The sequence below is a fragment of the Sylvia atricapilla genome, chromosome 9, assembly GCF_009819655.1.
Source record: "Sylvia atricapilla isolate bSylAtr1 chromosome 9, bSylAtr1.pri, whole genome shotgun sequence".
Taxonomy (NCBI): domain Eukaryota; kingdom Metazoa; phylum Chordata; class Aves; order Passeriformes; family Sylviidae; genus Sylvia; species Sylvia atricapilla.
This window is the reverse complement of record NC_089148.1, coordinates 5,749,970-5,891,967: the sequence shown is the minus strand read 5'-3', so window position 1 is coordinate 5,891,967 and position 141,998 is coordinate 5,749,970. Positions and strand designations below refer to the sequence as shown.

The window sequence follows — 141,998 nt, the reverse complement described above, 5'->3', positions numbered from 1 at the left end:
ATTGATTAGTAACAATAAATAAATGTAAGTCAGTATGGTCACCCTTACGCTACAGGCCTGGGCTAGGGGCACAAGCAAAATCCTGCAAATAAGAATTGCTGCCATAAGTAGAGGACCAACAAATTTGTCTGCAGCCTCAGCTACTCTGGTCTCCTAAAAGTTTTTTTCAAGGCAGGGACGTGAGCACTGACACTGTCACCACACCAGCACCGTGCAGGGCTTTACTTCTGCTGGACATTTGTCTGCTTCTGTCCAAACAGCCCCTCCTTGGATGAGAGCAGCCCCAAGACTATATTCGAAGGAAATTCCATTTATGGCACCACGTTATTAGGGAACCCGCATTAGCTCACACAAAACTTTCACAAATCCATATTTTTAAGGGCTTAACGTGTTCACAAAAGTATTGTTCATGCTGGCAGGCTATAAAATCGTGCAATAACCTGCCAAGGGAAATTTCAGAAAATTTCTCATCTGAATCATCTTCATCATGGCATGAATTAGAGAAAACCTTTGAAACAAATTACTGGTTTCTGAGTTGGAAAAATGACCAACACCCCACCACACACACACACACCAGTGAAGTAAGGTCTTTCACATCACTTGCTTTTGTTTCTCTGTTGCTGTCCACATTACTGACTCATTCCTGTTGCATGGCCGAGAAAAAACCCTGTCACACATGGCACGTCAACAACAGCTTTTCCAATTTGCAGGGAATTCCAACATTTTCAGCTTGGGTTTGTTGCAATTCAAAGAAAAATGGGCTTTTAAGAGTTGTCACAGAGTAGAAATTCTCTGAAAAGAGCTTTCATAAATGCCAACATCAGGAATAATGAAATAAGGTGGCTGGGATGGATTTCAGCAGCTGTTGATGGATTTCACCATCCTCTTGCTTTGATCATGTACCAGTGATGCAGCTCTATGCTCTCTCATAACACAACTTGTTACAAATAAAGGACTTAATTTAAATTCCTATTCGCACTCATGTGCTCACTCACAAATCACAGAATCCCAGACTGGTTTGAGTTGGAATTGCCTTAAAGCTCTTCTAGTTCCACCCTCTGCTGTGGGCAGAGATACCAGGTTGCTCCAAGCCTTGTTCAACATGGCCTTGAACACTTCCAGGGATGGAGCAGCCAGAGCTTCTTAATTAATTAACTAATTCAATTCTCTATATCTGAAGAGCTAATAAATATGTGCCTAGAAGTATATAAAAACATATGAATCATCTTTCCAAGTGCCACATACTCAAAAACTGTAGGAACTAGAACCAAATATTTATAGGAAGTGCCTCCCTTTAGAGAGGGAAGGCAATAAAGCACCAAAATATCCTTAATCCTTTAATCTGCTCGGTGCTTGAGCATCTCCTTCTTAGCCAGGTTGCATTTCCATACAATGAAAAATCAAACTGTTGGGCACCAAGCAGCAACACAGGCCTGTTTACTTTGAGAAGGAACTCTGCAAAGCCATGGGCCAATGTCTTGTGCTCTCCTCAGGTTTCGTTGTTTACCGGGTGGCTCACACAGTAGATATGTAAACACGGATTAATCCATTAGATGAGAATGTATACAAATAAATGAGTCTACATTACTAATTTCCCCTTAAATCTGGCATGTAAATGTCACCATGGTCTCAGCAAAAATGTCCAGGGATTTGCCTAGGCCTGCAGAATATCAACAGCTCGTATAATCAGATCAGAGTTAAACTCTGCCTTCTAGAATAAACACTTTTAAATTTTTTTTCGTGTGTAAGCAAAGTTTCTTAGGCTTCTTCACATCTATAAACATTCATGGCAGCTTTAAATACTCTCACCTGGCAATTTCTGATTTAGTAGCATCACTTTTAAGAGAACATTCATTCAAATACCATCTGAATTATTTGACAGGGTTAACAGCCGGGTGAGAAGCTGAAGATATGGTGCTCCCCAAGTACAATGAGAAAGCAGAAATTCAAGTGTCACATTGTGCTTTTATGTCTAAACAAAGAAGGAAATCTCTGCCTTGAGACATTTTCTCTGTTCAAAACTGAAAGAAAGTTCTCACAAAAATAGGAAGTCTGGTCTGGGGATGTGGAAGTTCATGGCAGCCTGGTCCACACTGAGGTCCACACTGAGGAAGGAGCACACAGAGCTGGGAGCAGGGACAGTCTGCAGAGGAAGGGACTGGGATACATGGCCCAGGCATGCAGGGGTGCCATCAGGAAGGCCACAGCTTCAGGGGACTGGGTCAAGGACAGCAAGAAGAGTTTCTAAAGCTACATGGGCAATACAGCTGGACAATTGTGTGAGTGTGGCAGAGGATTTAGTGACTGTTGATGCAGGTGGGAATGAGGGACTCTGTCTACTGTGCATCACTGTTCACCAGCAAGGCCTCCAGGCTTCAGAGCTTAGAGATGAGGCTCAAGGAGGAGAGGATCCACCAGTGCTGGAAGGGAATTGACTCAGGGTCTCACAAGACACCTTCTCCCTTAAAGTCCATGGGATCGGATGGGTGGGTGGCATCCAGCCCAGAGTGCTGGCTGGTGTCCTTGCAAGACCTGTCCATCATCTCTGAAAGGTCATGGAGATCAGGGGAGGGCCCAGGGGATGGACAAGGCACATGTCCTTCCCGGGGTCTGTTCCCTGCAAAAAGATAAAGGAGCATAGGGAAAGTAAATCTTATTATCATGGAGTCCCAGAATGGGTTGGGCTGGGAGAGACCTTAAAAAACTCATGAAGTTCCACCCCTGTCATTGCCAGGGACACCTTCCACTAGCCCAGGTTGCTCCAAGCCCCATCCAACCTGGCCTTGGGCACTTCCAGGGATCCAGGGGCAGCCACAGCTTCTCTGGGCACCCTGTGCCAGGGCCTCATCACCCTCACATGGAACAATTCCTTCCAGGTATTGAACCTAAATTTCTCCTCAGTCACTTTGAACACATTTGAAGGATTCAAACAGACCTGAAACTTCTCCCACTATTTCACAATTTCTTAAGCAATGATAGCACTATAAAAAGTTGCAATGAGAAGAATGAATTTTACTTTAATTTTGTTGCCTTCAGCTATTACGTGTTATGTTGCAATTCATTTCACTCTGTAATGCTTCCTGTTACAGTAGCTGGTGTAAATCCCCCCGTTTTGTTTATAATGTGCATAAAAACATTCTTCATACATAACAATTCCACAAACAGTATTGAAAACAGGTGGATTTCATTTAATCCCTTGACCAGTCATTGACGACAATTAAACAAGCCATAAAAAAAGTAAATAAAAATACTTTGGCCATCCATGGTTTAAGGAATCTGTTTTCTTTTACATCCTGCCTAGGGCAAGGGGAAAAATATTTAATTCAAGTGATTTTTTTTTGAAGGCTTTAGCAATAAAGGAGAATAGGAATTACGCAATGCAGCCTCTGAATGTGCAGCCTCCTTAAAACAAACTGAGCAGAGTCTTAAAAAGAAATGCAGGCAGAAAAAGGAGTGCTGTCTCAAGAAGGAAAAGTTCCTATTGTCTGGCACAGAGAGGGAAGCCACATCCAAAAAGCAGATCCTGGCAGTCCTCTCACCTCAACTCCAAGAGATCTGGGAGCTCACCAGGGCCTGGCTGGAATTATCTTGGGGATGTTTCTTGCTATTGCTGTTCAAAGGCAGAACATTTTAGTGTAGTTTTAGTTTTGTAGGAGTCTATTCACCTGAGACAAGCAGAGTACCAACAGTGCATTTGAGGCCCAGACCTCAAGGTGCCCCAGGCTGAGCAGGATTATCAGCTCAGGAATTGATTAGGTTCAGGCATTACAGTGGCCATGTGGACATGAGAGCTGACCCTCGCTGCTCATTCCAAGGCAGGAGGAAGGTACAATGCTCTCCCAAGGCCAGCTCCATCCATGGAAGCTCTCAAGACCCAGCTGCTGCCAGCCCTGAGCGACCGGGTCTGACCCAGAGCTGACCTGCTTTGGGGGAGGTTGGACAGGGACCTCCTGAGGTCACCTCCAGGCTGAGTGATCCTGTGACCCCATGGCATGGACAGGGTGCCCCATGCATCCATCACGCAGCCCTCTCAGTGTGTCACCAATCTTTGACACAACTGACTTCCTGCACTTGTGCAAAGCCATTTCCCTGCAGGATATATGATCCAGGAGCAGGATCCTCGGGCTGACCACGCCAGCAGCTTCCTCACACTTACACAACCGGTGACTTACGTGGAGTTACGCACTGTCCATCCTTTCAGGTTCCATGAATGAAACCAGGTTTCATGGATTTACAGCCCTTTCCCGTGACCAAACGTAGTCACTGGTTGGATGTGTTAACCTGTGCTGCAATACCCACTGCTGGTCACACAGTTATTAGTGGTCTGTTAATTGTGCATCCATTTTCTGTGTAATTGAGAGAAAAAATAGCTGTATAAAGGTCAGATCCTGCTTTTCAGCTCTGATCCAAATAGCGACCCACATTTCCATTGCTATAACTAGCTTTGTACGTGAACAGGATCTGGGAAACCCTTAAAGCTGATGGAGAGAGAGAAATGCTGAAATTACAATACAAAAAATTCCTCCAGTCTCTAAGAGCAGAAGGAGCAGCCCCATGTTGACCCTTTATTTCTAAAGGTCCCTTGGCAGGGACATTACCTGGTCTCACCATGTGCAGTGATAATTTCCAGGGTGCTCTGCTCCTTTAGCCCTTCTCATTTTCTGATAGACATTGGTTTTGCAATAGCTAAATCCATGGAGAGAAACACAAATATGTAAATATTTATTTAAAAAAAGTAAATCCAAATATTTTGGTTATGCTTGAGGAATCTGGATTTTCTGCACACCATGCTAAACTCTGGCACCTGTATGTAAACCACTGACAGCAGCATGAGAGGGAAAAGGAATTGCTGCCACTGGATTCTTGCAGCAATACCTGTGTGGAAAGTTCATGTGATCCACCTCAGCAGCCAACAGCAGAGGCATTTTTGACCAACAGAAGCAAAAGCCTGGAGAAATCTGTCCCAAAGAGTGAGGTAGGTGTCTGAGACATCAGGTTAGCTCCAGCAAATGTTGGAAAAGTGTTTGTGCTCACTGAACTCCGTCACTCGCTGCAGGCACATTCTGTGAGGAGCTGCCCACACGACACCCACAAGTATCATGGGGGCCCAGAAACTCTTGCATCCTTTTCCTTTGCCTGGAAAAGCTCCCTTGACTGAGGTTGTAGGCACAGAGCAGACAGACCAGAAGAACTTGATGAAACTTGATTCCAGCCCCACCATGGCTCACAAGCCCTCATATCAAGCCCACATGGGGTTTTTATCAAGCTCAAGTTACTCAGGAGAACAAGTTATTCACTGACCTGGTTTGTATCACACCCCTCACTCTGCCTTTCCTCTCAGAGTGCTGGAAGTGTTTCCTTGTTGATGAACTCGTTGTTCTGAACTGGGTGATTGCACTTATGTGGCTTTTCTGAGACTTTGATAAGATACGTGCAAGGGTTTCATAAACCCCAAATCTCTCCCTTCATATGACTCAGTAAGGTCAGTGGATAAGGTTGTTCCTAGAGGCATTAAAGGTTCTCCTTCCCTAATATCTACATTTCAATCAAGTTATTCATATCATCAAGTGTTGAACTTGCACAGCGAGTTCTGCATCAGTAAAAGTGCAGGAAAACCATGTCCTTAACCAGAGCAGTGTAGGGAAATGCAAGTGATTTGGAACTTCTGAGCAGGTTTTGTACTGTTCACTGGTGTGTGACAAATATATTAATGTTTGACCGAGGCTGTGTCACTTTAATTTTTCTAATGCTTTATATAGAAAGAATCAGAGTAGGCTGGTTCTGTTATGAAAATCTTCCCTGTTTCTTAATGCAAGTTAGGACCAGTTTTTAAATATCTCCCACTGCGAATCTGGATATAAAGGAGCCAACCAACCCTCTGAAAGGAAATTGTTGGATGACCAACAGGGTTTAAACTCCCCCCAGCCCTCCCAGTGTGTTATATATCATGGTTTGCCATTGCACAGAGTTAACATATTCTCTTCATCCAGCAGGTTATGGGAAGCAACAGCAAATACCTGCCCATTTCCTGTGTCTGGGACCGTGGGAAAGGCAAGGGAAAGCTTCCCAAAATCACCCAGGATGCAGATTTTAGTGGGATTTTAGAAGAAGAGCGGAAGCTCCATTCATCATCCTTGCTCTCTTCCAAAGGGAGTTAAAGGTGGTGTTTTTATTCTTCGGGGAAATCTACAGAGTTCCTGAACAGACTGGCTGCATGACAGCAGTGACTAGGAAAAGGGGAACCCCTGAATTTCCTGGAGAGGTTTTTTTTAACCAGCCAAGGGGCTGACGCAAGATGCCTGAACCTTGCGCACACTGCCAGTGCATGATCACTGCTATGCCAAGCACTGCTCTGTGTCTGCACACCCACGGGGGCACTTCCCAGGCTGCTTGGGTATTCCAAGCCTTCCTGACTCCCAGTGAGGAGAGAAAACAGCTGTTTTCATTCACCCTTTAATCTGCTGTATGGAGAGAGGGGTCAGGAGTGTGGGGGCTGTCAGGCTTAGCTGGGCAGGGAGCACCATGGTGAAACAGAGGGAACAGCACTGGCACCAACACTAACCAGCCTGGAGAGAGGAGACAGGGCTGAGCTCAGGAGCTGCAGCTCCTCCCAAAGGACAGCCTCAGTCTGCCTGTGACAGGGACAGCACCCAGGGAATGGCTGGAGCTGTGCCAGGGAAGGTTTAAGCTGGATCTCAGGGAAAGGTTCCTCCCCAGAGGGTGCTGGCACTGCCCAGGCTCCCCAGGGAATGGGCACAGCCCCAAGGCTGCCAGAGCTCCAGGAGCGTTTGGACAATGCTTCCAGGGATGCACAGCGTGGGATTGCTGGGGTGTTGGAGCAGGGCCAGGAGCTGGATCCACAATCCTGGTGGGTCCCTTCCCACTCAGGATAGTCTGTTATTCCATGACTCTGTGAACCAGGCTTACATACCGTCCATGTCACAGCATCCTTCTTTAACAAACAGAGGCCTCCAGGAGGGCATCCTAGATGGATCCTAGCAGAAAAAGCCACAGACTAACAAGAGGCACTGGGAGATCACCCAGAGAAGCTGTTTTTGACAGAAATCTTCAGATCAACCTCCTACAGGACGCCTAAAGTTGAAATGATCACGTATTTCCCAGAAAAGTGAACACCAAGACATGTTACAAAGGTTGTTTGGTGGGTGAGGCTCTCTAGAAAAATCTCCTTTACCTTGTGTTTGGGAGATCACCAAGGTAAAGCATATCCCAAGGATAAGCCTCTGGCATGGCTAAGCTTGTCCCCCAGGCAGTCATTCTATGGCCCAGCTGGCTACAGCAGGACCTGCTGTGCTGAGACCCTGGATGCATCCTGGAAATTTTCCATGCTTCAGAGAATTATCCCCCAAAGGCTGATGCAGCTGAAGTGGTGTTTTTTGTGCATCAATCAACATGAAGCCTTTGGCACTGGCTCTGTGGAAGTTACCAAGAGGAGATGTGCTGATACCCTTCCTCTCCCACTGGGAACAGGAACCTCCAAACTGCTAATCCCCTTATACAGGCAGTACAAGAACAGTTCTTGCTGGGAACATGACGTTCCACCCCTTTCTCCCTAACTGGTAAACACCTTTCACAGGAAAAAAAAATTTGTGCATGACTGTCACCACAAAACCTCATGTAAGATATTGGTGTCACAATCCTCAAGTTTAATCCCAAACTCCTGGAAGTTTGCTGTAAATACCATGGTGGGGACTTGGCATACACCTTGGCTCACATGTTGCCAAGGAGAAGGGGAAAACCACTGTCTGCAAGTGAAGGATAGTTGTTGGGAACTGCTGCAGTTCATGCAAATCTTTTCCAATAAGAAGGTCCCTTTATAAGAAAGGCCTTCAGAAACCTTCACTGAGGCTGAGCTCTGAAACAGAAGTTATGCTGTGGTGTGGTGTTTGGGTTGCTTCCCTCCTGGTAACATTCAGATTAAAAAGAAGATTGAGAACTTTTCCAAATCAAGATACAATCTGAGGGCTGGAGCTCCTCTGCTCTGGAGCTAGGCTTGAGAACTTGGGGTGTCCAGTCTGGAGAAGACTCCAAGGAGACCTCAGTGACAGGAGAAGGGGAATGGCTTCCCAGTGCCAGAGGGCAGGGATAGATGGGATATTGGAAAGGAATTGTTCCCTGTGAGGGTGGGGAGGCCCTGGCACAGGGTGCCCAGGGAAGCTGTCACTGTTCCATCCCTGGAAGTGTCCAAGGCCAGGCTGGACAGGGCTTGGAGCACCCTGGGACAGTGGAAGGTGTCCCTGACCATGGCAGGGGGTGGCACTGTATGAATTTTTAGATCCTTTCCAACTCAAACTAGTCTGGACATGTTGAATCATTGTGAGGTTTTACAGGTTTTTTCACTATGGTCTCTGACAAGCAGGATTTTAACCTCCAATCTGAGCACGAAGTGCACTCAAATACACACACACATCAATAAGTGACCACTTGTTAAACACATTAATGAAGAGTTTAGCTCAAAAATTAACACCTGAATATGGATTTCAACCATCAACAGCTCCCTGTTTCTGACATTCCAGTGGCTGGGGAAGGAAGTTATTACACAAATGATCTTTGGGTTCCCTCTTTAGTTTGAAACAGGGAGCTTGAAGGTAAAGTTAGAGAGTATGAACCAACCAAAGTAAACGAGCATTTACATATTTATGAAGCGCAATATGGAAAGAAATTTGTACTTCCAGCTCTGGAATAGGATCATTCCACTGCCAGTCCCTCAGGACAAGTGCAGCACAGGTTTTCACACCTTTTGGACCAAACGTTCACCTTCTTTTCAGGACTGGAAGCATGGGAGGAGGAAAGTCACCTTTTCATTACTTTTACTTTTTAAACCCACCAGCAATCTGGGTTGTCTGCTTCTATCACTGTACATGTGAAACAACCTCAGCTCCTCAGGCAGGTGCTCTTACAGGTCAAACCTATTTCTACTCATTTTTACCCTCTTATAGAAGAGAAAAACCTTTTTTTGGTGCTTCTACAACCAGAAGCTACCAATTAATTTATCTTTCATTGCAATTACTTGTAGAGCTAAGATAAGGTCTAGTTGACTGTTAGTAATTATTTAAAAATAATCTTTTCAATTCAGTCTTTCATGGTAAATGTCAAACATGAAAGCATGGAGACACATGGAAAAAAACAGTATAGTAAAAGTATTTGCAGACCCAGACTGCTCTGAGTGGAATTAATGGTTAATAATTTTTCTCAATGAGACTGAGCACCTAAGTCCTAAACTCCCTTCCAGTGTTGGTTTGGGGGTAGAATGATCAGGAGGAGGGACCACACTCACCCTTGAGATTCACCCTGCAACTCCCATCCTCCAGCTGCAGATACCAACATCCCCCATTGCACTGGAAGAGATACTGTAAATATCAGAATGACCAAATTTCTCAGTAGCCAGAGCAACAGAACCCTGCAGACCCATTTAATTATTTGATTCATGTACTCCATGAGCTGTGTGTGCTGAGGGAACAACTCCGGTGCTTCTGAGACATCCAGCTGTTAATCCAGATAAGACCTCCAGCTGTCCCAACGGCACCTTCTCAAACTCTGCATTGTTCAACCTGTCCTGGATTTATGCAGTGACTCAAAGTGTAGCCAGTGGCTTCTGGGACGCTGAAAATGCAAATGGAGATAGATCAAAAGATCCCACACCTGAGTGGTCTTTCCTGGCTCAGCCTGAAAAAGCCTCAAACCTGCAAGATCGTTTGGGTGGGGAAAGCCTGGAAAAGGCTTGTGGGACATAAAACACCTGTCACACCTACATGGACACTGACTGGCCACACACCTTCCACATCCATACAAAGCTCCCTGCACCAAAATTCCAGGGGCTCCCTCATCCCTGGCCTTGGAAATCTATAAATGGGAACAAGACCACACAATTATTTTCAGGCATCACCACAAGCTCTCATCTGGCAGCTGCACACCCTGACTGGCACAGTTCTGGCTCTCGTCCAAGAACTGGGCACTCTGACTTGTCCAGTCCTGGCTCTGAGTATTGCGCGCTCTAACCTGTCCAGTTCTGACTCTCTTCTGAGAACTGGACACCCAGCTGGTCAGACTGGAAAGCAGGATGGTTCCCAGCCTCCCAGTCATCACCAAGACAGTTTTCCCAAAACCTGCTGTGGTCACTGGGATTCCCAGTGGCTCCCTCTCCCAAGGGCAGGTAACCAGGCGGGTCTATGCCAAAACCCTGGCTGCTTTAGCCATGAGTCCCTCAGAAATGACACATTTTCCTGAATTCTTTTGGGTGTGGGGAGCTTAGCATCATGTCACCCTTCTCCATTATGGATTTCTTTGGTTGAGATCATCCTTGATGCATCCCTTCTTTCTTCAGCTGCAGTTTTCAAAGTTTTTCTAGCTTTTCTTCAAATTTTAAAGTGACCACGCTACTTCTGAAGATCCAGATAAAAGGGTGTGTTTCCAAAGTTGCCTTGTGTTGAATGAAGACCAAAATCAGAAAGGAGAGAGATACATGCTCTGCCATAGGAAACGTGTGTTGAACAGCTCTGTAGAACCCAGAAAAGCAGCTAGGAACAGCCCAACTTGTATTTCTGATGGTTAAGAAAGAAGAGAAACCATGTATGTGGTTTCTTTTCAAATACTCTCAGAAGATACAGATTTTTAAAACACAGCCCAGAACTCTGACACTAAGGAAAACATGCAAAAGCCCCAGGAAATCTAAAGAAAACTCCAAGGAAACAAACAGACAAAAGATTAAGTTTTTCTTAATGAAACAATTGATTAGCAAGTTGCGTGTAACATTCCTGCTGTATCTGACTGTGCCTGACTCACAGGCACTGAAATTTATGGAGCATTAAGATCTGCCTGCCCTCAGAAAAATGAAACAAAGATGTTTGCTTCACTGTTCATCATGTATTAGAATAAAAACCACAGTGGAATAACCCCAGGTGCCAGCAGTTGCTAAAATGCTTTTTAATATTATCTCAAATCTGTCACGGGAAAGCACCAAACCAGTGTGAACTGTAACCTCCCTTATTTACCTGTCTCCTTCCCTTCTGTAACTCAGGGCAGGGTTAAGTTTCTCACCTGTATTTATTTAACAAGCTGGATGGATGCAAATCTGACCAAGAATTGATGTAACCCAGGTTAAAAAATATTTGTACTGATTGGTGATTTTACATTTTACACGCACAAGCATAACTTCAATCCAGTACAGCTAAACCATGCCAAAAGTCAACATCAAACCCCAATTTTGCAGCCTAGTCAGTGCTGTATCTCTACTTTTCTCTTCCTGGGATTTTAGAGAGCTCTGGGAACAAGTAATTATAAAATTACATACAAATTATTGAAGGTCTCGTTAAACTTCAAAGTGATAATAAAAATACAGCGAGGAGGAGAATTACAGGTCAACTCTTGCTAGAAATTTTTTTTTAGGATTGTCCTGTTGCAAAATAGAAGTTTGGGTTTTTTCTCAATGAAACCACCTTTTTCTACCATTGTGCTGATCTATTCTGTTTCTTGAGAGTGATTTTGCCAATTAAACCAAGGAGTAAATTGATGGGGGATAGAGGAGCAAGACAGATGCTGAAACAGGCACAAGGAACATAAGAAATTTCTAATCATTTCATATAATTGGAAGAGGATTTTTTTTTTTAATCTACAGTTTCTCCTTAAATATTTCCAACTAGCCTAATAACAAATTCAGACAAACAAATCAACTTCCTCTCTGAGAAAAATCTAAGGTCAAGCACCATTTGCCATTTTGTATTTCCCTGACATCCCTAACTTTACACAGAAGAGTTCAGAGAGTAGAAACACAAAAGTTCATAAAATATGCAGCATACACAGAAGGAAGAAACTATTTTTCAATGCCCATCAAATTAAGTACCTTAATAACATACAGAGAAGAGGAAATTTGGGAGCTGGAAATGCACTTTAGTTTCAAACTGTTTTACTTTCTGTTTTACTTGGGGGATTCTACACTCCTCCCCCCACCTTCCCAGCTGAAGGTAGAAGTTATGGAGTCTGCTTTATTTGTGGGTTTGGGTTAATTTTAAAGCAAGTACTTAAATATAATTATGGACCAAAACAAGCTGGTACAAGAGAGGCGGATTTGGGTAGATCCAGAAATAGATTTTACTTTTATTTTCTGTAGCTACCAGGACAGAGGATTCCAACCCACTCAACCTGACTTTAAAAGGCACACAAAGGAAAAGAAAAAACCCGAGAAGCTTCAAACTGTTGAGGCTGCCTCAATGTGATGTAGAGCAGGGCTATAGAAACAAGCTGTTTTCCTTGTATGGCTGCAGAAGCTTTGGGGTCTGAGAACACAGGAAAACTTGTCCAAATCCTATAAAAATACAATCACTATAGAAACCCAAGCCGTACCAACCTTACAAAGGTCAGATTTACTGACTTGATGGTAAATCAATGGCTTTGCCTCCCAGCTACCAGGGGAACACATGGTTTGCAGAGTCACATGAGACAGGCTCTGCATCTCTGTCAGATTGCAAAAGGACCTTCTCTCATTCCCACAACCCCACCAAAAGTACTTGAAATTTGGTGTTTTTCCTCATAAACACTCATTCCATCTTTATTTCTAGCCTATGATTGCAGCCACCACCTACAACACACATCCAGGGAGCTACCAGAGTTGTGATCCACGTGCTGGGAATGCAGAGGCATAGCACAGGACCAAGCTGGCGGCATGAGCTGCATGTGGGGTTTCCCTACAGCATCCCACAGTAGCATCGTCCCAGAGTGGTGGAGGGACACTCTCCACTGGTCACAGCTGGCATGAGGAGGGGTCAGAGCAGCAGGAAATCATTAATTAGCTATTAATTCATTATTAATAATTAATAATGAATTTATGTGTCTGCACTAGAAATCATTAAACACAAAGCACCCTGGGCTAGCTGTGAGCCTCGAGCAGTGTTTCCTGCTGAGAAGGTTAATTAAAAAGCAACTTAAGTGGTAGGGAGAAGAGAGAGTTCATTTAACCCACCACAGAGTCACTCTGAGCCCACAGAAGAGGAAAGGCTCAAGAGCTGGATGTTGAGCCTGACTCGAATTCCAGTCCACATGTGAAATGAGAAAACTCCGTGTCCCTGTTTCCCAGACACATGACAATGCATTCCCAGCATCTCCCTGGATCTTCAACATGTACTTTTCCTACTGTCCCTTTCTCCTTTTTTCCCACAGTTTCAAACAGAACCATCCCAAGCCAGCTGCTTCCCTGCATATCCCCTGGCCAGAGAAGCAAAAATCACAGGGTTTCCATGAGTCTGGAATTAAAAGCACTGAGCTCCTCACCTGGAGGAGCACCACAGGCAGGGAAAGGGATTTCTGCAGGGAGAAAGAGGAGAAGCTCAAGCCCTGGTCAAAAGGGATGTTTTTATTCCAGTGAGCCAAGTTTAGTTATTCCAGACTACCTTAAATCAATGAAAGTGCAGCTCTGTAACTACTGGCTGAGAGAGGCTTTGCAGAGACCTCAGATCAACTCCCTGGCAGTAGAAGTGGCACCTGGAGGTACCAAACACGTGGAAGAAATGTACCCAGCAAACGCTGTGGGTGTGAGCCAGCTCCTCAAACCTTATCAGTGCCAAAGTTCAGCAGTTTGGTCAGCCAGGCTCCATCCCTGGGCTCTAGGTAAGGGATGGGATGTGCTCCCAGGTGAGTCACCCCGCACACTGACAGATGTTCGTGATGTGTGGTACCAGCCCCGTTTAGACAAGACTTTCAGATGGCTAAATTTAGACTAAATTCATTCTCTCCAACCGTGATCTCACCTTAAACCTGTGAAGTCTTGCCCCTCTTACAGCCACAGTCGATGTGCCAATGTGCAGATGTTGCCATTCCAGCCTCACTGAATAGCCTGTTCAAAATCCAGGGTTAATTCCATTTGTGCCACGTGCTGATTACCAGTGGTGGATTAATCATCCTCAAGATTTCTGAGGCAAATACCAAATTCCCCTTTTCTACACCAGCATGCACAAGCTGTGGTTGGTTTCCAGCAATATTGACCATCTTAATGACTCCAGATTGAGATCTCTAAGCAGCATAAAATTTACTCAGTTCCACAGTTATTACAGCTGTTAAAATCACCTAAACATAGAAGCTGGGCTACACAGGACCCATCATTGCATTCCTCTGATCAAAAAACTGCTGGAGGAGCAGATCCTTTCCAAGACCAAGGCTGGCTGAATAATTTCCTCTAAATTCCTGGTCCAGTCAACAGTGATAAGGGTCCAGCATTCTCCTCCTTATCTCAGTAATCAAAGTATCCTATTTTGAATCCAACTGTAAATGGTTAATTTCAGTGAACTGCTCTAAAGCCTAGCATGGGATTCTGAGGCCCCACAACTGAGCATCCCCTTCAAAATGAAAAAAAAAGAGGAGCAACTTGGGGTGGGAAGAAGTTTTATTATTTCCTAGTCTGTATTTGAAAATAATGTATTTTCCAAAGGGCTCAAGGTTTGCATGGGAGGGAAAGGCTGAGTTTCTAATCTTATGGACACTTAGGTGTAGATGAGGAGCTCCAGCTCAGCCAGGGACTCCTCCTGCAGCCACTGCTTGAGGGGACATGAGGGATCACTTCATTATAAAATTGAGTTTCTTCAGTGCAATGGATTTAACAGAGCACCAAAAAGACACCAGAGCTTGTTTTTTGTTTTAGCCACTGCTTGCTTTAGAGGAGGCCTCCCAGGAGATGAAAGCAAGTCTCCAGTGAGAAGTGACAAAGTTCTTTCTTTCAGTTCCTTTGGGACCCACTGCCAAGTTTCATGATTGTGGTAGGAAATGCTGCTGAGGAGAGAGCTCAGTGCTGTTGAGCAGAGGCTCCTGCACACTGACACAAAAGGAGGGTGTTTTTCCCGTTAAAGGCTGATTCCCAGCAGTGAGGGGATGAACTGCAGTGCCACACACAGAAAACCAGAGTTAAAGCTCTTCTTGCATGGCCTGCTGCTATCCCTCCCCTCCTGAGTATCCAGCAGGATCTGGATGTGAGGACACCTGTGTCACTGGGAAGCACCAGCTGAGAGTCCAGGCCATGACAGCAAGAAGCAGAGCCGCGTATGGGATCCAGGATAGATCCCGCGGGGCATCTCAGAGAGCAGCTCCCACCCTCGCTGGGCTGGGGCACACACACAGCTCCACATGCAGATCAAACCCAGCACAGTCAATTTTGTCTGTGTTTAGCACATCAGCCCCCAAAGGGCTGCTGACTCAGGCGCTCAGCCCGTGCCAGCTCCAATCTGCCCAGTGGCCAAGGCTGAGATTTCACATCTGAGCACGTACAAAGCTCTGGCTGGTAACTGGGAAATTGTGTCAGCGAACAGACAGCAAAGTCATGTTCTAATTTTGCTCTGAATAATTACCTAAATGGGTTAATTGTATACAATTAATTGTCGGTGCTTGAATCATTACAATCCATGTTGGGATCATCAGTTCAGCTAAGAGCTGTATTGTATTTCACAGCCTTTCACTGCTTCACTCTCCAGGGGAAGAAAGGAAATTCAAGTATGATACAAATAGCCAAAAAGGAGAAATTATCCATGGCCAGAAAAACTCAGTTCCAGCACTGTTTGGGAGGGAAGTCGGCTGAGGAAAGTCAGCTTGTGTCCACTATGACAATAAGAATAAGCAGTCACAGGAAGATGCTGCTCTTCCAAACTTCAGGGGTAGTCCAACTTTCTCAGCTCTGTTCTTTGCTCAAATTACAGACCTGCTGAAACCAAAGCACACTCGTGTCAATGCTTCCATCTGTACCTCTTCAGAGTAATTTATTTCCTTCTCCCTTTGCCTTTATTTTTCCACAGACTCAAGCTCCAAGACATACACTTCTGTTTCTGGCTTTCCCCCACTCCCTTTCCTTTTTAGTTTTTTCCCCCCTTAAAAGAATACATGCAGGCTTAAAAATGGGTTTTCAAGGATGAGTTTTAGACAGCCCAACCTCTCTGCTTGAGGGCTGGATGCTGGCCAGCTTTAGAGGAAGCTTCTCCTACTCATTTTGCCCACAGATGCTCAGATGTGACTCCATGACCGAAGTGCCCTCAGCCAAAGGAATCCAGGGGAGAACCCCTATTTTATCACCTCCCTCGGCAACACAACCAACGCAACACATCATGAGTGAGATGTAGGGTGGAACTGGCCAGCCCCAGATGCTTCCCCCATCAGCCCAGAGCTGCTGTGGTCACAGGGTTCCTGCACAGGCAGCAGTGCACGTACAGCATTCCTGCTCTGCCTTCCCCAAACGGTTCCTGTTCTGCCCTGCCCAAACCATCCCCTCTCTGCCTTCCCCAAACCACTCCTGCTCTGCCTTCTCCAAACCAAAGGGACGACAACTTTCTCCTAGGTACATTTCCCCTTGAGTACAGTTTTATGCTAAGCTGAGGGTGCTCAGATCTATAAAGCTCACCTGAGCATCCAGGTATTTGCTAATTCAGTCAGCCTAGACTTGCCTAGGGTGAGGGAGTCACAGAACCATAAAATCATTAAGGTTGGAAAAGTCCTCCAGGTCACCCAAACTGTGGCTGATCCCCACACTGTCCCCAGCCCAGAGCCCTGCCACATCCAGGCCTTCCTTGGACACCTCCAGGGACGGGGACTCCAACATCTCCCTGGACACCCTCTTCCAAGGCCTGACTACCCTTTCCATGAAGAATTTCCTCCTGATATCCAACCTGACTATCACCTGGCACAGTTCGAAGCCCTTTCCTCTCATCCTGTCCCTTGTTCCCTGGGAGCAGATCCTGACCCCCATTTGGCTGCACCCTCCTGTCAGGGAGTTGTGGAGTGTGAGTTCTTTGTGAACTCCATACCCATAATTCCCATGTTCTGGTTCAAGTGTTTAAAAAAACTCACTGTGCACTTTAAAATAAATAAATTGCATTTAGAAGCCAGGGGGTTTATGCTATTGCAGCCATAATCATAGGGAAACGTCCTATCGTAGGGCCTGTGGTTGCTAATAAAAGGGTTTCTGGTGAGAGGCAAGAACAAATGAAATAAAATACCCAAAATGGGTGGAATCTGTCAAATTTTTATGCATGGAGGAAAGCAAGGAGCTGGCAAGAGCTGCCCTGGTTGAGAGTGAGGAAAGGACACCCAAGGATATGGAATGGTGCATATTCCCTCAGTGACACTCAGCTCCAAGGAGTCTCGACGTGCTCCCTCACACGACCCCAAGCCATGATCAATTTGACCCAAATAATTTGACAGATGCTGGTCCAACCTATTCATAAAAACCTCAGAGATACCACACCCTCAGACCCATGCTTTGCTTCCATCAGAGACAGGCGCTGGAGTTTCCTATTGGAAATTAAACCCACGGCTTCTCGCTCTGTTGCCTGTGGCCAGGAAGGAACAGCTCACTCCCTTAATCCCCCCTAGAGACCCTTTCCAGCTAGAGGATGGCCTTCTTTCCTCCAGGATCCAGAAACCTGTCCCCCATAAAACACAACTTAAAACTAAGGCTACAGAACAAAGTCTATAAAATACAGTGTAGAGAAACAGGACTGTAGTTGCAGGACTCAGGATCCCTCATATCCATTGAAAACATTCTTGGTTCAAAAAAGCTTTAAAAACTGTATATAAACTGTAAAATCTGGTTTTCCATTTTTCTTTGGTGATCAAAGTTCTCCAGACATTGCTCATTCTTGCCAACTTCCTCTCCACTCCAACCGAGCCAGAGCTCATTCGGATCGCTCAGCCACCGCATCCTGAGCACCCAAACACAAAGGGCCTTATCCAGCAGCCAACCCCCAGCCCAGCACCAGGAATCTGCGCAGGAGCCACTTTGGGAGCAATGTGGGAAATCAGCCAGCAGTGCCAGGGAAGGAGTTTGACAGTGCCACAACTAGGCTTCTCTCTCTCCAGCCATTTCTCAGAATCCCATGAACCTCTGGGTCTCAATCAATTTGCAGCCCTGGGATCAAACTCAAACTGGGCCTGGAGCTTCATGGCTGAGCCTAAATGGCAGCCTGGGGCCATGGGCAAGGGTGAGGAAGCCCCAGCTGAGGCCACTCCATGTTCCCTGTGAACACATTTATTAGTTCTTAAATTCATCCTTTAAAGGTATTTCCATCCCTTTCAGTATGTGGGGTTTATTAACTTAAATATCCCTTGGCATTATTTATCACAGCACCCCATAAAATCTTTCTTTTCCTGAAAGTGTTAGCTGTACCCACAGACATACTTCTAATTTTATTTGGTCTATTAAAATTCATGACTGTTGATATGCCTAGGTCATAAAATAGCAAAGAACTGCACTTCAGCTGAGACAAAACTCCCAGGACACAAAATGTTTCAATTTAAGAAATGTTTAAAAAGAGAGCACCAGGAACAACAAAGTTAATAATATGCTTTGCTGCAGGATTATTGACTGTGCCTAAGTCTCATGGGCAGTTTTACCAGATGACTTGCTTTCAAAGCCTGAACTCACCCTGCACTTCTAATGGGCTCATAAAAGTTCAAGGCAGCAGGTTCATAATGAATAAAAATCAAACTGCCTTTGAAGCACTGCAGGAGTGTGTCTTCCTTATCCCTCACTTGCTCACGTCCCAGGCTGGCAGCTGCCATACTGCTGGGACAGGTACTCCAAGAACTCCTCTTCATAAATGGGATAAATGGAGGGCTGTAGCTCTTGCAGGAACCTCAATAAATCCCATGTGTGCAGAAGCTTTTCCTGGAGGAAACATCCAAAGCCGTGATCAGGGTCGTTCTCCACAACTGCAGAAGCACAAAGTGACATCCATGGAAACATCAAGGCTGGTGGGACCTCCTGAATGAGAAGGAGGCCTTGGTGAGATGTTTCTGAACATCCCACAGCTGGGTCAGGCTGCTGAGAGCCTTTCCAGGGAAGCTTTGACACATCCATGGGAGGAGAGCACACAGTCACCAGTGCCAAACCGCTTTCCCTATAAATTCCTATTCACCTGTTACGCTGGGTGCCCACTGACTTTTCCTGAGGAGCTCATCCAAACACCCTATTTGCCATGGCCCTCTGCACCCCTGAGACTCCTCCTGCTCCCAGACAGATGAGGCCACAGCAAAGGTCCAGGAGCAAAGTGACCGAGACAAGAGGAATGTGCTGAGCTGCACTGGAACAGACACTGGCAGCTCTTACCATGCCCAGACAAAGGAGGAATATTTTCCAGATTTTTCCTCTGTGTGTCATCTTCCTCCTCTGGTCAACCAAAGCATTTTCCTGCTCTCCTGCACCATCAGAATAATCTATGGTCTGATGTGATCCATGGAGTTGGTGCCTCCGGGCACATGCCTGACTCTGGCCACATCTTCCCCTGCCCTTAACTTTTTTTTTTTTTTTTTTTCCTTTCTTGGTCTATTCCACTCTTCACCCAAGAAATCCCTTCAAAGTATCCAGAAGATTGCTAAGAATGGCAGGTCCAAAGCTGTGGCTTCGCCATAAGGCACAACCACACAAGGAAGGCTCCACAGTCTGTCTCCCATCTAAATTGAGATTTTTGGCTTGTACAGCTGGCAACAAGTTTTTAGCATCTCTTATTTTCTGCATTCTGCAGAGAGAACAGGAAAATAAATTCTCTTCTGAACAAGAAAGAAAAAAAACCAAAAAACATAGTCTTTCACTTATTTTTTCACTATTTCAGCAGCTATTTTTTAAAAATCAAATGTAAAATCCACTTTGAAGCACAAGCGTTGTTTAGCTTCATGAAACAGTTAAGGGAACAACTCCATCTTTAAACCTGCAATGCATCAATGGGCAGAACACTAATCTTTTAATATTTGCAGTTTTACTTAGCTAAATACTTGAATTGCTTAGAAAATGGATTCAAACTGTGCTTCATAAGGAGAGCCAGACTTCCTCAAAGCTCCAAAAGCCAGGATTGCTTTCCTGGCTTTACAACTGCTCTGCAAACTCCCAAAATCACTTCCTCTCCATTCCTCAATCCCCAGATTGTAGCATGAAATGACACCAGACCCACGCGTCACACCAGTTCTATCCCAGGAACACCACACAAAGATGGGTGGATGGATGGATGGATGGATGGATGGATGGATGGATGGATGGATGGATGGAGAGATGGGAATAACTCCTGCATTTTCTCTGGACCATGACAATATTAGACCACTTAGAAAGTCTTAGGCAGGGAGATAAAACTCAAAAAAATCTGTTTTCCACACAAAACTCCTTTGGAGTTTCCTATTGTGAAAATACTAGGATCAAATAAAGGTGCAACAAAGAGAAGCTCAACATACCTTCCACAGCCAGAGCTGTCTCAGAAAAGCTTAATTCAGGAGTTTTTTTCCCACAAAATTCCATCTGAAGCACAGCTGATCTGCCGCAGCTTTATTCTGCTTTGTCAGCCCCTTCTCCTGGAGGGAACAGCACAGGATATTGCTCTGATTAAACCAATTCCACTTGGTATGACTCCGGAGGTTACAGCTGAAGGGGTAAACTTCAACTGTACTTTCAGCCAGAAGGCTGAAAGTTATTCCACAGATGGGTGGAATATAACAGACTTAAGTCTGTTCCACAGATTTACTTAATGTAAGTCTGGTTTTAACCAGAGCTTTAGTGGTTTTCTCTGTGTTCTCCATCAGCACTTCAATTGTGACGCTGCTCAATCACTTACACCAGTCATGCTGATCAGCCGAACACACATTATATAAAAGGGGCTTTTAATTAGCAGAATTAAAAATCTGAAAGTCGTAGTGCAGAGTTACTCTTCATCCTGTTGGAATTATGGCACCTTTCATCCCATGCTGGCTCTCCTCTGCTGGAATCACTGGATAATCACTCATTTCTTCCAGAAAAAAACCACATTGTTTTGCTCTCACCAATTCAGAATAACAAAGGGACCCAATAAATACTGTCATTATGTGGTTTGATGTGCTCTGTGTTTCCGTATCTTATTATTTTTACCTCAGTGATGCATCCTGAGCATTGTGTGATGGACCAGACCAGCCAAAGAGACAAAGCTCTTCAGGCAGCAAAGATGCTCAGTCTGTGAAATCAGCTGCCTTTCTTTGTAAAACCTACCTCAGTGAGAAAGAGGACTATAAAAATACATGGTCATGATGAGAAAAATTAGAAATTGTTGTTACCCACTTATCATACAGAAAATAAAACATATGAATGTGGAGAATGAAGAAACTGAAGTTGACCTTTTCAGTCAAGGGGCAGCCCTTTGGATGTGCAGCACAAGGACAATGCCAGACTTTGGAGGATATAAATAGATGTCTGAGCTGGGTTTTGGTGTTTCTGAAGCTCGTCTGATACAGTAGGAGGGGGGAAAAGGCGTCTGTCACCACATTTTGGTCATAAATGGCTCTTTTCTGGAGAGGGATGGCTAAGGAGTGGAACAGGTTTGTGGAAACAAGTACAGCATCAGTTTCTTCACTTCCACGTATCAAAGATGCTTTCTTTATGCATTGCCCTATTTTGGCCCATTTCTAAGTGCTTCTCTGAGCCTACAGAGTTCATCCTGGTCAACCTGAACCAACCAGGAAGTCCTGTTCAGAAATACCCATCCTCTGCCAGGGCTCAGCATTTCCCATGTTCGGTGGACAAACATCAACCCACCCAGGTGCTCCAGCAACAACAGACCTGGGAAAATGCAAATAAGGCCATCAGGAAAGATACTCTGGTTTCAAATCATGTTCTGGGTGAAGTTTGCCATTTAAATCTACCCCATTTCTTCCTCTTTTGTGTGCAGAAATTTGGCAATGAATAATGTGCAATCATTTGCACAGCAGATGGAGGATCACACACAGAATCACACGTAGAGGAGATGCTTTTAGCAATGTAAAGGAGACAGAGGCAGAAGAGAAGGTATCCATAAGGAAAAAAAGAAACATCTCAGTGGTTATTTTGAGGGTTGAGACGGTTTAATGTCCCCCCACACAGGGTGTGGGCAATTAACCGAGGGAAATAAAGACTCCACTGTGACTGCTGTGCCCTGCTGACACCACTGGTACCCTCCCTGTGCCCAGCACACCATCACCCCCAGGAAGGCACCTTCCCTGGGATCCCTGTGGCCACACCTCACTTTGGGAAGGTAAGACAGACGGACGTGCCGTGGTGCCCTGGGCTGGGTGCCCGTGGGTTTCTCCACGTGGGGCAGTGGCTGTTCCCTCAAACCACCGGCTGGACTCTGAGGGGACAGCTGGGAAAACGTTCTGTCATCTGCAGCTCTGCCCCAGGCATGAATAGCCCACATTACAGAATACCAAGCGGCTAAGGAAAAACCACATTTTCTCATTCTTACAGGGAAAATGTATTTTTCAAACAGCCCGTTCCCCCTGGCACTTGAGGCTCAGACTGAATAATTCCTGGGATGGTTTACCTCATCCCACCCAGGTTTTGACCTCAGGTTCCCTGCAGGACACAGAAGGACCGAGGCAAGCAGACAAATCAGCAGCTGCCATCCATTGACCAGTGTAGAAACCTGGAGAGGCTGGCAATGGAATAAGAAGTTTTCTACTTCACTTTTTGTTAACTTCTCTGTAGGGCCATTCACACTCTGCCAAGTAGCACAAACTGAAAAGAGCAGACAGAAACTTCAAGCCAAGTTTCCTAGAAATCGGGTGAAAGTGGATCCTTTTTATATCGTGGATACAGAAGAGAAGCTGTGCAGACAACTTTTTAAGGAAAAATGCCTCAGACTGCTCCAGCCCCATAAGGCTTTGGAGATAAACTGGAAAGGTGCATCTTCCCACAAACACTACCCAAATCTGGCTGTCATGTTCCACCTGCCCCCTCTTCTTCCTTCTTGTCCATTCTTTAGAAACCATCATTTCCACCTCATTTACCTTTCTCTCACTGGGGACACACCAGCTCTTGAACTGTCTCCTGTCTTCCACCTGTGCAGCCTGAACACACATCCATGAAACCAAGAAAACCACCCTGGAACAGACCAGGAAGCCTCAGAAATCCCAGTTTCTAGATGATTCTAGAATCTGGAGCAAAAGAGGGGCCTTGCTGCTACGGTGACCTAATCTTCTATTTGCTCCTGCTTGTGCCTATGGAACAGATTTCCAGGATCAGCTCCAGGTAGGTGCTGGAAGTCCACCTGGGCAGCAAATGTGGATGAAAGAAGATCCACGTGCCTCACAGGCCTGTGTAGAAAGTAACTGTGCCTCAGACTCCAGCTGACTCCTCCCTGCAGCACATTTCATGTTACCAAATAAACAGGAAAACATACACAAATACTTTCTGTTTGGAGCTTTCTCTGCTTTCCCTCTTTGCTCAAAATTGTCTCTGCAGAATCTGGGATTCATCTCCTTGGAAGGCAGGGAGCCTTTCACTTAGAGCCTCCCAACACTCTGTCAAACACCCAGAATGCCAATCATGAATCACTCTAGATGAGGCAAAGCAATCTCTTACATAAATTAAGAAATTCCAGAACAAGAGTTAGCGTGAGTAGAAAGTAAACTTCCTTGCTGTGCAGCTTGCCAAACTCTAGAAAGAAAACCTTTGAAAAAAGCAGAATGATCCTATTTCCTGTTGATTTACTCTCCCCATCCACAGAAGGGATGATGGTGACACAGACCACTCTGGCTTGCAAAGCAGCTCTAAGGAATGGCCGTGGCTGGATCATGTCACCAACAGAGGCATTTCATACATGCACTCAGTCACATACAGCCATGGCAACACCAATTTATTGTGTCACTTTCACACCCTTCCCTTTCCTCCTCACAGACAATTGAGTAACCACACTACTTTTTAACCCCAAGCAGGGTGCATTGCTTGCGCATCTCTCAGCAAGCCCTGCAGAGGATCCCCTCTCCAGGGCAGCATCACTGCAGGGAGTGTGTGTGAGAAGAGAAGATCCCTTTCCAAAGGTCACTGACTGCCAGGACAGAGCCAGCAACCCCACACAAAGCGCCAAAACCGGACCACGAGCACAGGGTGAGGGGTTTTCCTCCCAGTGCAGGACGTGTGAGGAGCAGGGCTGGGGAGAGCCTGTCCCAGGTGCTGCCTGTGCAGCCTCTCCCTGCCTCTGCTGAGTTCCCAGCCACGTGTTCAGCCTCTAATTTGGGAAAAGAAAACCCAGTCAGGCCCAGCACCACCCTGGAAATCCAGCCCACCTATCTCCTACACCAAAGCTGGTGTTTACAGCTTCCCTCAGACCAGGTCAGCGGGTTCTCCCCAGCCGGGCACAGTGTCAGATGTGCATCCATTCACTGAGCTCTGTGCACAGGAATTGCATTTCTGCACCTCACAAAGCTGTGGATTTCCTCCCTCTCCCATCAGACAACCACAGGAGAAGCCATCCAAATCTTCTGGGATGTCCTCTACAACCCAGCCACCCTACTGAGCCCCTCACAGCAAAGCCAAATGAAGCCCTGGTGATGGAGTGACTGAAAAAAGCTATGCAGAGAGGGAATTTTCTAGCACCACTTCAACAGGAAAACACCTTCCCTTGGTATTTCAGCACTGCACAACCACAGCTGGAAACACACGGATTGCAGGCTACAGGCGTGGCCTCACCAGCTAGCTGAAAAAAAAAAAAAAAAAAAAAAAAAAAAAAGTTTCGTATGAAAAACTCAAAATTTAAAATTGAAAAATTAATTAAAAATTAACTTTAAGGGGTGAATATGGCACTAGGATTTTGCTAAAACCATCCAAAATTTCAATTTGGAAAATGCAACTTGCCCTTTGGAGATCCTTCGCCTTAAAGCTTTAATCACTGTGCAAAATATTCATCCTTGTCATCTTCACTTTTCTTCTGCAGCAAGTTAAGGCATGAAGTTAACATATAGTGTTCCCTTCCAGCTAGACAGCCCAGAAATGGCCTCTCTCTTCAAATCTTTGGTCTAATCCATTGAAGTTCTGCCTTAGAGGAGGTAGAAGTGAAGGTTTACCTCAGACCGTTTTTTACTGTCCATACAATAAAGGAGAACTGGCCTTGGACCAGAGAACAGGAATGGGGATAGGACCCCACCTCACTTCCTGCAACATCTGAGCTTTGTTGGGATCATGATGGAGCTCAGCCTCACATTCCTGAGCTCATATGGGGACAGAAAGTCTGTCTGTGCTGAAGTTTTCCAGATGTTCCCCAACCCCTGCAGAGCTTTTCCTGCTCCATCCCCACACTGGGCCTTGTGGCCAGCCCTACAAGGGTAATTTCCCGTTTCACCTGGCCCAGAGTCCCTTTTCACTGAATGTTGGGAGGCTTTTTCCAGTCCTAGGCATCAGTCAGACCCTTTTACTTTGACAGAGGAGGCCCAGGGAGGAGAAGGGCTCCCAGGCACAGCTCACCATGGTTCACTGTTTTCTGGGCTCCTCAGTGCCTCTGGCAGAAAATTACTGTAATTAAGTGTTAACAGTTTGATGTGAAAACCTTTCCTCACACCGGAGGCTTCACCAGCCTCTTTTTGACAATGCACAAAAGTCACAAAATAAAACACTTTGGAATTTTCCAACATTTCTTTTTCCTTTAAAGCTTAAAAAAGAAAAGCCACCACCAGTCCCCAGACATGGAAAACGCAGCTAAAGGAAAAATTTTTACAACTTTCCCCTCCCATGAGCAGCTGGTGGCAACAGGATTTTTGAAGCAGCACAGAAGATGGAAGAGATATTGTGATTAAATAAATATGGGGTGCTGGAACACAGGAAGCCCAGCCTTATGTTGCTGCTGTGTATCACACTTATTTAGGTCACTGAAGAGAACACCTCCTACAGCATCTGACACCTCTGTGATCCTTCAGCCCAAATCTTCCTACGAATTTGAAGACTCAACAAAATTTCATAAATCTCTACATGTAAGTAACTGGGACGTATTTTAAATTTCCCTAGAAGAAAAGCAACTTATCAAATGCAGTCTTTTCACCCAAATGTGTGAATCTTGGACACAAAGAAACCCCCAAACAGCTCAAAGTTAGTATTTACAGTCAAAATAGTTTCCCCACAGGGTTATTGCTCCTAGCACCAGCTGGCTTCCAGGTATTCTCCTGGCAGACTATTCCAAACTTGCTCCAGGAGCTGCTCCAAAATATTTCAATAATCAAGTATTCTGTGAAGAAAGAATTTTATTTTCTGTGCAAATTATAAATGTAAGGACATGAATTGTCCATGCAAGGACTGTAACCAAAGAACCACTCACTCAGCTTTTCTTTAATCCTTCTCCCATAGCACAGGCAGAGCCACATAAAAAGCAGGAATGGCTCGAAATCTAAAGCACATGCTGAGGACACAAATTTGACATTCAAACCTACAGAACACAGGAAAACTCCGAAAATGTTTGGTGTATCCTTAGATGGAAGATGAAATTTTTCACATGCAAAAAATTTGCAAAGAAGCCTCCCTGCTGTATTTTTATGACCTTTTATTTATAAAGGCTCTGTGACATCCTGCATCTGAAATACAACAGACACAAATGACAAACCTGAGAAAACAAAACTTGAGCATTCCCACCCTCAGGTCAGAGCTCAAATTGCTGATTAGCACCATGGCTGTGCCCAGGGATTCTCCTCACAGTGCAGCCTTTCCAGAGGGACAAATGATCCCATAGGAGTGGCATTTCTTTAAGGTCCTTATTTTACTGTGAAATACCTTGTGCCTTTATTTGTGTACTGATTGCAAATTGGTAACTCATAGCCAGGCAAATATTTGGGGTTGGTGAGATGCAATGAGCTCCCAGCCCTTTGGTTGGTGTGGGAGAGGTGACTTAGAGTGACCTGTAAGAACTGGCATAAAAGACTGAAAATATGAATGAATATGAGAAATTAATTCTGAGACTGAACTAACTCATTCAAAAATAACATACATGATCAGCTCTGCAAAGGTCTCCACAATTCCCCAAACTGAGCAAAATGTTGCCACCAAATAAAATTATGAGCATTGTGGTGTGGGTTGGGGAAGAACAGAGAGGAAAGGAGGCCTTTTGGTTGGGTGTTTATGGCCAAAGGTGCTCCCAAGCCAGTATCTGCCCCAAATTATAATCTCCAGGTTTTAGATGTGAAGGGAACACAGATGAGGGGCAGTGGACCCAGAGGCATTCAGAGGAAGGAGAAAGGCACCAGGCTGAGCAGAAGTGCCTCCCGCAGGAAATTAGGGGAAAATACACAGAAAAATTCAATCTGGCTCTTCAGCTGATGAAATCAGGAAGCAGCTTCAGTGGAGGTTCTTACAAGAAGCCAAACATAACACTTAGTTACCTTCAAGAGTTGTTTGCTTGTTTGGGGGGTTTTAGGGGGCTGGATTTTTTTGTGGTTTTGGTTTTGGGTGGCTTTTTTGTTTTGTTTGGGGTTTTTTGTTTTGTTGTGGGTGGGTTTTTTTTTGGTTTGGGTTTTTTTGAGGCGAAACAGAAACTTTAATGAGTGGGAAAGAAAACTTTAATTTATGGAAAAGAAACCTTTGAAAAAGGTGCACCCCAACTGAAAAAAAAAAAGCCCTTCCAACTGAAAATTCAAAGTTTCCCATGAGCAAATATTTTAATCCTGTTTAATAAAGGCAAAGAACAGGGAACAGAAGCACAAGAGGCATTTTAAGATTTTCAGAAATCCAAAGGTGACAAAACAGAGGAATTAAGACAACGAAGCAGAAACTGTAAAAGTCTATGGAAATAAATTTATCCTGTGGAAGGTCTTACATTGTATTTATTCTCTCAACATCCACCTGAAAGCAGCAATTCTGCCCTCGACTTACTGACTTAATTCCATCCACTTCAGTGTTGCATTTTCAAAGCAGCATTTCATCCCAATGGAACTTAAAAAGTTCTTCAGGGGAAAGTCCTGAAAGCAACTTCTCCTTTGCAAAAAAGCCTGCCCAAGATTTAATCTTCCCCTGAACAATTACTTCTGTTTGATGAGGGAAAAAAAACCCTCATAAAATTGTTATAATTGGTGTCAGCTTAAACCACACACAAACTAAGAAATGAAGGAATATCTCTATTAATACGTCTTTTGTAATGCAGTGTCTGTCTCCCAAAATGAACTACAGGCACCTAAAAATAGCCACAAAAAACCTTTGGGGCAATATTACGTCGGGAGGAGAAACAGCTCCAGATTTTTATTCAACACACAAAAATCCTGTGCTTCACCCCCCTCCTGTTCACAGGCAAGGAGCCAATAAAAAATAGATTTGTAATTAAAATCCCTGGCATTTGTGCAGGGATTGAACATTATAATTTTTAGACGTTGAGTTAGCACACAAACACTACTGCTCAAAATTTATCACTGCAAGCTTTTCATTCTTTTGTCTACATTTAGGTCTTCCAACAATCTCCAAATTTCTAAGCTAACCAGAGTTGCTTTATTAGTGGAGAATTAGGGTTCCCATACAAATACTTTTTCTTAGAGTCTAAACCTTTTCCTGCTCCTGAAGAGTTTATATTTTTCCTTTTCCATTTCTTTTCTGTGTGGCAATTACACAACTGCATGTTCAGTTTATTGTTTTAGTTCTACTGGAATTCTTCTAAAAACTACAGCCTTTCTCCGTAATGGCTTTAGTTTACTTTTCCTTTTCAAGATATTTCCAGCCAATTTGGATTTAATATAGCAATATAGTGTTTAAAAAAAAAAAAAAAAAAAAAAAAAAAAAAAAAAAAAAAAAAAAAAAAAAGAACCTGTTTCCAGCTGCCAACAGTAGCTGGGAATGCACACCAGGAATGTAACTCTGCATAAATGAAAAGAGAAAGTCACCAAATATAGAACTTCTCACATCAGGTAAAAATTACTTTGAAGAGGAGTTAAACCTGATATTCCAAAACCATTTGCATGAGAGATCCTGCCCCAAAAGTAAGCTACAGAAAATAAATATTAACTAAATAAACTAAGTAAATAACATAATTTTCTTCATTAAAAAAAAATAAGGAAATTTAAAGTTCATTTTAACACAAAATGAGCATCCAATAAGGTATTAAAAGAAGAATGTACGTAGTCAGCAATTATACTAGTGTCTGTGTTTGAGGCACAAAAGCTTAGTGTCAAATCTCACAGACACGGACAAGGGTTTTTTCCATGTTTTCTGCTTTTACAGCATCCTTCCAAGGCAGCTTTGGATTGTTTTGGTGTTCTGACTTTCTTTCCTGGGAACAAGACATGAAGAAGTCTTCTGAGAGTTTCACAGAGCACAGGGAACAGCTGTTGGTTTATGAAGAATCATAGCTAGAAAAGCATCGTGTTAAATCCGTTTTTAAAGCTGAAGGTAGGGAAAGGATTGCCATTAATTGAACAGGCAATTTGTATCTTCATTACTCCACAAAAAAACTTGGCCTGAGATCAGGAACTGAATTACATAATGAACCTTCTTTTTAGTAAGTTGAAGAGAGAAAAATGGGCTTTGCTCTGAACATGCGGCAAACTGAATAAACTGTGAAAGAAGAAATCTGTAATTTTGATCACAATAGTCCCTCTCCCTTTGTGAAAAATGAGTTTTTCTCATCCCTGAGCAGAACCAGCACGACCCCAGCACTTGGTCAGGATTAACCTTCTCTGATGAGTAAGGTCAGTGTGAGTCCATCCAAAATACTTAAGCAATCAAATGCAGAACACAACATGAAAATGAAGGGCTAATATCAGTTTCTGCTGAGTGATGAGCACAGTCCAGCCCGAGTGCGTGGATGCATTCTCAAAATGTGAATTCACATGTACACAGCCCAGTGGGATCCCGCCAGGGAAAACTTGCCAGATGCTTGATTCAAGAGGAAAGATTTTTCAATTAGCACAGTTAAATACCATTCTCTTCCCTTTCTGGGTAAAATGACGAAATTAATCTCCAGATTGTGCTAAGAAACGTCATAATGAATCATGTCAAGAGTCCTTCAGACAATTTTAGAACAATTATTGCTAAAGGAAGCTGATTCTTAATTTCCTCCATTGAAACCTTCCAGCCTCAGTCTAATAGTGAAGAACTAATAACCACCCAGCCTTCAAGTGTGTATTTCCAACAAAATTCCATCTGTCTCAATGAAGAAGACAAAACTGTGCTACCAAAGAAGAAAATGTTAAAGTTTCACGGAGTAAATGCTCAAGATGTTATTGATACCCTACACAGACACCCTACAAAGATGGAGGAAGCTCATTAAAAAAAAGACAAAAATCTAACATTAAAAACATTCCACAATTTAAGACAGCCACAAGTGGATCAGCAGCAGGTAAATCAAAATTGGATCCAAATTCTCTCTGCTTTCCAAAGGAAGGACATGTTGCATGAGACAGGTTCACACTGAACCCAAGCAGCTGCAGTGGAACTGCTGCTGTCTGCACCCAGGGACAGCCCCGGGGCAGAGGCTTGAGAAGAAAATCATCTCATTGCTCACCAGACTTCCTTCAAAACCAATTTCCGTATGTCCTAGGGAGCACATGAATAATCTTCCTCTGGAATTTTATCAGGAGATTATCCAAACAAATGGGAAATTATCAAAACAAGTGGGATGTTGTTGTCTCCGTGGAGTCTCCAGGCAAAGTAAAGATGCTCAAGGTGGCCTTGGCAGCAGTTGCTTCGGGGCTGGGAGGTCTTTAGAGGGGCTGTAATGATGGAAAAAAGTCCTGGAAGCAAGGACTGGTGGAATACAGAGCAGCCAAGTTCATTTTAAGTTACACTGCCAGGAAACTGAGACAGGATTAATTGTATGTGGATTATGATGGAAGGAGGTCATTGCTCAGGAGAATTGGTATCTACATCTCATCAGACCTTTAGGACATGGCAGATTTGCTGCTTTCCAAGAGGGATCTGCCATGTACAGGTGTCTCAAATACCTAGAAAATAAATAAATACCCACTCCAAGGAGCAGAAAACACAGGAAGGGACTCTCTTCTCTTAACATCTGAAAAAAACATGTGACTGCAACATTAAATATCTATAGTAAGATAGACATTCAAATATTTGGGGAAGCAAGTCTGTAGCCAGAGCAGAATAAATGCACTTTGCAACTTTTCCTTATGACAGGAAAAAAGAAAACGAGTTATTGAGTCTGATACTAAAATGGGATTTGCTACATTTCAGAGAAGAGATTAGAGTATAAATCCTTTTAACTCACAGAGAGGAACACTGAATTCCTCACATGCTGTATTCGTGTTTTCTCCTGCATTCCCTCTTTCAAGTCCTTCTAATTTAAGTTTCAGATTCAAATAACTGCAATTATGGAACAATTAAATCACAGGGTTAGGGAAAGGAAAAATAAAACCCTCACCAGAGCACACACAGCAGGGTGTCTTCTGCTTTACACAAGGATTAAAACTAGGATTGTTCAAAATCAAGTAAATTCATGCAAATTCCTAGAATACTGGATTATTTCCCTTTATTACTCCTCAGCTGCAATAGGTTAGTCAGACCACAAATTCTCCTTTCTGTGGGTGTTATTCAAAGTTTCTGTGCAGACACCTAGAAAATTCACCAGTTACCACGGCTGTGATGGGATTCAAAGAATAATTAAAGCCAAATTTGTTATACTGGCTGAAGAGCTGAGAACAAATCTGACAACCACCAAGAAGCCTCTTTTATAAGTTTCCTTCTGCAAAGTTGAACAGAGATCAGAAGGACCCCAACACACGAAATCTGATTCAGACTGAAATTTCTGGGAGAAGCAAATTCATCTTCACCTTATTGTCATAATAGCAACCAGCCCTTTGGCTGGCGTTCCAGACTGTTCAAGCTCTATTCTGTTGTAAGGAATTTGAGACACATTGTGGAAAATTGTGATTAAATCCGGGTTTCTCATGCAAGTAGGATCTACTCCATCAGCACAGGAATTTCCAGACATGGCCCACTCAGTGCAGAAATCCTTCCCACTGGACCATGCACCTTGGGCAAAATGTCATGGGGACAATTCGATCTGGAGAGTCCATGCAGAGCTTGCTACCTGCAGCAGATCCCTGGAGATGACTCCAGCAGGTTCCCTGCAGGCAGGAACGAGCAGCAGGACATTTACACATCACCCACATACCAACACCAAGGCAGAGTGACAGGTCATGTAATTTGGGGATTTTCCAGCCTCGGAACAGAAAATGGGAAACTGAAAGAGGGTATTGCTATACCTGTGTCATGTTTTCTGAGTCAGACACAGATGGTCCAGCAGCAACAAAGAATTACCATTTTGTTTGGTTTCAGACGCATTACCTTTGATGAAGGGTAGTCAAAGGTTATTTTGGGCAGTTCATTATTTGTTTGGAAGCAGTCTGTCAAATTAGTGTCAATTTTTTCGAACAGGTTACTCTCAAAATTCCTAAAATGCACCAATACAGAACAGGCACTGGGTGACAAAAGGGAATCCAGAACCCCAAGTTTCTCTTTTCCTCTACGTTGTTCCCAAAAGAGTGACTGAGGTCAGGTTTCGGGTAAGGAATATGGTGCTGCAAAAGAACCTGCATTATGTCTGTGACTCTCCTGGTCACAGCTGTGCTGTCTAAAATCAAAAGAAATAAATAACCTAAGTTTTATGGATAAATTCAGTTTTATTAAGGTGTAGCTCACTGAGCTGTGCTTAAAGCCGAGACAAAAGTCGGATATGAAAGTCCTAAGGGACTATCACTGAGCTTCACACTGAAAAGCCAGAAAGGGATTGGGCCTCAAGAGACAACCAGAAAGCAGACATCCCTGTGCAATTAAGATGAAGTGTGAAATACCTCTTGAGGCAGTTAGCTGACCATGGAAGTATTAAAAGTAGTTGCATTACCATTTCATGAGAGATTTCCCCCTGCCTCTCCCTCAGTTACCCTTCTGCTACCACATATTTAGAAATGTGTTTTTCAAGCACATCACTTGCCAGGTGATTTATAAAGCAGAATGAGCAACAGCCAAACATTTACTAGAACTGTTGCTGAGCAGTGAACAAATTACCTGCTGTGCCACAGTAGGACAAACAAACCGGGCTGAGCAGTCCATACATAAACACTAACGATCTCATTAACTCACTAAGTTTAATTAATCACTACCAAAGTAAAGAACACTTCTATCCACTTCTGTCCCTGGATACACTTCTCCTCTCAAATGAATGAGTCCAAAGTCATCCTCTTGAAACCTATCTGTGGTCACCACCTGGCTCGCTCACACTGAACCCTTGTGAAAATGTGGAGAGGTACTTTGCATATTCCCCTAATTCCAAGAATTCAAGTAAGTCCCCATTCTCTGAAAGTGAGTCATTAGTCTTGAGTCCACCATCATCGTTGTTTCCAGTCAAAACATCTCAAAAAGGAAATTACAGCAGCCAAGATAATCAAGCATTGGGGGAAGATATTTTGACACCTTAGATCTTATGATGGAAATTTATTGAAACTTGAATGAATCAGTAACCTGGAAAAATAACAAAATGAGTAAAATAAAAACTACAATAGGTCGTGATTCATTTTTTTTTTTTTTTCACTGTTAAGGGCTACGTGCACTCACCCCAGGCTGAAGGACACGGTGAAGGAGGAGCAGGGCAGTGAAGGAGGAGGAGAAACCCAAGGCACCAGCAAACCTCTGTGACACATCCCAGGTTCCAGGGCTCCACGACTGAAGGGGTGCTTTGACACCGGAATGATGAATCTGGTCGGAAAACAAGCGGACAAAGGAAGGGAGCTCAGCTGATGGAGTCATCTCTTCACTGCAGGGATCTCTTCCGAGGCATTGGGCAACGTGTTTTACTCTTCGGGGTGATGTTGAATGTTAAACCCAGTGAATAACAGGCTCTGTAGTCATTACCAGCCCCAGCTAGCACTGAAAATAGAAAATCCTTTCCTTCCAAACCTGGAACACAGGTCAGGTGGCCACTGATTTATCACTGAGGGGAAACCTTTTGGTTTTATTTGGTGATTATTTCTGCTTGGTGTGGGAAAGGAGTTAGAAGCCATCTGGACATTTTTAACTGAAAACGTTCCATTTAAACACTGCAAAATCTTTATAAATTGGTTAAAGTTAAAAGGTTAACCAAAGGCATCGGTGATTTCAAGATTCAATAATACATTTTCATGTAGTAAAAAACTAAGTCAAAATCACTCTTTAATGTTCTCATTTCACCAAAAAAGCATTGAAGATGTTGTTTTGACTCGAAAAAAGCTCTTTTTTCAAGTTTCAGTTACCTTGCTGAGCCACATCTCTCTTCTGCCCATCTCTAATCTGTAAAGTTTATTCAACACATAAACTGGACAAATAACAGCAAGCATGGATGTGCCATGGTTTGATGACCAAACACCAGGTATCCATGAAAGTCATTCGTTTACCCTCCTACTCTACAGCTGGGCAGAGGAGAGGGAACAAAATTAACAAAGGGGTCATGAGTTAAGGATTGGGACAAAAAATCTTCAAGGGCAAAACAGGCTCAAATCTAAAGGTATAAAGTAAATTTATTATTAACAGATTCTGAGGAAGGTAACGAGATGTAAAATAAGCCTTTAAAGCACATTTTCCCCCACTTCCATCCTCTTCCTTTTTTCCCACCGACAGTGCAGGAAGACAGGGCACGGGGGCTTTGGTCAGTTTGTCATTGGAGATCTTTTTCTGCTCACCCAGGGAGAGGAGTCTTTCTTCTGTCATGCCGTGGAGTCCCTCCCATGGGGAGACAGTCATCCCAAAACTGTTGTGGCGTGGGCAGTTTGTCCACAGGGTGCAGTCTTTTAATGACAGACTGCTCCAGTTGGGGAGCGAGGGCTTTTTCTCTCTGTCTCTGGAGGCAGGGGCCCTCTCTTTCTCTGCTCGGGTCTCCCATTAGATCACAGCTTTCCCTGCCATCCACCCGCTCCACTTCTCCCACAGCTGCGAGCGGATCTCTGCATCCCCCGTGGACTTGATGTGTGACAGGACAAGAGTTGGTTTCACCACAGTCCTCCCCAGGGCCTGCAGAGGAATCTCTGCTCCGACACCTGGAGCGCCTCCTCCCTCTCTTTCTTTTCCACTGACCTTGGTGCTGCCGTGTGGTTTTCCCTCCCGTGTCCTCACCTCCTCCTCTTCTCTGAGTGGAAATAAAACTGCTCCTTGTAGGTACCATTGGCAACAAGTTCCACTAATTCAAAGGTCCTGCAGTGCAGAGAAATTGATCTAGTCCAGGTTCACTCATCCTGCTCCTGCTGCTGGCCAAGCAGCCCCGCTGTGCTGTGCGGGCAGTGGCGGCTCCGGGCAGCAGTGGTGCTGTTTGATCCCTCTCTCCATGCAGCAGGGGCACTGTGTGACCCCTCTCTCCATCCAGCACTCCCTGACCCCTGTCTCCATGCAGCACTCCCTGACCCCTGTCTCCAGTCTCCATGCAGCACTCTGACCCCTGTCTCCAGTCTCCTTCCAGCACTCTGACCCCTGTCTCCAGTCTCCATCCAGCACTCTGCCCCCTGTCTCCATCCAGCTCTCCCTGACCCCTGTCTCCAGTCTCCATCCAGCACTCCCTGACCCCTGTCTCCATCCAGCACTCCCTGCCCCCTGTCTCCGTGCGGCCCGGGAAGGAGAAGCCTGTTTCCCTGCCCCAGTGCCCCATGGCAGGCCGGGGCAGGCCGCGCTCGCTCTGGGGCTGCACCGGGGACGGCCCCAGCGGCGGCGCTTCGCCAGGCCTGGAAAAACACACCGTGTATGTTCTGTTCTGATTTTCTTCTTAAATATCTCATCACAGAGCCGTTACCAGGCTCTCCATCGGGCCAGCAGCGTGTCCAGAGCCATCAGAGACTGGCTCTGTTGGACACGGTGGAAGCTTCCAGGAGCTTCCCACAGAAACATGACCCCTGTGGGCCCCCTGCTACCAAAAACCAGGCTGTGCTAAATCAACACAATGGATCAGATCAGGGGCTTCCAGCAGGGGAAAAATAATTAAAAAAAAAGGTGTTCTTTTCTAGTTCAGAAGTTCACAATTGGCTGAATAGAAGGTGAAGAGAAAAGAGAATTAAATCTGCTTATTTGCAAATAACATGTCTTCAAGAATCCATCTAGCATGTCAAACAGATCCATAGCTGACACAGCTGCGGTGTATTTTCTGAAGTTAATTTTATCATCTGCACTCAGGTAACCTCGGAGAATAAAGTACTTTTTCTTCAAAAAGAAAACAAAAACAAAAGATGTTTTCAGAGCACAAGCGTTTCTTTTATTTCAGAGACTGAAGTCACAGGAGGTCAATGAGAAGAAAAACAAAACCAGAAATATCCATTTTTTCCTTGCACTGGATCCCTAAATCTCTGTGGGGAGGCCTCTTGAGCTAGGAAAGCAGAAGCCTTCTTTGGCTGTAAGTATTAAATTATAGAATCCTTATGGTTAGAAAAGACCTCCCAGACCATTTAAAATAAATAAAGTTACGTGACAGTCCTTGATTGATCATTGGAAATATCTGCTCCAGTGTTTGTGCACAGGGATCACAGGACTGCTTCTAATTTTTTCTCTGTGAGGAAGCTTGGGTGAGCAGCTCTTCTCCACAGGGTTTGCAATAGTTCAGACACTTTTAATCCTGGGGAGATGCTGCTGCTGAGTCTGTGATGCTCCTGCCATGTACAGGCTCCATTCCTACCCCATGCTCCAAGGGACTCCCCAACATGTGCGTATTTGCAGGGGCTCAGGACAGTGGGAAAAGCACTCTGGCATTTTGAGGGGCGGGGAGGAAGGAGAGAGGTTTGGTGGCTTTTCTCCTAGCCCCCTGCAGTCTGACATCAAGCCTGTTTTCCTGCTGCCTGCAGACCAGGGTGGGAGTGCCAGACTGGGTTGTGATTTTGCCTAGCAATTATCTCCCATCTTTCAGTAACATCCTCTGCTACCCTCCTCCTTCGCAGTCAAGAGTGTCCTGACACACATGTTCTCTGAAGCAGCTCTGGAGCTGCTCTCCACTTCAGTTGGGGCTTTTTGTTGTTTTTCTTTAAATATTTATATTGGAGCAACCCACTGAAATATCCAAATGTATACACAAAGAACCCCGAAGCAGGAGGAGACAGCAAGTCCTACCTTCTTCATCTCCTTGTTTTCTTGCTGCAGCAGAGAGAAGCCAAAATACGTGTCTGGAAGGAGTCAACAATTAAACCACTGGAACATGGGAATGAGGCTTTTCCATTACTAGATAGAGCCTTATCTACCACTTTGGATAAGATTCTCAAATCTTACCAGTGAGAAATTAGGGGAAAGTCAGCAAAAATGAGAAAATGTCTCCTTCCAGCATTTCCTGCTTCACCTATTTCAGTTTATGAAACTACACAACAAGCCCTAAAGGCAGAAAAAATATAGGAGAAGATAACAACCACAACCTTCGGTAACAGCTGTGGGATGTATTTAACTTGGAGAGGGGTTACGATGTTCGGGAAGCTTTAAGCCATCTTCGTGGTCCCCTAAGCCCAGGCCAGATGTGTCTGCTCAGCCACGTAACATAAATTACAGCATTCTGCTGGAATTTAATCCAGTTATCCATGATCCCAGGGGCTGCTGAAAGCGTGTGAGCAGCAAGTGCTTCTTGCAGGATCACTCTCCACCTGTTGCCAAGGAGGGAAAGGGGGAAGAAGATGATGTCTTTTTATAGTGTTTAGTCTATTTTCGGTTGCTTGTAAAACTGCGATTCTTTATTATACCTGGAAAGAGCAAGGTACATTCATTTCACCTTTAGCCTTCACTTCCCTCATCCTCCTTTCAGATACTTGCATCATCCATGAGTGTTTCCTCATCACCTGCCTTTCACTGCTACTTACAGGTCCCATTACTTGTAAAGGGCTACATCTCTGCAGAACAATTCAGTGGTATTTGTCTCGAGATAAAAATGAACTCTCTACTATAAAAACCAAATGTTTACACAGAGTTTTCTGTCTCTCTGCAGTTCCTCCAGTAAATCATTTGCTGGCCCAGCACACCCAGTCTGAGGTGGTGCTAATGCTGCTGTGCAGGCTCTTCAGAAGTCTTTTGATTGTAACTATGAAAACAGCTGAAATCTCACTTGTCTCTTTTCCTCTTGCTGCTGTTACGAGGGCAATAGAGGAAAGGTGTGACATTAACTCCACACACATCTCCATGGATTTCTTCACTGGGAACGCCCTGGTACAGCTTTACAATGTTTCACATGGGATTTCCAGAGTGGTTTGGGTTGGAAGGCACCACAGAGCTGATATTGTTTCATCCCTTTCCATGGGCAGGGACACCTTCCACTGTCCCAGGTTGCTCCAAGCCCTGTCCAGCCTGTCCTTGGACACTTCCAGGGATCCAGGGGCAGCCACAGCTTCTTTGGGCACCCTGTGCGAGGGCCTCCCCACCCTCATATTCAGCTTCTTCTTCATGCACAAAGATTCACATGTGTGTCCTGGTGAGACTTCCCTGGATGGACTCATTTCATTCAGGACACCCTGGGGTTCAGCTGCACTTCATGAATCACTGCTGACAATGAGAGATGGTGACGTGACGCATCGAGCACGTTCCTCTCTTGACCGACAGCTAATGATGGTGAACTTTTAATTCCCCCCCTGGATTACATGGCCTGGGATTTCTCAGAGGGGGTTAGGTGGTGAGACCAGGGGTTTCAGTGGGCACTCAGCCTCAATATTACACACACATCCTATATCCTCTGGTATGTCCTGACCAGATGCTGGTTTACAAGCAAATTCCTATTGCTCATGTCATAGGCTTCGGGCTCCTGACTTATAAACAACATGGGACAGCTGCAGGGATCACACACAGCACAGGAGTTTCAAAAGGCCACTCCTGTTAATATCTAAATCTCAAGGTGGGCAAGGCTCCAAGTTTTCCTGAACGAGTTGATGTCAGATGAGGGATTGCCAGAAGAGACACTGCCATCGCACTGGAGGGTCCTACTCCAAGCTAAATTATAGTCTTGACCGTGTATGTCCTTCTGCCTTTCTGTTTTTATATTAAACTCTTTGGGCAAAAGATCTGGTGAGCTCACCCAACCTGGCAGTATCAGATCCACAGAAAGATAAGAAAAAAATACATAAGTATGTATGAAAACTAAAGCCCTGCAGACCTTTTCCTTCTGCTGGATAGTGATCATCTTCTTATGTGGAAAAAACCCTGAGGTTTAAATACTCACAGTGATTAGCCAGGCAGTCATTACTAATAAAATGATAAGGACCAAGCAATAATTGTCAGCATTTCCCTGGATGCTTTATGATGCAGTTGGTAAAGGAAGAAATAGTGCCAAGACTGATTCCTATGTGCATTTCTACAGCCTCTTCAGGCACTGAGTTAGAAGGGCCTCTGTTAGATATTGACAGGTCTATTTATATGAATCTGTAAAAGATTTTTTGTTCAGAAATTACCTTCAAATCACCCTCTTTCCTCAAAGCTGGCCTTGAAACCTTCATCTAAATACCTAATTTGATACATTCTGCAGCTGCACATTTCTGACGAGGAACATGCCACTCCCAGCATTCGCACTGCCCAGGAAATTAAACTCGTGAAAGATGTTCACAAACATTAATTCTCACATCTAAAATCCAACTGCCACAGATTTCCAGAGCCAGTGAAAATAAAGTAGCTGCTTATGAGTTATTTTACGGAAGTTTTTAGAACTGCAAGATTTTTAAGGCATGATTTTGATTGGGCTGCAATGCTAGTAAAGAAAAGATCCAAACCCTTGGAGGCTTATGGAAAAAGCAAAGAGCCTTCAGCACAGACATGTTAACACATAAATCAGGCAAGAATGGGAGCCAACACAAGTGTGATTTAAGAAATGCATTCATTTAAATAACAAAGTAAAAGCCCCAGGAAACAGAGAAAACAATCTCTTTCCCTTAAAATGAGGGATCTGCCAGATTATAGAGCTGTTGTGCACAGTGCCAGACAAGGCAGGAATCCTTCTCCTCAGGTAGTGACTGGCAGGTTCCACAAAGCAACTCTTTGAAAAGTCAGATGAGGCACCAGAAATGCCCAAGGAAAGCAGAAAAAGTTGAGGGCCTATTTATAGTCCATTCCTATCTTTTTGAGTTTGGCAATCTGACATGCCAGGGAGCCAAAAGAAGCAGTTAGGCCATTATTGTAGTGGTACCTGAGGAAAGGCAAAGACTTGAAAGAGAGCTAAAGACTATGAAAATAAAAAATATCCATGAAAAGGACTGGTAAAGGAAGATTCAAGAGCTTTGTGAAGGGTAATAACTACCCAGAACACAGTCACTCTGTGAGAAACAGCTCACCTCAAGGAAGTAGTTTTCAGTCAGAAAAGAGCAGAGTCACAATGCAACAGCCAGAACAAAAAAATCATTTTATGTCCTGCAACAAAGAGAGCATGAAGTGGCTGGAGATGTGAATGGGTGATGGGGTACCAAACCCAGGCAGAGAGTGAGACCACACCAAGAATTTCAGAGCTGCATCATGGTAACACCAATCTGGGTCCTCAAAACAGGCTCCAGGCCCATGGTGCTCAGGCAAGGGATGTCAGCCCAGTCCTTCCTCCATCTCTGGCTCTGTCCTCACACCAAAACTTCATAGAGAGCTCCCTTGGGTAGGATAAGAAAGGGAATTTGGACATCAACGTGCTACAAGAAGGGACAAGAGAACATAATGAAGGAAACGTTTCAAGCTGAAGCTTATAACTTGGAACCTCAAGACTTTTCCCTTAAAAAGCATCATCCCACTCCAGATTTTTACTAAATCATACACATGAAAAAGAAATTTGAATCTCAAATGCCCAAGGCAAAGAGTTCAAAGGACCTAAAATCTCAAAAATTCTTTACAAACTTTATCTAGGATCACACATGGATAAGACACAATCTGTTTGGGTAACTCGATGCACTAAGAGGGCAGTTCTTGATTATAAAAGTAATTTTCAATTAATTAAACTTATGTAGTTTTTCAGTTCCTCCAAAGAAGCAGAAGAAACTCAAGAAGTCACACTCTGCCTGGTCTAAATGTGTGCGGTACACAAACATATACAAGTGACACATATATATATAAATATATAAGTATACATATAAAAATATGTATATGGTTTATGTTGTTCTATGTATAGGACAACATAAACTAGCACATGTATCTGAGCCCTAGATTTTTTAGCAAAACCTCAGACAGAAAAAGCCCCAAATTTCAGTTCCCAGGGAACACATTCCATGCCTCCTGCTCAGAAGACAAAATTACAAGTTTACTTCTCCACTGAAAACACTGGGTTGGAAGTTCCTGGGAGGCAGTAACCATGGAGCCCAAGCTATCCCATTTTTTACTGTCACTTCCCAGAGTTCAACAATGCTACGCCACATTTTATGTTTGTAAGAGCTGGACAGTGCAGGAGCTGCCAAGAAACCTCTTTGCTGGCCGTAATGACCCCGGGGCCTCCCTTGCTGAGGGGCGGCTCGGCACAGTTAAACTCTTCCATGACGCAAGGGACTGGGCCCCATGACCAACAGAGCGCTCCTTCCAAAGACCTCTCTGTGACTGTGTGCTGATTAAATACCTGCGTGTACTGATGCCTTATTTCCTTCCCCATGTTGCTCCAAATTCATCAGGCTTGGCCCTGCATCACTTGATGACGTGCAGCGTTATATCAGGACTTATGAAAATCTGTCCCTCTCCCCTGTGTGTCTGTCCTGGGAAGTTCTGCCCTTTTTTTGTTGTTCATTTCCTAGTTTTATAATAATTTTCTCTCTGTGTTGTAACCACAGCCCTCATACAGACCTCCCACCAGACCCTGCATGCAGACAACCAGCACAAGCAGCCTGACATTCCCATGGTGGATTCTCTGAAGAGCTGCCGAAAAGATGCCCTTGATAAACTGCACAAACCCCACAACGTTAACACAGGCAGTTAGAGTTTCACTGCTGCCCATGGCTTTCAACTTCAGATAAACTTTGGAAAAGGAGCTGGACTTTGGAGAGAAATCTGAGAAGGGTCTTAAGGAGATCAGCAAGGCCTGCACTTCTCTGCTGTCAGAAATGGTTTGTTTGGGTTTGCTTCAAAACTGGCAAATAGGAGAGAGATCCGGAAAGGATCCCTGCTGGGCTCTCAGTGACAGAGCTTGCCAGAGCTCCAGGAGCATTTGGACAATGCTCTCGGGGATGCACAGGCTGAGGCTTGTCAGTGTGTCTGTACAAGGCCAGGGGTTGAACTCCATGATCCCTGTGTGCTCCTTCCCACTCAGGATATTCTGTGATTCCACGATTGCACAGAGGTGACACAGAGCCACTCACACAGAGTGGCTCTCCACCACATTACCCATGTGTACTCTGATCCTTGGAATCATCATCCAAAGCAGGGGGAGCTGGGCTGCCTGGCTCTAGGAAACAGCAGGTTCAGCTGCAAACTCTGTACCAGGAGCAGTGACATCCACCTACTGCAGGGTGCAGCTACCTGTTGTCCTGCCAGAGGTCTACGTGACAAATTACTAGCTACAGGAGATTACCTGGATCCTGTTAGGGGAAAACTTCCAATTTGCTTTTAAAACCTTCTCTGAATAATGTGTGGAGCTCTGGTTAATCCTGGGAAGGAAAACAAACACATGAAAGCTGTCCCCACTTGACTATGAAAGCTTTTGAATAATGGGATGACTGATAGGTCAGTTTACTCTGTTCAGTTTCAAACCTGATGGTTTCTTCTGTGAAAATATTTTCATTTTGTTACACATGTTCCAAACAGATTACTGCAATGCATCCTTTACACCTCGCCCATGGCAGTGAGGCGCCACGTTGTTGACATCCCAGGTGCCACTGTCTGCATGATACCAAACTGAGAGTGTGTGAAGTTCAGCAATGCCAAGGGCAGGGTGCTGCACCTGGGTCAGGGCAGCTGGTACCAGCACAGACTGCTGGCTTGGAGAGCAGCCCTGTGCAGAAAGGATTTGGGAATACAGGTGGGGTGGCAAATGGGACATCCCTGGCCATGAGTGCTGGCACGTGGAAAGACAGTGGTATCCCAGACTGCATTCCCAGAGTGCGGGCAGCAGGAAAGGAGGGATTCTACCCCTCTGCCCCACTCAGGTGAGACCCCACCTGCAGAGCTGCCCCCAGCCCTGGGGCCCAGCACAGGAGGACATGGACCTGTTTCAGCTGATTGAGAGAGAGCACAAGAATTGTCAGAGGGCTAAAGCACCTCCCTAATAAAGAAAAGTTGAGAGAGTTGGACTTGTTCAACCGGGAGAAGAAAGTGTCTAGGGAGACCTTACTACAGCCTTTGAGTGCCAAAAGGGGGTTTAGAAGAAAGGTGGAGAGAGGTTTTCACTGTGGTGTGTGGTGACAGGACAAAGAATAATGGATTTAGGATGAAAGGAGAAATTTAGATTAGATTTTAGGAGGAAATTCTTCAAAAAGAAGGTGGGGAGGCCCTGGGACAGAGACACTGTGGCTGTCCCTGGATCCCTGGAAGTGTCCAAGGCCAAGTTGGACAGGACTTGGAGCAACCTGGACTAGTGGAAGGTGTCCCTGCCTACGGCAGGGGTGGGACTGGATGAGTTTTAAGATCTCTTCCAACATGAAGAACTCTGTGATCATATTGGGGAGTGGCAAAATGAAGGTCATACATTACTGTTGTGGAAACACATACATGGCAAATATCTACGAAGACAAAAGGAGAATTGCTTCATCTCACTCCAAGCTGCCATTCAATATTAGCAAGCAGAGGCTATCAGCAGTAGTGAAAGAGGCACAAAAGTCTCATTATGTGGCAATAAATCAGTATAGAAACTGCATCATCTAACAGGTCCCAGCCTCACCCTTTACCCATTGTTCTGGCAAAAGAATTTGCTGCCTAAACACACCAAGCCAGCAGAAACTGAGGTGTAAGGGGAATATTTCAGTGCCTTAGGTAACAGTGCTCCCTTCCATCTTCAGAATTTGAAGAAAATCTGAAAGAGAGCGATTGTCATTTGCCTAGATGTAAACTGAGAAAGCCATACCTCACGGTGTCCTATGCACTTATTTAAGTTTTTTTTTTTTTTTTAATTTGAAAAAAGTAGGATTGGGAAGTTAATTTAATAAAAAGTTAGGGGGAGCACACCTGAGTGCAAACAGGATTTCAACACTCAGAATCCCTCAGCCACTGCTAAGATGCTTTAGGAGGAGACAACACCTTTAAGGAGGGAAAATGAATATTACAAATTATGTATAAGCACTTTTAGCTGAAGATTTCCACAAACATATTTCCAAAAGCACTGCATGCACAACACTTTCCACAATCATTTCATTGATAACCTATCCTCCATAGAAACTTCCCAATGAATGGAGTCCCAGGAACTATCCAATTGAATCAATTGGTTTGATTTTTATAGAGTAATGGTCATTCTTCAAAGAGGGATTAGGGAATTTAATTACAGGAACACACAGAACTATTAATTAAAATACCGTTAATTCTCACCTCACTATTCACATGAAAGCACAAAGAAACTAATTTAAAATAGCATATTTAAATGTGTTTAGGAACACTACCTATGGTTTATGTAAAAAACATTTGAGGAGACAGTCCTTAAAAAACACAACCCGATTGTTGAGTGATGGCTTTTATACTTTCCTCACTCAAAACCACTCCACAGACTTTATTTCTAAATATCTTCCATAATCTCTGGCAGACAGGGTAATTGCTCTCATGCTGTTACTGCCCCTGACAAATCATAGGGGCTGGGTGTCAGGATAAAGAGGGAGCACTTCTTTCCACAAACACATCACTGAAAACGCTTCTGTGCTCAGGCAGCAAATGACTGCACAAAATATATGTAAAATGATAACTGCAGACACAGTTATCACTCTGAATTATCCTCTACTCCTCTTTAAGATATGCAAATATTTTATGAAACGTCAAGTTCTTGGTGGATTTTTTTTTTTTAATACCGTGTTTGATCTTCAAAAACCTGTTAAAGGTAGCAAAGCCCAATGATGTACCAATATACACACCAGCACCTTCCTTCTCAGGTACATCTGTAGAAGCTCAGAATGAGGTGAATATAACGTTTTTATCACAGGGAAGGGGGGGAAGCACCTCTGAAGCAAAGAGGACGTTAGGACAGGGACTGCGGTGCTCCAGGCACTCGGCTCTGCTTTCCCAGGCAAACACCGACCTCTATGGGCAACACGGAATGGTGCAAAATAAAATACTGAAGAAAGGCCAAATGTTCGAGAAATAAAGGAAAATCAAAAAGCTTGGTGAACCTGTTTGGAAGACAAAGTCATTATACTGAAGTAGGATATGGATAAGGATTGTCACTCTGGATGCAGCAATGGGCTCCAGCAGCAGTTACACCTCTCACCAAACACTTCCAGCAGTTTTGCGTTGACCCTTGATGGAAGAGATTTTGGTTGCAAACAGACTCAACTCAATGTACAAAGCACTTCTAAAACCAAGGGTGTGACTCCCTAAAAGAACCTTCCAGTGCCTGAGCCCATCTGGTTCACCTCAGGTGTTCCTGAGCCCACGAGAAAACGCAGACATCTCTGCTGCACACCAACATTTGTGGTTGGTGTCCAAGCCTGGCAAGGCTGGGGCACACAGGATGGACAGGCAGGAAGAAGGAGCAGAAGTCCCATGCCAGAGGATGGCCAGTTGGAAATATGGCTTCTCCTCATCCCTGTTCAAAGGCAGGGAAGTCACTGCCAGCAGGAACGGAGCCATCAGCCTGAGCGATGGAGACTGGGCCACAGCGGTAAGAAAACCAACACACCAATTATGACACAAACTACAGAAGGGCGGTGAATGGCTGGGCAGTGGGAAGGTGGCATCAGTCTCTCCCTGACAGCAGGAGGCTGTTGTGACCTCTTCAGTGAAAAAGCAACTAAATGGGCAACAACTTTAAGCCTTGTTTTGCCTCAGACCTGCAACAGGGCAGGACACTCCGGCTCTGCGACAAATCGGGCATGGGAAACACATTACCCCTCTTCCTGCTCTGCATCTTAATCTTCCTTAACTTAATGACAAGGATGCAAACAAATGGAGTTTTCCTAATTGGTTTAGGATCAGTTTCAACGTCAAGATTTAATCCATCATTTTGCAACAAGGGGCCTTTTTGAGCCAGTGATGAACAACTGTAATTTTGGAGATATTCTTGCAAGTGCAAATTCTTCATCATTAGATATAAAACTATCACAAAATAACACCAGTAATCAATTTTTTAGACAGATATTTTGTCTGAAATTGTGGTATGTACAGTGCAATTGCTAGCAGCAAAAACGTAATCTAAATTAAAAACATTAAGGGTATGGTTTAACCTGAAGTTGTAGAAGTGATATCTCACCAGAAGCAAGGAGGAAAGAAAAATATATTAGAGTAATAATAATTTTTTTAAAAGAGAGAGAAAGACAGGAAAACCTTAAAAATTTAATAACGCTTACCAGTTGGAGAAGATGAAATTGTTTCAAAATGTCATTTTTAGGCCTGACAAAGCTTTTTTGGACATGCTAATTTAAAAGGTTTCCTCCACAGGCACACTGGAAATTTTTAATGCTTTTTTATGTTCCTGTAACTTGCAGCAAGGAGAACCTAGAGGGTGGTGCAGTTAAATCATATCCAGGCCTTGCATCAAAATAAGACAACATCTCACAGTCTGAAATTGCAAAAATGGACCAAACAGAAAAAAGTAGAAGGTTCAACATTTAGAAACAATTATATTCAATATCCTGCTCAAATACAAAGCAGTCTCCAATGGAATGCCAGCTTAAGTCTTCCAAGAACTGGAAGTTGACAAGTTTATATTTAGGAATTTCCTGCCTGGCCCCTTTTCCCTGTCTGTGTCCTCCTGTGGGGCCCTGTAAAAGCTCCATCAGCTACTTCACTGCTGAATGAATTCTGCCTACACAATGCTATGATTTTATATGTTTTCACAGGGAATGAAATGTCTTGGCTTGCCCTTTGGAAGCGAGCTAAGTGAGCTTCTCAATTTAATGGGAGCATCCATTAAATATTAACAACTATCTCATAAAAGACATTTAGATAGTCCATGAGGAAGTGAAAGGAATGAAGAACCTGGAATCTCTGGCAGCTCATGCACGTCAGGTAGGAAATAACTCAGGTTAGGTTTAGCAAAGAGAGACACAGAGTCCTGGAATCCCAGAGGGGACTGGGTTGAAAGGGACCTTAAAGCTCATCTCATTCCAACTCCCTGCCTTGGACAGGGACACCTTCCAGTAGGCCAAACAGGGAACAAAACCAGGCAAACAAGCAAATAACGACTGTATATACAATTCTACATAAATGCTGGAAGTTGGGGATAAAATGTTACTGAACTGAAATGTCTCATTTAAAAAGAAACTGTTGCTATTTTAGCTTTCTCAGAATTACGGGCTTTTTTAAAACTGGGGGCCCAGTCCAAGCCCCTGCTCAAGCAGGACAAGCTAGACCAGGCTGCTCAGGACTCACCAGTTGTATTTGAGAAACTCCAAGGACAGAGGCTCCCTAACTCCTTCTTTGCCACCTTCATGGTAAAAAAAAGTGTTTTCTTCAGTTTACAGGCATTTTGTGTGTTTCAGTCTGTGCCCACTCTCTCTTGTCCTGTCCCTGGGCACCTTTGCCCAGAGCCTCTCTCTTTTCCTCATACCCACCCACTGGATATGCACAGACATGGATGAGCTCCCCTTGAGCCCTCTGCTCTCCAAGCTGAGCACACTCAGCTCTTTCAGTCTCTCCTCATACAACAGATGCTTCAATCCCTCCATCATCCCTGCGGCCCTTCCTTGGACCTGCTCCAGTGAGTCCAGCCGACACCAGTCCTGTACTGGGGACCCCCTGACTGGACACGGCTGTGCCTCTCCAGGGCCCTGACAAGGACAGTGGCCCTGGCTGACATTGGCCAGCCCTTTCAGCCCTCCTGGGCACACCATCTCCTGTGGACCTGATAACATCCGATTGTGAAAATGTCCCCTAACCTGATCCTCTCCCACTGGGAGGAGGAGGGGCTTTCCTTGTGCCAGCCTTTCTGACATCAGGAAGATTAGGCTTAATGAAGGCTGGTCTTACCAAGTACTCAGACCTCTGGAGAGCTTTCATTGTTACCAGGAACAAAAGCTTGGACAACCTAAGCCACCAGCCAGTCACTCCAGCGACCCCTCCAGAGACTCAATTCCAAAAGCTCTGGGTACCCTGCAACTCTTGCTCAATATTCACATGGGGCAATAACCCTGAAGGTTGCACCTGTGAAGGATATTCTCTATATAAGTTCTTTTTGAACTGGTTCAAGTTTGCTGGTTTGGGTTACAGAGGGAGTGGTAGGACATGGGGAATGTCTTAAAACTAAATAGGAAGAAATTGTTCCCTGTGAGGGTGGGCAGGCCCTGGCACAGGGTGCCCAGAGAAGTTGCAGCAGCCCCTGGATCCCTGGAAGTGTCCAAGGCCAGGCTGGATGAGGCTTGGAGCAACCTGAGATAGTGGAAGGTGCCCCTGCCCATGGCAGGGGGTGGCACTGGATGGGCTGTAAGATCCCTTCCAACCCAAACCATGCTGGGATTCTGTGATATTCTTGACTGCAGAGCATCCAACTCCATGTCACAGCCACAGACGCAGGTATTGAAATGCAAGCATTCCATTTAAAACTGCCTAGAATTTAATGTTCTTTAATGTCCCATAAGACACGTATCGTCTTCCATAGAACAAAATTCTCCTTCACCCTTTTTTCGTTTGTGCTCTGTCCGTGCTTAATGAGTAACTGGGTATGACTGGGTGATTTATTTATATATTCTGTAAATACTTGTATCCTTTTTATAAACCGGAGTCCCATCACAGCTCAGAAATACTGAAAAGGCCATTAGGGCTGTAAGGGCAGCTTTCCTGCACCCAGATATGGGGTTCTTACACCTTTCCTATAATCCATCAGTACATCTCCAGCATTTTTAATACACCTGGCTCTGCAATAGCAAGGTGCCATCTGTGATGGCTCTTGGGGCAGAGTTGTTTTTCTCCCTGCCCAATTATATTTATGCACCAAATCCTTTAAACCTCTCTCCAGTCTGCAGCTTCATTGGCTCAAACTAATGAACAGAGTTTTCTAATTCCCTCCTGATAATCCTATTACCTGTCCAAAGCTATTTCTGCAAGGGTCATCATTCCAGAGGGATGTAAATCTGGGGCCAGGTCTCACTGTGGTCAGTTGTAATCCAGCTCCTCTCCTGGGAACTCCAAGGACACTGGTCAGCACCTGGGAACAGCAGAGCTGAGGGACTGAGCCTCTCAGGTACCGTGATTTGTATGTCCAAACTTTGCCTTTCAAGTTTGATTTCAGTAGGGAAAAAATATAGTGTTTTGAAAATGTATTAGTGGTGTATGAAAAGTTCTAATAAAGAAATATAAGTGACGGGGTCTCTCAGAAGAGCCTCACATTTGGCAGCGTGGGTGAAATGGGGCTGGTGACATAACAACTATTGCCAGGTTCCCAGCTGTAAATTTGGCAGGCTGCTTTCATTAAGCTGAGAACATCAAGCTGCCAGACCTGTCATTATTTGTGCTTTAAATGAATGCATGGGCAGTGAGTGGTGCTTCACTCCAGCTGGGGTCATCTGGGGGAAATGGAAATATATTAGAAATCAGATCCTGGATCCGCTGACAGTATGTGCCCAGACTATTGGAAGTGACACTTGTCTCTAATTTAACAAGGCTTTTATATTCCTTGTGTGGAATCCTGTCTCTCTTTATTTGATTTTGGCATTGATTTGATTAAAAAATGAGATTTCTACTCTTTTGTAACCTACCTTTAAATACTTACCTGTATATAAGGATCTGCAAGAGAATATAAAGACACCATTCCTTCTGCCTCTGCAGGGATGGAGTTGTGTGCTCTGGGGAAGGGTGGGTGAAGGAATCAAATCACTGGGAAAACTTCCAGAAAATGTGCATGTCTGGGCCCATTTTGGAGCTTCCAAGGAACTCTAAAGGCTAACTTTAGAATGAATCCTTCTTATCCAAGTATCTAATATAAGCTTGGTTTTGAAAGAACTGTTTTCTTGTAAAGCAATGTTTTGGTGAGCACAAATATTGGTGTGAAAGAATAATAACCCAACTGTATCACAGACAAGACAATTCCCTCTGTAGCTCCTGTGACAGCATTAGTTTTAGGCAAGTGACAGGTATGCAACTAAAGGTATAAATGATGTGTTACATAAGAAGATGGAGAAAAAAAACCCTTTTTTTGGCCCTGAGAGATTGCTCTGGACAGCTGAGATCCCCAGAAGATGAGCATGTTTTTAATAGGACAGGTCTGAGTGGTCAAGAAACCTTGGGGCAAAATTACACCTTGGATTCTTGCTCCCACCCCCTTACACAAACAGCATCATCTGCACAATCAATGGCTTTACAGGTTTCCTGCAAGTATGTGACATCTTTTTGTCAGGAGGGAATAATTTCAACCTAACCCATTCTTCTGCAGCTGATCTGTACCAGATTGCTAGAATTATATGGAAGTGCTTCATTCTGTTTCAGAATGGGATTTTAAACTGATCTTTGTTACAAATACTGAAGTCTAATCCTAGCAATTATAATTACAACACAGCTAAAAGATGGAGAAATGCAGTAGGGCATGATAGATAATCAACAAAATAATACAGCATGAGAGCAGGTAACATAGTTAAAGACAATTACTGTACACCAGGAGGTTCAGGTGCTGGTTTCCAGTGATGAGGAGAATTCCTCTCTTGCAGCAATGGGTCTCAAAGCCATCCCATATTCCTCATTTACAAAGTTCAAAAACCCTACAAGTATTTCACACCTTCAAAATACTCATGGTGTCATCTGGCCGTATCCTCAGCTCAGCTGCAGAGGTTTTTCCTTGGTGGATCACAGCACCAAAGGGCATTTCCTGCCCCCTTCCAGCCCTCCAAAGCAAAACCCCGAGCCTGAACAATGCAATCACAGGAGAAATAATTCTCCAGAACTGTTGCTCTGGATTCCAGGATTAGGCAGCTCATTGGGGTTACTACCTGCAGCTCTGGGAGTTGTGACTCTCACTCTGCACCAGCTCTGCAACTCCAGAAGAATCTTAAATATAGAACTGCAAGAACTTAGGAAAAATCCACTTCATCCTTAGCTTCCCACCCCATCTTTCAGACCTATTGTGTTCTTTCACACAGCCAGTGATATGACACCAGATTAACAGCCCCACAAGGCATCTGTGGACAGAAAACCCTCCAGAGACTGTACTGCCCACTTAGTCAGGCACTGGTGGGCAAGGAGACGAAAGAAAATCAGCTTGCCTCTGAGATTTGGTGTGTGTGAGGTGGCCAAAGGACATGGGGAACTCAGCTGGAGACTCTGTTAACCAGCTTTCAGCACTATCCCATCTTAAACCCGTAAGAGGCTCATCTAGGGCACATGGCCAACCACAGTGAGACTGAATTACACCTTTAATTCTGAACTGCTTGAATGAGCAGTCTTCAGCCTCAGTCCAAACATGGAGAAACCTCTCATGGATTTAAATGTAAGCTGGAACATGCTGTAAATCAACATATTATTGTATGGAGCAGAATCCATCCCACAGCTCCTTCCTTTAATGCTCAGTGCCTACAGAATTCTAGGCAAAGCTGTAGAGCATCTCCACAGTCAGCATCTCAGTCCAGAGAAATTCCTGCTTTGCTGTTTACTGGAATGAGGACATCAAAGGGCTATAAGCAGAAGAAAAAGTGGAAGTGAGAAATGGGGTCTACCCCAACACCAGGTGTAAGCAGTTAGCCAAAATTATGGGATTTGCACTTTCTGAGTGAAAGAACAAAATCCAAACCAAAACAAAAAAACCCACCCCTTCCAACTTCAAGTGAAAGGCTTGGTGAATCCATGTCACTTCATGTAATAATTCTTTTTTTAAGTTAGAGTGAAACATTTCAATTTTTCTTTGGCATTTTTGTTATGGACAGACATGGAAAATGAAGGCAACAACATGCAGAGAAATAATGATGAGCCTGAAAAGTAGCCCCATATATTTGCCTGCCAAAACAAGGAACTCTTTTTTGACAACCCAGAACCCTTTCCAATCCATCAGTCAGAGATGAGACTAAAAAGAAAAATGCAGGAAATTGCAGTGAGCAAATACCATATAGTTTTTCTCACTGCATTCGGTCCGGGGAAGGGATGGCAGGAGCAGTGATTCCTGCAGACAGAACTGATCTTCCACACAAGCAATTTCTTTGTTTTGAAAACATTAAAGGAATGCATTCAAATGGCATCTGGAAATGACATTTGTTTCTATTTGCATATCCTAGTCATTTTAGTGGTGTAAATCATTCATAATGTGACATTATTAAAATATTCTTGAATTATTCCATTTGTGCAATACTTTACAGAGTTGCTTTGCATGGAATTAAAGACTGTAATTTGAAATGAAAACATTATAATAAAGGCTTGGCATTCTGGCACAAAGTACCAAATCAAACAACTGGGGTGCTGATTCCTGTCCTTCTGAATTGCTGGAATCCCATGAAGATAGCTATCTCCAGCAGAGCCCGAGGATAACCATTCCTTGGTTAACCATTCATTCCTGTTCCTCCTGGGAGCAGGGACATTGTCCAGGCTTAAAGCAGTAACAGCACAGCAATAAGGAAGGCCTTAAAGCAAATGGAGAGTGTTTTAAAGGAAGTTATGAGATAAATCCTTGGACCTCACCTCTGTGAAAGCACACAGTGATGAACCACCTCCCCTGCCAACTCTTAAGTTAAATCCAGGTCCATGGTCACTGTTGGCCACCGTTCAGTGGAGGGTCCTGTGAACACTCAATGTCATGCACAACCAGTCATGGGGAGGCCTCAATTCTGTCCTGAGATCCCAGGCAGCAGCACCTGCCAACTGCTCTCCTTTGCCCCCTTCCACGCTGGATGTGCCCAGGTTTATTTTGTGAGTCTCCACATTTGGTCAGAGGCAGGAGGCACATTTGGAAATACGGCCTAGATAAAAATAGCTAGGCTAAGCCTTAAGCCAAACAGGATGAAGTAAGTGCTCAGAAAGAGTTAGGACAAGTCAGGGTCTGCCAGAGGAGGAAACAAGCCAGACATGGATGGTCTGAGATCTAAACATGGTGCCTTCAGACCCTTGGGGCTTCCTGAGCACCCACACCACAGCCACCTCCAGCCCTTCACTTCCAGGGACCACCTCTGCCAAGGAAAGTGAATTTCGGTCCCCATTATCCATGCCTGTATCCTCTCAAGATGAGTCAAGTTCTGTAGCTCATCAAAAAGGGTTTCAGGCCACTGAACCAAGTTGTGTCACAGTGTCAGTAACCCACAGCCCGTGGCAAACCTCACACCAGAATGTGTTTATCCACATCTGCCTTAGGGGACCGGTGGAAGGTGTCCTTGCCCAAGCCAGGGGGCCAGAACAAGATGACCTTCAAGATCTCTTCCAGCCTAAGCCATTCTATGATTCCATGACTTAATTAATTTTAGAAAGTGGCTATTTATTTAAAACGGAATAATTTTAGGATGTTAAAATTTGATTATGCCCTTCTGTTCAGTATGAATACTGATGCATCACCCAAGACTCTCCTACAATATTTAAAGTAAAGGGATTAATATAGATTTGCTGCCATCTGGTGCTGTTAAATAGTTAAATGAATTGTGATTTGCCTTTTTTTTTTTAAGAGACCTTGTTGGAACACATCAATAAATGAGGCTCTGGCAAACTGATTCATATTTGAGCTGTTCCATTGGGACAGCTAGTGCTGTAACAGTCATTTAAGCAAGTAAATCCAAATCTCTGACATTACGGCCATCTGAAATGGCATGGTTTTTCTCTGATGTATGATACTTTCTGGGTTTGTATCGGAGTCTGATTCTCCAAAAGGGAGAGGGAATGCTCTCACTTGCATTCACTTCTTTTTCTTTAGCACTGGAGAATCTACAAATAGATTCATTTAGTGCTGAAGCCACAGCAAAAGGGTTTTACGGTGCCAAAATCATTAGAAAACAAATCCTAGGGAAAAAAGCAGATTTCATTGCTCCTAATGCTCATGGAATTCCTCTCCTTTCCCAAGCACACTGCTAGGGCTGCACCTCTGTCCACTTCCCACATCTGCCACAGCCTTCACAGTTGGAATCAGGCTTCAGCTTAACCAAACATCACAACCCTGCTGCACTAACAAATGTGTAGAGAGGAGAAAACCCACCACCAGAACATCTCCAGTGTCTCTTGTCCTGACTCCTGCTGAGCCCATGGCCACGTGCTGCAAACAGAAGGGGTCAGGACCTGGCTTATCTTATCACATCAGCCCCAGGGCAGCAGAGCCAGGGCTGCTCTGGGCCGCTGCAGAAGGTAACTAAATCCAGGAGCAGTGTGTTCAGGCACCTGAAATATGTTGAGCATATTTTCCATTCACCTTCAAGGTTGTCACGGGAACCCACAGAACTGGGGCACTTTGCCCTCACCTAGAGCTGCAGTGTCAGTGATACTGTCATTCCTCAGGTTGGCAGGAGCATGTTCCCAGCATGTGAGCAATTGGAATGCTGCCCCTGGGCTCAGCTCCTAATCCCATCCCTAACGAGGGGCAAACTGGCATTGGGGTGCTGCTGTGCACACATGAAGTGGGTGCAATGAATCAGAAGGGTTTACTGCAAGGTCTTTTCCAACCAGATCATTTTGTTTCCTTTATTTTCCCTTTTCCTCTGCAACAAGCTCCTAGTCTCTCCTCCTGCTTTTTACAAGATGCTTTGCTACTGATGCTCTTGCACTCAGTGAATGTCAGAAGCTTCTAAGAACACTGTCAGATGGCTTCTCAGGAGGTGATACACCTATAGCTTGAGCATGGGGAAGGCTAAAATATTTGGAATTAATTTTTGGATAGAGCCATGGCAGTCCCCGTTTCTAAGAAGAAATCTTAGAAACAACTAAGTGTGCAGAGAGAAACTGGCTCAGCATTTGTGCTCCAGTTTCTACATAGACAAAAGCAAGTCTCTGGGAGAGGATTTGCTCTGCTGTTTATCTGAGCTGTGTTTTGGAGCAGGAGAGGGAACACGTGTGTTTTAAGCCATCAGCCTGTGCTTCAAATCATGACATTTATTTACATGCTCAGACAATCTCATGTACATGCCTCAGCTGCTGCATAACTGCAACCCCAGTTTGCCTCACGTGGGTCTGAAAAGGAAGCACAGTATTTCTAATTTTGTGCAGTTTTACAAGACACATGTAAAGATACTTACAAATTAGCTGAGGAAAACTCACCATTTATAATCTCAAGTCAATTACAGTCCAAAGGAAAATGTGAAACCTCTTGAATGGCATGAATTGGTATGAAAGCTCTCTGCAGGAAAGGGGTAAACTTCTCTGAGGGGGTGACTGAGCACTGAAACAGGCTGCCCAGAGAGGCTGTGCAGTCTCCTCCTCTGGAGATATTCGAACCCACCTGGATAAGATCCATCTGCTCTAGTGGGGGGCTGGACTGGGTGACCTCCAGGTCTCTTCTAACCCCAACCAGGATATGATTCTGGGATGTAGGGAAGTTACAGACCTGATATAAACACTCCAGGGCTTTCAGTGGCCACAAATCCTGTCTGCTTTGGTTTTCATCTTCTGATTAATAAAGATAATAAGAGGAATACATTCCTATTATCACTGACTTCATGCAATCATAGCTGACACAGGGATGTCAGGATCATTCAGTGGAGACAATGTTATTTCTAGTATTGCAAGCAAATGAGTAGCTGGTTGGAGCAGGATCTGGGCATCCATCATTTAATCAATTACATGGTAATTCCATTTTTTGGTAAATAAATAAATAAATAAATAACGCCAAACCAAAACCACATCCAGATGACCACAGCTTTACAGATCAACAGAGGAAATATTTTCTTCTCTTTTGGATATACTGAACCCAACTCCAAACTGGCAGCATCCTCCTGACAGCATCTCCACTGCATTTCACAAATATAAATAAACCACTTTTACCTCTGGATCTTCCTAATTAATAGAAATGAGGAAATTAATCTGTTAAATCTTTTAAGGTGCAGTGATGCACTCAGGACACTTTAGCAGAAGAATACAAAAGGGAATGGAGGAAGAGGTAGTACCTGGCAGTCACAAGCAAGCACTACTGCTTGACTCTCCCAGTCCTACAAGAAGAGTTCCAAGGCAGCAGACTGGAAAACACAAGAAATTCTTGAGAGTACAAGCTGAATCACAGAGTTTAGATTGGGAAAGATCTCCAGGATCATTTAATCCAACCATTTACCCAGCATTGCCAAGGCCAAAACACATCCCCAAGTGCCATCTCCAGGGGCAGCCACTGTTGAATCTCTGCAGGGATGGGGGATTCCACCAATGCCTGACCACCCAAGGTCACCTGTCCCTTTCCCTACCATAGCAAGGTCTTGCTCTTCTGTGACTTACTTTACACCCAAATCAGCACCACAAGATGTGTAAATCTTATTCAACTGCCACAAAGTCGATAAATATCCCCGGTCAGGGGTATTTGCCCAGTGCCCAAAGCAGTAGATGGTTCACTCTCCTCCCTTCACACAGGGACTTTCTCTGGAGAAAGGAGGCCCAGCTGCAGAGAAAAGCACTAATCCAGTGAGAGAGGGTCAGAATTGCAAGATAATTTAAATTTTTAATGATGGGAAAGCAGCAAACCAGATCCTCACACATCTCAGAGGATGGATGTTAATGCTCAGAGAAAGCCAAGAATAAAAAATACATCAATATGAAAGCTGTTGTGAAGAATTTAATTTTTCTTAATTGCTTAGCTCTCAGGTTTGAGATAATGACTGTTTAGACCCTGCTTTAGAGGAAGCCTGTTGGCTCAGTCAAGTCTGCTTTTCCCAAATGATGGTAACAAGTATAGATATGAAAAAAAGCAAAAGCAAATATTCCTACTGATTAATAGCTACAAATACATATTTCAAAAGAACATCAACCAGCTAAGAAGAAAAACAAAATCAGGAAAAAACCCCACCAAACCACCAGAAATAAATGTTATAACTCCAAAACTATTATCTTAACTGTTCATTGTGGGCAATTTTTTGCATGTCCAGAGCCTTAGGAAGCATTCTTGGTCAAACCCATCCCGAAAGAGGATGCTCTTCCAGATTCACAAGTGTTGATTCCTCTCAGCCCTGCCCCACAGGCATCTTTTAGTTTTTGATGGAAAGGAGCAGTAAGAATTGCTCAAAGTCCTCACAGGTTAACTACTTCTAAACCTTTAATTAATCTCACAACAAACTCGAGTTTCTTCCCTTTTCCATAAAACACCCACCATCAACCTCTCCAAGTGCCTGTCTTCAGTCGCTGCCAGTTACAGCTCTGGCACAAGAGATTTTTCACATATTACAGGGATTTACACATTGCAAACATCTGTTTAGCTTGGGGAAAAAAATATGCACCATCTTTCCCTTGGTCTTCTGCCATCCATCATGATTTTGTTAAATACAGCAATAAACTCCAACCAAGGCTCTGAAGGATGCGCCAACTTTAGCAAACGTGAACGTGGAGCTCAGAAAGAAACACACACTTAAATATCAACTGAAAACTCTGTCCAGACTCGCAGAGCACTGTGGTGAACTGTCCAATCCATCTGACAAATCGGGCCAGGCACTGAGGTTAAACATGGATTGAGGTTCGTGCCCTTAAATAATCTGCATTTGAAAACGTTGGCTGTTCTCTCTCCCTTCAAATAGACATTTTCTCGGTATCCAGCAACCCTCCCCTTCCACCCTGCTTGATACAGCCAAGTTTGTTTAAGAAGAAGATAAATTTTTAATAGGTTTCTTGGCAGAAAAATCCTGTTTTAAAATATCTCCATTCTGCCTTTCCAGATAAAACTGCAGTGCTCTGGTAGAAGTGAACCACAGAACCACAGAATCATAGATTGATTTGGGATGGAAAGGACCTTAAAGCCCGACTCATTCCACCCCCAGCCATGACCAGGGACACCTTCCAGAAGGCCAGGTTGCTCCAAGTCCCATTCAGCTTGGCTCTGAACACTTCCAGGGGTAGCCACAGCTTCTCTGGGCACCCTGTGCCAGGGCCTCACCGCCCTCTCAGGGAACAATTTCTCTCCAGTATCTTATCTAAAGCTACTCTCTGGCAGTTTGAAGCCATTCCCTCTTGTCCTGTCACTGATGGCTGTGAAGATATTGAGCTAATTTCCTGTTTTTAAGTGATATCCAGAAATAAAGGCACACTCCAAAAAAGATGAATAATTCCTGGTGCATAATTGTAGGCCAGATTTTGAAAGACTAAAATAAAGAGGAAGAGAAAGGGATATTTATTTAATCCTATGAACTTGCAGCCCAACATAACGTTGAAGACAGGGGTAGTCACATAAGGCATTTCCTAATTGGCAAAGCCTTAAGGATAAATGAAACATTGGACTCATCTATTTAAAATGTTTCAACCTCACAAGTAAAGAAGAGAATAACTCGGCTAAAGCGGATAGAGGGAATAATCCAATCCCATAACCCTCTCATCAGCCCAGTGACGTGCAGCGAGCTGGCAGCTCTGCATCAGCCCAGCCTGCTTTACGCTTTATTCTCACCATATGACCTCTTCTCTAGCAAATCAAGTCCTGGCCCAGTGTTTCGAAATTATGTTTTTTCCCAGCCACGGTGACCTGATCACTCCATGATACACCACATTTTTTTCCTTGAGGTGAGACTAGGATGTTTCCATTTTGCCACACAATCAGCTGCCTTTGCACTGTGGGATGACACAAGCAGTCAGAGCAGGTTGGCTCTTAAGCCTGTTTTTAGCCACTTAGCTGTAAGGGAGCTGATTGCCCGTGATGCAAAGGGAGCTGCAAATGCTCCATGTTTGCCACTCCCTGGCACAGGGCCCAGGAGTGGATCATGGAAGGTGCTGTAGGCCCTGAGCAAAGGGCTTGAGCTCCAGCCTCGGCATTGATCTTGATTACATAATGCTGCTAATGCCTCTTGTGAACCTCAGCACATCCATGACCAAGGATTCTCGGAAACCTGTCCCTGATGCCAGCACAGGCCCTCTCAAGGGTACATGAAGAGGGGAGGACTCACTCCATTCCCCTGCCCAGTCAAGGGGAATCATGCCATCTCCCAGTTAGTTCCATGTTATTTTACCCAATTCCCCAAAATGTTCAGGAATCTGAACATTTAAATCCACAGCTGCTCCTTCTCTTGTCTTGCTTGCTTCAGAAGCTGCCCATGTGCCAGGAATGCCTGTGACTATTACTTGCCATTTGAGAGAGAGGACAGGAGAAATCAGGGAGGGAATTCTGCAGTTGGAAACCAGGGAAAAGGGGCAGAGAAGCAAGATTCAAATTACCCCTTGGGAGAGGCAAGTGCTGCTCAAGTTCAAACACTCTTCCCAAGAGCCAAGGGAACACTTGGAGCACATCCCGGCTGAGCGCCCACCCACACGGAGCCTGACACAGAAATGTACAACCACATCCCACTGCCAAATACCCTTCAGTGTTCCCTCTCCCCCTCAAGGTCCCCAAAATGTCATGCTTCCCAGTGGACCAGCAATGTCCCACTGACCACTGGGGACCCACAGCGTGCTGCTGATCTTCTTACCTAAACCCAGACACAAACAGCATTTTCAGCAGGATTTGCACAGATGGAAAGCAGCAAATTTGTGCCTAGAACATGTTTATATTTTAAGAAAAATATTACTGATGTTTACTTACTGGACTAGCAGCAAAAACTCTTATATTTGGAAAGCAAGTTTTATTTATTTATTTATTTGGCTTTTTCCTTTGCAGAATGCATCTTGCCTTTTACAGTTTGTTTAGGGATATTTTTCTTTTAATTTTCTTCTCTTCTGTAACTATGACTCACAACTACAAGACACTATTTTTGTATTTACTGCTGCAGTCTTTGACAAGGATTAAATAAGGCTTCATTACAAGTACACAGTTACAGTGCTTTCTTCCTCAGCTACCTCAGAAGGTATGAGGAAGAGAAAACAGTAAAATTGCAATTTTGGATAAACATCTCTGTGAAGGCCAAAGGCATAAAATTATGTCCCATCCCTGGAAGTGTTCAAGGCCAGGTTGGAACGGGGCTTGGAGCAACCTGGGCTAGTGGAAGGTGTCCCTGCCAATGGCAGGGGGTGGAAGGATGGGCTTTAAGGTCCCTTCCATTCCAAGCCATTCCATGATTCTGTGCTTTGTTACTAAGCAGAAAACCTTTTTTCATACTGGAAAAAAAGGAACCACTTCATTAAATGGTTGTTTCTACTCTGTAGTAAGGCTGGCCCATCCAGTTTAATGACACCAGAGGAATGAGCAGCAGTAACAGGAATTCTGCTTCTGATCTACAACAGGTCCAGTGCTCATCGAAATTCAATGGCAGCATCAGGCCTATACTTTGCATTTGGGTTTTTTTGGACACAAAAATCTTCTCAATTTCTTCACTCAGAAAATCTAGCAGAAAGATGGGAAAGTGAAGAACTTATAAAATGATCAGTCTCTTAAAATACATATGTAAAGCCACCACACGCATGACAAAATAGGGCCTAGTGCACTGATGACCCACAGACCTGATAAGAAGTTTTTACACCCATGTGAACTTTCAGTCATCAAAACCAATGAGAAAAGCTAATGAACATATAAAAAATATTCTAAATTAGCAATATCCCCCTCCCCAGAGACTGCTGTTCATCTGGAATGTCAGAACAGTACAAAGGGGAAGCTTGTGATCAGTACCAATGGCAGCTGATGGGCTGGAAGGTCTGTGGATGCTTCCTTAGAATTAGGAGGTATAACTAACTCCAGTGATGACATTAATCATCATGTCATCATCACTGCACACCTTCCAGCTGTGTGACACAACACCCTCTCAGGGGACTCTGTGCGCCTACCCTGAGCCAGTTATGTATAGGGATTGAGAGACTGCTCAATTGCATGATTAAAAAAAAAGAAAATAATCAGCAGTAAAGAATCTGTAAGAGGAGGTTGGGAGGCCAGGGCTGGTCATTCTCCAGGACACAAGGCCACTCCTGCTGAATCCAATCATCCCCATGCAGTGAATCGCTGCCTCTGAGTCCTGGGCCTAACAATGCTTTCAGGCCAGCTCAGGTTGATGACTTAGTCAAGTGACCTTAAGGGGATTTCTAAAAGACAACACTATCAGTCAACAAATCATGACCCACTTGCACCCACATGAGCGTCTCTCCGTGGGGTTGCTGCTCTTGCAAGAGCTGCCATGTGATGCAGAGGAGGGTTCCATGCCGGGCACACCAGGTCCCAGCACACCTGTAGAGACAAGCAGGTGGCACCTTTTCATCTGAGACACTCGTGATGGGCCATCCTGACCTACTCTGTGACACTCTCTGCTGTGCTGACTCAGCCCTACACATGGACATTTCCTCACAGAGGCACTTGCATAACAACAACCTCCACAGCTGGCAGCACCCACACTTCCCCGTTTATTGGGAAGCTCATTTTTAGCTTTGGAAAATGCTGCTGCCTGGCACATAACAGAACACCTCCTCACCACCCGAAAAAAAACCCCAACCAGCCACACAACAGCTCCACCTCACCCTTTGATGAGGATGTGGGAGAGTTCCCTGCCCAGGTGATTGCCTGACTTTGCCCGCACATGACACGCAAGAGCTTCCGCTGCACTTTCCTTGAGGAGAGCCAGCTGAGTCTGGAACACCCTCCCACAGACCACCCTGTCCATGTGCCTTGTCCTCAGCTGCCTGGCTGGGAAATACCTGGCTTGGCCAGCCTCATTCTCCCAGAGCAGAGATAAGAATGACAAAGATTTACCAGTCCACTGAGCTGAAAGGGGAATGGTTTTGCATGCCTGGCTCCCAGCTCAAGTCAGTCACAGGGACAGGATTAAGCTTTAGGAGTTCCCAAACCATGGTCAGCCTCCCAGCCTGTGCACCCACAGGTCAGGGTTGTTGCCTCGTGCCACACTGCAGAAGAATGGTGAAACACAGCCTTAACGCTGTTATGATTCATCTAATCTTCACAGATTTATGGGGCACAATAGATCAGTAACATAAATTTTACAGACGCCTTTCATTTGTTAAGCAATCCGTTCCCACCTCTGGGAAGAGAGATGTTTCACCAAAAGCACAGTTAAGTTTTCTGGTTTGAGCCTGCCAACCGAGTGTTTGAGTTTCATACCTTGTGCTTTTCAGCTCAAAGCTCTGAAACAGCAAAGCATACAGAGAATCACACCCTCTTGTTCCCTCAGAACAAAGAAAAGCCACAGCAGCAGCAGCCAGAAGAGCTCACTGTAGATGTCTGTGTAAACTAAGAGAATGATTCGAGGGTTTGACCCAGCATAGATATCTGCTCATCCCTGACATGGCAAAGATTCTTAGTTTTGCCTAGTGAGAAAGGATTAGCTTCAGATTTCTATTTCAGAACTGAGGGAATAGCAAGTGATCCGGTAATCTGGATCTATGCAGCAAGACCAACCTATCTATAGAGCAACCTAGAGAATTTACACTAATGAAGCTTAATTCATTACCTGCTTTTCTTCCAAACTTACTTGCAATGTTTCCCACAAGTTTTGATTAATTGTCATGGGTACATGCATGGAACAACTTAGCACACTTGCTAATCTGCTTTAGTCCAATACATACAGGAATCAGGTACCTTGTGTCCTGCTCAGCCATTATTCCACATTATCCCTTGATGGTGCTATCAAAAAATGAAGGCACATACATCACTATTGGTCACTCCAGTCTAATACACCAGCTGCCTTTAAATAAGGCAGTCATGGCATGAACACCTTTGTTACTGTGAAGTCAAACGAAGTTTAACTTAGCACCTGAACAGCTGAAATTAGTCTAGACTTAATGGGAACACTCAAATCACCTGCCTTAAGACTTCTTGCTGCTCTGTAGTGCTCTGGCACCACTGATCTGGGATCATGTCCTCGGTGGGAACACTCAATATAAATGTGGTTCTCCATCCAAAACTCCACTATGAGAGACAAAAAGGGTGTTGGTGAATCACAGTGCCCTGAGAGTGACATCTGGCTCCTTGGGTTGTCTGGTTTATGGAAAGGGTGGAACAAGAAAGTGATTTTGATTTATAACCACCATCAGTTTGCTGTTTTGCAACAAATATGGCCCAACCAGCACCAGGATGTTCAGAGGTCTCTTGCCCAACAGGTTCAAATATTTAGCTCCATTTTCTGTATTCGAAAGGAGCAATTTGGGCAACCCTTAAAAATAAATACTTACAGCACTTGGAAAATTAATAGGGTCTCAGTTGCAAGAGGGATTAAAAAAAAAAAAGTAATAAAATACTCAGTACACATTTCCACTGCAGGAAGTTTTACACCCACTATTTCCCATGACCATGACCCTGATGATCTCCAGTGACTGGGAAGGAACAGCATAATGAAGGAACCTTCACCTGAGAATTTGGCCCAACACATTTTTAAGGAGACTGACATATATCCCAATTGCTTTTTGTGGGTCAATGACAAGTTCCATAATTACCATGTGTATTTTGATCTTTACTGATACTCACCAGCTACAGGAAATTACACACTGTGCTGTACCTGCTGCAAACTTATTCCTTTTGCTATCCTGTTATAAACTGTTCTCCCTTTGGGACTTGCAGCATCTCCTACTCCAGCCACTGAAATGGAAGAAAATGCCAACACCAGCTTGGAAGAAGACTTTGAAGGACAGGCAACACACACAGGCAAGGAAACTGACTGAAGTTGTTTTTTTTCCTGAAAATAAGTTAAACTGTCGGTGTTCACTGGGGAAGCCCAGAATTCTAATGGTTCCAGTGGCCAAACCTCTTGCAGAAAAACACAGGTTCCAAAGGCAATGAGAAGGTATTTTGGGGCAAGTAACAGTCCCCATGGAGGGCAGGTAACTCCAAACGTTGTGCTGCTCCTCCTCAAACCTGAAGCAAAGGGCAAACATGGGGGACATTTGACAAAGCCACCAAGAGCCATGGCCCAACGTGGCTCCTGTTGGTTTATTGCCTCACTCCAGTGGTTTATTGCTTCACTTTGCTCTCCAGTGGAGAAGACAACAAAAGAGCAGCAAAACCCACACTCCCACATTAGAATTAGGTGATAATGTTTCACCAGAGAGGCAAAATTATTCTTTCCTTCTTACAGAAGGAACACTTGGTGCTAAAAATTCCCCTTGTAGCAAACACAGCACAGCATTTAGAAACTTTAAAAGAGGCCTTGCTCAAAACCATCATTCTTTTTAATCCAGTGCTCAATCACCAGGATTTTTATAAGAACTGACATTGTGTTCAGCTCTGCAGCTCCTCCACCCCACTGCGAGGTAACAGGATGCAAATCATTTCCTCCCTCTGCTCCAAGGCATCCTTTCCTAACGAATGCAGTTCTTGTAATAACTCTGGAGTTCTTTCCCAACCAGCCTTGCCGCTGTTGGCCAAGATTATGATATATACACAGGTTGGATGGGGCTCTGAGCAACAGAACTTGTGGAAGGTGTCCCTGCCCATAGCAGGAGAATGAGATGAACCATAAGGTCCCTTCCAACCCAAATCATTCTATGAAATATATATATGTATACACACCACATCTCACTTTCATCACATCTTCCTTGTGAAAATGAGAGCTGCTTACCCAGCCTTTCTAAATATTCCTTAAGAAATCTCACCTCTGAAAACACGAAATTATTCTTTGTTTTTGCTTTATAGTCTAAGATGCAGATTAAATGTTTTCATCTTGAAAAACAGCACTGCAATTTTGAATTTTTTTTCCAATTTCAAAACTTAAGCAGTCTAACCAAGCAGCTCCAAAGACCAAGATCTGCATTACAATCAGAATTATCATTTGCCTTGTGGGTTACTCTTCCAGTGCAACAGCTATTGTTTGGGTTTTTTAAAAATAATCTCAAATGTCCTGCATTCTTAGTTGTATTCCAAATCCTTATGCACATTTAATATTTTAATTTTATTAAATATTTAAATATCCTGATTATAAAGAAATCAAATATTTGCCAACAAAACACCACCTTTGGCCAACATGGTAGTTTTATCATGTTTCAACATCCTCATCCATGTTAACTGCTCATGTAGTTCACCAAAATCTTTCCAAAGTATCCTGATGGGAACCAGATCACCAAAGTGATCCAGGTGGGCAAAACCTTCTTTCTTTCTTTTTGGGACACATTGATCCAAAAGCTGTGGTTCTCAGCACTCCTGGAGAGTGCTTTGGAAGGAAGAGGAACAGATAAACTGAGGCACAGAAGGACAAACTAGCAAACAATATAAACTTCTCAGGAAACCCCTTGTTGCAGCCACTTTCTCACCCAAATTTGTCTCTCTTAGGACCCAAAGGTGTGATCAATGACTGGAGGAAGTTCAAATTAGAGAGTGAAGATGGAGACTCCTTACCCCTGAGTAAGAAAGAAATGCTTAGACAAATGTCTTCACCACACAGATCCTTCAGCAGAGATGACAAAGACACCAGAGAGAGATTCTGCCGTAAGGTAAGAGAAGAAAAAGGACTTAACTTTGGCTCTATATAAAACATGCCTGTTGTAATTGAGTCTTGTATTTCTCACTCAATTTCTGTGTAATTTAGCTCAACTCTCACAATGCAGGCAGAACATGTGCAAAACAATGGAGCTGGGGAAGCGGCTGGAGCACCAGGAGTGGCTCAGGGAGCTGGGGAGGCTCAGCCTGGAGAAAAGGAGGGTCAGGGAGGAACTTCTGGCTCTGCACAACTCCCTGACAGCAGGGGATAGGTAGGGATTGGGCTCTGCTCCCAGGGAACAGTGACAGGATAAGAGGAAATGGCCACAGGTTGTTCCAGCGGAGGCTTAGGTTGGATGTCAGGAAAATTTCTTCCCCAGAAGGGTGGTCAAACATTGGAAGGGGCTGCCCAGGCATTGATGGCATCACCATTCCTGAAGGAATCCAAAACATAGGAATGTGATGCTCAGCAACACGGGTTAGAGGTGGATTTGGCAGTGCTGGGTTAATGGTTGGACTTGATGATCTTAGAGGGCTTTTCCAACTTTAATTAGTGGCTCTGTGATTCTCTTTATCCAGTCCTCTCCCAAGCAAAGGGTAACTTCAGTAAAACAAGCAGTGTATTTTACATCTCTCACAGCACAGCTTGACCTTTCTTCCTCCCTTCCCTGCCACAATGCTCTACCCTTGGTTAATGCAATGGAAAAATTTTAGCAGGTTTGAAAACCTATTAGTCAGGATAGACCTCTGAGCCTGAACATCACTCGTGACCATTTACTAATTCTGAAACACAAGGAACCAAACTCGCAGTAAGACAGGAATTAAGCAGGTTTAATTTGTCACTACTGGCAAAATTTCCACCAACTCAGAGATTCTTAAATTTTTGCCAAATGTGGCCACTGCCTTCAGTGCCATCACGCTGACAGGCAAGTGTTGAGACAGGATCTTCTTCACTTGTCTCTCAGCAAGACCTCGGGGAGTCACTGTAGGGAGTGATGGCTCTTCTGGCTCAGCTTTTGGTGCTCTCCAGAAATAGGTGGGCAAGTCCCCCTTCCAGCTGCGAGGGGTTCCCAGGCACTGACCCCACTCTGTGTATACCCACAGATGAGCATGCAGGAGTACGAGCTGATCCACGCGGCGCAGGAGGACGAGAGCTGCCTACAGCAGTACCGCAAGCGCTGCATGCAGGACATGCACCAGCGCCTCAGCTTCGGGCCCAAGTTCGGGTTTCTGTGCGAGCTGCAGAACGGGGAACAGTTCCTGGAGGCCGTGGAGAAGGAGCACAAAACCACCACGGTCATCGTGCACATTTACGAGGACGGCGTCAAGGGCTGCGAGGCCCTCAACAGCAGCCTGACCTGCCTGGCCGCCGAGTACCCCACGGTCAAGTTCTGCAAGATCAAGGCCTCCAGCACGGGCGCCGGGGATCGCTTCTCCAGCGAGGTGCTCCCCTCCCTGCTGGTCTACAAGGCCGGGGAGCTCCTGAGCAATTTCATTAGTGTTTCTGAACAGTTCGGTGAGGAGTTCTTTGCTGTGGATGTGGAGGCTTTCCTAAATGAGTACGGGCTGCTACCTGAGAGGGAGCTTCCAGCGCTGGGGAATGGCACAGATGAGCCAGATGTTGAATAATTAGAGCCAGAGTCCTCACTGCCTCCCTTTCCTCTTCAGTCAGCTGTACATCAATGTCAGTAACACCCCACTTAGAGAAGGCTGTCTTTGCTGACTTACTCGCAACAAATAAAGATATAAAAATTGTTTAACTGTTAGCACGTGAATTGTACTTACAGCACATACAGCTGGCACTCCTGTACATACCACGTACATGCCGACCACAAGTAACAGGAAGAACAGCAGTGATATTTAAGAAATATAGGAAAAACAAATTAAAAATTGAGGGCCCGTACTTGTCTCCACAAAGCACAAGTCCTTCATCTCAGTGGGGACAGGATCTGTATGTCCCTTCTGTGCACACAAAAAGCCATCTCCATGTTCTGAAGTTACAGCAAGTCCCAGCTCCTGCTGCGCTTCTTCCACCTTCGGCAGGAACAAGCAATTTTAAGGGCAGACAAATAGCCCAAAGTCATTGCATTCCTAAATGGCTCGAGTATCTAGGTCATTATTTTATTCCACATCTAATATTCAATACTGATGCAAAGGGAGAAGTTAGTTCAGTGCTCCTGAAAGTTTTTCACCCAAACAGCTGACACAGACACAGCAGCAGCTGATTTCAGTTCATCAGTGCTCCCTATGCTGAGCAGCAGCATTTAAAATGCCTGTGAGTTTCCGGAAAAGTGTGTTATGCTTATGTAATAACTCTGAATAAAGCTTTATCAGCTCTCAAAACCTGCCATTGGAAGTGTGAAATATATTGGTAGTACATAACCTTACCCTTAAAAACATGTGAAGTATTAGTAAGTACTCACTAGGTATTTGCTAAACTCAAAAGTTTTGTTAAAGGGAAGCTGCTGAGAACTACAATTTAACAATCTGACTGAGAGGAAGACATGGGGTAAGCTCACTATAAAATTCCTCTCTCTTATACAAAACAACAAAACATTAAAAACGCTTCAATGACTTCTGCACACTGGCAAAGCTAAAGGCTGGATTGGACTGGGGATGGAAGTATCTGTATCTTAACAGCATAGATTAGCTGTTAATATTTGAGATTATCAAAATGTTAAAGACTATTTCTCTTTTGTTTGTTCTTTTTTTAAAAACTATCAAAATGCTACTGAATTGCTACTTTTAAGATTGTTTTGCCATGGATGACTATTTTAACAGAGCTCCAGAAACCTCATGTCATGTACACCAAGTAGTACAAATGAATTCCCTTATCATCTCTCCTACGATCCTCTCTAACCTGTAAAACAATTCAGGACTTTATTACACCAAGAATTCAAATAGCATGTTCCCAAAACGTTGTGATTTGTGTGTTGTAAATTGCTGAGTGAGAGATTGTCCCGAGTCTTTCTGATGGAACTCCAGGAGGAATAATTTCCCTTGGAGCAGTCCTCTCTCCCCTTACTGAAGCGTGAAGTTGACCCCTGACGTAAAGACACTTTCATCCTCATGTTTCATTTGTCTCTTCAGAGTATTTGCAGATCTACCATTTGCAGATACACCCAACAGCATGAAAATCCAATGATCTTATAGGAGTTTAGGTCCATCAAAAAAGTAACCAGTTACCTGAGTAGCAGGACAATACTTCTCTTGCATTTTAATGACATGTTTTGAAGAAGAGACATGAAAAATTTCTACCCTTTAGACACCAAGAAAATCTCCATATAAGGAGTGAGAACTTCACTTCCATGAGAACTTTCCCTCTTTATCCAACTTGGTTTAAAAGCTGTTAGGCTGTACATCAGCAGCCTTATCACATAAGCTGCATTTTTTTGAGAACAAGGCTGACAGCTAACAATAACACCACAGAAGCTGCACCTATAGCTACTGTAAGAAATAAGTTGACACTCCAATTTAAGAGTCAGATTAAATGTGCTTAAGCAGGATTTTCTTCAACCTGTAATTTAAAAAAACAAAAACCAAAGAGCAAACACACATGTGGCACCAAGCCTCAACAGAAGCTTGTGACTAATGAAGTTGTAAATAAAACTCTGATCACAGCAGTTATCAGTTTCTGCAGGAAGAAACCCCAACCTTAAAAACAAAAAGCAAGATTTGACTCAAAGATTTATTACTGTATGAAGGTTTTTGAGTACCAAACAGTGAATGCTTCAATAAGCACATGGGAATAGCCTTCCTGCTACCCTGGGCTGTGTTTACTCGTCCTTTGGACCTAAAGTCACAGAGACCCTGAGTCCCAACATATTCTGGCTGAGCAGAGAGGGGAACAAATTATCACTGGTGTCACTGCTGCTCAGACTGAGAGCAAAGCCTCTGGTAGATGCCTGTAGTGTCCTGCTGTCAGCTGGGACAGTTGCTTCTCCTCCCAGGAGCCTGGACAGGGCTGTGCTTTGGGTTTAGTACAGAATGATTTTGATAACACACTGGTGCTTCAGTTGTTCTGAGCAGAGCTGACCCCAAGTCAAGGACTGTGCAGTGTCCCAGGCTCTGCCAGCGAGGAGCTGCACCAGAAGCTGGGATGGGGCAGGGCCAGGACAGCTGATCCCCCTGGGCAGAGGATATTCCACACCAGGGGATGTCATGGCCAGAGTGAGAACTGGGGCACTTGGCCAAGAGGGGCCGATGGCTGCTGAGGGACGGGCTGGGCAGCAGAGGGTGGGTGCTGAGGGACTGCACTGGGATCACTCATCTCTCTGGGTTGTACTCCCCTCTCTCTTTTTGTTATCTCCCTTTTCATTATCATTATTACTACTACTATTACTATATTGTACTTTATTTCAATTATTAAACTTGTTCTTATTGCAACCCAAGAGTTTCATCTTTGTTCTAACACTCCTGCCCCTTGCTCCAGGGAAGTGAACAAGCCCTGTGTGGTTCTTAGTTGCCAGCAAACCACCACAACCTGTCACAACTTACCACACCAAATGCTGCTCTCAGATGTGAGAAATTACAAACCTCAGTGACCAAGACCACTGAGGCTTTTTAAACTACATTTTAAGACCCCATGGCACAGAAAATAACGATTCTGTAAAACTATTTCATATCATAGATTTTAGAACTATACTTAGAAGAGCCTGATTTTCAGATGTGGAAGTCCAAACCATTCCTCTGGACTCTTACATATTAAAACAATACATATCTGCAATCATGGACGTGAGTTAACAAAGCTCAGTGTATCAGTCACAGTGGGGTTTTCTCAGACTGAAAGCTTCAGAGTATTACACAGGTAGGAAAAGAATAAACCTACAATGAAACCTGAGCTACAGTCGTGCTGTAGTCAGGAAACAGATTTTTAAAAGTTGGTTTTCCTTTTCTCTTAGACACACATTTTAATTTATCCTAAAGCCCTCATTTTTTATGCTATCAATGTTACAAAATGGTACAAGAAAGGATGGGATAATGAAATCCCCTCTTGGTTAGTCCTGTAATTCTTAGACAAGTGAGAACCTGCTTTCTTCTACATCCATGATTTCCTCATGGCAGGATGACTGGAAGGCTCAATCTGTAGATACAAGTCAAATTACTCACTTTTTCTTTGACAGGGCTGATTAATTTCTTAATGCACAGATGGTACTCCAACTGTCTCCTGTATTATACCTGAAATCTCCACCAGAGCAACTTCTTTCTTTGCCTGCTTCCAGGCCCAAATTGGAAAATTACATCCCTGATACCTAGTTAGTTCTAAACTGAAGGATTAATTTGACCATCACTACAAAGAAAAGAATCATTTACTAAGCACTGAACAAGCTTGCAGAGGGGAAAAAAAACAAGAGGAAGAGTTCTTTCCAAGGGCATCCCTGGGATAATACATCCCAACAAGCTCTATTTTTTGGCACCAAAACAAGAAACAAGAACAACTTTAGGAAGAGTGTTTCAGGACAATTTTCTTCTCTGGTGTCAGAGATGCTGCACTTCACTTCTGTGGTTGTTTTGTGTTACAGGTAACTAAAGAAAATTAATTTTGTATTTCACCTCCAAAAGCACACCTTATTCTTCTTAAAAAAAAAAAAAAAAAAAAAGAAAAAAAGGAGAAACAAAAGACAGCAACTTTCTTCTAATTACATCTCTGTTCCTCCTTCAGAGACTGTAGCAAGAACAATTTTTAAACCAACCCTATTCTGAAGCATGTTACAAAATTACTCCCATTTTCTGGATAACTCTCAGCCTCCCCAGATGTCATCCTACCTCCTGATTCCTGCCTATTGATCCCACTCACTGGCACAGAATAAAAAGCCATTAGAAAACCCACAGCAGCTGAACCCAGTGCCTCCGTTACAACACTCACCACCCTCCTCCAGGAGGCCCCACTTGAGCAATGCTGAGCACAGAAGGTCAACACTGTCTTTCAAAATACATTTACAGTACTAAAAAGCAGCTCTTTTTTCCAAGCATGTAAAAACAGAATACACAGGTGAGGCAACAGTAATCAAGATACCTTTCTCAGAGTTGCCTTTAATAAATGTACCCAGTATATACTCGATTATGCTTTAGAATCAAAGAATTTTTTTGTGTGTTCTACTGCCTTCAAACAAAACAAAACAAACAAAAAAAACAAAAAAAAAAAAAAAAAAAAAAGGAATTTGCATTGGTATTAAAATGCCTTTAATTCTTTTCTGTTGTAGTTCAGGTCCAAGTAAACATCACATTTCATATACAAATTATCTTTATTAGCCTTACTAGAATTCATTCCCTCCTTCCACCTTCCTCATGTCACATAAACATACAACTGGCCAACATCCCCAGGAGAATCTCTCATAATGGAAAATCTCTCTGTTTATAAACTAAAAGTCCTGATTAGCAATAATTTTGATAGCTTGCTCATATTACAAGATAACCCACAAGGCCTGCCTAGGTGTAACTGTTGTTGAAATAGTTAAAATTCCAAGACAACAATGATTGTATTGGGGCTGGACAGAGAAATCCTCATCAGGAGGCACTGAGTCAAAGGCAGCAGCATACATACAGCTCAGCAGTGCCATGCATTTCACTGATTTCTGAGTTCTCCTGTCTTGAACCAAGCTACTTACAGACTGTCTTGGTCTAGTCTTGAAACTTTTAGAAACTATTCATATGCATTTTATGCTATTTAGCCAGTATTATCTAAAACAATGCATATGGTGAAATGCTGGCTTAATTATTAGAAAGGAACCCTTAAAGCAGGAATTCTCATATCAGGTTATTATGCAGGTTTTACCAATACCCTGAGAAACACCAGGAGCAGAATTTGCATTAAAGGAGCCAGGAGGAAGAAAATGAAGGTTCTATATTTCTTTAAGGGACCTCTCCAGAAAATAATATCATTCATTTATACAGAGCGACAGGGTTAATTTCTTGTAAACCTGATTCACCCTCCACTTGAATTTCTAAGTGCATAATTCTACTTGATCTAGGAAGTGTATGATGGATCAAGGTAACTGAACCTACCATTACAGTTTACATTGCACATCTACCTCGTGAGATTTAGGCAACAATTCTCAATTACTCATATATTAACCCCAGCTATTTCCATCTTGTGAATGGTCAACACTTCCCAGGAGCTGTGGTGGCTGGAGTTTAATCACTGGAGATCAATCACTGAAGTAGTTGAAGGAGAAAATAGATGCCAGGACTGCAACAGCAGCTGCCACGACCAGCCCTAAATCCAGAGAGAACAGGCAGTGAGGGGAGGGCAGCACAACCAGCCCTAAATCCAGAGAGGGAACAGGCAGTGAGGGGAGGGCAGCACAAGCAGCCCTAAATCCAGAGAGGGAACAGGCAGTGAGGGGAGGGCAGCACAAGCAGCCCTAAATCCAGAGAGGGAACAGGCAGTGAGGGGAGGGCAGAACAAGCAGCCCTAAATCCAGAGAGAACAGGCAGTGAGGAGAGGGCAGCACAAGCAGCCCTAAATCCAGAGAGAACAGGCAGTGAGGGGAGGGCAGCACAAGCAGCCCTAAATCCAGAGAGGGAACAGGCAGTGAGGGGAGGGCAGAACAAGCAGCCCTAAATCCAGAGAGAACAGGCAGAGAGGGGAGGGCAGAACAAGCAGCCCTAAATCCAGAGACAACAGGCAGTGAGGAAGGGCAGAACAAGCAGCCCTAAATCCAGTGAGAACAGGCAGTGAGGAGAGGGCAGCACAAGCAGCCCTAAATCCAGTGAGAACAGGCAGTGAGGGGAGGGCAGAACAAGCAGCCCTAAATCCAGAGAGAACAGGCAGAGAGGGGAGGGCTGCACAACCAGCATCAGGCGGGGAGGGGAGGGTGGGTCAGGGGGAATGAGCACAAGGAGAAACAAAAAGAGCAACCCCCAAAACTAATTTTATCAGCATGCTCATTGCTGATGCAGCTGAGGAGACACAGAAAACCCCAAAACACCTCAGTGATGATATAAGGGAAAACATTTTTACATTAAGTGCAAACACATTTTTGTTGCTCCTATTAAATCTTCTAGTTACTACACTCTATTTCTAATAACTAATAAAAATCAGAAATAACTGCTTTGTTGACTAAAGTGTAACTATTTTATTACAAGCAGACTCACAGCAAAAAGAGCTGTACTAAGTGCAGACAGATCTCTGAGAGCTGGATGAGACAGCACCATGGAGAAGTTGCAATGGAAAGGAGAGTTCTGTGGCTGGTGTTCCCTAATTCCTGAGCTGACAATTGGGATGCTGTGGGAGCTAACAGTCCTGAAAGGGCTCACTGCAGGCCCTGGAGTGCCACAGCAAAACACTGAGAAGGAACATACCCATATTTTGTTGGAGCTTCAACAGCAATGTTGCTTTTGTCAGCTGTGCCTGTTGTGTGTCACTCGGGCTGTCAGTCACTGGGCAAATATCGACTGCATGGAAATCAAGAGAAGGAGTGAAAAATTAACAGTTGTCTTTTACAGTGAATTAATGCCAAAGGCCAAGAACTTCACACCAACTTTATAAAGTGTACTTATGGCAGGAAAAAAACAGTTTATTTCAATGGAAGTGGTACAACAGCAATAGCACAGTGCTAAACTATGCTGTATGGCTGGAAGGGTAAAGAGACAAAATACATTTCCAGAGAAACTCCTCTCCCAAAACTCATTTTTCACACCCTGCTTCCAGAGTAACATTCCCAACCCCTTTTTTTTTGCATACCCTGGGGAGAATTTGACTACATGAGAGGGAGCCACCAAAATGTACCATTAAGCACCTTCCAAGATCAAAGGTTCCCTTCAGAGCCATCTGTCCCGAGTTCAGGGTACATGCAAATCCCACTGCCACGAGAGGATGAGCCTGAGAAACTTCTCTACCCAACAGCCAGAGATGCATTTTTTCCAACCACAGAAGTTTCTTTTTGAAGATTCCCCTAAAAATACCCTTTCACAGCAGGCATGGAGGACTCATTCCTCTTTGGAAGAATTACTAAATCCTTAGTCTGCCCAGCCAGGATGTGAGAGAGCTTGAATCTATTTCCAGGCGGATGGGACTCAAACCTGTATCAATTTCCTTTGCAAAGGGGAGGGCTGGCTAATCCTTTGGCTGTATCCAGCTTGTTAGAGGGGCAGGAGAGAAAAAAGGGGACTAATCTCCAGTCTTTCAGCCCAACCTGTTTGAGCCACATAGAGGCAGCATGGAATACACCACACACCCCTCAGTGACAAGGCTACTTGATCATGGTGAGCCAAAGGCCTTCCATTTGCAGCATTCCTGTTTCCAGGAGTTTGCTAAGATTTGCCAAAAGTTTGGATTACAATTCAGAATCTACAACCACGGGCACCTTCTGCACAAGCAAAGGGTAAGATAGTGTTTGTCATGGCAGTGAGAGCTGGATGTGTCTGGGAAGAACGGGACAGGCAGGTTCAGATAGGAGAATGAGCCTAATGGACTGTTCAGGAGACAAGGAAACCCCCAGCAGCACCAGATACCAGGGTTTAGAACACCATGGGACACTGATCTGAATAAAAACACATCTCAGTTTCCACAGAGGGGCTGCCCATCAGCAATAAATCCCAAATTACATGCTTGAGTAATAAGGCACATCCTTTGTGTGATTCATATGCAAATGATTCATGAAGTACTTTCTCTGTCATTAGCTATGGTGGAAATGGATAATCTAGACATGATCAGAAAGGTTGTTTCTGTTGAGTCATGTGGATAATTGTCTTCAAAATCTCCTTAAGTCAATCTTGCACAAGACTTGTTACACAAAAACACCCAAACTAGGCTTTTTAAACCTGTCTTTAGGTTTTTTATCTCTAAACCCACTGCATTGGTACAGGATGTACTGCAGCAGAGAAATCACTAACTGTCTGATATGAAACTCAACAGGACAGTGAGATACACAGACATTGCTTGGAGATCTCTCTGCAAGCAGCACATACATGTAAAATCAGGATAACAATATTTCATTCAGTGCAAAGTGTGTTTTTTGAAGACAAATTATCAGCTATCCCTGAATTCCACTGGTCCTCAATGAGGCCATGGTTAGATCATTATTTTCTTTGTGCCAAGAAAAACACTCCCTCAGCTGCCTAAAACATGAGCAGAAGTCTTCAGCTAGAGTAGAGGAGTTATTAGTTAATTGTTGCAATATAGGTTTTCAGTAAATATCTTAACTAGCACAGTAAGAGAACTTCTGCCCAGAGTTTTGAATTCTGTGCAACATCTGACTTTGGGATAATCTGACTGCATTTTTTTGCCATCTCTGAAGGCTACCTCCAGCAGGTTCCTTTCTGCTGTATACCTGATTAGCAGGTAGGATGCTCTGTGCCCACTAAATTCAGGTTTCTTTGTCCCTTCCTGTGCTGAGGGGACCTTTGGAAGCTGCACAAGAAGGCAGCTGCACATCCCTCGCCTGTTCAAAAGGGGAAAAAAATAAAAAGACAAAGGGAAAAAGGAAAAAGAACCACCCTTGAGCTATTTAGTTATGACAGGCCTTTATGCCATCACATTCTGGAAGATTTGTACATGGAGCAGCAAAATTACACAGAAGAGTTTTCATAGCAGATGTTTTCTAGTACCAACTAGATGAATCCTTAATTCTTCGGTTTCCTAACCAAGATGGGGAAGTGATTACCACAGCTGAAGTCTTATTTCTGTCTATCCACTCAGGGTATTTAGCAGCCCACCCCCTGCACCAAGGAGAAGCAGGGATTTAGTAAAGCCAATCAGAAATGCAGAGCTTTTAGCTGCTTGTATTAGAACACTAAATACCTTGAAATTACAGTGTTAGAGCTATTTAAGGCTTTAATTTATAAATAGCTCGGGGTTTACTTTCTATTTTCCTCATAGCAATTTTAAAGCATGACCCAGTGGAGTCCCTACTGGAGAGCTGTACAAGGAGTCAAGAGACTAAAACTAAAGGAGACAGCAGGAGAGCCCAAGTTCAGTAAACACATAAAACTGACCTCAAAAATTCATGTTTTGACTAAAAGCTGCTTAAAAATTAATCATTCGCCTATACTGATTTGATCTTCTTCTAAAGTGTATATTTTAAAGAACAACAAAACTCCAATTATTTCAAAATTATTTCAAAAGCCTGCTCATGTTCTTGAATTTTACAGAATTTTTTTAATCAGCACACTATCCCCAGAACCTCAGCATTTCCAGTTAATTTGAGGTAGGTGTCTCAGACCACAGGAACTGTGACACAAACAGAAAGGCTGATGACAAAATTCCCTACAAACCAATTACTGAATATTGACTATTAACAAAATTAGAGCTAAGCTGAGAGAAACAAGGCACGCTTCCCAAGTCAAAATGATCTACTGAAAAAGTCTTTGCACAAGAGAAACCACAAACTCTCACTGTAACACAAAAAAATGTTCACAGCAATACTTAGACATTTCATACCAAAGCAATGATAAAAATCAAATCCCACAATTAATGTTTTGGGGGTTTTTTTAAGAATGCAGAACATTTTGTATGCGTTCAACAGGACTCTTTCTAAAATTACCTTCCTGGTGTGATAAAAGTGTATAAAAACTTGTGATTTTAACAAACCACAAGTGACTGATGCTTCAACATTAATTATCAGAATGAACAGTGCTGTGCAGTGCTGTCACCAGGACAAGGCCAGGCTTTCCCAAAATTCCCTTGGCAAGTTTTTTCCTCTCCTCTTCTATGCATTTGTTTCAATTTGTGGATTTGGGGTTTTTTTAAAGAAAATACACACCAACTTTAATTTGCTTTTCTTCAAAAGAAAAGGAATATAAATCCCCCCAGTTAACTCTACAAGCAGCATACTACAAGAACACCCAAGTTCCTTTTGTGGGCATCATTTCACACCTATTGTTGGCATTAATCTTTGGGATGCCCTGCTGTGAGTGGAAAGGTGTTTCCTTCCTACCTGCAGCTCACACAGCCTTACATAAGCAATAAAGCTGAACTGAATCATCACCTCTCTCCTCCCACACCTCTCTCCACTGCTACAACAATACTCATCTGCTTCTCTAAGCTACACTGATTCCTTAAAGCCCAGTAGTAATTAGTTTTAAGAGTATTAAAGTTACTCTAATAATGCCAGAGGGATTTTTATTGGCTTTCCTGTTTTCCTTGAGGTTCCTGCACACCTCTTACTCCTCAAAAGGATGAGTCAGTTCACAGCTAACAGCTCTAGTTAAAGCCTGGGGGGAGCTGATTCATTTAGAAAGACGAGAATTTATGGTTAGCTCTGAAATTAGGAAACTCAAACCCCTCTCCAAGTTAACATGTAAGTCAAGGAGAATATCAATACTCACAGTTCACCCTGCAGAGCAAGTCATGGGTACATTGCCCAGTTTTTGTCCCTGAATACCAACATCAAAAAGTGTTCATAATTCTTAGGTGAGAGTTAGTGTTGGATGTTTTATTTTTTGAAATTATAAAACTGGAACCTGTAGCTCATATGCATGTTGATGGGGGGAAAAAAAGGAGTAAAATCTTTTCCATAAGACCACAGGAAATGTTATTAGGTGCATTTCAATGTCATATTTGAATTCTACATTGAAATCAACATTGCAAGGGCAAAAAACGCAACAGGGAGTGATATAGACCGGAAATATTCAGAAAGAGAAATCCAGTAACTAGATTATGTGAAAATATGTGTATTAAAGGGAATATAGCAGTCTCATAACCAGACCATAAATTTGTAAGACATTCAGTAGAAAATGAGGGGTGCTCTCAATTTTGTTTTCATTCCGGATGAACCACAAATCTTCAGGTTTGGGCACTGCATTTTGTACATAAATTAAAACCCACAGACATAAATTAAAACACTCAGAAAAAAGAAAGGTATTTGACTTTTTTTTTTAAACACCAGGTTTAGCATCAAAACTTCCTGAAAGACATATTAGACTAGATGAATGTTTTGCTAGAAGAATTTCTAAAGTGTTTTTAATTCTGTAATGAAAAAACAGTAATTTGACTAATCACTCAACTTAGTCTAACTTGTCTCGAAACTACTTAGCACTAAAAAAAATTAGCTACTGAAAGTGTAAATATATATATATTCATGTAAAAAATAAAGCTTTACAGGGTGTTTTTAAAGAGTTTATTTATCAATAAAGGATCCCCTCTCAATTAATGGCACATGCAAACCTTGGTTAACCTTCTGTTCATGTTTCTACAGCAGCTCATGGGCTGCAGCCATGGCTGCACTGAAAAACCAAAATATTTGAGAGGAGAAAGAGAAGTTTGTTCCAAGAAACACAAACTGTAAGAAATGTGACCATTTTTCACAATAAATTTAAGCTATAATGAATGGTTATAAATCCCTAGAGGTGCATATGAAGTAAGCTGGCTTTAGGCATATCCATATCTGGAAAAAACTGGCCTATGCCATTAGTCAGCATTTTCCTAGCCCCTGGCCCAGCCTGCCCTGGTTCTCAGATATTTATTTACCTGTGCTAATGTCCTCAGCAATGTGCATATCTTCAGCTTGCACAGGCTGATCCAACATCTCCACAAAACGTTCCTGAATTTCTCCAGCAGCCTCATCACCAAACTTATAATCACTGAGCATCACACTGGATCCAGCAACTGGGACAAACAGTCTCTGAGGCAAGACATGATATTCCCTCCCGAAATCTAAAAGGAAAGAGGGAGAAATACTATCCCAATGAAAGCCTTGACAGTTATGATAAAATTCCTCCGTAATCTCTGAGCATATGATAAAATCATTGCAAAAGAAGAGCTCAAGGTCTCTGTGTAGAAACCCTACTTTCAGACATGCCTGGTTTAGTTGGCTGCTATTATATGGATTTATGTCCTTACATTATTAGTCTCTGCAGAAATACCCGTGGCAGCTCCAAAACACACCATAAAACGCAAACCAGAGCTTTTATCCTCCTCGGAATGACTTGCAGGAGGGCTCTGGGAGAGCCTGCAGATAAAAGCTCCCCGAGGAGCAGGATTTCACCAGCACAAAGGATTGCAGAGGTGTCACACTCTGAGCCACAAAGCTCGGGTGCCACCTAGAGAGGGGACTCAGAACTACATGCGATCTCCCTGCCCAAAATATCCCCATTGATTCATCAATTAACTCCTTTTTTGGTTTAAACACAAGACAACGACACTGCTGCACTGATGTAAAGGTGTTTAAAGAGTCCCGGCATGAGCTCAGATTTAGCCTCTATCAAGTTTTACACACTTTAATATTAATAGGAACACCATATATGGATTTAAATATAAAAATAGAAATAAAAATTAAAAGTGTGGAAGGTACAGCTGGAACTTCAGAGACAAGAGTTTCAACTACATAAGTTTTAAAAAATCACAAAATTTCTGATGAGTGAGGAAGAAGCTGGGACTGCATTCTATGCTCACAGGAACTGAACACAAATATGGTGCAAAAGCTGTGATGTCAAAGGACACAAACTTGACAAAAAAACTTCTAGATTTAAGAAAAAGTCAAGGCTGACAAGCAGCAATTATACCTTTTACTTTTTATTCTGCTCTAACCATACTGGAACTTCACTATACACAGAATTTTCTACAACCACCAAAATTCACTGCAGATATAAGCTGGTGGGGTTTATTAATTGTTATTTCTTACTTTTTTTTTGAGGTCCTTCATTTAAAATCAAATCTTCAAACAGTATTTCACACCGATCACTCAATGTGTTTATTATGTCTCTTTTCAAAGCCTGCAAGGACACAGTGAAATCATCAGGAATATCAAATACTTGCAAAGCTTTTAACCAGGAAGAAATAACCAAAGAAGCCCCACACTTGTACATAAACCCATAATGAAGTAATAGTTTTTTTCCCAGGAAATAAAAACTACTGTGAATTTTCAAACTAATAAATAATAATTTATTAATAAAGAGAAGCTAACATCAAAAGAATTGGTATCAAGAAGGAAAACCACAAAACAAAAATGAAAAGCTGAGGAAAGTTTAAGAATTTTTAGGATAATAACTGACAACTGCTAGATATCTATCGGTAAAACCAAACAAAAATAATCATGAGGCATTTACTCAGTGAGGGAAAAAAAATTACTCAGCAATTAAATCTGAATTTTACCTCTACAAATATAAAAATATAGTCTGCAACTTTTTTAAAGAGAATTCTTTAAAAGCCTAATCCCTTTGACAACTTCTTCAAAGACTCTCCAGAGCCCAGCCTTATCCACAGCACACATATCCTCTAGAAGACAAAAACTAACTCCACATGTATGGTTTCTAAAACAATCCAGTTTAGATCATTCTGCCAAGTCCCATATATTTCAGAACAGTGTTTCTGATGGGCTAAGACCCTGCTCAGTACCTGAATGGCTTCTTTGACCTTGGGCTTGTTGCCATGGATGTAGGCCCTGCATTTCACAGCTCCCCGCAGGTTTATGGAGCCGCTGCACACCTGCACCGTGGCCGTGGACCTGGCGCTGGCAGCCTGGCCCTGAGGAGCAAATACATCCACTTTTATCCCAGGCACCTGCAGCACAGTCACTCAAACCAGAACCAGCAAACCGACAGCAGGTGCTCACACACAAACTGTTTCCCTCGTCACGTGTAACTAATTTTATTTTAGGTATTTATTTGGTTAGGTCAGACTGAAAATCTCTTTTCTATTACGGAAAAATGCGTTTATCTCTCCAGATGTTTCAAACACTTGTGTCTGTGAGATTTGAAAACTTTCCAGGCTTGTGGCAAATAACAGTATTGCAACTGGTAAGTCTTTTACAGACTTTCCTTAAACAATGAGGTTTTCATATTTGCTATAATCAGTGTAACCCAGGGTGTGCTGGGAGTCATCCCATCAGTCAGTACCAGATTATACACGTGGTCACACTGAGAGCTGCAGCAAACCGTTGCCTAGAAATGCTCTCCCTAATTACCACAACAATGAGTGTGAGCATGAAGCACTCCAGGACAACACCTGGAGACACTGGGATGCACCACTTCCACACCAGCTGCACAAACCACTTCTGCCAAAAAAGTGTTTTCCTCTCCCTGAAGCAACTAAACTCAGTACAGTAGACAGTAACAAAAAAAGAAGCTGAGATACTCATGGAGTCTTTAAAATGCCATTGGGAACACTTCTAGTTTTGCTGAACATGACTTTGAGAATCCAGGAACCATCTGACAAAACACAGAAGGCTATGAAACAATGCCTGGACACATTTGGACTTCAGGACCTAGACTGGGGCACCAAATTCCCAGTCGTTCACAACTCTGCAAGGGAGGAAACTGCTGACATAAATCCAGCAGTTCCAGATGATGATTCAGCTCACGGGATCTGTGCCTTAATCCAGAGCTGGCAGCTGAGCTTCTGACAAAAGCATCCAAGTGAATGTCCAAGCCAGCCAGGGCAAGCTGGGGATTGAAGTGTGGGGGTGACTTTGAACTTCAGATGCAAAGTCACTTGAAATCAATGTACACAGGTACCTACAGGTATCCTACTACCAAAGGGATTAGTCACAGGACTTCTTTTCCATAACCTGTTTTCCTGTCTTTCAGCTTTACTATGCAATTCATGGACAATATGGTTATCACACCACAAGAATTTCTAAAGGCACAAAATATGCAAATCTGTTGACAACCAGTTTCATGTTTGATAGCCAGGTGGGGAAAAAAAAGTCATAGGAATAAGTGAGCAAGATTTCTAGACAATAATTCAGAAGCTTGTTATTTTATGTTTTTGCTCTACTTTATAATTTAAAGGCAAGCTTATACTTTGAAAACCACTAAAAACTTACCAGCTGTGTCAGAACCTTGACATCAGAAAACTGAGTGCTGGGTTGAGTATTTCCTCTGAACTTTTTCTGAGGGGAAAAAAATCTTTGTGTCATGAAACAGGAAAAAAAAAAAAAAAAAAAGAAGAAGTCCCTGAAGCAGTCTCTTCACTATGGCATAGACTGTGCCCTAGCTTATAGCCTTTGGGAGAGGAAAATAGCCCTTAGAGACCAACCAGGAGAATAGAACTCCAAAACTAAAAGATGAATGCACCAGCAAACGAGGTGACAGACGTAGGTCTTTGAAATGTCATCACCCTCATTCACACCTCACTTGTGCTCTGTAACAGAAATATTTCAGTCACTTAACACATAATTACTGCATTCACACTGCCTGAGGAGAGAGAGGCAATCTGCAGGAATGGAGCTGAGAACAAAGGCAGTTCTGTGTATTGGTTACCTGGAACAGCCAATCAGATCAACAAATACTACACAGATGTCTCAGTCAATGCTTTGTCACACAGAGGTTCCAACTATTCATCTATTAGAGCTCAATTCCCCCTTGTTTGGTACTCACCTGCCCTTCCAGCAGCTCTGTATCCTCGTCTTTAACTTGGCCGTTTATCAGAAAAACACTGTCTTCTATCTGTTTTGACCATCGGTTTAACCCATTCTTTAAAAAACAAACAAACATCACAAGAAAGAGGAAAGAATTTCACGGAAGGGTTGGACAGTACCATGCTGCAACTTATAAAAGTATGTGTTTTAAGAGTCACTCTGAGAGAATTTTAAAGCCTCTGAAAAACCTAGGTTTTTCCAAAGGTAAACCTCAAATGGGCCATGTTCAGAGCAAATTAAGAAACAAGCACTGAAGAATACTGAAGTGCCACCCCAGGGATTTGGGGGTTGTAGAGAGGCTTGCACCCTATTGAAAGTCAACTTATAGCAAAAGCACCCCAAAACCCTGCACGAATTGGGTGTAACCTTTCACCAGGTGAGGCACCTGAGAGGTTATCTGGGATACTCATGGCAATTACTACCTAATTTTGAACAAAGGAAACTTCTCACTGAGCATAGCAGAAGAGTTACATCTTAAAGAGGAATAATTGCTAAACATTCTCCCCTTATTGGTTGTATGCTCTCCTGCACTGTTCAACTCATTCTCTCTTACTTAATATTCAGCAGAGAAATTAGTGTGGTTACTGGTGTGTAGGAACTGGTGCAGGCAGTGAGTTACCACCTTGGTATTCTTCTCCAGGTCGTGGTTGGGGGAAGTAGCAAGGAGTGGAATGTGGATGTTCACATTTACTGTGCAGCCCAAAGCTACCCACGAAGCAGTCAGAGCACTCTGGTATTTCCAGTCTGCTGGTTTAGCTGAACTCTGAGAGCAGAGAAGAGAAGCCATAAAGCATCTATCCAAAGCACTGCATTGAGGCTTTTTTGGGGTGGAGCATTACAAGCTGTGTGTGGCACAGCAGGACGAGCTCACCTTTGGGTCTTGCACGTCGTAGGTTCGGCAAACTACTCTGTGCTACTTAAAGAAAAAGATCCAGTGAAAAGCAAGGGAACGACAAAGCACAATTCACAATTAACTTTGTTCTCCACTGATCTTCCTTGTTGAGCTAATTCATGCTCTGGAGCAAGTTCTCACCTTCCACCAGTGTAAAAAAGTGGAAAAACATTTGCCTGTAATCTCCAACTACCATAGTGATGCTGCGCCATGTCTTCCAAACAAATTAAGATCAATATGTATTGACAGGAGAAGCACAAAGGCACCAATTTGTAATTAGTCCTCACCTCTCTCTCCTCTCAGAGAAAAATCTTGCTTTCTCTCTCTGTATTATGTCATTACCAATAGCTCCTGCATTCTGCTGCAGCTCTAGTATTGATGTCACAGGCCTGCTGCTCCCCCAGTTCCATGCAAGCACCACTGGTAACAGCAATTCAAGAAGCCAAACAGTAATTTAGATGGGGTTTTTTCAGTTTATGCAAGCCAAGACTGACTGGGAAAGGTGTAATTCGATGCCATCACACAGACAGACCTCATAAGAAATGATGGCAATTTTGCAAGGACAACAGGGTCAATAGTCTTAACCATGGCTAATCAGAAAACTTAATTATTTCAACTTATATGTGTCTAGCTGAACCTAAACAGCCTCCTCCTCCCTAATTCTTATTTATTTAGCAGTAACTGGATAAAAGAGGTTGGAATATCACCCCCAGTCAATAAACCTTACTGATAAAGGATACTTTTTTGTAGCAGAACAGATTTGAAGTGCTGCTCTGTCTGAGACCTCCTCCTCAGTAGGTTTCCAGAGTCTTCTTTTACACAAGGATTTTTCCACTGAGAAGATAAGCTAAAGACCAAAATATATATTGCAAAAATATGCACTACAATTCCTGGAAAATAATCTTGTACTAAAATTTTAAGTCCAAGCAATATCAAAATTGTGTATGAGCAGGAAACGCAGCGTACACGTCACCAAAATGTCACATTAAAAGAACATTCAGCAGGGATTCAGAGGCACTTTTCCCCAAACTGAAAGAGGCTTGTGAAATCCTGATTTAGCTCCCTTATAAACCAAAGCAAGCAGCACACATTCATGTGTCCAACCCGTATGCTTTTGCCCTGACAGACATACAACAGTTTTGTGTGTATCAGCTGGGTCAGGAAAGCTGTGCAAAATAGCTACTAATTATAAAAAACAAATCCCTCCTGATTTTCAATTTAGCAATCATTGTTCACCTGGACACAGCTCACCTCTTTTAACCAGCTACCAGTTTCATTAAGTACAACTGAGACACAATTACACTGAACTGCCAAAATTGACTCTTGGTTCTCAGGCTGCCAAACCTGCTCATGCTTAAATCACTTGCCAAGATTGCCAGAAAAATGATAAAATGAATGTACATTTTCAGAACAGAATCCAAATATGGCAGTAGATGCCTCAATACTGTAACAAAAATGCATTTTCAATCTATCAGATAGTTCTGAGTATGCTTTAAATTTAATCCCACACCCCTAGTGAAGTGCACACATTCTACATGTTTTTCTTAAAGAAGGCAGTCTTACAGATCTTTCACTACTGTAAACACCTCTAAACTGAGTGATTCATTCAGACAAGAAAAGCTAACGTGTTAACATTAGTAGCACCTGTGCCACAAGGATTTAGCTAAATACAAACCTTGAGGCTGTTCTCCCTAAGCCAGAATGTCCATATTCAGGAAATACAGATAAACAGAGTAAACAGAAATTCAGATTTGCAATTGCAGTAACAAACAGGAGGTTAACAAACAGTGTCCCACAGGACAGGGATTTCTGAGATTCCAGTCTCAAACCCACAGATCAAAGCACAAGGCTTGTGAAACAAAGCAACAAAACAGCTGTATTTTAGTCAAGTCAGTGACAGAAAACTCCTCACACACAGAGCTGAATATGTTGCTGTCCTTCCAGCAGGAGCCCCACTTACCTTGCGCAAAGCGTTCTGACCATCTTTTGCCAGCTCTGGAGTTGCAATCATAAACACACCAAGAACCAACAACCCTCCAGGGAGCATTCTGGACACCTTGAAAACGAAAATGACCATTTATTAATAGGTTTGGCAATCTAGAAACCATGTAACATGAGATATCAAGAACTACTGGTGAGAAAAGTCTGCACCAAGCGCAGAAGTGAACTAAGGGAGGCTGGTTTTCACTTACAGGACCCTCTCCATGCAGGAACACATCCTGGAAGTGTTTTTCCTTCAGTAATATCAAGTGTCCTTTCATCATAAAACATGAAAACAGTAAGGGCATTTCTGGTTTAAAACACCTGTGCCCAGCATGGCGAGGAAGGCTCTGTCACTTTGAGAAAAGGGCTTGAGATGACACAAGTGCTGAGATCCTCTGTGTCCGTCTTATTTCCCTCCTGTTCCTCCCACCCCTTTATCACCTCCCAGGGTGAGTTCTCACCTGACTGGCGTGTGTAGTGATCCACTCCTCATCCAGGGATGCCAGCTTGGGAGGGCCCACACTCTCCTCCTGCTGCTGCTGCTCCTTGGGAGGCGTCCGCACAGCCCGAATGACGTAGTCCCGTTGTGGGGAACACTTGCCAAGACATCAACAGAACCAAACACACCTTGAGGCTGCTGAACAGGGGTTTCCCCAATTCACAGCAGTGAATGGAAGGACAATTCCACACTTACCTGCCCTATCAACAGGCCAGTGACATATGGCTTCACCTTCGTGCTGAGCTCTGTCAGGTACTGCCCAATACTTTCCTCGACAAGGTAAGTTCTGCCCATGGCTCCAGGTTTAAGTGAGGTGTTGTAGTTCCAACCTACAAAACGCACAGTGCATAAAGTGAAAGAAGGTCCATACACAGCAATGGGTACAGGAGAACAACTCTCACTTGAAGATCCTTTAGAACTGTTTGAAAAATCCCTGCAAGGTCATCGAGTCCGACCGTTCCCCCAAGGCCACCATTGACCCATGTCCCCATATGGATTCAAAATCCCTCCAGAGATGGGGACTCCACTCCTGCCTTGAGCAGCTGTGCCAGGGCTGGACAGCCCCTTCAGTGAAGAAACTTTCCCAGTGTCAAACCTGAACCAAACTGGCACAGCTTGAGGCTGTTCCCACAGGCTGCTCCCTGGCACCTGTCCTCTGTTCCCTGGGAGCAGAGCCCGACCTCTCCCAGCTGTCCTCTCCTGTCAGGGAGTTGTGCAGGGCCAGAAGGTCTCCCCTAAGCCTCCTTTTCTCCAGGCTGAGCCCCTCCAGCTCCCTCATCCTCTCCTGGGGCACTGTCTCCTTCCCTGGACGTGCTCCAGCCCCTCCATATCCTTCTTGTCATGAGGGGCCCAAAACTGAACCCAGGATTTGAATTTTAAAATGCCTTCAAGAAACAGTATCTTGCTGCAGGATGCACTGTTCCATTCATACATGGACTTGCTAAATTCCACACGTGTCCCTGAGCATGCCCTACACCACTTCCATTCCAGTTCCCAAGCACTCAAAGCACAGCATCTGTGGACATTCCAACGAGCTGCCTTTGGAGATGCCCGGGCACATGGGTTGCCACAGACCCTCCTCCCTTCCCTGTAGGGCTGGTCTGAAAACCTCTTCATGCCTGGAGAGCTCTCCCAAAGAATTAAGCATTAACAAGCTGAAGCCAAAGAGCACAGGGTGAGGAAATAAAGGGCATCCTAAACCTCTACAGGGAAGATGCTCACACACCTCAACTCATGTCCCCACAGCCGGGCTCAGTACCTGCACATCCCCTGGTTCAGCACCTCCGCATCCCCAATTCCGGCGGCTGCTCCTGCCTCAGCCGAGAACTGAGGTGGCCGGTTACGTCATCGGTAAGCGCCGCGGCGGAGAGAGATGACGCACACCAATGCCGAGCAGTGCGCGGGAAAAGAGCGCGCGAGGCGGCGCGAATCCCCCCCCCGCACCGCCATGCTGGGAGTGGCGGAAATGGCCGCCCTTCCCTAGGACCTCCTGAGCACACGGGGCACCTTAGAAGCACAGACAGCTCCGTATCTATCATGCCGATAAGGCCATGTGGTCTCCTATCCCAGCTGCGCGGCTGTGGCAATGGCTCGGCGCTTCCGCCACACTCATGATGGCGGCGGGGGGCGGCCTTGCCGGAAGCGGAAGTGCGGCCGGTGGCGGGCGGCGCTGTGCCGGAGCGATGGCGGCCGTGCTGCAGCAGCTCCTGGAGCGGGCCGAGCTCGCCAAGCTGCCCCGCGCCGTGCAGGGCAAGTTGGAGCGCTTTCTGGGCGACCAGCAGGGCGAGATTGACGGACTGCGAGCCCGTCATGAGCGCTTCAAGGTGGACAGCGGTGAGTGCGGGCGGCGGGCCCACGGAGCGGCCGCGGTCCCTGTGCTGAGGGGAGGCAGCCCGGGCACAGCACGGAACGCGGTGTTGTCTTCCAGAGGCTCTCGGGGACTGCCCTGGGGGCCGTGAGGGGGCTGGGAAGGGGACTGCAGGGGGACCTGATTGGTGTTTATCTCTCGCTTTGGCTCTTGGAGCCTTTTTTTTTGTTTGTTTGTTATTGTTCTTTGGGATTTTGTTTATTTGTTTTGCTATTGTTTTGGTTTGGATTGGGTTTGGGGTTTTTTTTGGGTTTTGGGGTTTTTTTTCCCTCTTCTTAAGGGACGTTCAGGGTTAAAACTGCGTTTGGAGTAGACTCAAAGATAAGTCTTTCGTTAGTTTTTTAACTACCATTGATACACACAGGTCTGATGAGGAGCTGCTGGGGAGGCTCAGCCTGGAGAAAAGGAGACTCAGGAGGAGCTTCTGGCTCTGCACAGCTCCCTGACAGGAGGGGACAGCCAGGGGGGCGTCGGGCTCTGCTCCCAGGGAACAGGGACAGGAGGAAAGCAAAGTGCCTCAAGTTGCATCAGGGAAGATTCAAGTTTAATACTGGGAAAAAATCCTTGACGGAAAGCATTATCTGGCCCTGGCACAGCTGCCCAGGGCAGGGGTGGAATCCTCACCCTGGAGGGCTTTAAAAGCCTTGTGGATGTAGCATTTGGGGACATGGGTCAGTGGTGGCCTTGGCAGTGCTCGGCAGTGGTTGGACTCTGATCTTAGGTGTCTCTTCCAACCTAAACAGCTCTGTGCTTCAGTCTGCTTTGGACCTCGTTGTGGAGGAGAAATACAGCTTTGTTCACACAGCTCTCAAACAGCCATAGGTTTATACTGTTAAACTCCATCCTGTAAAATCACCCTGATGGAATCAATACTTTTATATTGATTCGGAGATGAGTTGATCACAGAGCAGTAATACCAGCAGAGAGCAGGAGACAAGAGTGTGAGGTTGTGAATAGGAATTAATTTGTAGAGGATGTGATACACTTCTGATGTAAACTTTACTTCTACCTTTCAGTTTTTCCATCTCTTTCATGGTAGAAATCTTGGTAAATGTATCACTAAAGTATGGTGTAAGTTAAGGTAACCCACAGATTTGAAAGTTATTCTCTTTCAGATCCATTATTTTCTTGTGTGGCAGGAGGGGCAGCATTATTTGAAATTGTAATGTATGAGAAGAGGATAAACATCCCTCAGTGCTTCCTTAGAAGACCATCCTGCCCAAGAGTGGGATTAGTTCTGCTTTTACTGAGTGTTTTACACTGAAGCTCCATGACACAGTTACTGTTTCAGATCACAAGAATTCACATCTAATTCTTCTTTTTCACTGCTAAGGGAATAGAGCCTAGGAATTAATTTTAAGAGATCTTCATTAAGAGTTTCCCCAGATCAAATCCCTTGATACCTGGGTCAATGTGGATTTTATTGTATATGTGTAGAAATACTTCAGAAGTAAAACAAGTTTCAAGCTGCTGAGCCCATACTGCATAATTGGGCTGATAGTAATGTCTCTGGTTACATCAAAATTGTTAAAGAACTATTCAGATTAATTCAGATTAAGCTCTTATTTGATGGGTCATTTCACAGAATCTTGGAATGATTTGGGTTGGAAGGGACCTTAAAGCTTGTCTCAACCCCTGCCATCAGCAGGGACACCTTCCACTAGACCAGGCTGATACATATCACAGTTTCTGGAAACATACCACTTGTCATGCTAGCAAAGTGTTTTAAACCACATTCATTCAATGTGGAAAGGCAGGGGTTTGCCTTCAAAAATGTTTTGGTTTTTTTTTTTTCCCCTCCTTCCTTCAAATTCTGTTTCAGTCTCAGTATTTTTACATGTTTTCTTTAGAATGCTCCTTGGTAAAGGTGAGAAAGAACAAAGTTTTTATTATGTGAAACTGAGATGTCTTTGTTATTTTGCAGAGCAACAGTACTTTGAAGTGGAAAAGCGACTGGCTCAGAGTCAGGAAAGACTTGTAAACGAGACCCAGGAATGTCAAACTCTGCGGGAGGAGCTTAAAAAGCTTCGTAAGTGTCACCGTGTAACATCCTTAAGTGTTGGGCAGGATATTCACGCTTCAGTGTTGTGGGAACTGCTTCAGGTTTTACACAGGAGCTAAAATCTCTCATCAGCTGCATTTTTAGAGATGTGTTTTGGTGCTGTGTTCAAGTTGGCCTTTTTTAGTGGAATCTTCTGTTCTCATGGGAAAAAAGCCTCTTGCTGGGTAGTAACAGTACAGTGGGTCATGTATTGATCCTCACAAAAGATGCTTCTGCTCTAAGGATTGCCTCCGTCTGCCTCAGTACCCCTGGTCCCTCCTGGGAGAGGTCTGGCATTCTTCTCTCTCTTTTGTTACAAATGTTTGTCAGGGAAATTTTGTTTCTGTTGCATTTGGAGAGTGAGTTGTGTCACATTCCAGTGGAGATCCCTCACTGCTGTTCCTTCCCCCCAGATGAGCAGCTGAAGGTGCTCAATGAGAAGAACAAGGAGCTGGAGGCTGCCCAGGACCGGAACACGGCCCTTCAGGTACTGCTGGGCCCTGGCCAGGAGCTGAAACCCCCTGCCTGCCCTGGCCCTTTGCAGCACAGAATGCCCCCAGTCCCCTGGCCCTTTGCAGCACAGAATGCCCTCAGTCCCCTGGCCCTTTGCAGCACAGAATGCCCTCAGTCCCCTGGCCCTTTGCAGCACAGAGTGCTCTCAGTCCCCTGGCCCTTTGCAGCACAGGATTCTCTCAGTCCCCTGGCCCTTTGCAGCACAGAGTGCCCTCAGTCCCCTGGCCCTTTGCAGCACAGAATGCCCTCAGTCCCCTGGCCCTTTGCAGCACAGAGTGCTCTCAGTCCCCTGGCCCTTTGCAGCACAGGATTCTCTCAGTCCCCTGGCCCTTTGCAGCACAGAGTGCTCTCAGTCCCCTGGCCCTTTGCAGCACAGAGTGCCCTCAGTCCCCTGGCCCTTTGCAGCACAGGATGCCCTCAGTCCCCTGGCCCTTTGCAGCACAGAGTGCCCTCAGTCCCCTGGCCCTTTGCAGCACAGGATGCTCTCAGTCCCCTGGCCCTTTGCAGCACAGGATGCCCTCAGTCCCCTGGCCCTTTGCAGCACAGGATGCCCTCAGTCCCCTGGCCCTTTGCAGCACAGGATGCTCTCAGTTCCCAGTGGAGTGTGTCAGGATCAGTGCCAATGGGAGTTCATGGAGGTGTTTACACGCCCATGGGGACTGTGTGCAGGAAAACTGGAAGTTCTTTTATAGTAAAAGGTGGTGTTTTAGCAAACTGAATCACAGGTGAGCAGGTGCTTTTGTTTCAGTTTGGATGGATTGTTCCTTTCCAGCTGAAACCTGCTGTGTGACTTTAAAAAACCTGTTCAAGTGACTTTAAACCAAACCCCCAAAATTCAGACAAAGGTACAAACAAGAGTTCTATTTTCCACCATCCTTTCCCACACTCTAGCACAGTTTTTCTTGTGTTATGCCCAAAAGTCACTGGGTTGCAGGATGAGTCGTTTTAACAGACTGATCCAGCAGAACAGTAATTCTGAAGCCAGAAGCTAAAACTAGTTTATTAGATTGATTTTTCCACAATGAGAAGATAGATCTCATTGTTTCCCCAGAAGAGCTTACCTGGGCCTGACTGAGGTGCTTGGTTGTGATACCTTGAGGGCAGAGATAGTGTAAATGATCCAAAATTACTGACTTTGTTTTGATTTTTATTTTGATGCTTGTGTTCATTCCTTGTTTACTCTGTTACCCCTTTTATTTAACCAAATAAAGCTGTTTCAGTAAATTCTTGACTATCACAGCTGTCTTTCCAAGAATATTAAACTGAAATGCAGTTTTGAGCAGCTCCATTGTGATTTGACTGCCCCCTCTAAGCCTCTTATCCCAGTGTTCAGTTGGCTGGGGTAATTCAGTGAGGTTTAGCTCGCTGCTGTGTGATTCTGAGTGAAAGTAGTGGCTCTAAACTGTTCCAGAGAGCTGATCACATTTCTCTGTTGCCCTTCTGCAATATTTTTCAGAGCCAGTTAAGTCGAGAGAAGGAAGAACTGGAAGCTGAGAAGAGAGACTTGGTCCGAACAACTGAAAGGAGATCTCAGGAAGTTGAACATTTAAATGGTACAGCCAGGAACACAGTCAATAAATACCAGGAAATAACCCAGTAATTGCAGAAAAACAGCACTTTGGCGCTTGTTTTTCTCGGTTTAAAAATGTGCCTTATGCAGTATCTTAGTGTCCAACATACAATTACATACAAAGTATCTTGCCTGTTGTCATTCTTTACAATTTAGTAATTAAAGCTGTTACACAACAGCTTTTTGTAACACTGATTTCCCTCCTCCAGAGGATGTTAAACGCTTAAATGAAAAGCTCACAGAGGCAAACACAGAAAAGGCAAAACTTCAGCTGAAGTTGGATGAGCTTCAAACATCAGATGTTTCCATGAAGGTCAGTAGGGCTTTATAAGCACAGTGTGTGTTCTGCATTGTTTGTGTGTGATGTAATCACCATTTTGCTTTGATTCCTTGGAAAGTAGGTCAAGTAAGCACCTGTTATTTATAGCAAAATCTTTTACTGTAAAATGGGCTGCTGTGGCTAGAAGTGAGATCTGTGTTCCTAGAAGACAGGAGGTATCAGACAGGGTAAGCATGTCCAGACCTCCTTGGGAGGACTCCAGGTCCATGAAGGGAGGTAGAAAGGAGGAAAAATAATTAGATGTGAACCTGTACCATTACTCTGTGGGCAAAATAAACTCCGTAAAGAGAGGAGGAAAGGACAAAAACCTCAATATCATAATTAATTTCCTCTAAAAGGCTACTAATCTAGTTCATGTTTCTAACTTACGTAAACTTGGAAGAAACTAACTCAAATGGCAGGAATTTCTTGTTTTTTGATCGTTGTAACTTAATACCACTGTAACAAGGACCACTGCCTGTATTTACCAAATTACAGTACATTTTTGCTTCTCCTCCTCTAATCTGAGTAGTTTAATTGGCTGCTTTATTTTCTGTGGAACCACTGCAATCATCACACTGTGCAATTCTCTTTTCAGTACCGGGAGAAAAGGCTGGAGCAAGAGAAAGAGCTGCTGCAGAACCAGAACACATGGCTGAATGCTGAGCTGAAAGCCAAAACAGATGAACTGCTCCATACTGCCAGGGAGAAAGGCAATGAAATCCTGGAGCTCAAATGCAGTCTGGAGAACAAAAAGGAGGAGGTAATGTAATTAATGAGCTGTCATTTCTTAGAAATTATACCACTTGATTAACTGTAGTAAATAAAGCCAATGCTTTAATGACTGTATTTGAGTAACCCTTTATGCTCTTTCAGCAACTTGTGGGTTTGTTTTTATTTTTAAGTTAGAAACAATGAGACAAGTATTTCCAAAATGAACTGGACTTGGAACTAAAAATTTTATATAGAGTTCTTATTTCTTCTCTGAATAGGTTTCCAGAATGGAGGAACAGGTGAACAGCTTGAAACAGTCAAATGAAAACCTCCAGAAGCATGTCGAAGAACTTTTGAATAAACTGAAGGAGGTGAGACAGCTTGAAATATATCAAACAGCATCACAGTTGCAAATCAAACAGTAAAACGAGTGAAATAGAAATAGAATGCTCTCTTACCATGTCTCTTCTTTCATTTGCCAGGCAAAAGAGCAGCAGGCAAGCATGGAAGAGAGATTCCACAATGAACTGAATGCCCACATAAAATTATCCAACTTGTATAAGGTGAGTTTGTTAATTCCATTATAACTGTAGTGGGAGCTGAATGTTATGGAATGCAGGCCAATTTGGAGGTTTTTCCCCACAAAATTTGGATGTGGAAGGGCTAACTTCCATTGCAGGACTTTATGAAACATGCAAAAAATTGTTTTCTTTGCTGCTGTGTTATTCAGCATTTAGACTCTTACATTGTTTGAATTATCTTGGAGAATAAGCAAAGCTGGGGTTGAAATAGTAATTTTATGCCAACTATTTTGAGGCTTCGTGTTGTAAAAGTGTGGTTATGTCTTAGGATCTAGTGGAAGGTAAAAGTTTATGTGGAAAGTATGACTGTGGAAGAGATTTTTCTGAGTTAGAAGTTCATTTCTGAACACTGCAGGTGTTGGTGACTTGGTTGGGACCCAGCTGTACTGTGTCAAAGACACACCATCTGAACAAGTAACATTTGTTCTGTTTGCTCAGAGAGTAAAAATACCCTGTAATCTTCTGACTAAGTCAGCTGAAATGTACAACTGCTCGCTCTTTGGTTGGCACATTTTAGTGCCCAGGTTAGCACAAAGCTCTGCTTTGTGAGCTTTCTTGCACAGATACTCAAATAAACATTGTACAGCTTTCCACTTGGGAAATCTCAAGCAGGAAGCAAAGAAACATAAGCTGTTGTTTAATATGGGTCTCTAAAAATCCTGTATTTTTCACACTGTTTGAAATAAGTATTGAAAAATCCCAGTTCTCTTTAGTCAGAAAAAAGAAAGAGCCAACAGCAGCTGTAAACAGCTAAACGCCGTACATTGTATTGAGAATTATCACATCAAACCAGTATCTGGTGCTTCTTACTCTCAGTTTGCATCAAAGGGAGACAATCCACATGGAAAGGGTTGACCAGCTTAGGTGAATGTTTCAGCATTTTACACAGAAAACTGTGTTCACAATTTGTGGTCAGTTGAAGCTTTCCTGTAAACATGGGGCTGCTGTTGCTGTGTACTAAAGGTGAGCTAAAATGCTTTCTTCAGAGCGCTGCTGATGACTCAGAGGCAAAGAGCAATGAGCTGACAGGAGCAGTGGAAGAGCTGCACAAGCTCCTGAAGGAAGCAGGTGAAGGTAAGCTGGCTAAGGGAGGAGAGCAGGTGGGCTTCTTGGAGTACCTTGATGCTCTGAAAAATGGGGTTTTGTGTTCCTGAAAGGAATTTCATTGGGCTTTTGGAGTGATGGAGATATCTGTCCCTTTGTAAGAAAAACTGTACCTGACTAGTTGAATTTATTGATGGTTGGGGGACTGTTTTCAAGTACATCTGGTATTTTACTCTGGATTTTGATGAGAAGGTCTAATTTTGCAAGCTATGTCTTCATTTTAGCTTTTTAGTTTAGGTTCCTTTTCACTGCAAAGGACAGTTCATATTTTTGCCCTTTTTTAAGCAAAGGAGATAGGCAGTGGTTCAGCTTTTCTCACACTGCTGAGTTTTCTTATTAGCATGTACTTCTGCAGATCATATAAAGTGAAATTTAAGGTACCCAAGTAAATTCTCGATCCCAACACAAAACCTGCTTGTCTGATTTAAATTTAGCTAATAAAGCAGCCCAGGAGCATTTGGCTGAGGTGGAGGAGTCAAAAGCTGCCATGGAAAAGGAGCTGAGAGAGAAGATCAGTAAGCTGGAGAAGGAGCTGGAGAATGCCAACGATTTACTGTCAGCTACAAAGCGCAAAGGTGGGATGAGCTGGCACCTGAAATACAGAAACTCTTGGGCTTTTGTGATCTTGGGAGGTTATTGTGCTGAATTTCTGTAAGAACCAGCTCCATTAATCTGATGTCATCTTTGGTGATTTCTAGTAATTCACTTCAGAAGCTTTTTCAGATATATATTTATATGCTTATGTATGTATATAAATATGTTTCCCTCAGTAGAAAGTGCATTTCTGTCATGGTTTTTTGAAGTTCTTTTGTTAATCTGTTCTCTTTTCAAAGAAAATGGAGAGGAAGATTTTCTTTAAGGCTGAATCAAGGTGATTTTAGTGGTTTTCTGGAGAGGGAAGTGGAGATGATAAACTAGTCTTATTTTCCTCTTTAATAAAAGGCAGCAGTAAACAAACCTCTTCCCCTACATTTCTGTTTAACATTAAAACTTGCTCAGTATTCACTGTTTTAGCTCTTTTTTGTTGTTTGCTACATATCCTTTGTTTCTAAAGGATAGGGGGCAGGAAGGAACAGAGGCATGGGGTACATTTGCTCTATCCCTGTGTTAATTTAATGAAAATAAACCAGTGCTCTGCTATTCCAAACCTCTGACAGTGTGATAAAAAGCCTGAGGTTAAGCCTTGCTCCAGCTATTTCAACTGCTCATGTTCTGAAATTATTTCAATTTTAAGAGTCCTAGTAGCAACAGCTTTTCAGCAATTCAAATAAAGCCAGTCAGATATAATATTCAAGAGTATTTCTGGTGGGGATTATTGCAGCTTTTGGATGGTAATTGTGGGGGCTTGTGTCTCCAGGAGCCATCCTGTCCGAGGAGGAGCTGGCAGCCATGTCTCCCACTGCTGCAGCAGTGGCCAAAGTGGTCAAGCCTGGCATGAAGTTAACTGAGGTGAGTGAGCACAACCTCTCCAGCAGCAGAGCCCTTGGATGCCATCAGTGGCACTCTGAGAATGGTTCAGGTTTGAAACAGTCTTTGGGTTTGGGGTCATGCCTGATGAAGGCAAGGAAATCTTACTTGAGGCAGACTTCTCTTGCTAAGTTACTGGGATTTTTTTCAACATGCCTTACAGTTTTTCTTTAGCAGGTCAAAATCAGAAATAGGTGGGCTTTGTCAATATAAACATAATTTCTATATGCGTTTTTGGCAGGAGCAGCCTTGGGTTGTTGTTTTGTGGGGGGTTTTTTTGTTTTGTTTTGGGTGGTTTTTTGTGGGTTTTTTTCCTTGTTACATAATGTGCTTTTGGCCTATACTTGCAAAAAAATTACCATAGGTCATAGAGGTTCTAGGGGGTTTACACTTCTCTTTATGCAATTTGTGTTGTCATTGTTTGTTACTGATTGTTTTGTCCAGCCATTAAATTCCTTTATGTTGTGTTACTGTTTTTGATTTTTTTGTTGTCTTAAATTTGCTTTAAACTTATGCCTTTTATGTAGAATTATGTTACTGCAGAAAGTTGCACTATAAAGTTGGACATTTTAGAATTATTATGTGTAACTTCTTTGCTGTGATCTGAGTCCTAGAACCTTATTTTAAAAGTCCAACTTGTTTTTCTGAATTAACTAGTTCAGTTGTATTAAATTGCAGTGCCTTAAGGTATGAATTGTATCATTACCAGTGCGTATTTTTAAAGAGATCTGTACAGACCTATCCAAAACAAACCAAAACCTTTTTGTTGCAGCTGTACAATGCCTATGTAGAAACTCAGGATCAGTTACATATGGAGAAGCTGGAGAATAAGAGAATCAATAAATATTTGGATGAAATAGTTCAGGAAGTAGAAGCCAAAGCTCCAATCTTAAAACGTCAGCGTGAAGAATTTGAACGTTCCCAAAAAGCTGTTGCGAGTCTGTCTGCAAAGCTTGAACAAGCTATGAAGGTCAGTGTAAAATTAAAGAGCATGTATAATTTTGGAAAACAAATTAATTTTCAAATCTTTAACACTAATCATTGTTGTAAGTGAATGAAATGGATCTTTCAGTCAACATTTCTTATGGAGAAAAGATGTGTTGGACTTTCTGGCTTGCAATTTCTGGAACTGTAGAAAGTATTTTACAGAGTCAACGTATTTTGCATTTTTTTATAGTGGTGATTTACAGTCTCTGATTTTCTGAGAAAGTAGGTTCACTAAAAAAGTTTAGTGTTTATTTGGCATAAAATTGGACTTCAGCACTCCCTTCCCACTGGTTTTAACGCATCTACCAATACATTACAAAAGAACGTGGCTTTTGATTCCATTTTGATCTGGAGTTTAACCTTGGGAGTGTAACTTTAAGGAGAGGTTTGGTTCCCAGGCGTGTGTGCACATGCTGTTGTCTCTCTGGAAAGGAATGTGTCCAGCTGAGGTGTGATGTTTGCTCCTGTTGGTGTTTGCAGGAGATCCATCGCCTGCAGGACAGTGCCGACCAAGCCAACAAACACGCCTCCTTCTTTGAGAGGGAGAGCCAGAGGCTGGAAGTGCGAGTGAAGGATCTCTCTCAGCAGGTAGAAGAAATGTTGCTGTGGTTAAATGTGCTGTTTGCAGTTGGTGTATTCATGTACTGCTGCATTTCAGATGTTTACTTGGAAGTTCATGCCACAATCATGGCTGTCCTAAGTACCTTGGTGACATTAAAGTTTCTCCTCAGGATAGCATGGTACTTCTGCTTTCAAAACTGGAATAAGTCCAGCTGGATAGATAATGGTGCTGCTTTAGGATAATATTGTTAAGCATTTGACTTAAAACTCATCTGTATCATCATATCATATAATTTCTCATCTATATAATTTTTATGTTAGACTGGGCTGTCCTGTGATCTACTCACCGAACTGAACAGTTTATATAGTTCTGGTGTTACCTTTAATCAAGCTATTTTTTCTGTCATATAATTATCTTACAAGGATTTATTGATTATAATTGTTTGCACATTGTAGGGAAAACTCCCTTGTTTCCATGTCCTTTATTTGTAATATGTTTTTTTCAGAGCAAACTTTAGAGTCTATGCAGGCCCTACAGGAGGACTGTTCTCTTTCAGATCTGTGTGCTGTTAATGGAACTGGAGGAAGCCAGAGGGAACCATGTGATCCGTGATGAAGCAGTGAGCTCTGCTGACATCAGCAGCTCTTCTGAAGTGATCACTCAACACCTGGTCTCCTACAGAAATATCCAAGAGCTTCAGCAGCAGAATCAGCGTCTCCTGGTGGCTCTTCGGGAGCTGGGGGAGGCAAAAGAAAAAGAGGAGCAAGAAACAACATCATCTAAGTAGGTCACCTCTTCCTTTTCATTAACTTTGTGCTAAATAGTAACATGGATTTATTCCAGCATTTTTCAGGTTTTTGCTTCTGACTGTTAGTAATTGTGTGCAGCAGCTATGTAATGTAGCTCATAAAAGCAAGTTCTTATTAAGCTACAGGACCTTCAGGTTTCTGTTGAAATGGCTTTATAGCTTTATATTTTATAATAGGTGCTGTCATCAAAACCTGAAGTAAAAATGTCAGTCTTATAGTGACTGATTTCACACAACAGAGCTGTTTTTCAAAAAGATAAGCTTCTATTCCTGTTAGCTGAAAAAAAAGCTGCATGTGTCCCTATCTGAATTACTATTGTGAAGGCCACAGGTGTGAATTCTGTGTGAAAGGTTCGTAGCCTGACTCTCTGCTCATGGTACTGACATTTTTGAAGCTATTTACATGAACAGAGTTCTGCTATTCAGGAATGAGGCCTGCTTTCTTTTTCACCTGCAAATGACAGTGCAAAATGCCTGTCTCCTAAAACTTTGCAGGATTCTGTCATAGGTTCACAGAATCATTAGGTTTGGGAAGGATGTCCAGGATTGAGTCCAAGCTGTGCCCCAGATGTCACCAGTCCAGAGCACTGAGTGCCACATCCAGGCCTTCCTTGGACTCCTCTAGGGATGGGGATTCCAGCACCTCCCTGGGCAGCTTCTTCCAATGCTTCACAACCCCTTCTGTGAAAAAATTCTTCTTGATGTCCAAATGGAACCTCCCCTGGCACAGCTTGAGGCTGTTTCCTCTTGTCCTGTCGCTTGTTTCATGGGACCAGAGCCCAACCCCCCCGGCTGTCCCCTCCTGTCAGGGAGTTGTGCAGAGCCACAAGGTCCCCCCTGAGCCTCCTTTTCTCCAGGCTGAGCCCCTTTCCCAGCTCCCTCAGCCTCTCCTGGTGCTCCAGCCTCTTTCCCAGCTCTGTTCCCTTCCCTGGACACACTCCAGCCCCTTAGTGTCCTTGCAGAAGAAAGGGGCCCAGAACACCTGGATGTGCCTGTCTGTGATGTTAAGGCAGCTGTTGTTGTTCCAGGATCTCTGAGCTCCAGAGCCAGCTGGATGAGGCTGTCAATGAGCTACAGCAGCTGCGGGAGTCACGGCAGCACCAGCTGCAGCTCGTGGAGTCCATCATCCGCCAGCGGGACATGTTCCGCATCCTGCTCACCCAGACCACGGGGGCCATCATTCCTCTGCAAGGTACCCAGGCTGCAGGGGCTGTGTGATCTGCTGTGGCAAGCAGAAATGTTGCTTTAAACCCCCTTTACCTTCCTGTAGCTTCAGGTATGTTACCAGAGGAGATCTGTCTTACATCTACTCCAAAGCGCCCGAATTTACCTCAGTCCATGGCAACTCCTGCTCCAGTGTCCATGAATGAGTCTGTGGAAACTGTGGAGGCCAAGGCTGCTCTTAAGCAGGTATATTTTTCAGTAGACACTGCACAAAGCTGTCCCTATTTCTTTTTGCTTGGTTTTGGTCAGCACTTTTATGTCTGTTCTTTGCTGCAGTTGCAGGAAGTTTTTGAGAACTATAAAAAAGAAAAGGCAGAGAATGACAAGCTTCTGAATGAACAGAATGAAAAGCTTCAGGAGCAGGTCACAGACTTGAGGTCACAAAATGCCAAGATATCCACACAGCTGGAATTTGCCTCCAAACGGTAATTCAGCTACATAATATCATTGCCTTACATGTTCTCTGGCTGCTTGATACGCTTTGCTCACTTAAATGTTGACACTGTCTATTCTATGTAAGAACATAAAGGAAATAGTGCAGGTGGGATCAGGAGCAGAAACTGTAGTTGAGTGAGGCACACACGTGCAAATTGAAGCATAAAACCACAAAACACACAGCTGTATGCACACCCTGTTGAGCTGGGCAGTGCAATGTGGCAGACTTGCTTTGCTGTGTTCCCTGGAAGGTACGAGATGCTGCAGGATAACGTGGAAGGCTATCGCCGGGAAATCACCTCCCTGCACGAGAGAACCCAGAAGCTCACAGCCACCACTCAGAAGCAGGAGCAGATCATTAACACCATGACTCAGGACCTGAGGGGAGCTAATGAAAAGCTGGCAGTGGCAGAGGTCAGTAACAGTGTCTGGCACTGTGGGATATTCCAAGGTAGCACAAGAGTTTTCTTTACAATTGTCCTGAAATGTCCCAAGTGAAGACTGGAGATGTAAGAACATTCCAAGGTGTTTCAGAGTGCAGGGAAAGCAGAATGTCCAGTAGTTCTGTTCTTACTATTTTGGCTTCATTCACATGGATTTAAAAATAATACTAAATTTAGTGGATGGATTTGGGATTGACAACGAAGTTTTTATTATTTGCTGTCTTCAAGGTAAGAGCAGAGAACTTGAAAAAAGAGAAGGATATCCTGAAGATGTCAGATGTGCGCCTGACTCAGCAACGTGACTCTCTGCTGGTTGAACAAAGAGGACAGAACTTGCTGCTCACCAATTTGAGAACAATACAGGTATGTGCTGCTGTTCTTATGCCCAGGTTGGGTCTGTCTGTCAGGCTTTTCAATAAATACCAGAAAATTAAATAAAAGACTCATGGGATTGGGTCTTGACATGGATTTTTATGTGGTTACAAATCAACACAATATAAAATACTTTAGCAATTTACTTCAGCAAGGTTGAGATTCCTGTCCTATATTATGATACTCTGTTATTTACCTGGGCAAAGTCCTGAGAATTCTGAGTTGATGAGGAGGATTTTCACAGACTAATGGAAACGAAACACATGAACCAAAGTGAAAAGAAAAGATTTGTAATGGTAATTTTTATAATAGCAAAATTTAACAGTGCCTGCAGTGATAGTTGATTTTGCTGTAATTTTTACTTTTATACATTTGTATAATTTATTGTAATGTATATTGATGCTTAGAATGTGTTTAAGGAGGAAGCACGTTTTATCATGAGACTGAATTCTGTTTCTCTAGTAGATCTTTTGGATTTTTTTAGTCCATGGCATTAGACTGCATGGATAATAGATTTTCTTCTAATAATATTTATTGTTATGACATTATTAATAAAACCTTTTAAAGCTCAGTCAAATATTTTAAGTGCTTCTTATCATCATTTTCTGTATCTACCTATTATTTAATTATTCTTGGGGTGGGAGAAGTGGCAACTTTGTATGAAGTGCTGCAGTAATTCAGAAGAATATTACTGAGGCATGTTGTAAACATAGTGCATTGTGCTCTTTTCTCAGGGAATACTCGAGAGATCTGAGACAGAAACAAAGCAGAGACTCAATAATCAGATAGAAAAGCTGGAGCGTGAGATATCTCAGCTGAAGAAGAAACTGGAAAGTGAGGTGGAACAAAGACATTCCCTTACCAAGAATCAAGAGGTGGGTGTAAATGTGCTGCACTTGTTTGGAGGAAAATAAAGCCCCAGGTGGGTCTGTCAGGGTGTAGCGTGTTCTTCCCCATACCTGACATATAGATCCACACTTGGCCTCTATGCCCTTTGGGAGTAATTGCAAACTGAAGAGCCCTGTCCTCGCAGGTTCATATCCTGGACCTGAAGAGGCAGCTGGAGACGGAGACCAGCCGTCACATGAGCACAAAGGAGCTCCTGAAGAACGCCCAGAAGGAGAGCACCATGCTGAAACAGCAGCTGAACAACACTGAGGCTCAGCTCACATCCCAGTCCTCACAAAGGCCTCCAGGGAAAGGTAAAATCTTCCTCTACTGTTAATTTCTCTTTATGCTAAGCATTGCCATCTGCTGAATGGTAAAAGTCACAGTCCATCATAATTAGAATTGGGACAACAGTACAGTAAACAATAAACCACTTTGCTACTGCAATCACGTATTCAGACAGATTATAACCAGTATGATTTGTTAATGTAAAATTCACATCCAAGCAGCCTTTGACAAAGGGGGAAAAATAATGCAAAACTTCTTAAAGGATTCCTTTTATTTTTATTTGAAAGAGCTTCAATGTATATAGTTTTAAACAGTCGACAATGTTTATTGTAAGCCCTTATTTTGGTGAGGGCTTACAGTTTTGTTTAGGAAAACTTTGGGAAAGTAATTGTTTTTATCATGTTACCCTAAAATTACTTGTGTTTTCAAGAGAACTGTGGGTTTAAAAGTAAATTAAACCTCAGTTAATTAATGTGTTCTAATACTGCAGGTCAGCCTAGTACAAGTGAAGATGTGGATGATCTTGTAAGTCGGCTGAGACAAGCTGAGGAACAAGTCAATGACCTGAGAGAGAGGCTCAAGACTAGTTCCAGTAATGTGGAGCAGTACAGGGCCATGGTTCTTAGTCTGGAGGAATCCCTCAATAAGGAAAAACAAGTAAGTAGTTAATTACTTATTTTTATTTGCTTTAATTGTATTTTAGAGCAAAAATCCATTGCTGCTTGTGATTTTCCACATTTTTAGTATTGTTCTAAATTATATGCTGAGATTACCTATTCTGGCTTTAAATTGTTAATAAAATTCCAGTTTTGTATCAGAATAATGTATTTAACTGGATAAAAAAATGGATCTCATGATGGATTTTAATGAAGGTGACAGAGGAAGTTCGTACAACAGTTGAAGCTCGTCTGAAGGAGTCTTCAGAGTACCAGGCACATCTGGAAAAGAAGTTGATGGAGTCAGAAAAAGAGAAACAAGAACTGCAAGAGGAGAAGCGTAAAGCTGTGGAGAACATGGAACAACAGGTATGCAGTGACCCCCTGAGAGTCCCCAGGGATGGGCTTCACAAAGCTCCCTCAGCTTCACTTGGGTCTCATGGTGTAGCAGTGCTGAACCAGATCTTCTGGAGAGTACACAGGGTACCTGAATTGGTGAGGGGTTTCCAAACATGAGCAGTACATTGACAGTGTCACTTCAGTGGAGTGATTGTGTCTTTGAAGCTGTCACTCTCTGCCTGAACTTTGAGCAGGAAAATGTAAGTGGGTCTTTGTGAGAGGTTTCAGTAGGAAACAGAATGACTGTAACTAGAATTACTGCAGGCCCAGCTCTGAAAGTAAAGGATTATATTTTTACTGGGAAAGAGCTCTGTATATAAGTGAAAATATAGAAAATATTTGTCTCTTTTAACACTAATTTTAATCTATAAGTAACAAAATAATCACCATTATGAATGACTGTATTCAGTACTCTGAAAATACTTGGCAACTTAGTCCTCGGTTTGTTCTTACTTTGTTTTTGTTGTTCCCCTGTCACTGCAGCTTTCAGAACTGAAGAAGAGTCTGTCAGCTGTGCAGTCAGAAGTTCAGGAAGCTCTTCAGAGAGCCAGCACAGCTCTGAATAATGAGCAACAGGCCAGGAGGGACTGCCAGGAGCAAGTATGTTTGTGGTGTTTGCCTATGTTAGCCAGGGTCAGCAAAATTTCTCTTAGCTTTCAGTTAAACTCAGAACTAAACTTGATACTCAGGGACTGCTGGAGGCAGGAGAAAGTGCTGGGAGAGCACATTCTCTGTTTTGGGAGCAGCTGTTTATTGAATGCAATAGATTTCTCTTTCTAAGGTCTGTTTCATTATGTAAAAAGATTCGTTTGGGAATGTAATGAACTGGTTTTAATGAATTGCTGCCTCCATGCCCTAAGGAGGGAGCTGAAAATGCTCCCAACAAGACAATGGGGAAAGTATTTTTCTAACTCAAAAGATAATTGTCATCTTTTACGACTCTGGGGCAGTGTGATATTTAGCAGCAGCTGAGAGGATTGTCTTGTTACCAGCTGTTTTTTAAAGGGAGTTTACTTTTCTGCAGATGCGGATTTCAGCAGCACTAATTGGTGTCAAGGATGTTGAAAAACTTATAGCTATTTAATCCAACCCCAAACGTAGTAGATGGGTATTTCTGTGTTTCCTGTGCTTGAGAATAGCAGAGGTTTTGGGCAGTGCTTTTCTTTCTGCTTTGTGGTCACTTGGTTTCATCTCTTTGATCACATCAAACATACAAAATAAGGGTAGCAGAGTTAATTTATTCTGGTTTTGTGCAGGCAATGATGGCTTCTGAAGCTCAGAACAAATATGAGCGGGAATTGATGCTTCATGCTGCTGATGTGGAGGCCCTGCAGGCCATCAAAGAGCAAGTCGCCAAGAACGCAGCAGTGAGGCAGCAGCTGGAGGAGGCTGCTCAGAAAGCAGAGTCCGAGCTCTTGGAATCCAAAGCCTCCTGGGAAGAGAGAGAGAGAATGATCAAGGTGTGATGGGCTTTGTTGTTTCAGTGGGTTTTTTCAGTTATCAGAAATTCAGCCACAGAAATGACAGTCAGTGAATGATTTTGTTGCAGGATGAAGCTTCAAAACTTGCATCCCGCTGTGAGGATCTAGAAAAACAAAATCGATTATTACATGAGCAGCTGGAGAGCATGAGCAATAAGATGGTGACTTCCATGAAAGAAGCCATCCCAACTGCAGCAAATGTTTCTCTTAGTGAGGAAGGCAAATCCCAGGAACAAATCTTGGAAATTCTTCGGTAACCTTAGCTCTGGATTCCTTCTCCTGGGGGTTATAAATTAGATTTGAACTTCAGTAGTTCTGTATTACTTACACTTGAAGGCTAGTGTTAAAAATCGAAGTGCATTTTTGCTGGTGGCAGGTGGGCATAGCACATGAGGACACTTTCCTGGTGTGATGGGTGTTAACTCCTCCCTGCAGGTTTATCCGTCGGGAGAAGGAGATCGCGGAGACGAGGTTCGAGGTGGCGCAGGTGGAGAGCCTGCGGTACCGCCAGAGAGTGGAGCACCTGGAGAGGGAGCTCCAGGAGCTGCAGGACAGCCTCAACGCTGAGAGGGAGAAGGTGCAGGTATGGCTGTGGGTTAATGCTTGTGATTTCAATGAGTACAGGGCTGTTCTGGGGTTGCTTGTGGCCAAAAATGAATTTTTGAAAGAATTTGGGGTGTTTTTTTAACTGGGATTGCTTATAACCAAATGGAGTATCTTTTTCTGAGTCTTGTGAGAGAGTGTGGCAATTCCAAAGTCTCATATTTATGGAAAATAAAGATTATCTATCTTTTCTTCCTATCTCCTGCTTCCCATTGTCTTGAATGTACATGAATGCCATGATAGCTTTCCAAGGTGGTGTTATACCAGATCCAAGTGGAGTATATGGGCATGTGCAAGCAAAACAAATGACCTGAGTTGACTCTTTCCACAGGTAACAGCAAAAACCATTGCACAGCATGAAGAATTAATGAAGAAAACTGAGACCATGAACATACTCATAGAAACCAACAAGATGTTAAGGGAAGAGAAGGAGAGGCTGGAGCAAGAGCTACAGCAGATACAAGCAAAGGTTACTACTGAACTTCACATAAACCTTTCAGATATTCAGTGTATGAGTTAAATATTTGGCTATACCATTGCTAATTACAGTAAATACATGATGTACATTATAGTTATTCATTGAAGTCATATACTAATGAGGAAACTTTCCATTTCAAATTTCAAAAGATGTTGGTCCATCTACAGCATTGGAAACCTTGAAGTTCAGTTCCATTTAGATGAACCTGAAAGTCAGTGTTTATTTTTGGCTAGAGCTATACCAGGAGCAAGGATATTATCAGCAATTAAATTAAAAATGGTACAAGAACACATATAAACAGACTACAGCTTTATTAAGAGTTTAAAAGGGAGATACTGCTTATTTTAATGGAATCCAGTGCATTGGATTTTAACATTAATAATCTCTCCTGTACCTTAATACAGAGTGAGCATCTAAGATTGGGAAGTTGCAACAATATTTTTTTTCCCTGAGGATCATCCTCTGCTATTGTCCTTGTCCTGTTCCTCCAGCTGGCCACTGGAAGGCAGAGAGATAGGAAATAAGATCTGTCATGACTTTTTCTTGAGGGGTTCCTTCAGTCTCCTGAGATGCAGAGTGTAACCCCTTACTGTGCTTTCTCAGGTACGCAAGCTCGAGGCAGACATCCTGCCCCTGCAAGAGTCGAATGCTGAGCTCAGTGAGAAGAGTGGGATGCTGCAGGCAGAGAAAAAGCTCTTGGAAGAGGATGTTAAACGCTGGAAAGCCCGGACTCAGGTGGGGAAATGCCTCCTTTCAAAGAACATAATGTGGAAAAAAAGGCCCACCAGTGAAACAACTTTAAAAAGTGCTAAATTTTCTTATGAAGAACAAAAAAACTAAGAAATATGTTTGAACTATAAAGCATTGCTCGCTCAGCTTCATATTTGGCTATTCCATATCAAAATGCAAAAGCAGTGGCTCTAATTCAGAGATTTTCTGGCTATAAGTGTGTAATTATTTTACAAAAATGCCACTGTTTTCTTGCCCTTTCAGCACTTACTGAGCCAGCAGAAGGACACCGATCTCGAAGAGTATCGAAAACTGCTCGCTGAGAGGGAGGCAAATGCCAAGCGTGTCCAACAGATGAGTGAAGAAACAGGCAGGCTTAAAGCAGAAGTTGCCAGGTGTGGTATTGGGCAGTTTGTAAAAGGTTTTGTGCAAAGCAAAATATTCTGATTATAGCTGTATCTGGAAGTGTATCTGGAAATTTCTTAAGTGTCTCCATGTAACTGTGAAACTTTTTGGTATTCTTTCTATGGCTTGATAGATAACAAGCAGGTAAGGTGAAGTGAGAGTTGATTTGCAAGCTGTCTATTAGCTGAAATTATTTCAAAATAATATATTGTAGAATAATTTCCAACTCTGTATTGCAAAATCCTAGAAAACATAGTTCACTACAGATAATGCCTATCAAGTTATATAAACAAGGGATATTGAAATGTATAAATGTTTTCAAGCATCTCGTTTGCATCTGCCTCTGATCTCTTGTCATTTAGAACTAATGCATCCTTGACTACAAGCCAGAATCTTGTTCAGAGCCTGAAGGATGAAGTAACTAAAATAAGAACAGAAAAGGACACTTTGCAGAAAGAACTGGATGCTAAAGTGGCTGACATACAGGAAAAAGTGAAAACTATAACACAGGTCAAGAAAATCGGTCGCAGGTACAAGACTCAGTATGAGGAGCTGAAAGCACAGCATGATAAGGTAGATAAAATTGAAGTGGAACATTCCTTAGAGCTCCTGGGGTTTGCCCAGAACTTTTAAACCAATCACTTGGCACACAAAAGCATCTTGTGAAAGTAATGACATTGTGATCAGATAGTCCCCTTCAGCCTTGTACCCCTTGGTGCCTTTCAGATGGTTGCTGAAGCGTCAACTCTGCCTTTGACAGAACCACAAGAAGACCAAGTTTCTGCCCAGGAAGTCCAAGAGCTAAAAGACACTCTCAGTCAAGCTGAAGTGAAGACAAAGAATTTGGAGACTCAGGTTGAAAGCTTACAAAAGGTAAGAACAGTGAGTAATTTCAGAGTACTGTTCTCTACTGCAGTCCTAAGTGTGTAATGGTGAAGAGTGGGAGGGTGTTTTAATGTGTGTCACAGAGGTGACCAATTGTGCCTCTACTTTCTTGGGAAAGAGGGATCTTAAACTTAGTGTAAATCCTGTGTCTAGTGTGTGTCACATTATTTCCTGGAATAAGTGGGAAAGAGAATGCTACTTTCTAGCTCTTGCATTCAGAGAGGACTGAAGTCCTGTTGTTGATAAGAAGCCTTTTAACCTTAATCCAGTGGGCAGCTAATACCAGCTTCCTTGGAACTTGGGCCCTATATTTGCCAGAGTAGTTGGCTGTGGCCAACAATTGCAATCTTTCTCTCCCTAGACAATAACAGAAAAGGAAACTGAAGTTAGAAATCTCCAGGAGCAGATAATGCAACTACAGGCAGAACTGGCCCGTTTCCATCAAGATCTACAAGAGAAGACTACACAGGAAGAGCAGCTCAGGCAACAGATCACTGAGAAGGAGGAGAAAACTAGGAAGACCTTGCTTGCAGCCAAGCAGAAAATTGCACAGTTAGCTGGTATTGTAATTCTTTTTTTCCATCCTTAGAGATTTTTGATTATTTCTATAGAAAATCCCTTAGCATGCTTGAAAAATATGGCCTGCTTCATATTTTACTGAAAAGTGTTTTCTAAGTCTAAATGCTACAGGAATTGTTCTAAAGTTTAAAATTTAATTCCTCCAGGGGATGATATAAGCACATAAGTAACCTCACACTGGACATAGAAAAAGTTTTGCTGACTTTTGGCCAGCCAATATGATAACCCCCATTTTTGATCCTTCTGTTGATTAGAGCAGATTTGCCCTACTAACAGATTAGATAATTCTCCCCTTCCCTAAATGTACAGGTGCAAAACGCATTGTCTCCTCTGTTTTTAAATGTCACTGAGAAGAATGATGGTGGAAACATCTTGTTCTTTTGGGACTACTTCTTTAAGTTTTTATTTATATTTATTTATTACATATTTTTCTATCTTTAATTTCTTTTTATTTAATTGCAGCTAGAAAGAAAAATGGTCATACTGCCTCCCAGATTTCCTTTTACAGCTTAACATTTTTAGGATTTCAGAATACTTCAGCGGCCTGGTAAAACACCCAGGTGTTCAGTGTGCAGATTCAGTAAGGCTGGACCCTTTCCTGTTCCACCAGGTACAAAAGAGCAGCTCACAAAGGAAAACGAGGAGTGGAAGCAGAAGAGCAGCTCCCTGGAGGAGCAGAAGACGGAGCTGGAGGTGCGGATGAGCGCGCTGAAGTCGCAGTACGAGGGCCGGATCTGCCGCCTGGAGAGGGAGCTCCGGGAGCAGCAGGAGCGGCACCACGAGCAGCGGGATGAGCCCCCAGAGTCCACAAACAAGGTACACAATGTGCACAATCCTGCCAGGCCACCATGCCCTGCTCTTGGAAATACACAGGTTGGCTTCAGTAAGAGGTCAGAACTTTATATAAATTTCCTGCCCTAATCAGAATTCCCGGTGCCAACAAGCTGGCAGTTCTGCTGTTCACTGTGAATCAGCCAAGGAGCTGTTCATGCTCTGCCCTCTATTTTTGTATTTTACTCATGCATTCGGTATAATGGGTTCATGTCTCAAAGCTTCAGAAAATACCTGAGCAGTTACCAAATAGTTTTCTAGCCTTGGTATGGCTGGTACAATTTGGTTTGGGAAATTTTCCATAATTACAGAGTCTGCCCAGGTAAATACCCAGCAAGCATTTCTCTCACAGACTTGTTAGCATAGTGCTGAAATGTTTTCCATGTTGCCCCCTCTGTTTCATGTGTACATGACGTGATATTTCTGGTTTTTACCTAATAGGTCCCAGAACAGCAGAGGCAAATCTCACTCAAGTCTACTCCAGCTTCAGGTGAAAGAGGAATGTGAGTTCAAGGGTTTTGCAGACTTCCTGTGGTTGATACGTTTTTGGTTTATCTTACGTAGTTGCTCTTCTTTTTAGCAAACCACTGGCTTTTCATAATTTTTCTTAAACAGCTGCAAAGATACTGACTGATAACACATTTCTCAGCTATGTCTAATCAATAGGGCTTTTAAGCTGTAAACTGGCATATTAACCATCAGGAACATGGTGTCTGGGAAACATGGAAGATTTTTTTACAATGTTTTCAGACTTCAAAGTTTTCGAAGTTGTATAATTTTGATTGTTAATATTAACCCTTTTGGTTTTGGGAAGGATCTTCCTTGTGCAAGAATGAGAAATGGGCTGAACAGCTAACTCTAAGGAGAGATAAAGGACATTTGCCTAAGCTCTGAAATGGGAAATATTGCTGTACTCCTGAGCTGGGATAACAAACTCCCTCTCAGCTGTTATGAATGCATCCTTTAGACAGCAAGACTTTCAAAAATGTTTCCTGAAATTTTGCTGCCCCTTGTCTCAGCCAAGAGATGAAGTTGCTCTGTATTAAGTGAATAAGTTTTGATGCAGGATGTGTTACTCACTGTAATAAAGTCCCAGTACAGTCAATCTGTTACTAGATTCCCACTTGATTACCTTGGAAGAAACCTGTTCAGTTCTCCAAGCTGGATAAAATGCTATTGATGGCACAATGTTTCTCTTCTTTCAACTATAAAAAGTTTGGAAGACAATTCCTTATGCTGTTGTCAGGGTTTTTAATTTAAAAGCTTTAAAAAATAGTGTTTCTGGCTATGAGATTATATTTGTTTGTTATTTTTAAAATCTGCTTGCTATACCATGATGAAACCAATCTCCTGTTTTTCAGTGCCAGCACTTCAGATCCCCCAACAGCAAACATTAAACCAACTCCTGTTGTGTCAACCCCCAGTAAAGTGACTGCTGCTGCAATAGCTGGGAATAAATCTACTCCAAGAGCCAGCATCCGTCCAATGGTGACTCCTGCCACAGTCACCAATCCCACCAATACCCCCACAGCCACAGTTATGCCAACAACACAGGTGGAGACTCAGGAAGGTGAGCTTTTTAGTGTAGGATAAGGGTCCTCAAAAGTGCTGCCTTTGCCTTGAAATGTTGGTGCAGGCACTGTCCAGGGTCATTGTCCCTGCGTCTCTTGGAGTGTTGCACTTCCACGACCTTACTTGCAGCAAGGTTCATGGTTCCTCAGCCAGAGGTGTTCATAACATTAATTCATCTGCAAAACACTGAATGTGCTTGTTCAGGGCATCCTGAGAGGGAGAATGTGAGCTGTGCTGGATGAATGAAGACCCTGACTGTGCTGCTGTTTGCCTTCCAGCCATGCAGTCGGAAGGACCCGTGGAGCACGTCCCGGTGTTCGGGAGCGCCAGCGGCTCCGTGCGCTCCACCAGCCCCAACGTGCAGACATCCCTGCCCCAGCCCATCCTGACTGTGCAGCAGCAGACACAGGCCACTGCCTTTGTGCAGCCCACACAGCAAAGCCACGCTCAGATCGAGCCTGCAGCTCAGGAGCCAGCCCCTGCCATCGTGGAGGTGGTGCAGAGCTCCCAGATTGAGAGGCCCTCCACCTCCACAGCCGTGTTTGGCACAGGTTGGTGTCATTTTGTAGGCCTGCCTTGCTCAGTAGTTCCTTGCAAGTAGCTCCAGTTGGACCCTTGGCCAACCAGGCCTCACTTCAGTTCCAGGCTTTTCCCCTCCCTTAGTTTACTGCACATATGAAGAACTTCTGAAGTTAGGCTTCTTTCTTGAACTGTCAGAAATGCTGCTTCTGAAATGCTACTGGCACTGCATTCCTTAAAGTAGAAAGAAGATAAAATTTTGTGTTTGTCTTTTTCAGAGCAGCTTTGGAGTTTAATACATTAAACCTTGCTGGCTCTGTTTCCATAGTATTATAAGCAAGGTTAGTCTTAGGACCCATGAGTAAGCTACTTAAGCTTGAATTTAAAATACAGAAAGTCTCTAGAGCTACTCACTGTAATACACTGTTGCACATCTGTTTGTCCTACACAGTGTAAATAGAACATTTGTTCCCCCAAAAAACATTTCTGGAAACTGTTGGAGTTCTCTTTTTCCAGTTGATACTCTTTTAAAAACTTTGGGTATACTTGTCCAAAGCAGAGATGTTGGAAGAAATATTTGGGTTGTACCCTGAGGCTTATACTTAAGGTCAGTTAAGTTGTGAATGAAGGCCTGACAGCTTAAGACTTGTAACTAATAAGGTTGATGTTTTCCTGGCCTAGAAAAATTGCACAGCTCAGTGCAATTCTCATTGTTTGTTGTCATTCAGAGCAGAAATTAAGGTGATCTTCAGAGGAAAGTACCAAAACTTTTGATTTCTGGTTTGTTACATGCATTGTTCTGAAAATAACTGAGTGGACTTTGAAGTTTCAGCCACGCCCAGTTCCTCACTGTCTAAACGGTCCCGAGAGGAAGAGGAGGACAACACTGTGGAGAACTCAGACCAGATCTCTGAGGAAACAGTGGATGCACCTACTTCAAAGAAACTGAGAATCATGCAGAGAGTTGGGCCTGAGGTTTGCACAAACATAAAGTGCTACTACTTAATCTGTGCCTTTTTAGGATTTGAGTGGGAAGAAAGAAAGTGTTACTTCAGAGCAAATCAGTGAATTCTTAATTGATTTTCTAACCTGTTGGGGAGGAAACAATTATATTTGGATATCTAAAAAGGCAAAGGTTAAACCAGTTAGAATGAATGTTGTAAATCTTAACCTGTAGGATGGAAGGGAGAAGGCCATATCCTAGGATTGAGGAGGAAGAAGTTCAAACTCCTTTCAGTGTGGTTCAGAAGGTCTTTATATACAGTAATTCCAGACAAAAATACAGAGTATTGAGGAGATGGGGAGCAAAGATGAGTTGCTGGAAAAGCCTACAGAAGATGCATCTGAATGTTAGTGTGAGAGATTTGGAATGTGCTGTGAAAAAGGGATGAAATTGAGACAGAACATCACAGTGTTAAGGAAGCCAAAGATGTTTTATTAACTCTGATGGAGGGATGTTCATAAGAGAAAAAGAGCAGGATTGCATAAGAATATTATCACTTAAGGATCTGGGAGGCTGGAGGTAGAATGGGAAACTTTGGTGATTTGTTCTTGGTCCTGAAAAGATTGAGATATGCCAAGGTCCAGTTGGCTGGGAAGGATGTATTTCTCCAGGGCAGGAAAGGGAGCTGTTTGATAAAAGCATTGCTAAGGAAATGGGAGAAAATGTTGCCCATAGTCTTTGTGGGAAAAGATAATTTTTGTTAAAGAAATTAAAAAAAAGAATCTCAAACATGTTTAGGGCTAATGATATGTTTTAAATGAGAAAAATATTTGTTTTTCCAGGAGGAAGTGACAGCAGAAGAGAGCACTGATGGAGAGGTGGAGGCACAAACATACAATCAAGACTCACAAGATTCCATTGGAGAAGTAAGCATATTTGAAGAGCAGAAATCTTCAGCAGAAATAGCCATCTGACCCCCAAACTCTCAGTATATTTAGAAGTGAAATCTCAAATGGAATCCTGCAGGTTTCCCATGGAAACCACTAAAAAAATGTTTTAAAGTTTAGACTTGAACTGTTCAATCACTGACAGTCACCTGTCACATTCTCTTTTGCCCTCTCCTCTGGTCAGTTTTTAAGGAGCAGCAGTAAATGTCCTCCAGGCATCAGAGTCTGGTTCTCTTGCTGCTGTATATGGTGCAAAGGATTTTGTTTGTTCTGGTGATTGCCTTTGGTCTTTGGCAGGGGGTGACACAGGGGGAGTACGCGGCCATGGAGGACGGCGACGAGAATTCCCAGTCTATCCCAATAGATCTTCAGTCAGACCAACAAAACACTTCTTCATCTCAGGATGGCCAGTCCAAGAGAGATGATGTGATTGTAATTGACAGTGATGATGAAGATGACGATGATGAAGAAAATGAAGGGGAGCAGGAAGTATGTATATCATGGAATTACTTTATGATTTTGTCTTTCATCAGATGTAAAACTCGCCAGGCAGGACTAACTCAGTCAAAATATTTTTGACTGAGTAAGTATCTATGTTGCCTGAACTTGTAGTATTTTAAAACTACCTGCTAATTCACCTTGAATTTTATTTTTACCTTCCTTTATCTGAACCCTCAGGCTTTTCCATCTTCTTTCCTACCCTTGTCCTGTTGAAGAAGGAGAGAGGGAGTGTCTGGGTGGGTGTTGATCTGTGCACCACATCCAGCCTATTCCACTCTCCTTTCTGCATTTCCCTAAGGCTCTTTTATTGTCTCATCACAGGATTATGATGATGAGGAAGAGGAAGATGAGGATGATGATGAGGACACAGGGATGGGAGATGAGGGTGATGACAGCAATGAAGGAACTGGTAGTGCTGATGGTAATGATGGATATGAAGCAGACGATGCTGAGGTGAGATTTGTACCTTTCTTCTGTAGCCTATTAAATTTCTTGCAACAAATCAGTGTTGTAATGCACAGGTGTGAATGCTTGGAAGAGAAAATCTTGGTGTGAATTCATCCCCCAGGAGTTGAGACTGATACTGGGTGATAGTAATTTCTTATAACTGGTGTTTTGCAAGAAAAATCAACTTGGAATGTTTAAGAGGGCTGAATGAAAATACAATATACAGGAGTCAGCAGCAAATGGCGTAGTTGCAAAGCTGGTGAAGCTTTTAAAGAGCTGGATATTTCATTGTCTGTTGTTATTAAACAGTGTTGGCTACATTGTTCAGGTTTGTGTTTGAACAGGTACTCAAAATTTCTGAAATCTCATGCAGTTCAGTGTATTTACCTAATTCTGTAGATACAGAAATCTTTTTTAAGATTGTCATATATTTGACTTCGTTTGTTTTCAGAATACCTTTGTACTGCTTCTGTATTCTCTTTGCAACCTATAATTTGTTTAGTCATGCTCTGTTTATGTGGGATTTTAGGGTGCTGATGGTACAGATCCTGGAACAGAGACTGAAGAGAGCATGGGAGGAGCTGAAAGCAACCAGAGGGCAGCAGATTCCCAAAACAGTGGTACAGTTATTCCATGTTTTTTCACAGCCTGTATGTAGGGAGAGAGAAATGTAGAAGCTATTTTCCATGTATTAAAATCTGCACTTAAAAGTAAAAATGTAAGTGAAATACTAAAGACCATTTCAATGTGCATTGTGGATTCTTTTGAAATGGATTCTTTCTGGATTTATTCTAAATGCCTTTGAAAATCCTGCAAGCTCTGGTTGCTGGGGAAACTTAATGACTCAGTGGATTAATCTGTCTCTAAATCAGCACCTGAATAATTAATATTTTGTTTCAGTGCTGGTGTTGTAGCTGGCACAAGTTCTCTTGAAGTGATTTTAAATAACAATACCAGGCCGTCCCCAGGCTTTCGAGGGAAAACTGTGTTAATGCATGGCAGAATTGGAAGCTTTGCCTTCTTGTTCTCAGCTTGGTTCCTAGGGTTTCCCCCCTGTGTGTTTGTGCTGTAGGAGAAGGGAGCACAAGTGCTGCAGAGTCCACGTTTCCCCACGAGAGCCTGAGGGAGCAGCAGCCGTCGTCGGCATCTGAGCGCCAGGGCCCGCGGCCCCCGCAGTCCCCACGGAGACCCCCACACCCTCTGCCCCCACGGCTCACCATCCACGCCCCTCCCCAGGAACTGGGGCCCCCAGTGCAGGTACAAACCAGCTCCAGCACCTCAGAAGACTTGGAAAAAAAATGGCTGTGTGATTTCTTATAAATAAAACCCATCAGAGAAGATGTTGGCAGCTGTTTGGCATCATAGAAATGGGTAGCTGAGCAATTAGCTCAGCTAATTAGTGTGTGTCATCCTGCAGATGATGGCTGGATAGGGAACATACAAATCTATCCCCAGTGCCTTACTGCTTTTTATCTTGGAATTCTTATTATAATATGCCAGTGCTAGGTCAGTCAGTGGCTGATGATATTTCCACTCAAAAAGCTCTTCTTGGCCAGGTTGTAGCTCAGATTGGAAGGGCTTTTATGAGTTTCTGCCCCATGTAGATGGGGCAAAGGAATGTTGCCGTTTGTTTTCCAAGTTAAACCTTTCACAGTCAGTGCCTGACCCATGATTATGCTTTGATGAAGACCTTGTAAATTAAAACATCCCAACAGGAATTCTTCAAAAATATCCTGACTGAAATGATCCTCTACCATTAACTTGTGCTGAGGCTTGGGATCACAGTATTTCTGTGTGCAAGTTTTCTGTATTCAGTAGAGACTTGAGTAAAATATTACTGCCACTTGCCCAGAATATACACATTGTCCCCCAGAGGGTGCTGGCACTGCCCAGGCTCCCCAGGGAATGGGCACAGCCCCAAGGCTGCCAGAGCTCCAGGAGTGTTTGGACAATGCTTTCAGGCTCTTCCTGAGTTTCTCGGGCCTGTCCTTCATGCAGGAGTTGGACTTGATGATCCTTGTGGGTCCCTTCCAGCTCAGGATATTCTGTGATTCCATGATGATTGCTATACTTACTCATTTAGCTGCTATCTTTGGCGCTGACTGAACACTTACATGTTGTTAGAATTCCAGAACCACATTCACACCATTTCCCTCTTTTCTTTCCCATAAAGAGAATCCAGATGACTCGAAGGCAGTCGGTGGGGCGAGGACTTCAGCTGACCCCTGGGATAGGTGGAATGGTGAGTGTATCAGAATCTACTACTAAAGTCCTGCTTTGAGGGGACATTCCTAACCCCTGGGGTTTATTTTGGTTTTTAAAGAAGCCTGGCTGCTGACTTCAGGGGAGGATGGTTTCTGTAGTCTTGCAGAAAATATCCTACTCCTGTTAATTCCTGTATTAGTGGAAGGCAAAGACTAGAAAACTCGCAGGAAACAAAAGGCTTCAGAAGAGGCTCAATTGGTTCTAAGGTGATTTTATTTATTTGTTTTTAGAGTCAGTCAAAGTGGCTGTGTCGCTGGCAAAAATAGCACTAACTTCAGCCTCATCCTAAAGGAAACAAAGCTAATTCATGCTGCTTCCATCAGCTAATTTTGAACCCTTTATTCAGCTGTATTTGGCAGAACAAATGCAGGTTCAGCAAGAGAAAATAGAGAGACTGACTAAAGTACCTTTTGTGAGATCAAAGTCATCAACTTTAGAGGTCTGAAATTAAACAAGAATTTAGTTAGAGTTAAATCTGTCTTTGTTTTGCTGGACTGTGTGGAAAAATCAACCTTTAACTCAGCTGGTAAAAACTGAAAATACATTGTAGGCTCTCATATCAGTCTCTTTTTTTCCAGCAGCAGCACTTCTTTGATGATGAGGACAGGACAGTTCCAAGCACACCAACTCTTGTAGTTCCACATCGTACAGATGGATTTGCAGAAGCGATTCAGTAAGTAGATGTGAAAAGAAAAGGGGGAAAAAGGCTTTTCTCTCTTCTTTATTCTATTTCTTTCTACTTTTCAGTGAAAGGAAAACAAATTTAAATTAAATGAACTTGTGATTGGAGTAACATGCTAGGTAGTAGGATAAATAACTGCATGTGCAGATAAGTAATTACTGTTTGAATTGTGTGTCATATAACTGATTGACAAATTTAGGAAATTAATGTTCTCCAGTGTATTCTCACCTGGTGATTTAAGAAGAGATTAAACAAACAACTTAAGTTCTATCCAATTTCCTTCCTCCTCCTTCTCCCTCCCTATTAATACTGCCAATGAGAGTAGGAAAAGTTACCTCCATTTTTCCTTTTGGGATGTTCTGGACATGTCCAGAACAATCCACTTAAAATTGTGAGAGTTCATAGAAAGGATAAGTAAAAAATATTCTCTTCAGGACTGTTGTACTGATTTTGAATGCATTCCTAATAATTTGAGAAGCTAACTGCTGTTTATTTAGCGGTAGCTCAGCTGATTATTATGGTCAGTATTAGCTCATTTTATCTCAAGCATGATTTGTTTTCTTAGTCAGAAAGTTCTTCCTTCTGCCCTGATCTTTGGGGAAGTTGCAGAATTCCTTAAGTCTGTGTTTTGCCAGTTCCCCCCAGGTAGCTGGAGTTCCTCGGTTCAGATTTGGACCCCCTGAAGATATGCCACAAACCAGCTCCAGTCACTCTGATCTTGGGCAGCTGGCATCACAAGGAGGTAAAGCAGTTCTGGGCTCTCTTTTCCATGGGTCTTTGACTGAAAAAGAGAGAATTCAGTCAATAAAACACAATTCTGCTTCAGGAAATTGTTCAGGTGTGGAAACCTGCAACTCTTAAATAATTGTTAGCAGAGTGAAATTAACAGAAAGTGAGAAGGTGTTATCTTCAAGCTACTACATTTCTAGTGATGTTAGGATTTTGAAATTGAATGAACTATTGAAGGAATGGTTTTTAACTTTAATTTTACTATTGGTTGTAGCTTCCCTGCAGTGAAACAATAAGGGGAAAACAGCAAATGCAAAGAAATCTTTGGGTTGTATCCTTATCTGCTCAGAGATGGCCAGGCTATTGTTGTGTTTGTTGTTGGTCTGAATCTGTCCCTTTCCCTGGCATCCCTGTTGTCAGGATCAGAGGCTGTTCTCTAAAGAAAGTTCATAGCAAAATAATGGCATAAGGTAAGGATGAATGTTAAAAAGGCAATAATATTTTCAAGGCTTTGCCTTCCAATAAATTATGGTCAGCTCTGACAGTAAGCCAAAACAAAATAACAAAAATCTGCTTAAATACAGTGACTGGTTTTTATCAAGTGTCCGGAGGGAAGACATCAGTTAATCCTTTTTTTTAGCTGCTTATTTGGATGGATTGTCACTGGAACTCTGTGTTGCAGGTTTAGGGATGTATGAAACGCCTCTATTCCTTGCCCACGAGGAGGAATCGGGGGGTCGTAGTGTCCCCACAACACCATTACAAGTGGCAGCACCGGGTAAGTGGCAGAGGTTTGATGCAGGGGATGATCTCCCACGGTGGGTGCAGTGCTGCTGTGCTCAGGGGAGCCTGTCCTAGGGCGCTGTGAGCAGGGCCTGAGGCTGTCTGTGCCCCGCAGTGACGGTGTTCACGGAGAGCGCCTCGGCCGACGCCTCGGAGCACGCGTCGCAGTCCGTGCCCATGGTCACCACCTCCACGGGCAGCCTGTCCACCACCACCGAGCCCGGCGCCGGCGACGACGCCGACGAGGTCTTCGCAGAGGCAGAGTCTGAGGGGTAAAGCACCACTGCTGGGGTTCTCTGGCACTTCTGACACCTTCGGTGTCACCCAGGGGCAGCTCAGACAGCGTTTTGTAAAGCTGTGTAGCGGTTTCGCGTTCACCGAATTCTGTTTGCCGGATTTGGTGTAGTGGTTTGAGCGTTTACTCTCCTTTTGCCTCTCTGAGATAGGATCAGGAGAAGCAAAGCAGGCCCTAACTTAAAGGTAAACAGATCATTTTATTAACAGACATTAAAAAGAAGGAAATAAGAATCAAAAATAGAACTTTCAAAACGCTCTCCCTCACCCACAAACTGTTCGCTTTCCCACAAACAACATAGACAAAACTTGTGATTTTCAGTCAGTTTCATCATTTTAAAAGAATCTGTCTTTCATCAGTTCTTTAGGAGATGAGTCTCTCTTTAGAGTCAGTCCCATGAAGCAAGACAATCTGACTCTTCATCCAAAACCAGTGGTTTTCTGCTGATATTCTCCTTGGGATTTAACAAAGTTAATATAAAAGCCACCAAAAAAAATTTGTATTTTTTAAGAATGCAGAGGACTCTGCACTAGTCAAAGGTTGAAGGATCAGTTTGCAGAATAAAGAGAAAGGCATTCCTGCATAACACAGAAAATCCCTCCTCATGCAAAGCACACATATATGATTAAGTCACCCAGTTAAGACAGCACATGTGCAATAGATGAAGCACAGAGAATAAGCAGTTCTTACTGAATTTTGTAGACAAATAATTCTCTTTTGCTTTACAAGTGCAATTTTTAATATTTATAATAATAGCTGTATTTTGTATTACGATGAAGTAAATATCTAAATGGGGACAGCTTATCATTTTATGCTATATTTTACTTTTGATTTTCATTGAATCTTTGTGCACCAAGACAGGAGGTTTTTTTCTGGACCTTTTTGAAACTATGCAAATACACTTACATTGTTCTCCTCTCCCTCCTTCCCTTCTAGCATTACTTCAGAAGCAGGTCTAGAAATTGATAGCCAGCAAGAAGAAGAATCTGTTCAAGCGTCTGATGAGTCAGATCTTCCCTCAACTAGTCAGGATCCTCCTTCAAGTTCATCTGCAGGTACAGGATAATCACAATAACAATTTGTACCTTTTCATTAAGAGTGGGGATTCCTTTGTCTAGCATCATGGCTGGTAGTCAGGATACAGAAAATAATATAAAACCCTTAGAATCACAGACTCATAGAATGGTTTGGGGTGGAAGGGATCTTAAAGCCCATCCAGTCCCACCCTTGCCATGGGCAGGGACACCTTCCACTAGCCCAGGTTGTTTCAAGCTTGCTCAGTCTGGCCTTGGACACTTCCAAGGATCCAGGGGCAGCCACAGCTTCTCTGGGCACCCTGTGCCAGGGCCTCCTCACTGTCACAGAGAATAATTCTTTCCCAATATCCCATCTGACCCTGCCCTCTGTCAGTGGGAAGCCATTCTCCCTTTGTCCTGTCTGTATGGGCCATTGTCCCAAGTCCCCCTCCAGCTCTCCTGGAGCCCCTTTAGTCACTGGAAGAGCCTCTAAAGTTTCCCCAGATTCTCTTAGAGCAAGATCATATTTTGATATAAATTCTTTGGTACTTTGGCAAACCATTTTTCTTTGGACTGCAGTAACTGGAGTAGGCCAAGTAAGAATATTCAAGGAGCAAATGTTACTGATACTTTGCTGATTTATCCAGTGGCATATTTGATATCAGCTTTAAAAATATTTTTTATTAAATCGTGAAACAACAATAAGTTAATCTCTATTGAGTTACCAAATAACCCCCTTGTGTAGATAGCAAAAGAAGTCCCAGACTTATTTGTTTTGAAGCTTTTATTTATATTAGAGGAGAGGTCAATGAAATAAGGGGGCGCTTTCATTATTCTAAAGTAAAAATGCATAACACATACCAAAACATGTCAAGATGAAGAGTGAGAACCTGGCAGGCACAGCCACCCTTTCTGCCCTGCTCTCCCCACAGACACGAGCAGCACTCAGCCCAAGTCCCTGCGCCGTGTCCGGCTGCAGCCCCCGACGCTGAGGACGGGCGTGCGTGGCCGGCAGTTCAACAGGCAGAGGGGTGAGTGCTCCTGGCCGCCTCCAGCCAGGCTGCTGCAAACTCCAGCCCTTTCCTCCTTCCACCTCTGAAGCTGTCCAGGCTGGCCTTGCTGGCAGACAGGGAGTGACACAGCAGCCGGTGTGGGTGACAGGCTTGTGACCCTAAGAGCTCTGGTTTGGGTTTAGTGTGTTAGGCTGAGCAGGTTTCAGACAGGCAAACTTCCTTCTGCAGTGGCACCTTTCCCTTATTTAGAGGGAAAGTAAAGGGCATTAGATCTTATACTTCAAAGTTTTAAAGGAAGGTTTCAAAAGTCCTGTAAGGACAGCAGTTTAGAAACTTCTGGTTTTAGCATTAGAGGAATTTCCATTTGGTACATTAAGGGCTCCAGTTATATCAATGTGTACTCATTAAAAAAAAAGCTTTATTAGAAGTATTACAGGGTTTTCAGTGCAATAGAGTTAAACCATGACAAGAAACAATTTCTGCAACTTCTGTATCAAGAAAAAGCCTTAGATGGATTTTATTGTTCTGCATTATTTTAACATTGTAGAAGACTCAGTATTAGCACTGAAATATAGATTAGCTGGTATTTTAAGGGAAAAAAAAAAAAAAAAAACAAGGAGGTGGAACTAGGATAGATCATCTTCTATCTGTCACCATTTTTTTTAGTAACAAAAAGGAGGGACTGATTGATTTCAGGTCATCAGTTATAAGAATCCTCTGCTCATTGGTTTGGCTCAGGATCACAAGTCAGCCCCAGCCTTTTACATGACACGGGTGACATGTGCATGTGTCACCAGGCTTAGGGGGAGAGAGGGGAACTTGAACTGTATTAGAAAGGAACTGCCCTGACAACCTTGAATGCTCCACTGCCCTCACAATTCCTTTAGGAAGGATGAACCTGCGCACTGGCTGATTAAAAGGGTAGGAAGGATTTTTACTAATGCACTTGTTTTCTTTCCCTGCACAGGTGTAACTCATGCCATGGGAGGCAGAGGAGGACTGAACAGAGGAAACATTAGTTAAATGAAATGTAAAGTACTTCCAGCTGTGTATACAAAGTGCCAGTTTGCCTGTGGTTGCTTAGTGTAATGAAGCCAGAGCTTGAAGCAGCATTTCATACTTAGAGTTGTGTGCACACATTTCAATGTCTTTTATTAATAAAATTAGAAAAAAACGTTGACATTCAAACGGCATCTTGTTTTAAACTCCTGCTGTGCATCACTTGCTGGGACAGTTGTACCAGTCTTTGGATACAGTCTTTCCTGTGATAGCAGTAACAGGTCGTGCTATTCTTTTGCCAATATCCAAACTGTAGTACCGATCTGAAAGGAAGAGAGGTCAGGATTAAATTCCAGAAACTACATTTATTACATGGGAAGAATACACAAATTCAAGCCTGCATTTTAATGTCACTCAGGCCTTAATAACAGATTTTCCATTCCATTGTGCATACAGGGAGCTGAGAGGCTCCAACAATAAATTCTATCCTCAGCTTTATTTTTCAGGTGTCCTTGGTTGCAGTAAGTTTTATAACACTGCTAATAATTAAATCTGTCCCAAGAGCAGGGAAGAATGTTCTTGTATTGCTAGAACACAGAAATAATCTTAAGAATTTGGAAATCAAACTACATCCACAACAATCCTGCACTAATTACAGAAGTGGGAAGTCCATGGTGCCTGTGAGGCTGATTCCTCCAAGGTGAAGAATTGGATCTTACTGACAGGGACTTTAATAGCCTGTATTTGGGTACGACTTGTTCTTAGAGCTTTTTTTTTTTTTTTTTTAATGCAGGAAATTCTGAGGAATGCCTATACGGGATCCTTGCTGGGGGAATGAGTCTACCTAATTAGCATCATAAATAATTTTTTGAGATAAGTCAGGTGGTTCATCTCCTTCCTTTTTTTGTTTTGTCAGAAACAGTTCCACAGAAGCTATTGAAAAACTTTTTGTGTAAAGATCCAAACACTTCAGTCTATCATTACCATAATCCTTCATTAAAGTGCAACGTTTGTTACCTTACAAGGCTGAACTCCCTGACAATGCATTCCCCAGCTGACTGCTTTGAACCTCTGTATTTCATTAGTCCTGTACATTAGTCCTGTAACTACTGATTTTTAATAGAAACATCTCTTGCTTATGGGCAACATTTTAATTCTCAGGACTTTCTAGCAGTGCTGAAAGTAGTACCACAAGTGGTAACAGGAGCTTTTTTCTTCCCCGCCTCCATGTCTTTTGAGCTCCATAGTGCTGTGCTTTAGCTTTACTTACTGTAAGAGAAGGCATAGTAATCGTAGCCATCGGGCTTGTTCTGGTTGGGCACAGACAGAGTTGAGTGGACAACTTTGGGGAGCCCTCTCCAGTAGGTTGTCATTTGGATTTCCTTACGCAGAACTCCTGCAAGCAAAAGGAGCCTTCCATGAGGAAATGTGGCACTGCTGCGGCTGTCACAGGGCTGTGTCACCCTACAGCCATGAAAACCTTCCACACAGAGTGCTGTGTCAGAACCTACAGAGGTGACAGCATCTGTGTAAGAGAAGCTTAGTGCCCACATTACCAGAGGAGTGGGGGTTGATCCTGACGGTGCGGATGACGGTCGGCATTCGCACGGCACGCTGGAAGCGTCGCCGGATGACAACTCTGGGGACAAAGGCTGGGTATCTGATGGTGACCTGGGCCCTTCTTTGACACTTCTTGGCTGGTTCTTGTCTGTACACGTACTGCTGCATGTTCCCATCTAAAACACACGTTTGTTTTGTTAGTTAAAAAAAATAAACACACCCCTCCCATCCTGCAAAACACCCAATGACCAGCTTGATCAGGTATGAAAATGTCATTATTTTCATATCACATGCAGGAAGTCACTAACAAATAACATTCTTATGGTGGCAGTACAGCATTTATGGAAGCTAAGGAAATTACTTTAAAATAGGAAATCAGAAACAGAGATGGAAATTTCCATATGCAGTTATGAACTAGAAAGATTAAAGCCTTCCCTTATCTAATTAACTTGAGACTTAAACAGCTTGACCACCAGATAAAACTTACTTCAGTGTTTAGCCACTACGGTGCTGGATTCCTGGATTCTCACCCTTACAGACCTAGTTTAAAATGCACTGAAAGATCTCCAATTACTAATACAAATTTTTTAAGGCTTCAGGCTATTTTTCAGCACCTGGAACACTGGCATCATTTGTGTTTCTGTGTTTGAAAGAAATAGGTCTTGGGCCAAGAGAAACAGTGTTTTATTCCTGACTAAGGCAATGCAAACATCTTTTAATATTCCCTAAACTTCAGGAATACAAGACATACCTCTTTTGATAAAGTAAACAGATTCTGGTCTGTTGTTGTATCTTGCCACAGGGAGGGTTGCTACTATTCTCCCACTTAACCCTGCAAATCCAGTTGCAAGAGGTTTGGGATAGCCTGCATCCATAACACCATTAGTGAAGCGCCAGTACAGGGGACCCTGAGCATTTAAGGAAAAAAAAATAGCTTTAGAGGAAGCTAATTAGTTAATTTCTGGTTATTAATCTGTAAAACAAACATGAAGAATAATCCATAAATAAGCACTATCATTGACAGCTACATTGTAAATCTGACTGGATTCACTACTGTAGTAGATAAAACTACTACAACATTATTAATACCTCCTGCAGCCTTTTAACCTTTGAGTAGGGCTAGAGTATCTTAGCAGCAAATTTTTAAGAGGGGTTACTGAACAAAGGGGTTTCCTTTCTAAGTCTCCTAAATTTTCACAGATATAGCAGGCAGCTTGAATTCCAAGACTGAGTGATTTATTGAGAAATAATAGCTTTAATGAGGCAGAGGCATTTTATTAGCATTTTATTTCAGGTGGGGAAACATATGAGGAATAAGTTTAAGCAATTTTTTTTTTTTCCCAGTAACCAATCTAAACCTCCCCTAGTGCAACCTGAGACCCTTTCCTCTCACCCTGTTCCCTGGGAGCAGAGCCCGACCCCCCTGGCTGTCCCCTCCTGTCAGGGAGCTGTGCAGAGCCACAAGGTCCCCCCTGAGCCTCCTTTTCTCCAGGCTGAGCCCCTTTCCCAGCTCCCTCAGCCTGGCCCCCCCTGCCCGCCGGGACCGCTCCCACCTTGATGAAGAAGGTTTTCCCATCGCAGTTGCACCGGGAGAAGACAGAGTCGATGGGCGAGGGGATGCCCCAGCCGTCGGTGATGCGGCGGGGGTTGGTGGTCGGCGGGGTCCGGCCGTTCAGCAGCCAGTAATAGTGACCTGGGGGTGACAGGCGTGAGGGGCGCCGGGGACAGCACATCCTGCCCCGGGGACAGTAAGGGGACATTGCCGTCCTGCCCGGGGACAGTGAGGGGACAGCACATCCTGCCCCGGGGACAGCGGGGGGACATCGCCGTCCTGCCTCGGGAGCAGTGAGGGGACAGCGCCGTCCTGCCCCGGGGACAGTGAGGGGACAGCACATCCTGCCCCGGGGACAGCGAGGGGACAGCACATCCTGCCCCGGGGACAGTGAGGGGACAGCACATCCTGCCCCGGGAACAGTGAGGGGACATCGCCGTCCTGCCTGGGGACAGTGAGGGGACAGCACATCCTGCCCCGGGGACAGTGAGGGGACATCGCCGTCCTGCCCGGGGACAGTGAGGGGACAGCACATCCTGCTCCGGGGACATCGCCGTCCTGCCCCGGGGACAGTGAAGGGACATCGCCGTCTTGCCCCGGGGGCAGTGAAGGGACAGCGCCGTCCTTCCTCCGGGGACAACACATCCTGCCCTGGGGACAGCGGGGGGACATCGCCGTCCTGCCCCGGGGACAGTGAGGGGACATTGCCGTCCTGCCCCGGGGACAGTGAGGGGACATCGCCGTCCTGCCCTGGGGGCGCGGCCGAGCCTTCCCCGTGAGGGGTCTGAGGGGTCGGGCTCAGGGCCTCGGCGAGTTCCGTGAGGGGTGAGGGCAGCGGGGCGGGTGAAGGAGGAAAGAGAAGAGTGACGGGGCAGGTGAAGGAGCAGCGGGAGGTGATGGTGAAGGATTGGGCTCGGCAAAGGCGAGGGGGGAGGAGGAGGGCTGGGGCAGGGGAAGGCCGAACGGGGCCATGCCGGGGCGGGTGGAGGGTGTTCGCAGCAGTCTCACCTCGGAAGACGGCCAGGGTGCCATTGGGCAGGGCCACCATGCCGTCCGCTGGCTTGCCGCTGCACAGGTCCTTCTCGTCGTTCTTCCTCTCTGCAAAACACAGCCGGCTGGGTTTGTTTTAGGTTCCACAAGAACGGCCTAGGCTTTCCCCCTCCGCCCCGCCGGTGGGCCAGGGATTAATTCTTCATCGGGGGCGAGTTCTCGGGAAGTTCGGCTCTGGTGCTTCGGCCCCAGCAGTGCCGAGTGACCGTGTGTGAGTGTCTCTGCTTATTGCCACCTAAGTACCTGTAATTCAGGAAAACGCCTACAAACAACTCGTAAGCTACATCCCTCATGGACTTGCTGCATACCCTAGGATTTTATTGTTCCTTTAAGCTGCTTTAGTGGCTTCTCTTCCCTCTTGTTATTTCTTTTAAAAAAATTATATTTATATATATATATATATATATAAAAAAATTACACTTTCTTTCACTTAAATGTATATATGCAGTTAAATCTAAAGGACATATGAATCTCTTTTAGACTGAGATTCAAGAATTTTGCCTCTAAACCCCTAATTCTTCCCCCCCAAAATATCTTTCAGTATATGACTGAAAAACTGCCCAAAAACCTGCAGGCTATGTCTGATAAAAATAAAGAGAGGGCATGGAAAAGGCTGTGGCAAAAAGCACAGAAGCAAAAGACTTCTTGTCTCTTTTATATAGTGTTTTTAGTAGGTGGCTACAAAACACCAGGTTAGGTACCATGAGGGAGGGTGGTTATGCAGCCTGACTTATAGCAATTTTTTAATGGGATTTAGAAATTTTTCATCTTTTTCCCTTGACTTTTTCTCTGTTTGCATCTTCTACATTCGCAAAGAGGAGGAGGAGAAACTTAGGGAAAAACAATTTTCAGTAGGACCTATTACTGAAACCAGTTAATTTAGATCATGTTCTAAACTACCTGGAGGATTTAATTAACTCTACAGCTGAGAACTGAGGTTCCATATTCAGGACACAGGCACCTGGGGTGCTGTGGCTGCCCATGGGACACTGCCATGTTCCCTTGAGTTACTAATGCGTTCATACCTGCTGGAATGCACTTACCTTGTGTCTCTCCAGGGAACATTGGCAGGTCCCCAACTTGTATTAAAGGCTTATTTATCTCAGGCTCTTCTTTCTCTGGCAGAGTTTCCGGTTCAGTTGGGTGAGGCTCTTCTGCGGCCTCAGTGATCTCCTGGAAATGAATTGTTGGCTTGGATGTCCCATTAGACACAAGATACATTTCTTCTATTGTGTCCTTTTTATCCCTTGTTGTGGTTTCTTTGGTAACTGTAGTTACCTCTTCTTCAGCAATACCAGGGGACTTTTCAGTGACATCTTCCATTTCTTTTTCAGGTGTGGTATCCATTTCTTTGATGGTTGTTACCTCTTTATTACCAGTTGTTGTCATCTCCACAATAACACAAGCAGCACCTGGGCTTTCTTTGTCTGCTGTTGGCCCAGCCTGCTCAGTGTCTGAAGTTGTCTCTTTTTCTTTTGGTGTTACAGCTTCACTGGGTTGAGGAGTTGAATCTTCTTCAATGGTTGTTATCAGCACAGTGGGGTTGGGCAAGGGAGCTGTGGCTGCTGTTGATGCAGTCTTGGTGTCTGTAGAAATTGTAGAAGCTACAATAACTGTGTCTTTCCCAGTTGCAGCTGTGAAGATGTCTTTAAGCACAGTAGTTCTGTCTTTCTTGGGTGTTGTCTCTTTGTTCTCCGTTGTGGTATCTGAAAGTATCGTGCTTGCCTCAAGTGTGGAGGAGTCCTTCCCAACTGTTGTGGTTGCAGCATTGCCTGGAGAAGCTGTGGCTTCACTGGCAGCGCCGTCAGCCTCAGGGGCTGCAGGGCTGGTCAGAGAGTCATCATCCTCTGCCTTAGGGGAAGTGGGAGAGTCTGCCTGGGTTGTAGGTTCATCTGGGATTGTTTCTTCAGATTTGGGGGTGGTGGGACAGTCTGCTTCGGTCGTTGGCTCCTCTGGCGTTGTCTCTTCAGGTTTGGGGGTGGTAGGCTCCTCTGGAGTTGTCTCTTCAAGTTTCGGAGTGGTGGGCTCCTCTGGGGTTGTCTCTTCAGGTTTGGGGGTGGTGGGCTCCTCTGGGGTTGTCTCTTCAGGTTTGGGAGTTGTGGGCTCCTCTGGAGTTGTCTCTTCAGGTTTGGGAGTGGTGGGCTCCTCCGGGGTTGTCTCTTCAGGTTTGGGGGTGGTGGGCTCCTCTGGGGTTGTCTCTTCAGGTTTGGGAGTTGTGGGCTCCTCTGGGGTTGTCTCTTCAAGTTTCGGAGTGGTGGGCTCCTCTGGGGTTGTCTCTTCAGGTTTGGGGGTGGTGGGCTCCTCTGGAGTTGTCTCTTCAGGTTTGGGAGTTGTTGGCTCCTCTGGGGTTGTCTCTTCAGGTTTGGGAGTTGTTGGCTCCTCTGGGGTTGTCCCTTCAGGTTTGGGAGTTGTGGGCTCCTCCGGAGTTGTCTCTTCAGGTTTGGGAGTGGTGGGCTCCTCCGGGGTTGCCTCCTCAGGTTTGGGGGTGGTGGGCTCCTCTGGAGTTGTCTCTTCAGGTTTGGGAGTTGTTGGCTCCTCTGGGGTTGTCTCTTCAGGTTTGGGAGTTGTTGGCTCCTCTGGGGTTGTCTCTTCAGGTTTGGGAGTTGTTGGCTCCTCCGGGGTTGTCTCCTCAGGTTTGGGAGTTGTTGGCTCCTCTGGGGTTGTCTCTTCAGGTTTGGGAGTGGTGGGCTCCTCTGGGATTGTCTCTTCAGGTTTGGGAGTTGTTGGCTCCTCCGGGGTTGTCTCCTCAGGTTTGGGAGTTGTTGGCTCCTCCGGGGTTGTCTCTTCAGGTTTGGGAGTTGTGGGCTCCTCCGGAGTTGTCTCTTCAAGTTTGGGAGTGGTGGGCTCCTCCGGGGTTGTCTCCTCAGGTTTGGGAGTTGTTGGCTCCTCTGGGGTTGTCTCTTCAGGTTTGGGAGTGGTGGGCTCCTCTGGGGTTGTCTCTTCAGGTTTGGGAGTGGTGGGCTCCTCTGGGGTTGTCTCTTCAGGTTTGGGGGTGGTGGGCTCCTCTGGGATTGTCTCCTCTGGTGCAGGTGTTGTTGGCTCCTCTGGGGTTGTCTCCTCTGGTGCAGGGGTTGTGGGCTCCTCTGGTGCAGGTGTTGTGGTTTCCTCTGGTGTGGGGGTTGTGGGCTCCTCTGGGGTTGTCTCCTCCGGTGCAGGTGTTGTGGGCTCCTCTGGGGTTGTCTCCTCTGGTGCAGGTGTTGTGGGCTCCTCTGGTGCAGGGGTTGTGGGCTCCTCTGGGGTTGTCTCTTCTGGTGCAGGTGTTGTGGGCTCCTCTGGAGTTGTCTCCTCTGGTGCAGGGGTTGTGGGCTCCTCTGGGGTTGTCTCCTCTGGTGCAGGGGTTGTTGGTTCCTCTGGGGTCGTCTCTTCTGGTGCAGGTGTTGTGGGCTCCTCAGGGGTTGTCTCTTCTGGTGCAGGTGTTGTGGGCTCCCCTGGGGTTGTCTCCTCTGGTGCAGGGGTTGTGGGCTCCTCTGGGGTTGTCTCCTCTGGTGCAGGGGTTGTTGGTTCCTCTGGGGTTGTCTCCTCTGGTGCAGGGGTTGTCTCCTCTGGTGCAGGTGTTGTTGGTTCCTCTGGGGTTGTCTCTTCTGGTGCAGGTGTTGTGGGCTCCTCAGGGGTGGTCTCCTCTGGTGCAGGTGTTATGGTCTCCTCTGGTGCAGGGGTTGTGGGCTCCTCAGGGGTTGTCTCCTCTGGTGCAGGGGTTGTGGGCTCCTCTGGTGCAGGTGTTGTGGGCTCCTCTGGGGTTGTCTCTTCTGGTGCAGGTGTTGTTGGTTCCTCTGGGCTTGTCTCCTCTGGTGTGGGTGTTGTGGGCTCCTCAGGGGTGGTCTCCTCTGGTGCAGGGGTTGTTGGTTCCTCTGGGCTTGTCTCCTCTGGTGTGGGTGTGGTGGGAGGCTCAGTGTCAGTTGCTGGTTCCTCGGTGGTGTCCGGCGTTGGGTCTTGTGTTAGGGGCATGTCGGTAGGGTCTAATTCAGTTTGTGGTTCCTCTGTGGCATCAGGAGTCACATCTTCTGTTGTATCTGGAGTTGGAGGGTCAGCTTCGGTCGCTGGTTCCTCTGTGGCCTCAGGGGTTGTCTCTGCAGTTTCTGTAGTTGGAGCAGGGGTGGTCGCTTGGATTTCAGGATCTACAAAACAAATACAAATTCGGTTCAGCCATTCGAATTGCCATGCAGTTAAGTATTGCCTATAAATGTATTTCACCCATTAGCAATAGGTGCATCCTTTGGAATAGCAAGACCTTTTTTGAATGGCCAAACCAACCAATGACCAACCTGGACCAGGTAAAATGGGAGCTCCTTTTGTCTGCATGGCACTTTGCAGCAGCTCGGCTCGGTTTCAGGTGATCCCTTTTGGCAAACCTGGCACTGCCTCAGATTCAGCGTTTAGTTTGGTGCTTGTGGATGAGGCTGCGTGGGGTTTCCTGCTGCTTTCACGGAAAGGAAGCCACTTTATAAAATAGTCCTTCTAACAAAACAGTTCCCTTCTCAGTGTTATTTTGTTTTATTCCACTGCCCTACATTATAACTTAGCCTGCACCAACAACCTGGAATTGGAGGAGAGAGGTAGGGAAGCAGGAAGAAAATAACTCCTGAATGCACAGCTCCTGCTGTACCTTTATTCCTTGGATTGTTTTCCTCATTGTGATGTATGGATTTAAGGCTCTCTTTGCTTGTATTTATAATTTCATTGATTTGAGTCAAATTGTTGATATTCAGCAAAAAAAAACAGTAAATGCTTCTGCATTTCAATCTCTCCCTAAGTGTTCTCTCTCTGAGATTTTGCAGTTTAGTTCTGCTTTCACAAATGTTGCATGTTTCCTATGAGAAAAGTATTGCAGAATAGGTTTCACTCCCATCCCATATGTCTGAAATACAACAGTCCAGCTGGGATCCTGGTAATGGTTATTTGAATTTCCTTAATTTTCTTTCATTTAACCCACTACATTGTTTTTGGGTTATTTGGGTTCTTGTTGGTTAGTGGGGGATTTTTTTTTGGTGGGTTTGTTTGGTTTGGTTTTTTTGGTTGGTTGGGTTTTTTTGTAATACGAAATTGAACAGCAGAAAATAAGTACTCCAAATCTAAAACAAATCTAAACAAAAAGAGGGGGAGGATTAAAATATTGACTGACTTCTAGTGTCTTTTCAATTGTGTTTCCAGTTCAAACTGGTGTCCTGAGTTTTCACTTCAAATGCTGGAACACAGTACCAAAGAACACAGGAAAGCAGCATATTTTCCAGTCAGAATAAATAAATCATGTATTCTCCGAAGCAGTGTTAAGGCCTGGCTTGATTAAAGCTAGAGGAACCTGCTAGGACATTTTCCTGTGCTGCCAGCCAGACATAGATGCTGTCCAAGACTGACAATGGTCTGTACCCTGGTTTTGGAGGATGTGTGTGAAAATCCAGTAGGGACACAGGAGTCATCACCACTCTGTGCCATCTGTGCTGAGTGAACTCTCCAAAGTCCTGAGGGCTCAGTGAGGTAATCAGTTTACACACCAAGTGCTTCCAAGCTTGCTAACTGTCTGGTAATGTCTAGGATCAGCTTTCTATTTCCAGAGCAGGAAATGGTCTTTAATGTTCCTTCAGGTACCACCCATCCTGGTAACATCCATATCCTTGCCTACCTTCCACAGCTTCCTCTGGTGACTCTTCCTCATCCGTGGAGGACCTTTTAGATGTTGATTTGTTATCTGGAGGTGGAGGAGTCTCCGGGGTTGGCTTTTCTGTGGGTGCTGAAAGAGACAAGTGCTCCATTAACAGATTATTTTATCTTTACAGGTGCTTGGTGTCAACTGTATAAGAGTGATAACAAAATTTCAGTGACCATCTTCCTTTTAAAATGAAGTTTCTTTTTATCTACAGGATTCTTTACATAATTACCTGTGTGAAAAAGAGCAAAAATACTCTTTGGATCCTGAAGTGTTTCGTCACAGATAGGAACAATATTTTTCCCAGAAGGTTGAGGTGAGGCATTATAAGCTAATGGCAATTTTGAGGAGGGAAAATAGATGAATTCTGAGTGCAGCTCTATGTTCTGAAAATTTGTAGGGTTTTTTTCACTACAGATGACTTTTCACTACTTGACTTTCACTTCAGATAACTAATTCTAGTGGAAATAGGAGAGCTGTCACATTAGCCAAAAATTTACTTTGATAATCTCCTTGCAGTTTTTCAGATGTGATAATTCTACACAAGTGATTGTTTTGGAGAGGCATTTTAAAATAAATGGTTTCCTTGAAGGAGACAGGAACTACAAAGCAGTCATGGACCAAGGAAACAACATGGGGATTAAGCTAACTTCTAGTAGGCTGAGTTTTAGAAGAAATAGAAGGTTGTGTTCAGATTTTCCAGCTCTGAAGAGTGAATGGAATTTCAGTTGCATCCAGTAAGAGTCAGGTAATATTTTGTTGCTCAAATCGTACAGTTGGAAATGACCTACTAGCATAGCCTTGTAGAAGGAACTTGTGAGTTGTGAAGGAAATGTGGTGGAGCTCAGTGAATTGGCCAGATTACTTTGATCCAACCAAAGAAGCTGATAACTGCCAGAGGTGTGTGTAATTTTTACAAAAGGAATGGGATTTTTGTCTCCATGGGATGACCATGGTGTCAAAAGATTTACTTTCACAGCAAGCTAGTGCTCAAAGCAAGGAAGGTTGGTATTGCACTATATCCTGAAACCTTTATTGAGGAAGAGGGAGATATTGTTGTTTTTGAAGATGAATGACCCCTTTGAAAGCCAGTTGTTGGTGAGGGGAACATTTTGGTTATGTGTGTACATGTATTCAGGGGAAAAAAGAGCTTCTGGAGGACAGGGAAGATAACAGTGAGCTCTGGACATACATTGTACACTTGGATTTACTGTACAGAAAAAAAATGTTCAGAGGATGCTGAAACAGCAGATTTATTCCAAGAGGTTTTAACAGATTTCCCAGTTATTCACACATAGTATAAATAGTAAAATACTGAGTACAATGGTTTGCTGGATTTTTTGACAAAAAAAATAAAAAGATACCAAAGTTTAGTACAATGCAGAAGAAACTCTTTACAATTAGGAACGGTTGATTGATTCTTCATCATATTGTAACTGAAGAAGTGAAATGGTTTAACAGTGCTTTGTGAGTGTTTGGGTGTGATAAATGCAGCAGAAAGAGGGAAATATTAAGCAGCCTCAAAAGAAGCAAATTCACCTCAATATGCATCCAAGACACTTCTCTAGACATTCAGTCAAAAATGCTGAAACTCTGTTTCAATCTAAATTACTGTGCAGTTGTCTGGCAAAGCCAAGCCACTATCCCAGCACTTGGGGACCACTTGGGTGAAGAGAACCAAAGGATAATTGTGACTTATGTTGTGTGTTATGCTGCAGGCTTTGGGAATTGGCTGCCTTGGAGGTGGGATGCTCTGTGGATGCAGCAACCTGGTGTCAAACCACGTTAATCAAGTGTGTTGACAGAAATTAATTTAGGTCTTTAGGTATCAGAAAGATTAAGGACATGATGAAATGATACATATTTTGTTGTTGTTTTTTAGAGTTCATTTGCTGGTGTCCTTAAAGCTATGTGAGGGCGGGACTGCACCTCCAGATCTGTGCCTTTGTGCTCAGCTGAAACCCCACCAGGCTCTGCAGAAAAGGACAGAACAAAAGAGGTGACTGCAGGTCAATTTGATTCTGCCCTGGATTAAACTTGCAGCCTAAAGGTAAAATGTGTGTTTTCTTAAATTTTCTCTTGCTGCAGTGTGAACATGTAACATCCAATTCCTCCCTCCTGCCTCACAGGATGGGTTTCTGTGTTGGGTTGCTCTTCCCACATTGGATTTGAGGTGGGGAGAATCTAGGATGTGCATCTCTAATATGCTGCCAGTGACTGTGGTGACCCCCAGCAAGTGATCCTGGAGGTCCAGGTACTGCTATCGCAAAGCACGGAGTAGCCATTCCCCACTTTTGGATGGGTGGGGATTTTAAGGGAGTTGAACCTTTCATAAAGTTGAACCGCCAACCTTTTTTCTATAAGATCAACTCAGCCTGTAACTGCGATTCATTTATTCATCTGCCTAGTGGAAAAGGCCCTGGGGGTGCTGGTGACAGTGGCTGAATGTGAGCCAGCTGGACCAGGAGGTAGTGGCCTCTGGGCTGTCCCAGCCCTGGTGTGGCCACAGGCCCAGGGCTGTGCCCTGTGCTGGCACTGCTGAGGGACTTGGAGTGTCCAGTGTCCAGTTCTGAGCCCTCGTGGCCAGACAGACCTTATGGGGCTGGAGAGTGTCCAGGGAAGGGAACGGAGCTGGGGAAGGGGCTGGAGCACCAGGAGAGGCTGAGGGAGCTGGGAAAGGGGCTCAGCCTGGAGAAAAGGAGCTCAGGGGGGACCTTGTGGCTCTGCACAACTCCCTGACAAGAGAGGGCAGCCAGCAGGGGTTGGGCTCTGCTCCCAGGAACATGGGATAGGATAAGGGTAAATGACCCCCAGGAGCACTAGGAGTGGTTTAGGTTACCAGGCTGCCCAGGGCAGGGGTGGAGTCCCCATCCCTAGAGGGATTAAAAAGCTGTGGGAATGTGGCACTTAGGGACATGTTTTAGTGGTGGCCTTGGCGGTGCTGGGGGAATGGTTGGATACAATGATCCCAAACGGTCTTTTCCAAACAAAACTGTTCTGATTCCTTCTCTCATTGAATTCAATTACTGATGTGCAGACCTTGTCCTTGCATGTGATATTCTGAGTAAGGGCTCTGATAGTTAAGAACATGGCTAGTGCCAGAAGAGCCTAATGTAAAATACAGCTTTACCCTCAGAATTCACATCTTGGTGATGGCTTCCAGGATACCTACCTGTATGTTTCCACTAAGTGCTCATGCTTGAGAAATTGGCCAATTTGTTTGTGAGATTAGATTTTGTTATTTTTGCTCTGTTTTCTTTTGTCCAGTTGTTACCGAAGCCCACATAGTTTTGTTTATGGTAAAGCAAAGCACCTCTCTTCAAATATCTTTGACAAAACAGTGATGGAGAAATGTCTTACCCTCTTTACAGTGCTTGGCGTAGTCGGGGCAGCATTTGCCGTATCGCTCGCAGTCGGCATCGCAGTCACACTCCCTTCCCCTCTCGAAGGATTCAAAGCAGCGTCCCTCGCAGGAGGCGGCTGCAGAGGCAGAGCAGCACAGTCAGACTTTGGGCCAGCCCTTGTGGAACGCTGGGACCTCTCTAGAGTGAAGTCTTTTGCTCGAGCTGGTGCCAAGAGCAGCTCCATAAAATTAGGCGCTTATCCTGCTCTGATCCAGGATTTGTCTGTAATTGTGGGGTTTGGATCAGGCAAATCCAGAAGGGCACTGTGCCAGGGCAGTGAATCCAGACCATTGGGTTGACAGTGCAATAAAACGTGACCACTGCATTCACTTTAGCCAGGTCCCACCGTAGGAGGCTTCCACTTCCCCAGCCACAGATCAGTGATCTCAGTGGTGATATTTAAATTCTGGGCTGGGTTTGCAGGAAGGTGTTCACCAGGGTATCCCTTCACAACAAGAATGATGTGTCTACCAAAGCATTTCTGAAAAATAATTGGCCTAACTGGGTCACAACCAAGTGTACCTGGTGTGTCCAGGCAAACACTGCAACCTAATTGGGTGAACGAGTTAACCAAGTTACGCCAAGAGACCACTTTGGAACTGTTTAATACAGTTCTTAAATTATTAGCACTAAAGGACTGTATTCCATGCTTTGACATGATTAATAACCACATGATTTTAATATTTCATTTTTGGTTAACTTCTGAAACTTTACTGACCAAACTGCTATTTCATATCAAATAACGACCACATTGTGTTAGAAACAGTGTGCACAGCTATTACAGACTTCAGAAAAAGCACTTTCTCTATGTACATCTCTCTTGAAGTCATTGTCTCTGTGGCACACAAGGCATAAAATCATGTTTTACAGTTAAATCACTATCTAGAAAAATTAGGATTACTGTATAGGCAGATTCTGACCATTTTGGGATTAGTGTAGTTGTGGAATCAGTGTTGATGCCAGCGGATCCATCCCACATGCACAGGTGAGAATTATTTTTATTATCTCAGGGAAATTTTTATTCATAAATAATGTCTGGCATTTCTGTCATTTAGTCAGTGTTGATTCCACAACAACTGGACAACAATCCTTAGCCAGGCTGCCTGCATCCTTTCAGGATGGCACCTACTGTGCTTGCCTGGACTCACTCACTTAAGAGTAGAACAGGGAAGACTTCCTCTAGCCTTCAACTTTTGGTTAAATGTTGTGTAGAAGCAAGAATATCTTTAGAATCTGACCCACAATGAATAAATAGCCTACATAATTTAAATGCCTCACTCTGTATCTTCAGCTGTGAGAAATACTGATGGCTCCCCACAAAGCAAAATGAGGATGGGGAAGACCGAAGGGCAAAGTGTCCCTGGTGTGTGTCAGGGCAGCAGAACTGGAATTTTAAGGAATGCTAGGTCTGCATTTTGAACAACACTCAGTGGTGTTGCTGGTTCTGAGAAGTATTTGCTGCTCCTATATATCCCACTGGAACCACAGTGTAGTGTAACAAACTACTGTTAAACAAATCACTGACATTGGTGATTCCTGTGAAAATGCTCAGTAAAGCAGTTTGAAAAACCTGTGTTTATTGACATTGTACAGTTTTGCCTATAAATAAAACATAAATTATAACTCATCCAACCACCTTTTCCAGCAGACTCTGGACATGGTTCTGATCCAGAGTCAATTTCTGTCCATGGAAGGACATCCTGGCTTTGGATTAGACCCCACAGCATCCACACTTCTTAAATTTGAGTGGGAATATGTCAGAATTTCTTTCTGCAAAACCCTGAATTGCCTTTTATCACTTTTTCCTTTGTATAAGAGACAGACATATACAGTACAAATGCACTAAGGAGTAGAAAACAAACAGTAAACTGTTTTTGCCCATCTTGCCTAGTTCTGCATTTGTGAAAAAGTGAGATTCTTTGCTTGGCAATAACCTGTGGATACACAATATTCTTTGGATTGCCAGAGGTTATCCTGATTATTTGAGGGGGACAACAATACATGTATGAGAGGGAACAAGGACACAGCAAACCAACAGACATTTAAGCATTCAGAGAGGAGACACTGGTGTGGTAGGGAGCTGGGAGGGGAATTTTGAGGAGAGGAACTGGCTGTGTTTGGGAACTTACCCACTGTGCAGACTTTCCTGAAGTCAGGGCAGCACTCCATGTAGTGGTGACAGTTAAAATCACACTGGCAGTCATGCTCTCTAGAATACCCTGCCCCACATCTCCCTGTACAGCTTGATTCATCTAAAATTACACAACATTGGTGTAAAGCCTTGCCAAACCACAAAGGTCCTTAAGGAAATGCTGAATGGAAAAGGAGTAAAGCTTCTCTTTTTTCCCTACAGAATGTGGTTTCTTCACTCACTCTTGCAGAAGCTGAGGGCCTGGTATGACCCCTCCTGAAGGTGTGGGGACCAGAGGTTTGCTCTGAGCCAGCCTGAGGACCAGCAGCAGCACGTGTTCAGGTTAGAGGGGTCTTCCACTGAGCTAACTTGACTCATTTCTTCTGAAAACTAAGGAATGCTTGAGGATTGGTTCTGTAGTATGACTACACAATCCAAACTAGCCCCTTAGACAGTGTATCAGCTTTGCTGACTTATTCTCCAATTTGATTTACCATCTGTGTGGTAATAAGTGTGCAGGTGCACTTCCATACCTGACAGACCCCCTAGGTGTCTGATTTTTTCACTTTTGGTAGTGCTGTTCCTAATAACCCATTTAATCAGGTTAACTTGCAAACTGGAGAGCACTGTCATAATAAATACAGCTCCCTGAAGCCATTTTTTTTTTGGAAGTTTCAAAATCTGCATACTCCTTGCACTATATTTTTTCCCTTGATGTCAGGGAAGAATTTGGTATCAGCTCAAAGGCTGAGAACAGTTGGGCTCTAGCCCTGCAACTCCTATGAAGTACAGTTTGTTAATTAGAAGATTACTTGCTAGCAGACTAACAGAGAAGCTCATCCCACGATGGCTTTACTGCCAGACTGTTGGGAAATGCTGGATAATAAGAAATGGTGCAGATAACAGGTGGTAAAGCAAGACATCAGGAGGTGTCTTGCTTTAACCTGTGAGCATTCCAGCTTGGCAGTGCCTTGCTACCTTCTGCTGCCAAATCAGATGTTCACCCTGCAACCCTCCCCTTCCTCTGTGAAATCTCTGCTAACACAACCAGCTATCAGCTTCTTCTGGAAATGAAACATGCAGGACCACAACTGAAGCGTCCCTAAATACAAACAAAGAAGCTGAACAATCAGCAAGCTCAAACAGATAATCAGCTGAAACACTGAGCAACAACAAGGAGATAACATGTAACACAACACAACACCAAAGACAATTTCTAACAGCACACACTCCACGTGTGTGTGTCTGAAGGAAGAGCATGGGATAACAAATATTATATCTATTACATATACTGTGATTTTCAGCCAGTACTTGTAATGCTTGTTACCACTTTCCTGCAAATAGAACAGTGGAACCAAGGGAAAACTGGAGACATTAATGGACTTGAGTTGCTGGGCTCTTAATACAGCAGTTGAAAAGACAAGTTGGACATCTTCCTTTATGGATATATGCCCGATATATTGAGCCCTTCTTCCTTTATGGAAGGAAAATAAATCCAATAGTTATATAGATAATATATAGTAGTCCAATACTTATACCGCTTCATTCACTTGCTTAAGTTTATGACTTGTAAGTTACAGTTACTTGTAAGGAAAATGCCTGAATGATCCTGGTTGCTGTTGGCAAAAGTCTTGTTTTTTGCTGAAACGGGTGGGAAGGCATCAGTTATCAAGGGGTCAGTGTAAGGCCACCTCTGGCATGGGGCGTGCCCTGAGGAGCTGCTCAGATACATGACATTGTGCCTTCTGCTATCAAATAGTAATAAATCATTTTCTACCAGCAAGTAATACCCAGTGTTATTCCCCTGAAAATTTGGGAGCTACCAGAGAACTGCAACAGCACAGGACTTGCCAGATAGCATGTTCTGCTTCACCATAACAGTGTTACTTTAGTTAGGAAAACAATTATAGAGCTTGGAATATCATTAGACAAATAATTCTGCAAATTTGCTTCAGTGGTGTAATAATGGTGCATTTAATGGAAAAGCATTTAGCAAGGTAGAGACATTCCTTGCCCTGAGCTTATTGAAATATTTCTAGCCAACCTTTGTGGATATTCTCATGTTAGATTCTTCCTAAATCAAACTGCAAATCACTAGGGCTAAATACATCAGTATGGAGGCAAGAGGCTCTGTAGGCTATCTACAGAAAAAGTAATAGGTTCATACGCATTTTGCATTACATTTATATTTTTATCCTGTTCCTCAAAAAAAGAGGACCATGCTACACTAAAATTTATTTATGAAAATATTCAGTGATGGAAAACTGAATCATATTTCCTGTCTGAATAAAGTTCTAGAACTTAGTATTTTTATGAAGATGCATTTGAAATATTCTTAATGTGTGTCAGGCACACACTCCTAGACAGTGTCCCTTCAGCTTTGTGTGTTACAGTACCTTGAGAAGACACTTCTGGAATGAAGGACAGTGAAAGGACCACCAGGGATAAGCAAAGTATGTTCCATATGATCATAACTTTCAGGTACGACATCATTCCTAAAAAGAAATAATCTCACATCACTATCTGCAATTCACTTAATTCATAGTTTAAAAAATGCAGTGCATATCTTTTTATATATAAAAATGAGTTTGATAAAAACATAAATAATAAAACTGTTCAAGGAAAAATTGCTAATTTATAATTATTCCATAAGTACCTTCTTGATAATTAGTCAATTAGCCATTAATTCTGTAGTAAGATTATAGAAATTCTTTATTAACAAGTAACAGAAATAAATTTTTGCAGAATGCTATTCAATGAAGACTACAGTCACAGTTGTCTTCTAGCATGGGTACACTTCAGCACAACGTCTCAAGTTATAATACTGATAAATGAAAAATCTATAATTAAACCAAATACTGACAGAACATTATTCAGCAACATAATTTTATAAACCATAATCTAACAGTGAAATATGTCAAATGGAAACATATGTCAAATATGTCAAATGGAAACAGGCTAAAAGTAAATCTCACTAAAGGCAAACTTCGGGTTTTTTGTCCCAATTCCTTATTTTCCTATTGAAGAAGAGCTCTTGCTAGAGACAGGTGTAGCACTTACCTAGCAGAGAGTGTGTCTTCTCCTAGGGCTGGTCCAGAGTCCTTTTATATTGCTTCTGAACTGTGCTGGGGTCAGGTAATTAGGCAGCTTGTTAAACACACCACCAATGACAGCTCATGACAGCAAACTTTCCACAGGGCTTGGAAGAGGGCCCGGATGACTAGACTAACACAACATCTGGAAAATACTCCCATTAAGAAAAACGATTACAGAAAAACTAAATAGGGACTTACTAGTCAAAACACATTTTGATTAGTGAGAGAAATGAACAAATTGTCCTCAATGCAGCTGGAAGGCATTAGAGAGTATTGCAGAGCAATAAAAAATCATCACAGGCAAATGCTGAGTGTATTTTCTTTCCTGTCAAATGGAGCTTAGGTGACAGTAGCCTGAAATTATGCAGTTTTATCTGCTACTGATGATGTATCTTCTCCAAAAAGTTGTGAGAGCTAATTCATACAGACATAAGTAATTCACCACTTGCACTGAATATTTTGCACTTTCCCCTGAACTGAATGGAAACGCTGCCAAGGCATTGGCTAGAAATCAAAGAATTGAGTCAAATCTCAAAGTTATTGAACGTATGATATGTAAGACACCAACAAATGAATGAAAGAGCCTTTAATTGTTTTAATTGTTGTTCATTGGTTCCAGACTCAGGTTAGTGGAAATGGTCATTTGTAACTCTCAGAGCTAAAGGAGGTTTTAATGGAAACTTTTATAGTCCTGACTCTTGGGGTTTGGGAGGAATTTTTTATCCAGAAATTATCCTAAAGGCCAGGGAACTTTAATACTTCTCCTTTATGATATTGCTTGAGTCCCAAAGTAGTTCTGTTAACCCAAAAGAATAAATGTAGTATAGTACACAATGACTGATCCCAGCTAAGGAAAGGACTTCTAATGAGAACAAGTCTCTTAAGGAAAATAATGCAGAACAGGAGTGGGTTTAAACATGTTTGAATATTTCCCTCACTTGGCTCATTGACTGTACAGCTTTAGTATTTTTATGCTAGAATTTCTAATTTCTGTATTATCACAATAGAGAGATTTTCATTCAGTCTTTCTGCATTGTGCACAGATGGAATAACTATTTACCACAGATGGAATAACTATTTGCTTCAATTCAATGGAGTAACTATTACTCTACTTTGTGGAATAGGGGAGGCTGAGTTTTTATGGAGTTTATTCAAGGTCATACAGAAAGAAATGTATACTGTGTGTCTTATAAAAGAGTTTCAGGGCCGTTTTTAGTGGACTATAAGCTTGATAAAGAAACCCTGGGTAGAATGGTGCGTGTCTCTGAATGTTTGAAGCCTTTTTAGAGTGGCCAAAGAAGCACTTTTTAGAGTGGCCAAATACGATCAACACGATGAGAGGTTTCCTAGGAAAGTACTGAAATCCTTATAACTTAATTTATAATTTGATCAAGCAAAACATTTAGAGACTAAATTAATGAGTGTGTCCTTACTTTGAGATCCATGACATGGAGGAGATTTGTTGTCTCCTCCATCAATTCACAGCTGCTGCAGCTGTGAGTCCCAGCTAATACTGGCTGGCTACCTGAGGTGGATATGTGTATGTGTCTGTGTGTATATATGTGACTCAACAAAAAGAAATAGAAGATCAAAATTATTATAATTTTTCTGTTAACATGCCAGGGCTCAACTCAGTCATAGGATTAGGTACCTACACGCTTGAAATATGGGTAGTTGTGACTGGCTGCTACATTGTGTTATGGATGTTGCTTTTGGTAGGATTGTATTGTTTAATTTCTCTTCTGAATTGAAGTTTTGGGTTGTTAGAGGTCATGTGGCATTGCAAAGTTTGAGTGAAAAGAATTTTATAAGTGGATCAACAGGCTGTGAAGAGCACTTAAGACACCTTTAAGCTGTAGTGTCACTGTGGCATTGAGATGGGTGGTCAGACCACACTCAGGTG

At 43.6% G+C, this 141,998-nt stretch overlaps 4 protein-coding genes and 1 long non-coding RNA gene across 8 annotated transcripts; 2 read left to right on the top strand and 3 right to left on the bottom strand.

The window, feature by feature from the left end:
- Positions 1-63,203: 63,203 nt before the first annotated feature.
- On the top strand, positions 63,204-66,739 carry PDC (phosducin). Its single transcript, XM_066325546.1, has 3 exons — positions 63,204-63,281; positions 64,902-65,062; positions 66,153-66,739. The coding sequence occupies exons 1-3, from the start codon at positions 63,221-63,223 to the stop codon at positions 66,675-66,677; spliced, it is 747 nt and encodes a 248-aa protein (XP_066181643.1). The 5' UTR covers positions 63,204-63,220; the 3' UTR covers positions 66,678-66,739.
- A 4,475-nt stretch (positions 66,740-71,214) lies between these two features.
- ODR4 (odr-4 GPCR localization factor homolog) lies at positions 71,215-87,166 on the bottom strand. Its single transcript, XM_066324689.1, has 14 exons — positions 86,981-87,166; positions 85,918-86,051; positions 85,685-85,819; positions 85,201-85,296; positions 83,981-84,087; positions 83,220-83,256; positions 82,971-83,111; positions 82,308-82,403; positions 81,755-81,820; positions 80,326-80,454; positions 79,613-79,703; positions 78,460-78,645; positions 73,353-73,445; positions 71,215-72,264 (listed from the first exon to the last, which is right to left on the bottom strand). The coding sequence occupies exons 2-14, from the start codon at positions 86,014-86,016 to the stop codon at positions 72,197-72,199; spliced, it is 1,344 nt and encodes a 447-aa protein (XP_066180786.1). The 5' UTR covers positions 86,017-86,051; positions 86,981-87,166; the 3' UTR covers positions 71,215-72,196.
- A 219-nt stretch (positions 87,167-87,385) lies between these two features.
- On the top strand, positions 87,386-121,851 carry TPR (translocated promoter region, nuclear basket protein). 4 transcript variants are annotated; one of them, XM_066324686.1, is made up of 51 exons: positions 87,386-87,555; positions 89,514-89,618; positions 90,044-90,117; positions 91,600-91,696; positions 91,923-92,026; positions 92,631-92,795; positions 93,025-93,117; positions 93,229-93,309; positions 94,314-94,401; positions 94,866-95,006; positions 95,789-95,880; positions 96,671-96,868; positions 97,366-97,473; positions 98,004-98,230; positions 99,284-99,447; positions 99,526-99,665; positions 99,756-99,904; positions 100,166-100,328; positions 100,586-100,720; positions 101,464-101,604; positions 101,763-101,931; positions 102,396-102,562; positions 102,778-102,930; positions 103,444-103,560; positions 104,217-104,420; positions 104,510-104,694; positions 104,877-105,024; positions 105,376-105,513; positions 106,126-106,257; positions 106,516-106,646; positions 107,019-107,229; positions 107,383-107,529; positions 107,903-108,101; positions 108,731-108,936; positions 109,393-109,454; positions 110,313-110,521; positions 110,802-111,074; positions 111,869-112,017; positions 112,828-112,911; positions 113,230-113,421; positions 113,755-113,886; positions 114,410-114,497; positions 114,953-115,137; positions 116,054-116,122; positions 116,709-116,818; positions 117,463-117,569; positions 118,239-118,334; positions 118,455-118,611; positions 119,571-119,689; positions 120,583-120,681; positions 121,631-121,851. In XM_066324686.1, exons 1-51 carry the CDS (start codon positions 87,405-87,407, stop codon positions 121,684-121,686), a joined length of 7,110 nt encoding a protein of 2,369 aa, XP_066180783.1. In that variant the 5' UTR covers positions 87,386-87,404; the 3' UTR covers positions 121,687-121,851. The 4 variants fall into 4 exon arrangements, with proteins under 4 accessions (XP_066180783.1, XP_066180785.1, XP_066180784.1 ...); XM_066324688.1 differs by having other exon boundaries at positions 114,410-114,500; positions 116,727-116,818; XM_066324687.1 differs by having other exon boundaries at positions 114,410-114,500; positions 116,724-116,818.
- PRG4 (proteoglycan 4) lies at positions 121,799-131,571 on the bottom strand. The gene is made up of 8 exons (XM_066325528.1): positions 131,442-131,571; positions 126,868-129,939; positions 125,783-125,872; positions 124,776-124,915; positions 123,974-124,130; positions 123,219-123,398; positions 122,933-123,058; positions 121,799-121,985 (listed from the first exon to the last, which is right to left on the bottom strand). Exons 1-8 carry the CDS (start codon positions 131,569-131,571, stop codon positions 121,882-121,884), a joined length of 3,999 nt encoding a protein of 1,332 aa, XP_066181625.1. The 3' UTR covers positions 121,799-121,881.
- Positions 131,572-133,402: 1,831 nt separating this feature from the next.
- Positions 133,403-139,487, bottom strand: LOC136364695 (uncharacterized). Its single transcript, XR_010744201.1, has 3 exons — positions 139,397-139,487; positions 134,826-134,945; positions 133,403-133,438 (listed from the first exon to the last, which is right to left on the bottom strand). It is a non-coding gene; the product is annotated as an uncharacterized lncRNA (long non-coding RNA).
- Between the last annotated feature and the right edge of the window lie 2,511 nt (positions 139,488-141,998).

Excerpts from the sequence above, each read along its gene's own strand:
- TPR (XM_066324685.1), top strand. The coding sequence starts at position 87,405 with ATGGCGGCCGTGCTGCAGCAGCTCCTGGAGCGGGCCGAGCTCGCCAAG. Across the intron at positions 98,231-99,283 it reads CAAGAAACAACATCATCTAA|GATCTCTGAGCTCCAGAGCC; the intron begins GTAGGTCACCTC and ends TTGTTGTTCCAG. Across the intron at positions 113,422-113,754 it reads AAAATGAAGGGGAGCAGGAA|GATTATGATGATGAGGAAGA; the intron begins GTATGTATATCA and ends GTCTCATCACAG.
- PRG4 (XM_066325528.1), bottom strand. The coding sequence starts at position 131,571 with ATGGAGCACTTGTCTCTTTCAGCACCCACAGAAAAGCCAACCCCGGAG. Across the intron at positions 129,940-131,441 it reads ACCAGAGGAAGCTGTGGAAG|ATCCTGAAATCCAAGCGACC; the intron begins GTAGGCAAGGAT and ends TTTGTTTTGTAG. Across the intron at positions 124,131-124,775 it reads GGAAAACCTTCTTCATCAAG|GGTCCCCTGTACTGGCGCTT; the intron begins GTGGGAGCGGTC and ends TTAAATGCTCAG.
- ODR4 (XM_066324689.1), bottom strand. The coding sequence starts at position 86,016 with ATGGGCAGAACTTACCTTGTCGAGGAAAGTATTGGGCAGTACCTGACA. Across the intron at positions 78,646-79,612 it reads TGAAGGACCTCAAAAAAAAA|ATTTCGGGAGGGAATATCAT; the intron begins GTAAGAAATAAC and ends CTTTCCTTTTAG. Across the intron at positions 72,265-73,352 it reads GAAGCTCCAACAAAATATGG|GGCTGGTCGTGGCAGCTGCT; the intron begins GTATGTTCCTTC and ends CTCTGGATTTAG.
- PDC (XM_066325546.1), top strand. The coding sequence starts at position 63,221 with ATGGAAGAAAATGCCAACACCAGCTTGGAAGAAGACTTTGAAGGACAG. Across the intron at positions 63,282-64,901 it reads AGGACAGGCAACACACACAG|GACCCAAAGGTGTGATCAAT; the intron begins GCAAGGAAACTG and ends TGTCTCTCTTAG. Across the intron at positions 65,063-66,152 it reads GAGAGAGATTCTGCCGTAAG|ATGAGCATGCAGGAGTACGA; the intron begins GTAAGAGAAGAA and ends GTATACCCACAG.